We start from the raw sequence: 144179 nt of genomic DNA on the forward strand, positions 1-144179 counted from the left end.
GGTCATTTGGAGGAAATTCAATTGCAGTGTATAGAATATTGTTTAAACAATTTAGACAATGTGTGGAATATTGTTTGTTTACTTATAGGAGTGTATGGAAAATTGTTTATTTATTTAGTTAAAGAATTTGTCAGGAATTGATTGTAGTGTATGAAATAGTGTTTAAACAATTTAGAAAATGCATGGAATATCGTTTGTTTAAACAAATTACGCAATTCAAGGCGGTTTTTGGAATATAGTTCATTTATTTAGTTAAAGAATTTGTTGGGAAATTGACTGAAGAGTATAAAATACTGTTTATTTAAACAATTTACAGGATACACTCATACTCATTAATTAAGGATAATTGCAGAATGTGTTGCCACACAACGTGGCACTACACAAAACGGGCGCTTATAGCATAGGCACATAGGAAACACACGCGACACAGATCTGTAAGTCCACGGCATTGATGATAAGTTGAGAAAACACATGTGCTACAAAACGCCACTGTTTCCTGCACATGTACCTCAACACCAATATGGGATATGATCACCATGCACATGTACACAGACCGCACAGTGGGGTGACATACTCTGGATCAGGTGGTCGAGCAGCTGCTGGTGTATAGCCTCCCATTCTTGCACCGCTGCCTGTCGGAGCTCCTGAAGTGTCATAGGGGTTTGAAGATGTGCAGCGATACGTCGACAGAGAGCATCCTAGACGTGCTCGATGGGGTTTAGGTCTGGAGAACAGGCAGGCCACTCCATTCGCCTGATATCTTCTGTTTCCAGGTACTCCTCCATGATGGCAGCTCGGTGCGGCCGTGCGTTATCATCCATCAGGAGGAAGGTGGGACCCACTGCACCCCTGAAAAGGCAGACATGCTGGTGCAAAATGACATCCTGATACACCTCACCTCTTACAGTTCCTCTGTCAAAGACATGTAGGGGTGTACGTGCACCAATCATAATCCCACCCCACACCATCAAACCACAACCTCCATACAGGTCCCTTTCAAGGACATTGAGGGGTTGGTTTATGGTTCCTGGTTCACGCCAGATGAAAATCCGGCGAGAATCACTGTTCAGACTATACCTGGACTCGTCCATGAACATAACCTGGGACCACTGTTCCAGTGACCATGTACTGTGTCCTTGACACCAGGCTTTACGGGCTCTCCTGTGACCAGGGGTCAGTGGAATACACCTTGCAGGTCTCTGGGCGAATAAACCATGTCACTTCAGTCGTCTGTGTGTCTGGAGACAACTGTTCCAGTGGTTGCAGTAAGGTCCTGAGGAAGGCTACCTGCAGTACTTCATGGCCATCTGCGCGCACTGATGGAGAGATTTCGGTATTCTTGTGGTGTACACTGTGGACTCCCTGCACTGTAGCGCCTGGATCCGTTTCCTATCTGCTGGAATCGTTGCCATAATCTTGAGATCACACTTTGTGGCACATGGAGGGCCCATGCTACGACCTGCTGTGTTTGACCAGCCTCCAGTCGCCCTAGTATTCTACCCCTCATAACGTCATCAATATGTCTTCTTTGAGCCATTTTCAACACACAGTCACCATTAGCACGTCTGATAACGACTGCACACTTACTCGCTGCACTGTACTCTGACATGTAGCAACACACCTCTGCATATGTGGACTGCTGTCAGCGCCACCGTGCGACGACCGCAGATCAAATGCACCACATGGTCATACCTCGAGGTGATTTAAACCCACAAACCACCGACCAGAGCGTTGTTTCACCATGTATCAGCATTATCCTTAATTTATGAGGATGAGCGTAGTTTATTTAAAAAACTTGTCAAGAAATCGATTCTGATCACGCTTGGAAATGCTGAGTAGGATTAGTTTATATCTCCTGCTGTAGTCACGGGTGTTAAGGCCCTTATTATTCATTTCCCTCACTTTTCGAAGCAGACTGGTATCTTAAGTACAGATGGGAAAATCTGAACAATTACATACCTGTAAGTTTATGACATATTTTGAAAACCTCCGTCACTTTCTGCAGATGGACAAATCACTAGAATCTCAGTGGCAAACTATTTTGTACAGATCGAGAAACATACAGCAGTCATATTGCACTGACAGTTAAATCCTGCAAAAGTGTTCTACAGACCATGAATGGAATGAAGTGCAGTATACTATCCGCCAATGGGGGTCTCCAACACGTATGTCTATCGTCAAGCCTCCGCAACGAAGGTCAAAACTGCCCAATGTCCTAATTACAGATCATGTTACTAAATACCACAGACCACATGTTGGCCTCCTCTGATCTTGAGGCTCACAAAAAAAGTATCAAGTGGTCGCATTCTGTTCATTGTAAAATTCCATTCTCACTTCCTGATGCTGTCTTTCTCCAGAGGCCAGTCTGTGGGATATGGTGGTCCTACAATACAGGCAATGAAACTTTACACTACTTTGATCACTGGCCACCTGCTCAAATGAATCAATACCTGTAGATTTAATAGGATCACCACATATGCTCGATGCCGGCATGCAGGCGGTGTTTGTTTTCGATTTATTGGAAGACAGAGATGAGATGTAAATCTTATAGAGTTCTCTGTCGGATGAAGTTAGTGAAGCTTTTACACACACATCAAAAAAAGTTTTGCATCACCTCGGTTCCGGATCCTGTACAGAAAATTGTAATAGATTTCAACATATCATTTCCGCCCTTTTTATTGCTGATGAAAGCCACACATTGCATGTTGTACCACCATACAGCGATACCTTCAGAGGCGGTGGTCCCAATTTGCTATACATACCAATACCTCTAAAACCCAGTAGTACATACTCTTGCATTGATGCATGCCTGTATTCATCATGGCATACTATCCACAAGTCCATCAAGGCACTGTTGGTCCAGATTGTCCCACTCCTCAACGGCAGTTCGGCATAGATCCCTCAGAGTGGTTGGTGGGTTATGTTGTCCATAAACAGCCCTTCTCAATCTATCCCAGGCATGTTTGATATGGTTCATGTCTGGAGAACATGCTGGCCACTCTATTCGACCGATGTCGTTATCGTGAAGGAAGTCATTCACAAGATGTGCACGATGGGGGCACCAATTGTCGTCCCTGAAGATGAATGCCTCACCAATACACTGCTGATACGGTTGCACTATCAGTCGGAGGATGGCATTCACGTACTGTACAGCCTTGATGGCGCTTTCCATGTACAGCACTGCATGGTGATGTGGTCGCAAAGATCCACCTCACCATGGACATCAGGAGTGAAGTTGCGCATCACGCAGCCTATTGCGCACAGTTTGAGCGGTAACACGATGCCCTGTGGCTGCACGAAAAGTGTTATTCAATATGGTGGAGTTGCTGTCAGGCTTCCTCTGAGCAATAATCCGTAGGTGGCGGTCATCCACTGCAATAGCACCCCTTGGGCAGCCTGAGCGAGGCAGCTCTGGGAACTGGGCTGATGCAAAACTTTGATGTGTGTCGTTCCTAATTTTTCGTGTTGGATGGTACAGAATAACGTTGATAGACTGTTTGGGTGATAGACGAGAATGGACCTTGAGGTTTGAACTGTCTTTTATACTACCTAGTGTTGCAGGAGCGAGGTTCATTTGGTGCTGACCTTACATGCGGTACATGGTTGGCAGAGCTATGACGAAATGTTCCTATTTCCATTGAGTAGTCAAACCACAGTCCTGTCGCATTAACTCAGCTCTCACTGTTTCTACACAAGCTGCAGGATGGGGTAGATATAGTGATCTCAAACTTCTACTCAGTTCCGACTTAAATTGGAATGGTCACATGTGCATGGCTGCAGGGATGGCGGGGCAGAGACTGAGGGGCAGTTACAAGATACAGAGTCCTGACAGCTTATTGCTATGGACTCGACCATGCTTTAAGGTCGTCGTGTTTAGTGCTTCTCAATTAATCACATGGGCTCTGCCTTGCAGTGGTATTTACTGTTTTCTCTATTCTATCACACAATTGAACCTTCCTCCCTCCTGAGTGTAGAGGAGAGAACCAATTTAGGAATCCTATAGTGCTTTTCAAAACCCCATCACGTTTCTGATAGTTGTATTGCGCGCACGGATGCGTTCGGGTATGGGTCTCTCTCCTGGCTTGTGCCGACAGGGACTACGCAGTAGAAGGCGAATGGTGCGTGCCTCGAGATTGCTACTTTGTGTGATCGGTAGGATTTTTTTTTTTTTTTTTTTTTTTTTTTTTCACCAGATATGTTTAGCGGAAGGTTGTGGTGGAGGAGTGTGTTTGTGATCTCAAATGCTGGAGCGTACAAGACCTCGAATATATTTAGCTCTACACTATGAGGTAGAAATTTAATTTCTTGATTTGCATAATGTTTGCGTGCGATACTTAAATGCTGAAAATACGTTTTATTATGAAGAAGAATCAGCATAAGATTGAGGTGAGTGTTTTAAGCGATCTGTTTGACTGGTGTAAATTGTTAAATGGACATGCAGTCTATGGCGCCTTGTCACGGTTTCGCACCACTGCCCCTTTCGGAGGTTAGAGTCCTCCCGCGGGAATAGTTTTTTTTTTGTGTGTGTGTGTGTGTGTGTGTGTGTGTGTGTGTGTGTGTGTGTGTGTGTGTGTGTTTTGTCCTTAGCATAAGTTAGTTTAAGTTAGATTAAGTGGTGTGTAGGCTTAGGGACCGATGACCTCAGCAATTTGGTCCCATAAGACCTAACCATAAATTTCCAAATTTTTTTTTTAACCAATTAATTTGAAATGGTAGTGCAAAATTACCTATTTCACTCTATTTTTGATATCGAAATTGTATCACCTCTCCTTTTGCCCCCAGCCTTAGCCAGTAGGAACATGTACACATCTTTCTCCATGTTTCTGGACATTGGTCCACACAGGCAATCAGGGAATGGCCTCTGTAGAAAGACAGAGTCAGGAATAGGTGGAATTAAATAGGTCTAGGTACCTCATCCGTCATGTCAGGCATATCTGAAAAAAAATTTGGTCTCCTTCAAATGTATAACATTGGATTATATGGTACCTCAATTTGAGGCAGCATTTTTTGAGGGTGGGGGGGGGAGCATCTTTTTCTTTGTAATTTTTTAATAACCCTAAGCATGTTCAAAAATATTCAAAATTTGTTTAGAAAGTGTGCTGCATTACCTGATATAAAAAAAAAGATCTGTGAAACACACACATTATAAACAGTGCCTGAAAGAAATAGGTGTTGATTTTTACACAACATTGAGCCGGAAAAGTACCCTGTATCCTTAAACAATATTTCATACACTGCAATCAATTTCCTGACAAATTCTTTAACTAAATTATATTTCATGCACTGCAATTAATAAACAAACAATATTCCACACAATGTCTAAATTGTTTAAACAATCATCCGGGCTGTCCGGTAGACTGACCCTCGTTGTCAGTCCACCAGGTGGATTCGATCTGGGGCCTGTGCACCTACCGAAGTCCAGGAAGCAGCGCATTAGCGCTCTTGGCTACCCTGGCAGGTATGAGACAGGATGACTGACTGCTATTAAATGGTCTATTTTATGCTGTCACCCCTAGAGGTCAGAGTAGAACAGTTAACTGTGTTTTGTTTTACCGCGCAGCGAGTTTCAAGTTGAGACAATGTGTTTTTGCAATAGTGATATGCATATATGCAGATGGCCGTAGTATCACGTACATAAGGAATAAAAGGGCAGTGCATTGGCAGAGCTGCAGTTCACACTCAGGTAATTCATGTGAAATGGTTTCCGACGTGATTATGGCTGAACTATGGGATTTAACAGACTGAATGCAGAATGGTAGTTGGGCCAAGGACACATGGGGCATTCCATTTTGGAAATCATTTGTGAATTCAATATTCTGAGATCCACTGTGTCATGAGTGTGCCGAGAATAGCCAAATTTCGGGCATTATCTCTAACCATAGACAATGCAGTGGTCGCCGGCCTTCACAAAGACAGAGCAACAGCATTTGCGAAGCGATGTTAGTGGTAACAGACAACCAACACTGCATGAAGTAACTGCAGAAATCAATATGGGACCTTCAAAGAATGTATGTTAGGGCAGTGCGGCCAAATGTGGAGCTAACGGGCTATGGTAGCAGTTGACCAACGTGAGTACATTCGCTAACAGCACAACATCGCTTGTGGCTCCTATCCAGGGCTCATGACCACATCAACTGGACCGTTGATACGGTACTGTGCAAGCTAGTTGTGGCTCCAAAATGATGGTGAATGTGTTTATATGGAATGGACTGGCTTCTTTAGTCCAGCTGAACTGGTCATTGACTGGAAATTGTTATGTTCGGCTACTTTGAGACTGTCTGCAGCCATTCATGCATGGACTTCATGTTCCCAAACGATGGAATTTTTATGGATGATAATGTGCTATGTCAGAACATTCTCAGCAATTCAGGTGAATAATTTGGCCATTCAGGTTGCCCGACATGAATCCCATCGAATATTTATGGAACATAATCGAGGGGTCGGTTCATGCACAAACTCCTGCTCTGGCAACACTTTCGCAATTATGGATGCCCACAGAGGCAGCATGGCTCAAAATTTCTGCACAGAACAACGACTTGCCAAGTCCATGACATATCAAATTGCTGCACCACACCAGGCAAAAGGAGGTCCAACACGATGTTAGGAGGTACCTCACTGTATAAGCAAACACATGGATTGGCACAGCTGTCGCCAGGTGATAAGCCAGCAATGGCTAGAACTTTTCTTCCCCTTCTGTGCGCTGTAATGAGGTCTAGTTTTCCTACGATATAGGCTTCCAGTGAGCAAAAACTAACTTCATGGGGAAATTATTCCATCACCTTTTCAATCATCTTTTGTCTACTGTCTGTGTTTTAAGTCTTAGTTTTTCTGTGACAATTTGAGACAATGCACTTACTCACTTGACTATTATATTATAGTGCTTAATCTTTAAGTAATTGTGAGTCAGTGATTAAAGTTTTGTAAGGAGGATGGCCCAGGTTCAAGTCTACTTGTATTTCGTGAAGAGTTTAAGTGTTAATGAAGATTTTGAGGCGTCTAAAGGTTCCCTCTCTCATCTATTGTATACGTCTGTCATTTGATGATATTAGGCTATTTGCATCACTCAGCTTTGTTGTAGAATTTTGATGTTATTTCCCATGTAGATCTCTAGTGTTGACAAGGATTTTGTTTTGCCTTTCAAAAGAATGCATTACTTTTTTTTTACAATGCTACCTTTTGCAAGCTTACTTTGAGTGTTTCATTTTGTTGTTAAATCCAGAATGTGCAAAACCTCTTTGCTGTGTCTATTCTGTTAGTCTTACTGATCAATGGACCGTTACATTTTGAACTTTCATCCAATTTTTTAAACTGATGTTCCACTCCTCTGTAGAGGAGCTAATTCCATTGTCAGTTTGGAAACATTTATTTGCGTTATTTCCACTCTAGGCACCACTCTTAAGGGTTAAAAGCAGTTTTGCATTTTTAATTCTTACGTCCAGTGAACAGACCATTTCCCTTCAGTCTAAAATTTTCCTAGCCATGCCCAGTGAAATTAATATGAACTTTTTCCTTAAGTATGTGTTTTACGCAGCATACAAGTATGTAGTCCAAATTACAGTACTTTTCGTTTTGAAGCGTCTGTTGTGGTTTTTATGAGGACAACAAGTTCCTAAAATAGGTGGCCAGCATTTTTGGAACCTTATATGTGCGGAAAGTCAACACAGAGATGCACTCTGTCATCCTATTTCTGTTTCAAATTTAAAACAAGTACTTTACCAAGAATTTTAACTAAGCTGTCTTAAAACTAGTTTTTTGCCATACAAAAGTTAAGATTGTTTCATATATAAACTTTGGTGTCACTCTGTGCCGATTGTTATTGGTGTTTACCCTGTCACACAGGGTTGTCTTACTCTGTTTTTAAGCGTACTTAGCGTCATACTGCTGGAACCCATCACCTGCTCTGCTTAAAAGACATACTTAGCTCACTTTATTTTCCCTCTCCTACAGCATTCCTGCATCTTCACTCTTCTCCCCCTGCACTCTGCGGCACCTACTCCTCAGCTCAGGTATAATCTGGTTTCTTGACTGAAAATGAATTTATGCAATTTTTCTTTCCACTATTAAGTACACTGGTTTTCCACTTCCAGGTCATTTTCCACTTTTATCTTGTGGAGATTTACCTTCTTTCAAGGAATTGCACACATGCATTATTCACTCAATGCAGACACCAAAAACACTTTGGAAGGCAGTTTAACAAATCTGAAACCTACCTTCAGAGCCTGATAATCACTGAACATACCACTGTCCTTTTGATTTCTTCCTCTCAACTTTCTTATTGTTACTGGTTGGTATAGATGACTTTAATATGTCAGCATTAACACACCATTGTCATGGCAATGAATTCATTAACATTACAATTTTAGAATGTTAATGCATTTATTGCCATGACAAGGGTGTGTTGTGTTATCATTTCATCCTCATCATCAGCCACAAGTCACCCAATGTGATGCCGACTGAAATGAGACTTGCACTTGGCACCTGAACCCAAATGGGGCCTCCCGGCCATCAATGCCATATGATCATATCATTTCATTTCATAATTTTAGATTTACCCCATAAGGTAGAAACAAAAATTGCATACAGAACGATAAACTTTTTAAAACAGCATGCCTGAGACTAAAATAAAATACACAAGTCATTTAATTCTAAATTCGACATTTTACTACCCTAAATTCTACAGAAAAGGCATAAACAAAGAATTTTAATACCACATTCAGTAATAAACGGGAAGGGGGTGGGAGAGCAGGTAGCAATGTGTCAATATCTAAAACATAATTGAACATGTATGTTCTGGCTTTCAAAACTTTCACATTTTGGACGACTGATGTTTTAGATCTTCTTCATAAATCAACACCCTGTATCATTTACAAATCAACAAGTTATGATTCACCCACATCTTTTTCTCCAGCAGTTTATTTCATTTACCGCATGTATCTGTATTAAATTACCTTACAGGTATTATTACAGGTTTTCAAGTTTTGTACAATTTGTGAAACGTTCAATGTTTGCATTCCTTTGCCCATGATCATTTTTGCATCTTAAGGAAATTCCTTCAAGTTAGCGTCATTGGCTAGGACATGGAAGATACTTTGAGACATTAATACAAAACTACTGTAGATATTGTGGCAAAACAATATACACTGTATAGTGTTTGAGGAACATCTTATCACTTACCAACATTTTACTGACTTAAGTACTTGCAAATGGAACGTTATCACCAGCAGCAAGGCAGCAAACATAACATTACACAACAGAAATAATCTATACTTCATTCATCATAAGAATAAATCTGATGTAAACAGACACAAATGCGACAATTTGTCAGCAGCCGTAGCTCTCTTACACCAGCGTTGTTCACTCTTCGAAGTAGGTCCAACTTGTGTATTAGAAATCTTATTACTATGCCACTGTAAAAGAAACTAAGACATTCTGATGTATTAACAGCCATGGATGTTTTTTTCTGAATTGCACTTTAGCTATGCAATTTTTACTTCAAAAATCAGGTACAGTCACAGTATCTGTAAGCACTACTTGTGCTCTGGTTGTATCGTCGTTCGTATGTACCGTGGAAATGGGCTACACTGCTTCTTGCTTCATAGTGAAATGTGTATGAAACACCATTAATGGCTAGAAACTAGTAGCTCTTAATGTTTTTCACAAGATTACAGAGAAAATCCAGCCGACGTTTTTTGTGAAAAACTATGTAATAAATATAAGGGAGAGTAATTTATGTGTGGTGTATTCAGTAGCGTCATAGCTGGCAGCAGATCAAAACCTGTTGTGGTCTACAACTTTTTCTTCAGTTTGAATACCTAAATCATTTAAATATGAAATTCATCAAATATAGGGTAATTAACTCATCCTTAACCATCATTTTTTCAAGAAAAATGCACGTCTTTTATTTTCTAATTACTAAGGACCAGAAAAATTTGCATTTTACGATAAATGCAAAATAGATGTGAACTCTGCCTCAAAATGTGAAAACACAAAATTATGTAATCAACTGTTTCATAGTGAAATGAAACCACATGAGCTATTTATCAGAGATACTTCGAAATAGTTTTATTTTCTGCATATAATACGGGCAATGTAAGCAGTTACTGGCATTTTAAATCATCTGGCTAAGCCCAATTTGGGAAGGTAATGAGCGCAAGAACGTACTTGCAAAATGAAGTGTATGAACTCACTCAATGTTCTGATGGCATGCCAATTGTGGGCGGTTGAATGGTCTGTTTAAGGCACGTCGCGTAATGCAATGTAGTACTCAGTGATGGGACCTAGCATTTTACAAGAAAGAAACGTACACATTTGTTACCTATAGCTCGAAAGACAGTATAATGCGGACAGTTTTAACGTGGCAAATTAGGTGGCGGATGTTTTTAACTGTAGTTGCATCTAATACCACTAGAGATTGGGCCTGAACTACATCGTTAACAATACTCTGCTCACTTCAACAATCCATTGCACGATAGCCGTCCCCAAATGCTTTGTGTTGAGTGTTGCTCATCGTTTTCTTTTCTTCTTTTGAAATAGGTGAAGTGACTAATCCTGGTCCATCAGGTCTTCCAATTACAACCTTTACAACACCAGAAGAGATTGGGCCATCCCTATGACAATGTGCCAGTTCTGTTGGAGGCTGCTGCCCAGTGAAATGGAGGCGGGGCTTGTTTCCCAGCACCAGCACTCCCTATTTGGTGAGCAACATTGTGTTCAGTTCACGCTTGCGGCCATCTGTGACTATAGCCTATAACTCCTGCCCACTGCACTATAGCGACTGGGAAACAAAATCTATAACTTTTTTGATGGCACTGGAATTCTTCCCCTAATGCTAAAATCGAGTTGCTGTTCTTTCAGTTCTATTTCTAAGCTAAGTATTTGCCAGTTCTAGCTGTGGGATTGTCAAGCAGGACTATGAAAGCCCATAAAAGGTCAAAATTAGTAATCTGCAGATTTTTCGATCTTCAAATTGGGCAGGAAAAGACAAATAAGGTCCTGAAACAACTTATCTCAGAGATGCATTCATGTAACTGGTGGGAAAATGGTGCTGCTTTTCAACAGAACAGCCAGTTTTGAAAGCTTAAATACACTCAAACGAAGAAAGCAAAGTTCATTTCAGAAGAAAAAGGTGCAAGTTTTTGCAAAAACAGACATTCCAGTCAAAAAGTCCCCAATCAGCACTTTTTTCAATAATAGTTTTAAAGAACTAATAATTTGTCTTCATTCATGTAGCACAACAGCCTTTTAAATTTGTGCCTCTAATCATTTACAAATAAAGAAAACAGTTGCAAATCTCGACAAAAATATATGCGAATTTTGCAAAACATAGGTGCTACATTTTCTGGTCCCTACTAATTACATAGCACATGCAAAATTCTTGTTTTCATTGCAAATGCACAATCTTAATTATCGATATTTTATGAAAGTTTTTTAAATATTGTTGAAGTAAAAAAAATCAATTTTTTTTTAGAAAAATGAAAAACCAGATATTCTTTGTTTGAATATGCCCATTGTTTTGTAGGACAGATGTGGTCTCTCACAAGCCAGAGTGATAAGCATCATTGAAACATGGAAAACAGCAATTTTCATATCAACTACCACACTGTACAAATGCTGCATTTTAACCGTTGTCAACTTAACACTGCAATCTGGGCTAAATAGAATTGATCTGGAGTTCAGTTAAAGGATTTGTTGTGAAAAATAAGGTATTTAAGCTGCCAAACGTACTAGAATTAATTGACGAAGCTACCTGACACGTTGCTGCCAAATGATGGCAAAATGCAGAACAGAACATCATAGAAGAGTAGGAGGACATGGGGACTTTTTGGTGGCCTGAGATTCTGTTGCTGATCACCTGATCATCAATGTAGCAGTACTGTATTCCTTGGAGTTTGATATGGAGGGAGTTCTAGATTATCAGGCAACTGACAGTAATACCTTCAGTGGCTTCAATATTTAACTACACCGTTAACTCCCAGCAGAACGCTTTTACACCACACATAGCTCAAGGAGAAAAATTACCCTTGTTAAAGTAAGGAAATTTCATCACTCTTGTTTTTAATTACAATTCTATGTTTGCTAAGATCGTGAGCATCAGATCACCTAAGATGCGTATTGCTCGAGTTTTACCATTATTTCCTTCTGTTTTAAAATTAAATGACATTCAAACCTACATCGTTCTCTGCTCATCTCTTTTTACATCTTTACTGCAACTGTTCACATCACTGCAGGTTAGTCAGACCAGGTGGCTGGGCAGTGCTGTCCATGTTAAATGTGCCAGTAAAGCTGTTGTCACGTATTATCACCGAGTCGATGTATGCGTAACACGCAGCACATAATGTATCCTCATTATTGTACTCTACTGTACTTTAGACAGCTTGGCTTCAATTCCACGTGAAACGAAATCCAATGAAGTTCCACCAAATGTGGAAGAATACATAGTGTATTGTCTACATGAGGTTTATTCTTATGATGAATGTCGTATAGTACAATTAAACACACAACAGTACGTTTTGAAAACATTTGTTTTCTTCTCGTAGAAGGCTGCAACCTACAAGCCAACCAGTCCAAATACAAATACTAATAATGTCCTCAAGCAACAATAACTTAACACACTCGCAATAGTTTCATATAAATTGTAGCGCAACACAACAGGGCACCATTTATTATTGCTCACAAGATTTAACACACAACTGATGAGTCTCTAAAGATTAAATAATAAAAAAAAGAATGCATGAATGGTCAGTTCCTCCTGCAAACTTTGTGATTAATATCCACCAGTCACACGAAGAATGCTCCAAATCCAAATGTTTTCCTCATAGCATCCCAGTAGTACCGATTCCAGTTTTCTTTAGTAGTATCCATTTCACTGAAAACAAAATAGTAACATTAATTCAGCCACCAAAGTGACTTAACTTTTACAGCTAAGTTCTTTTATTATAGTAACTAGAACCAAAGTTATTACTAGAAATGAGAAGGTAGATACGAAACTATTTAAAACATACTTTGTACCACACAATAGGCAATTAATTCTTGTGCAACATGTTATTTTCAGGAATCCCTTTAACTAAAGTAGAATATTTGAAGGAAAAAAAATGAATTTTACTCTTCAATACTTGGGGATTTATTAACCATGAATGGTATGAAGCAAGAAGTGAATATACAGTGAAGTGACTGAAGACCAATTATAAAGTACTTTTATTGTTTGTAAGGTTTCATTATTTGAGCAGTCTCACATATACCCAAAATCACACATTTCAAAACCAAAAGTTTTATCTACTTAAACCAGTTCACACTTTCATATCTGCAATACCTTCAGTTACAGAAGATTTTGGTTCAATAGTGGGAGAAGTGTTGCATAGACAGCCCATATTTCATTTCAGTCTTCTTGTCATAAAAATAAACAAAGTACGTGAAATCAAATTAACACTGCTTTCAAAGTTGCCAAATTTTAAAATCTTTTTGTTGGGAATGAAAAACCTTGAAGGCAGAGGAGCCCTTCTGTCAGTGTCACTGCTTCCACTGCAAAAATGCAAATTCTAGTCTCAGAAAATGGGCTGGAATTTACACCACAATCTCACAAACCATGAAGCTAAAGATTATATAGTCAAAACAAAATAAGCCTGAAAGAAGTAGAGGACCATGTGGTATAATCTAATTGGATTGGATTGATGGAGTTGAAGCGATCAAACTATCATGTTATGAGTCCATTCATTCTTTAGTCATCAAGCCAGGAAGAGTCCTCAGAGAGAAAGGACACCCAAGACAAATCCTGATGAAACTGACTGATCAAGATTCAATAATACCAAAAGGTAGAAGAAAGAAGAAGTTAGAGAGAGGTAAAAGGGTGAATTTGGGCAAGTTGCTCCGCCCAGAAAGCAGGTTGAAAACCTCAGGGCATGTTATGCAATGGGAGAGACACCCTCTGCATCCAACCATCTTCTCCCTCCATTAGCACAAGAAAGCTAGCAACGCAGACAAGTTCATAAAATCTCAACAAGGAGAACAATGGGGATGAGGCATTTAACCAATGGCAGATGTAAAAGAATAAGAAGAATAATTAAGATGAGCAGGAGCCGGGCTGCAGCACCAAGCAAGAGCAGCCATGGGCACTACTCCTGCCAGAAAAGAAGGATAAAAAGGCAGAAAGGCACAAAAAGTGGAATGTTCGCCACATTCGGCACCCTTCCCTGCACAAACCGCACTTCTGTAAAATTTCGAAGAGGAATGGTAGGTCAAATTCAGCAAAGGAGAAAATGTAGTGAAGGATTGAAGTGCTGTACGAAATAAGTGAATGTCCAAAATCATAAACCATCCAAAGGAGTGTCCGAGGGGAACAAATTGTAGTAGGAGAATGAACATGCAGCTCAAAAGGGAAGTAGTGCTGCATGGGGCAGAGTCCTGTGACAGCCAAGCAATTGCTCATAAAAAAGATATGTGAATCCCATGGAAGGGGAGGGGAGTTATTATCAGAAATGAATAGTGTTAGTGGGGGGGGGGGGGGAAGAGAGAGAGAGAGAGAGAGAGAGAGAGAGAGAGAGAGAGAGAGGGGGGGGGGGGGGGGGGGGGACCTGAACAACACTTTAAGGATATTCTCAGTAAACAGAAAATAAGAAAGAGCACACTGAAGACAATAGCATGTACCACACATTTATAAAAGCTCTGGTTATGTTCACCGTGTCGTAGTAGTAGTAGCAGCAGCACACTTTGAGAAAACTGTAATTCTTTCATAAGAAATGCCCCATGTGCCAATACATCATTGCACATCACAGTTATATGCATATGTTCAAGAACTATGACGCTTTCAACAAAGCATTCCATTTTAATGGATGTAACCCACAAAGGCAGGAGCACATCACCATCTTGTGATGGTTGAACACCTCTAGCCTTTTTCTTCAAGCTTACAATTATATTGTCTCATTCACCAGTCATTTCTTCTGAATACATTTTTTAGATATTTGAGCTTGCTATTCAGGTAGGATTTGCTGGACATTACTGTAGTTCCACGTATCAACATATTTGAAACTGCTCTCTGCTGGAGTGGATGACAAGAGCTCTGCACAACTACATGTTTAGACTGAGTATACTTTCAAACAAGATGGGAGTGTGTACACACAGTATAACCCCACTTTTATGTTCCCAGAATTAACATTTTACCGCTGTTTACAACATTTTTTATCGGTCCCGTCAAATTTCCTCTGCCCACAATGTTAATTTGCATCTGATTTTGCATCAAAATATTTATAATTTTCCCGCGATTTATGCATTACGAAAAAATGTTTGTGGAGAAAATATGATGCTGGTATAATGTTGGTCGTCCAGTAGTGTTTATAAACATTAAAGGGTTAAGTTTCTTGACATCAGGGTACTCTATTCAGAGGATTTGAACAGGTAAACGAGTAAACTTTGTAACAATTTGTGCCGTATCTCCGGCCACTGCCAAGCTCTAGGTGGCTGATGGGAGTAGCTAGGTTCGTTCGAATCAAGATATCATGACCAATCAACCATTTTCAAACTGTCTCCACTGCGCAAATGCACTTTCGTGATAATTGTGATCATCGTGACACATTTGTCGAACCATATTTAGCGCATTTTGGCATATGGCCACGTGGAGCGGTAGTTGACACTGTCATTCGCTTTGTGTTGCTCAAATGTTTTTAGTGTAAACACATTGCCAGTTACGTATTGTATTCATGCTGAGCAAAATGTGTTTCGAGAATTTATTCTCATTGTCAAGTGCAGTATTTACGTATGTATTTTTTGTGATGTTACACAAACAATCAATTCTGTGTGTGTGTGTGTGTGTGTGTGTGTGTGTGTGTGTGTGTGTGTGTGTGTGTGTGTGTGTGTGTGGTCTTCTCTGTAACTGATGAGGCACAGTACCTGATAACCTCAAAAAGGTGAGTACAGTGCAAGAGATGCAGAACAACACGTATTCAAACACTATACAAAATACTTTTTTACATATTTGCACTTGACAATGAGAAAAATTCTCGAAACGCGTCGTGCTAAGCATGAAAAAATACGTAACTAGTGCAGTATTTCATTATTTAAATAATGAATGACAGCTGCAGGCTTTCCAAAAGCACTGATTATGACGTTTGAAATTAAGTCAAATGTTTCCACTTCCCAGACAGTTATCAATTCCAGTTACATCAGCGGTTTTTATTAGCTAACAAACCTTTATTGGATAGATCAGAATGAGATTTTCACTCTGCAGCGGAGTGTGCGCTGATATGAAACTTCCTGGCAGATTAAAACTGTGTGCCCGACCGAGACTCGAACTCGGGACCTTTGCCTTTCGCGGGCAAGTGCTCTTTATTGGATGATTTAAAAAAAAGTCCCTGACATGTCTTTTGATGACTTATGTACATATATCATACATAAAGTGCAAGGGGGGGTATCATATACACAACTTTTACAGCTTAACACTATTTCCCGCATTTTACACCAATTTTTAAGTCTCTTGAAAAGTGTATAAGTGGTGTTTCACTGTATATTCCTTCACCACAGATCACGATAATCTTGTGTAACATATGTCAGCTCATTAGTCTCTACAAGACATCGTCATTATGTAATTCAGCTGATTACTGAGGATACAACACTGCCCACAGCCAGCATCTGAGTACGACAATGGAAAATGCTTACGGTATCATTTCGATCTAATGTGACAACAATATAAACATTTTAGGCACAAAAAATATTCATATAATGGAAACATTTTGTGAAATCAAACTGACAGAAAGAGGCATCACCTCGACAATTTGTAACAGTGATGGACCATATTACCGTTTCTAATCAGAATAAATGATTGACAGAGTTGTTAAAATGCACCAGAAGGCATTTTAATTATGTCAAAATGAACACAGCAACTATACTGGGATATTAGTGGCAAAATCTAAATTGAGTACCATTCAAGCACTGTTACTAAAGATGTCAAGCGAAGACCGATATAACATGTCAAATGCTGCAGGATAATTCTGTAGACTACCTTTTGGTAGAATAGACACCCTACAAGAAATAAAAACCACCAAGTTACTTTATATGGTGGCAGAATAACCGCCACCGCCACCACCACCACCAATAATAATAATAATAATAATAATAATAATAATAATAATAACCTTTCTGGCACATCCTTCTGTACCAGTTTCACCTCCGTACAGTCCGATAGCTCCTCTATGTCCATTGTGACGTCTGAGAAATGACCATCGGGCCATCCCTTGAACCTCCATTTCTGACAGATCTTAGCATTAGGAACCTGTGAACACACATCAGTTCCATAAAATAATATGGCATAATGGCAATGCAACTGTTTCCTTTGCATTGCACCTGTATTAGCCTGCACAAAAATGTTTCATTAAAATTATTTTCTTAACAAATGCAGTAGAAGTACAACAATCTGAAAATTAACACAAGACGAATAATATTTAGTTACACATTCACTGCACTAATGCCACCCTCCAACTGCCAAATTATGTCTGGAAATTAGCAGCACTGCAAGTGAGTGTATGTTAAATTTCATTTTATTTAACAATGATTTGCCCGGAAGTCTAATGTGTTAGTACAATTATCACAAAAATTTAGTTGTACAACAAAGCAATGCTTGACCAGACAAAGCTTTAAATATGCTATTTTATTACAAACAGTACTAGCACACGAGCATTTGAAAATATCAGTACAGTAACACATGTATGACAACTATATAATGATTGCATGGCTCATTCATGAACACATTGGCAGTTAGGGAAGGAGGATGGGGGAAGTGGGGGGGGGGGGGGGGGCGTACATGAAACTTTATGAAAAAATATTTTGTAAGCTCACAATTGCAGTATCATACATGGACTGTTTAAACAGCAATTTGAAACTGGATTCCCTATTTTTCAAGCATTAAAGCTTTATGGGAAGAGACTTTAAAATATTGTTATCTGCAAACTTGTCATTGGTGTAAAAGAGGTGTTAATTCTTTGTGAATGTCATTCACGTGTCCGTGGTGTGTCGTGGACATTTGCACTGCTTCCATAGAGAGTAGGGTTAATTATAAATTGTGTATTGTGAAGCAGTGTTAACTATTCCAAACTGATTAAATTTGTGAAAGTGAGAAATTCCCCAACAAATAATTACCAACATATAATGGACCGTACATAAACAAAATGATGTCTTGTAGACTTCTGGTTACCAATGCAACCAAGTAGTCAAAGGCCAAAATCAGCAAAGTTCAGTTCTAGCAATGTGTGAAGAATATGATGTTCCAGTTTGCAATCCTAAGAATTAGTGAAGACCCAGATCATGCAATATTTGTTGGAGGTGACTAATCCAAGAAGTGTAGACTGGGCCACCTATGGATTCACTGCAGGTGGTACAGCCATTGTTGTGAAGTACTTAAACAGATTTTCCAAAAATTGTCTTTAACCACTAGTTAGACAACCCTTACCCAATGAAAATATTTTAGACCTTGTAGCTATGAACAGACCTTACCTTAACAGTGTCAGTATAGAAAAAGGGGTTAGTGATTGTGATGATATACTGACAATTTTTACTAGTTAATAAATCCATTAAGAAGGCTAGGAGGGTATTTATGCTAGAAAATGCAGATATGCAGTAGTTAACATTCCACTTAGACAATGAATTGACATCATTTAATTCGAATATGACAGATGTAGAGGAATTATGGGCAAAGTTTAAACTGATTTTAAATTGTGCTTTGGAGATGTATGCGCCAAGTAAATGGCTTAATGATGGAAAAGACTTACTCTGGTGTAATAATGCTGAGGAAGCAGCGAGTGTTGAGCTCTCAGTTAAAAAATGAATGCGCAGCTGTCAACTGGCAAAGCATGCTAATACAGAGATTTATTGACAGATGTTCTCCCCTCTTGTGAATGGAAAAGGAAAGGACATTACTAGTAGGGTACATGGTACCCTCCACCATACACCATACGGTAGCCTGCAGAGTATGTATGTAGATGAACTTAGTACTTGATAAGTCTTTCTATTCCGCAGAAGAATTTCTATTATTGTAATGTATAGAAGGTGGTGGGTAGGAATTACTAATTCACACCACCTGTAGTCATATTTATAAAGTTGTGATGTCTGTGTAATATGAGGCATTCTATGTCATTACAATTTATCATGCAAAATTATCCATAGTACACAAAATAAACTACTTTCTTAATACCTTGCTAAACTCTGAAGAGTCTGAATCGTGATTACAATTTTGGACCAAACATCAATATCTCTAGTCAGACTCGTGCAAACCAAAGTGAACCAAACATACACATCACTAGACACTCTCATAGGAACCAAAATCAGGCCAAACATAAGCATCACGAATCTAACTCGTGAGATAAACACTTGTCAGTTACAATCGCGGATTAATTCTTAGCATTACATTACAAGAACTGGTTTCAGTTTGTTAAATCCACATTACAAATCAAGTGTACTAGTGGTTTTGTACTATGGTTTTTGAAGAAAAATTTAATAAATCCTTACAGAATGTTAAGAGAGGAGCACTTACATGGTCAGTGATGTTTAATCCAGTGACATGATTGTAGAAAATAAGAAGCATGCAAAACCTTTGTTATAGTCAACAGTAGGGAAGAGGAAAATTGGATACCTAAATCCTGTATATTGTGGATCTGGCAGTAAGCAAAACCCACATAAATCATTTGGAAATATTCTGAGACTCTTGGCATAGAAGTATCCATTTCAAATTACTGAACTGAACACACAGGATTATTAGAACCATTTTCTGTTCTGTTTGATGACAAAATTTTGGGAAATACTAATTACAGAAACAAATCATTTTACCTGTCATGTAATAGACAACAAATGGAAAAAACAGAAAGTGGATGACACTTGGTACCCAGTTACCTTCAACAAAATAAAGGCTTACCATGCACTGTGCATTTTGATGAAGTCATAAAAACCAAATATCTGAATGTATTGGTCTAAAGGCCCTGTAGTAGAAATGTTGTATTTTAAAAAGTTCATGACTTACATTTTTGCAAAAAACAAAACAGCTGACATTACTGACTGGCATCGAAAGACAGGACTTGAGACAGGACTTGTCGACCTTTGGAATGAGAAATTTACCCACTACATGAAAATGACAGTATAGACGAATTCTTGATGAAATAGTAAGAATATTTGGCAAACAAACAATTTAGTCCATCAAAATTTGCAATATTTGGGTTAAAAATTTATCAACTACATGAGGCAAGTACCAGCTTTTGTTGTGGTTTCAGATTACATAGTGGCTAAGACAAAACTGATTGGAATAGGTGCGCCTCAGATAATACTGTCATGGACTTGTCAAAATCAAAACTGAATAAGGGATATACTTATTTTGTTGACAATTAGTACTCCTCCTCAAAACGCTTTTTGAAGTTGGACCAGGGAAACAATGTTATTGAGACAGCATGTAGCAATTGGCAAAATATGCCAAACAAATATTAAAGAAAGGTGAATTTTTATGGAGAAGTTATAATAATAATAATTTGCTGCCTTTGAGACAGAGAGAAGTGTGACATTTGTACGATATCAATGAAATAGTAAAGCAGAGAAATGGTGGAAAACATATCAAAGAGTTTAGAACAGCAAGGGAGCCCAAACACGTCCTTTAATACAATGAGGAAATGGGTGAAATTGAATGTTAAAATCAGATGTTTACCTCTTTTCCAATCACGAGAAAAATACTCAAAGCATATTTTTTTTATTTTTATTTTTTTTAATGTCTGATGTGGCTCTGTTCAAGTATGTACATTATCATTAAAACAACAGTCAAATAAGGAAACACCTCTACTGATGTTTAAGAGTTTTAGGTATTTTCCTATTAGAAATTCATACCAGGGGAACATTTCTTCCTGTAATTAAATTTTTTATCTACTTTTTGGCATCTTGTTATTACGTTCCTCCTGAAGAAGTCATACATGAAGAACCCCAAGAATATTATAGTCTATTAAAGTACTGTTTATATATAAAAATTTGTATTTATGTTTATATTTTGAGACCTAAGTGTGAGTGTGTGTGTGTGTGTGTGTGTGTGTGTGTGTGTGTGTACGTCACCGGTATCTGTATGTCTGCTTGTATTGCAACTGTCTCGCCAGTCACTCCGGCCCATTTCACATGTGTAATCTCCAACAGCTTAAGCGTGGATTTCGTCTAATTAAATAGAATAGCAAGGGATTGACGGTGTCACTTAATTCCTCTGGGTATTTACTGTAGCTGCCAAATTTTTCAGACACCGTGTTAATGTCATCAGCAGACATAGTAATTTTATACTCCACTGTGGGCAGGTCATTAGCACAAATCAGAAACATTCAAGAGATCCAAAATACAACACGAGGGGACCTCAATGAGTAACTCTTCAATATAAAACAATAGATACAATTTGCAGTTTATTGCTTCTGACATTACTTCCTGCTTCCTCTTTGTGATTTAAGTGTTCAGTGCGTTACCTAAAGAACAACTGATACCATAAAAATATTGGTGACTAACATCTTGTCAAAAAGTTCATAGCAGACAGAGCACAAGCTGGGATAAAATAAGACCAGAGCAAGAACCTGACTGAGCCCTTTTGAAAGAAAAAATATTCTGGCATTTGCCTTCACTTTAACATACATCCACTGTCTCAGAGAGCGTATCTGCTCAATGATACTGAGTAACTGTTTCATTAAGATTTATGCACTCTTCTGTTTACCATTCATTTCAATATTATTAATATTAAGGGTGATATTGGAGGCCATCAGAAAACTACATCAGTCTCACTCCTGAACACATTTCATGTAACTTCGATTTTGTATTCTTAATTTCGTTCAACAAAGAAAGCTCTTATATAATTTAAATCACTTTGTTTAGAATTTTATACCTGTGTTTGTATATGTTAACTCTGTCTGGGTTATTTCAAGCTTTTGATTCAATATACCATAGAATATTTTGGTGCCTACTGTAATCCACAGTTTCTTTAGCTGATATTTAGAGAACACTCTGTAGATTCTTTTTGCAAGTAAGTCTTCAAAACTGAATGTAATTTTATTACTCAATGTGATGAATTTAGAATTGGAATAATATTCTAAGTGAACAGGCTCCCCGTCTGATAGCTAAGGGGACTGCTTGTCTCACACGCTCAACGTTGTTCGGTGTTCTGACCAATGTTGGATGTCCTTTAGCCTCTTGTTTTAATGTTGAATCAGTTGATCTGAAGTTTTTGACCCCAAACTTAATCATGTTACGGGATGGAATTTGTCCCCTGCTACTCACATGACAATGTCTGCGAAACTGTGTGACAACAATATAACTGCCACTTTTGAAATATGTCTCATTGATGAACACACGATGCTCACTGGACCACTTCTCTAAGGCAACAAACTGCCTTGAGCAACCTTCACAACACCGTGCTTCCCATCACCCTCGTCCATGTGACTGCCTACTGTGCATGAATGAAAACTCTGGTATTTCTGCTGCTCACAGTACACGACACACACAAGCCTTCCCCGAGAATCAGTCTACTTATTAATGACAACAATGTCAATATCCCCCAGAAGTTCCCGAGACTGGCCTAAATGTAGACAGAAGCAAGAAAGGGACTTTAAATTAAATATATAGATATTTATTCTTTTCTAAGGTTTCAATGAGTTTTGTACACACTGTCTAGTAACTTGACACTTGCCCACCACCTCACTCAAATACTATCTTTAATGGCAGTAATACTGTTTATTTCATATTTATCTAAACAGGCACCACCACCACCACCACCACCACCACCACCAAGGGTGAGGAAATCCAGAACTGTCCCATGGGCACAGACACCAACAAGCACCCATCAAGCTCATTCATCGATAGGCACACATAGTACAGGCTTCCTGCTAAGCATCCCTGTCACAAGGTTTCTGCACATGCGTGACATTCTTGGCTGACTGTAAGCAAATCAGCAGTTTGCCTACTACTGCCCGTAGGCATCCAGCTGCCCATGTGTAAGCACCCTAGCTGGAACAGCACGATTTAGGGCATGACCTGTTTACAAATTGCAATGAAAATTATTTTGATATGAGGGAAGCATTCAGTTATCTACACATTCTAGTAAAAATGTCATACTTCAAGTAGTTTCCCAAGTAAGGAAGTGTGACATTTCAGAATGAGCCATAATACAGGTAAACTATTGTAACACAGTTGGTCTATACAAACCTATATAGGCAAAAATTTAAATTTAATTATGAAGGACCAAAACATTACAGTTGATACGCAGGAATTCTGTCTTACATCAACATAGAAACCTCTTGTAATATTGGTAGAATAATATTAACAGACATTTATTTTCAAACAATCTTACCAACTCCAAAAATTCTCCATGTATGTTTCCACCAAAGAGCTCGAATTTTCCACCAGGTTTCACTTCCATCACAACAGGACCATTGGTGAAAGCCTGTACTAGCTGTAACAATTAAAAAATGTCAGAACAGCAGAGTATATATTTTACTTCAAAGCTAACCAATGGTAGATTTTTACCTCAATACTTGTGAGAGCATTGTAAACTTCTTCCTTCCTGCACTGGAGCTTCACAGACATTGTCAAAGTAGTTGTGCTCAGTTTCTTTGATGACCCTTCTTTGCTTGGACTGTCCATTTGAACCTGAAAATTATTAGATAGATTCGACCACATTACAGTACTGAAACTGTATTTTAATTTTTTTATATTTACTGCAAATTATATTTACCACAAATAAATCTAGAGAAAACAAAAAAACCACAGTACCTTGCTTTTGAAACCAGCAGTTAAGCTAGCAAGGCTGTCTTGTTTTGTTGCTTGCTCATCCTCTTTCTTTGGCAGTATCATGCCCTTAGCAAATTCTGTAGAAATTTAAAGGACTATAAGTTTGAACATTTATTTTATAAATATGTGATACAAAACTCGTTATACAATACTGATAACACAGTCTTACCTTCCCTTAATGCTTTTATATATTTTGCCAACTGACTTCGAATAACATCCCTTGCATCTTTGGCGATAATTTCTTTCAGTCTGTCAGCCTCCACACTGTGAGTTTTTACACTGAAGTCCACCTGTAAGTTTAACAGTGAACTACAATGTTAACCAAGTCTGGGATGATAATTCACATTAATTGCTGGCCAACATTTAAAGTGCCACAGACTAATGCCAGGACTTTTAATTAAATGTCTACAACACTAGTGCACTTTCAGTTACAAAATAGTTGTTTAAAATAATAATTGTCATGTGGAAAGAAGCACAAAATTCTGAGAACCAGCTGAAAAATGACAAGTACATTTAAATTTAAAACAAGAACCTATTTCTGCCTGAAATAATATTTAGTCATTAAAGGAGCTCTCTTTAGAGTAGTGAGAAATGGCATGTGGAGCATCACATGCCTGCACAAACGCAGAACTGCTTACATGCAAATCCAGGTGGGTCGTGGGACATTTGAGTCAGTTAAGACTTTGGCAGTACCATATATATAATGAGACGGATAAAACTGTCAAGTTCTAGCGAAGTGACACATTTCTTTAGCTGTACAGCATGTATGTTCAAAGCGATACCACATAAATGGCATACAGCAGGTGAGACAGTTTGAGACTCAGCACTCATTCACTTGCCAATCTCTGTAATCAATAGTGAAGTTGGACTGAATGGGAGGGAAGGGGGGAGGGGGGGGGGGTTGTATATAGATAGGTGCTATAACTGACAAAACCAAGTATAACAGCAGTGTCTGACTGAAAACAGTGGAGTAGGAGGAAAATTATTGTTTACCAGTACTGTTCAATGGAAATGATTCTAGCATCCAACTGACAGGCAAATTGAGAAAATATCTATCTTCCCACAAATTAATGGCTTAAGTGGTTGGAAAGCAAATTACACAGTTTGGTGGATGTGGATGAAACAGATTAAGAAACTATTTAAGCTCATACTGGACACCATGTTCTTGCTGCCTGTGAGGGATAGTTTCAATTTCACAAAGGCATAACAAAAATTGCAGCTCATGACAGCACCTCCAGAGTGCAGACTGATTATGAAAAAGTCTTTTCAAAGGCAAGGGCTTTGGAAGTGTTGTGTAATGATTGGTTTAAACTAAAAAGGGGACTTAATGACCAAGCCGTGATCCAAGTAAGAAATTATATTTTCACACAAGAGGTGGTTTCCTTCAACTATCTTAAGCAGCCTAGAGAGTAAATAAAATGACACACATAATAAGACTACAAAATTATTTATTTATCCATGTGAAAAGCATCCGACTTCAGTACACAAGATAAGACTACAGAATGATAGCAAATGACACTAAGGTTGTGTCCAAATGTAGATGGAGATGGGGATGGGGATGGGGAAAAGCATGATTGTGTGTGTTGTGAATGTGTTGGAAGTTCACATGATCCAAATAACTCACGCTGATTTTCATGACCAAAAATCTCTCAAACAGTATTAAAATATTTTCCTGGCACACTGAAACTATGTGCCAGACCAGAACTCAAACCAGGGTCCTTTTCCTTTCACAGGCAACTGCACTACTAACTGATCTATCCAAGGAGGACTCCAGACCTGCCCCCATAGCCTTACTTTCATCAGTTCGACTTCTGCCACTTTCCGAAAGGCAAAGGCCACATTTGAGTCCCAGGTCTGTACACTGTTACAATATGCCAGGAAAGTGCCAAATTAGGGCATATTCTGTTCCAAAGTGAAAATTCATTATTGAATATTAAAATAAATGGATGTGAAAGTTAAAACTGTGGAGTGAACTGGGATTCAAACTCTTGACACCTGCCTTTCAGAGCAGTGCACCACCAGTTTCATCATTTGAGCACATTTCCCAGACCAACTGAAAACTTCACCATTTCCCAGGCTCCTCCCATTTAATTCAGAACTCTGTAGTGACTTTTCCACAGTGCTGTGACTAGGGCTACGAGCAAGGCTACAGTGCAGGGTTTTGGCTCACCCACAACTCAGGGTTGTTGCTAACAATTATTGTAATGTGAATAATTTCTGTACTTGTATGTGAAAGTCTTAGCTTTCAGATCTTCATTCCATAACAATTCACTTTGTGTACATTTGTGTTAATAAAAGTAGTGTGCTGACTGATTTAATTTTTGACACAATGTTGCATTCGAATATGCACATTAAATCCATTTCATTTCTTTCCAGTTGAGTGTTGTCTGTGTTTTTGCACAGGAAGTGTAAAAAAAAAACCGAAATCATGGCTTAGATTTCACAGAAGCACCATCTTCATTGAGGGCTTTGTCTTGCAATGTGTGGCAAGTTGTTGGCACAACAACAACTAATCAGTCCTTCCGCTCCCTGTATTTTACCCCTGCCACCTTTACAATTTGAAAGAGTATTCCGGTCAACATTGTCAAAAACATTCTCTAAGCCTGCAAATGCTATAAATGTAGGTTTGCCTTTCCTTAACCTGTCTTAATGTGACTCATATTGTCAGCATTGCCTTGTGTGTTCCTACATTTCTCCGAAATCCAAACTGATCTTTCTCAAAGTTGGCTTCTAGCAGTTTTTCCATTCTTCAGAAAACAATTTGTGTTGTTGTACATGATTTATTAAACTGATAGTCTGTGCCAGATGGACGAGTTTCGTCATGGCTAGCTGTCCCGAGGCTAACGATAGTTCTCACAGAAAGCTGTATACTCCTGGGGCCTTGTTTTGGCTTAGTACCTCCAATGCTGTCAAATTATTCTCTCTGTATCTTACCTCCCACCTCGTCTTCATCTACCTCCTCTTCTGTTTCTAAAATCCTGCCCTCAAATTCAACTGTTCATCCAATAAAACACACTGAAACTCCTTCCAGAACAAAAGATAATATTTGACACCATCATATAAGCTGCAGCCAACCAATCTCGTGAACTGCACTTTTTGGACACCCAAAGTACTAGAAAAACTTACTTTTTGGCTAAAACATGTTCCAATGGCCATACTGTATTAGCTTTTGGCTCTTCAGGCACTGCTACCATGCTGATGGAAGGAGAAAAGCACATTCGAATATTAAACTGTCACTAAACATGCAATTCACAGAAAACCCAACATATAACATTTCGAAAACATATAACATTTCGAAAACACCAGGAACAAGAAAAGTTCTTCAGGCATGCCAATCATTGTATGGGATGAATGTACAATGGCTCACAAGAGGTCACTGGAACCATAAGTTGATACACTGAACAACTTGGGAAATAATCAGGTTCCATTTGGTGGAGCATTGGCATTACTATCCAGTGATTTCAGGCAGACGTTTCCAGTCATTGTCATGTCCAATACCAGCTGATAAATTGCATGCCTCCTTGAAATATTCAACTTTCTGGAGTGCAGTAAAAAAATGCATTTAATAACAAATATGAGAGTTTATCTTCAAACATTTTGAATATAATTACTCAAGGTCAGTAACTCCAGAAATAGGAAACATCACCTTCCCATCTACTTTCTGCAACATAATGAATTCCGAAGTGCCAAAACGAATTATCAAAAATCACACATGGCTCAGTGAAGAAATATTCTAGTGGCTAAACAATGTGGACTTCTAAATAGAATTGCAGGTGAAATAGTGACGCACAACTCCATTGGCTCTCTAGTGAGCTAAAGTGAAATAGTGAATTTTTCACAGCAATTTCTTAATTCTCTCTCTGTTTCCAGATCACCATCGCACATCTGAATTTGAAAATTGCAGTGCCAATTATATTATTCTGAAACTTCAATTAGCCAAAGATACGCAATGGCACCCAATTAGCAGTTAAAATTTGATGAACAATCCAACTGAGGCAACAATTCTGAGTGCATCTCATAAGGGTGAAGACATACTACTTCCACGAATACCACTCATTCTAACCAAGATGGCATTCGAGTTCAAACGAGTCCAATTTTCAATGTGTCTTGTGTTCACCACGACTATTAATTAAACACAAGGGCTCTCTTTGAAAATGCACAGTGTGAATTTAAAAAAAATTGCTTCTCTCATTGGTAAGTATATGTCTCATGCTGAGTCTGTAAACCATGTAATCTTTATGTAGAAAATAAATAAACAAAAAATTGTCAAACCACTTTTTTTACAATAAAAAAATGATTTTCTGAGAAAACATTCTTTTTCCTTCCTTTCCTTTCCTTCCACACAGTCACAGTAACTTAAGACAGGGTATTGAACTGAACGATGTGCTTTCACAGTGAATTTGTCTTCACTGCGTTTAGGTAGTTTTTTATAGTTCAGCCTCGGGTCACACAAATCATTCATTACCAATCCTGACTTGTTAGCAAGTTTGCTTTAAAAAAGAATATAGTGAAAAACTACATTTTACAAATGAGTTACTGTGTAACATTCAATCTAGTTTCCTAATGCTGTATTTTTTTTTTTCTTTTAAAAAATGTGTGATGATTACTTGCTACGAAGATGGAACTGGTAATGATACCACATTTGTTTGACCTGAGACTGAAATATTACAATAGAAACTGTTTAGATGCTTGTTATTGTGTTCCCCTCAAGTAGAATGACTAGTCTGTGTTGAGGCTTTGAATCAATAGGGGAAGCATGCTCAGATGGCGTAATTTGTAGTACACAGTTCAAGAAATTTGGGGATCTAAATTTGCATCCCACAGTGGCACACAGTTTTAATTTGTCACATACAACCTCCATAGCAAATACTCTGCTTGGTTTAAATGTATTTATTTTAATCCTAAAACTGAAGATACTTTTAATTGGTTTTAAAATGTACATCAAACAAACTTTTGCACTACCTATCAGCACACCAATTTGTAAATTTAAGCTTCCTGCATGTAAAATTATCAATACCTGAGAAACTACAAATGTGAAATCTAAGCAGTGCTATTACCTGTAGACCCTGCTATGAATCACATCTCTCATCACAGATCTTCAAGCAAAATATTTATGTCGACTACTAATGACCATAAAAACATTTTTAACATACATCAAAATGCTTTTAAATAGTTCTCACACTTCATCATCAATAAAATGTCAAAAAACTCAACATTATTATAAATATAAAACTTACATCAACTTCTGATGCATCATACTCTTCACTCAAATTAGGAATTTCTGCCGTGCCTTCTATTTCTGTGTTCTTTGAATCAAGAAGACAACCTTTCCATTTTAGCTTCAATTCCCATTCATAAAAAAATATTAATTTCCCTTTTCTGTTGTTTGCTACTGCTTCTCCCTCACATTTCTCCACCTCTGTTATACGACATTTAGCTGTGAAATAAATAAAACTTTACTGAAGTCTTGCTGCTTATTTGGCTACGCATACAAATGTTTGACATTAAGATAAAAATAAGTAGCACATAACTATTGATACCTTGTGTTACAGCAGAGGTATCACAAATTTTAATTATTTTAAGATAGCTGAAAGGGGGGGAGGAAGAGGAGGAGGGGGGAGTGAGTGAGAGAGAGAGAGAGAGAGAGAGAGAGAGAGAGAGAGAGAGAGAGAGAGAGAGAGAGACACAGGGATCTTTTGCTTACAAGGGAGAGAGCACAAACAAAGCATAATAAGGGAACAGCCCAGTAGTTGCCTAAACTGGTTTAGGTATAATAGCAAAGATTTAGATGCGTGTTCAAATCGGGAAGTCAGTCACACTCTTAATAAATGGAACTGAAACCTTACTTGGTTTCAACACTAGATCTGAACAAAATCTAATAAATAAAGCTTTAGAGCAATAAAAAGCTTACCACAGTTAGATTTTCAGTTTAAGACCATTTCAGGTACAGTTTTATATTTTCTTTCTTACGCTGATCAACTGAAACATCAAGCCTTCCCTAACTAATACGAGCCTTAAGTTTCCTACCCATGTAATACTGTAAGTACAGTATTTTGGTGGATATCACATAACAGATATTGAATACTACACTTTCATTATTCAATAATATCACCGAATGGCAGCAGAAGCACTTTCTTTCATGACAGAAAAATGATAATTTGCATAATTTCTTACAGTAATGAGAGCAGAGAGATTGTGAAGTACTGCTGTTTATTATTTGTGGCAACTTCTTACCCATCTACATCTACATCCATACTCTGCAATCCACCATACAGTGCGTGGCGGAGGGTACCTCGTACCACAACTAGCATCATCTCTCCCTGTTCCACTCCCAAACAGAATGAGGAAAAAACGACTGCCTGTATGCCTCTGTACGAGCCCTAATCAGCATAAAGAGTCTTTTCCCCCCTTTGGTGTCTGAAGCACAGTTGCAACATTGCATATGTTGTGTCCTATGTTTTCATACTAAGACATGCCAATATTTTATCAGTATATGCCACTATTTATGATACCAGAACAAAATGAAATGAATACTTACACTATTTGGGGCATAAAAGGAGTACAGCTTCTCTGCAACATGTAAACAACTGCTGTGGGGCCGACAGACAACTTTTTCAAAAATCCCTTCATTAGGAGAAAAATGAAAGACAACAGGAAAATGAAACAGTAAAATGAATCTGTTCCTGGATCGAAAGGAGCACTGAGTACAGAAGTAATAAAGGACATCCAGTAAAGTTTAAAATTTCAGCATACTACTACCAAACAGCTGTTGATAACAGTCAGTTTCCAGTACAATAACTGAGGAGGGGAAGGAACAGGGAAGCAAGGAAATTTATGATGAGAATGTAGAAGCCAAGAGAGAAAAATACTAGTGTCAATGAAGACAAAGAGAATAGCAACAGCTGTAAAGCTGATGTTATCATCTCTTAACATTTAGAATGCTGGTATTGGGAGGAGGAAATGCCATGTTCCCGCTGTTATATTTCACAGTGTTCTCTGTAAGCAATAATTAAAAGGTGCAGAAAGTATCATGCTCATCCATAACCCAGCCGTTGTATGTCAAATACAGGAAAACATTTACTGTCCAACTGATGCATCACATGTTGCAGCTCGTCCTACTGTTAATTAAACAGTGTGGATCATCCACCGCCTTTCATCTCTTCTGAATGAAGATTTAACGTCCTTTTGACAATGACATCACTGGAGACAGAACAAGCCCAGATAGAACTGGAGTTAGGTGTAGGAAATCGAAAATGTCCTTTTCAAAGAAACCATCCTGACAATCTTAACAGATTGAAGGAAACTACATCAAATCTAAATGTGGATAAGTGGACAGGGATATGGACTCTTGCTCCTTCTGAATTAGAGTAATTCTACAAAGGGACTTCACAAAACAAGTTACACATTATTGTGTTAAGTGAATTAACTTTTACTGAATGCTGCACTACACTTCAAAGCGACAAATACACGATACTGTTTTTCAACTTAGTCACAAAGTATCTGTAAGCAAAGGACTGCATGTTCTACCAATCACTCAAGTCCTCATTCACACAGGTCTGCTCCATGGTCACAGAAGCATTAAGTGAGCCTTCCCAAAATCTCTTTTCCCTCACATTCTTTCAACTTGTCAAAAAGATTGTGCAAGATCTGGGCTTCCCAACTGGCAACACCCACACCTGTGTGGCCTTGTAATGAAATGGTGCCAACAATTTGACCAAATGGAAGCAATACTACATTTGGCCCATATACAGGCAGAATTTCACAGTGGATCTGCGTGTAATTTTGACAGAAAGAATCTTACTGTCCCATGTACTTCAACTTTGGAGCATGTTTCCAGCTGCCACATCATTTCCATTTGTACTCTATGATGCATCTGCTAACAATTATGTAGCAGAAACGTTTCTGCAGAAAACTCTAAACATATACTCTTCTAACAATACACCACTCTTGTTGCACAATGCTCTTAGTGTGGGACAAGGGTAACTTACTTTCTGAAATCAATATTATATGGGGGGGGGGGGGGGAGGGGGGGGGGGGGGAACCACCAACTCTCACACCTAACCACTGCCTCTGGCTGCCAGAAAAAGCACTCATGTGTGTGTGCACGAGTTGAGTTTGCATGAAAATGGGTGTGTGTTGTCTACTTCATAATGTCTTTTGGCTGAAAGCTCACTTGTTTAGCAGTCTTTGTTGTGTGTGTCTGCAACTCAAAATCTCCACTATATGATGAGTAGCAATCTGTCTTCATAAAAAGACTAATTATTCCATCCTGGATTTCCCACTGTTTTACTTTTTGAAGTCCCTATACATGACCACTGCACCACCTCAACACAGCATTTTTTTTCCACACAATCCAACACTCATTGCTTTTTACAAACCAAATTAATACAGCAAGATAGGTTGGTTTAAATACCTAAAGGCAAACTATAAAGTCAGCTTTGAGAAACGAGTGATCATCAAACAGTGCCAAAATCAATAACTTATAAGTAGATATCCTTGGTGCAACAAAGCAGCTAAATCACTTAATAAAGGCAAAGCTTCTGATCCAGACTGTATACTAATTAGGTTCCTTTCAGAATATGCCCATACAATAGGTCCACACTTAGCCATCATATACAACCATTTGTTCCACAAAAGACCTGTACCTAGAGACTACAAAGTTTAGCAGGTCTCACTAATACTCAGGGAAGAGCACAGGAATAATCCGCTGAATGACAGAAACCTGTCACAGACGTCTATTTGCAGTAGGATTTTGGAACACATTCTAAGAAAAATAGGTATTAAGCAACTTCTCATCTAATTGCATGCCTACAGAGTATCATCTCAGTTGTGTGACTGGATTTGTGATTTCCTGTTGGAGAGAACACAGTTCGTAATAACTGACGAAGTCATCACGCAAAATGGAAGCAATATCTCCTGTTCCCAAGGATGTGTTGTAGGTCCTCTGCCTTTCCTGATATACATAAACAATTTATGAGAACCTGTACAACCCTCTTATATGATGATGTCATTTACCATTATATGATGTTGTCATTTACCATCTAGTAAAGTCTTCAGAAGATCGCCGGCCGGAGCGGCCAAGCGGTTCTAGGCACTACAGTCTGGAACCGCGCGACCGCTATGGTCGCAGGTTCGAATCCTGCCTCGGACATGGATGTGTGTGATGTTCTTAGGTTAGTTAGGTTTAAGTAGTTCTAAGTTCTAGGGGACTGATGACCTCAGAAGTTAAGTCCCATAGTTCTCAGAGCCATTTGAACCATTCAGAAGATCAAAATTGCTTGCAAAATAATTTAGACAACATATCTGTATGGCACGAGAAGTGGAAATTGAACTTAAATAATGAAAAGTGTGAGGGCATCCATATGAGTACTAAAAGGAGTAAAGTAAATTACAATTAAAATGCATGACAAATCACACAAACCTGAAGGCTGTAAATTCAACTAAATACCTAGATATTATCATTACAAACAACAAATTGGAACCATCATATAGATAACGTTGCAGGGAAGGTGGAACAAAGATTGTGTTTTATTCGCAGAACCTTTACAAGATGCAACAGATATACTACATATATTGCCTACACCACTGATATGATTTGCAAGTTGGGGTGGCAATATTTAAAACAAATACTTTTTTGTGGTCAGATTTTTCCACAAAATTTCAAGCTCCAACTTTTTCTTCCAAATGTGAAATAATTTGTTGATGCCCGTCCACATAGGAAGAAGTTACCATTGTTACAAAATGAGAAATCAGAGCTCACATGGAAAGATTTAGAAGTTTATTTTTCCGCACAATGTTAGAGACAGGAACAGCAGAGAAACTATCAAAGTGGTTCAATGAACCCTCTATAGGCTCTTGAGGGTGAAATGCAGAGCAGTCATGTAGATGTAGATTATAACAGAGATTTGCCCACTGGAAGAAAAGTTTCGCAGTACCTCCATTTGGTAGTGGTGTGACTGACAGTACTGTTTTACATGATGACTCATTCCCAAAGGAGCAAATAGTATAATTTTTTTCCTGTAACTCAGTGAGCTAATGGAAGCATTTTGTGAGTATTATGGATAGAATCAAGATCTATGACACAGCCACAGGAAATTACTTACACATAACAGTGAACTGAGAGCATCTATACAAGGTGTAGGTCATGTACAGGTGGAGTTAGAGAAGCGACAGGAAGTGTATGGGTGAAGGTTCTTCCAGAATAAGAGCCGAGGCAGAAGATGTACTCCGGAACTCGCTCTTCCCTTTTTGCACCAACACCATGAGAAGATAATGTAAAGGAAAAAGGCATTAACATATTATAAATGACAAGAACAAACCACACAGATTTCAAGTATTGGGAGGTAAAGAGCTGGGTGAGGAAAGGAAGAACTCCCAACACAGGTCTCTTACTCTAATTGTTGGTGTTTCCTCATTTTCTAATGAATCATAAGAGGATAGTAATTATGGTTCTCTGAAAGTAGCACATAACAATAATGTACTTAAAAGTTCTTGACAACATATCTTAAGATGTAAAACATGCTTCTACAAATCCTACCAACAGGGCATGCAGAAAGCTCCAGTCACAAAGTGGACTCAGCAACAGCCAGAATCCAGTAGGTCTAAAACAGAAGGTGCTTCTGACCCATAAGACACAAATCCATCATGTAATCAGGTCAAAATTAAAGACTGGTAAAATTTTACAAGGACCAGTAGATATCCTCCCCAATAACGATCTCCACGTAAGAGTAGGAAATTTAATTTACACTTACAGGTTGTCTCCTCCATGTTACTTGCAGTAACTATGTCAGTTTATTGTCAAACATCAGTGCTAAGAACTAAGTCTTTTACGACTTTCAGTCACCGATTACTCAGATATAATTCAGTGTATGGGTGCGCAGACTGAATTCTGCAGAAGTTTGCATGGGATTCTTAGTTGCAAAACTATACCCATATCCTTACAAATGGCCCTTTAAAAATTACATTCTGCTGGGCACGGCAACTTAAAATTTCAGTAAAGACAGAAGCTGGCAACAAATGAGACCAATAATACATTCAATCCCACAATAGCAGCAATTCCATTTAATACATATACATATTTATTGTATAGGACAATACAAACTCTTAAACTGGAAACAGTAATGGGATTTTTTTTTAAATTAAAAGTTAGTGGAATACCTCAGAAACACAATTATGTAATGAACCTGAAATGCAAGACTGTCACCAGGAGTCAAGTGCAAAGGTCTCCTTGACACAGGACTACAGTCGAAGGTTGTGGATCTGAACATTCAAGCTCTGCACAGCAATGGGAAAAGCGTATTTGTTGTTTACACACAGCAACAAAATTGGATGGACCATTGGTTCCAGAAGGTTGCCTAAGATAGAAATTAAACTGAATAGTCCGTAGCTTTTCTTTTTTATCAGGTTCCAATATTGGTACAATAATAGCTTTTGTCCACAGGGTAAAGAAAAACTCCCTCTTCCTTCATCTTGTGAAACAACATCATGTGTTTCCAGAATGAGATTTTCACTTTGCAGCGGAGTGTGCGCTGATATGAAACTTCATGGCAGATTAAGGCAAAGGTCCCGAGTTTGAGTCTCAGTCGGGCACACAATTTAAATCTGCCAGGATGTTTTAACATCATATGTTGTTTGCTGTTCATTTAAGTGGTTAGGCATTTGAGCTTGGGAAGATATCTTTGCACTCTGCTAGTCCACAGTTAAATCAATCTATAAAACGGTTGTCATACTACATTCTGTTAGAAATTGGCGGCAAGTAAAATCTTGTTGAAAGTGATATTTCATCATAGTACACTGATAACAACTGGGTTGTATTGAAAGGATTGAAGTACTGCTCAGTTGTCCAAACCCTCAGGTATTCTGGCTGGTGAATATTGTCATTGATGTTTCAGTTTTGCCCACACCTAGGCAGTTGCTGTATGGGTATTCATTGTTCACCAAGTCAAGATATTGTTACCAGCAATTGCACTTCCATTGATTTAATAATATGCTTTTACTCTTAGTCATTTATATTAAATATTATTAGTGGAGAGACCTCTTCATCACTTTACTCCTCTGTCTGTTTCAGACAGTCTCAGTTATTTCTAGAGAACATCAGGCTACAAACTTGGACCGGGAAGGTCCGGAAGACTAGCGTATTACATTATCTGTTGAATGAGTAATAAAATTTGTTGTTTCTTGCACTATCATGTCAATATCCATTTCTTGAAATATCACGATACAGGCTTCTGAGGAGTGGGCATTTAATTTCACAGGCAGCACCTCAACGGATCTGTGGGGGTCTAGTGTGGTTGATAAAATTATCAACTCATCGTCATTGCTCCACAAAATATTGAGGTAGAGAGATGCTCAGTGTTTGGGGAAAGATTCCAGCTATTAAGCACTTCTCATAGTGAATCCCAGTATAATGAAACCACATCCAGTAGTAGTAGTAGTAGTAGTAGTAGTAGTAGTAGTCATCCAATAGTGGCCCCGTGTTATAGCTACAGTGGGAGTGCATCAGGAGTAAACTGCAAGTTGCATGCTTATTACTTTGGATGGGATAATGGCACATTTGTTTCTAAGGATTTCCTGGAGATAGCGTTTGTATGGTGTCATAATGACCTATGGCTACAAAACATTGTACACAATGTACCCTTCACAAAATCGTTCAGTGATGCAGGTGCTAAAAATTATTTCCTCAATGGTGGATAAGGACAGAGAGGTACATTGTAGCATTTCTCATGTAACAGATTGGTAGGTGTCTGTGAGAAGCTGTCAAAAATTTAAGGATTTATTGGCTAATCACCATGCACAGATGCTTAAAATTGCAAGTGAAAAAGCCTGATGGCACAAGATGGGGTTGAAAGGTGAAGGACCAGAGACAGCTCACCCTTTCCTATACATTTAGCACAATACAAAGCATGGATATGATTTTGGAAGACCACCACCAAGTCTGTCATATTGAAAGTACATACATCAGCAAGCCAGCAGTGACATTTTCCAGCAATGGCAAGAGTCAATCATGTGAAAGCTGCAGCTAGCAGGTGACTGTTACGAAGCTTCTTGCGCTACAACAATGATCTCTAAAGGGCAGAATATCACAGCTGAAACCAGTACTTGTAATAGGAAAGCAGTGATTATTGTCCAATAAATAAAATATTGAAAGAGGATAAGTTTTCACTCACAGCTTTCTGACATGCCAATTACAATATATTTAACAATCAGTAAACATGTCCAGTTAGGGCAGAATTTATCATACCAGTACTTGTGGTACACAGGGGTTCACAGGAGGCAGCACGAATATTAGTTAGTTTGGATGAATGGAGGATTGATCGGTTGGGGGTTAGGGGACTACAGCAAGGTCAGCAATCTCTCTGTCAAGGGATAGTTCATCCGGAGTTAGTGACATCTGCCAGAAATATGATCAGATGATGGTGTGTGTAGGAGTAGTAAAAGCACAGAAGGTAATATTGATGCCAGAATTAGGAAATAATTGACAGAAAAAAATTGTATTAATCAGGCCAGTACATAGGTCAGAGCTGACAAGAGGTCATCTGTGGCAAGGTAAATCCCACCCACATCCGACCCCCCCCCCCCACCCACCATGCCAATCCAATTAAGGGCAAAGAGAGTTGCAAAGTAAAAAATGCTTTCTACACAGGAGATTTCTACCAGTAAAAATGGAATTTAAAATAAGAATAAAAGTGCAACTGGTGCTGTTTTTTTATTCCAACTCAATACCACAGCCTGCATCGTCATGCTCCATATGCTGGAATTAAACTAAAAATGAGAAGACTAAAAACTTAAACATCAGCTGACCTGTAAATAATAAAAACAGTGAGAGAAATAATAAAAGCAACAGGTGGGTGGCACCTGGCAACTACCACCAAGGGCTCCACACACAATAGGAGCCATCCCTCCAGCAGCTGTCCCACCACTAAGCCATTATAATCAAAATTAATAGAAAGGAACAGCACCCACTACTCAGCGGAGTGTTACCCCTAAAATGGAATATAAGGAGTGTGGCAGTGAAAGGGGAAAACCGCATTTAATGCAATTCAAACAGTAAAAGGGGGATGACAGAGGCAGATGGGAAAGGAGGTAGAGTCTAGGTTCCCCAGACCCAGCATTCAACGGGAGATGCCCCAACCACCTTGCCCCTGCCCTGAAGTTGGTTTAAAATGTTACATCTGAGAATAAAAACCATTTTCATGGGTAAAACAGAACTGTTCAACTGTGTGCGATTTGTCCACCAATATTAGAGGCAAAGAATCTCTAAGAACATGCTTCACGTGGAGAGCCAAAAGAAGAGGCAATTTCAGAGGAATACGTGAGACTAAGGCTCTGCAATCACAACATAGGGATGGCTCATTACATAAAATAAAACTATGGGTTACTCTGGTAGGACCGGTGTGGAGGCAACTTATGGCCATTGATTCTTCCCAGAAGTAACTTAAGGAGGACTGCCATGCAGCAATTGTCTCCTTGATAGTATGGAGTTTATTAGAGGGGGAAAGTGGCACACCAAATGTGCTTCAGGGATCATGAAAGTGAATGTTTGACAATGAATGCTTCTCTAGCCAAATGGTTGGCCAGTTCATTCCCAGGGATACTCTCATGATTTGGGACACAGATAATGGCAACTGAGCAGGCAGTTTGACTAAGGTACAAGATAAGGTCGTGAATAGCAGATATAACAGTCTGACAAGAGCAACAGTGATCAATAGCCTGGAAATTGTTCATAGAATCACTAAAAATTAAAATGCAATTGATGGAGGGCCTTTCTTTTTTAAACATATGACTGTTAGTGGCTATAAGTTCTGCCATAAAAATACTAAACAGTCCCAACAACAAATGATGTTCCCTACTGCCTTGACACAAAAGCACATCCTGTCCTCTCCATGGTTTTAGGGATGTCAGTGTAAATGATGGTACTACCTTGATACTCCTGAAATGAGAGGGACAGACATAGGGGCAACAAACTTTATAACCTTGAAATAGATAAATCCTAATTCATGCTCTGGGTATTTACCATGGAGCAGTGTGACAGAAAACATGGGGAGCTTATTCCGAGGAGGTTAGGCGGAGGTCCCAGCAGAGGGCCTCGAGGTTCATTCCAACTGGTAATTCCACCACAGGGCAGGTGTCTTGGGTCGATGTCACTCGTATGCAAAAGTAGTCTACTAAGTTGGACGGTTAGAAAATCGTCGGATGGTGATTCCACAAGTGAACAAGAGTTGGTGCAGACAGAACTGAAGAAGGAAGACGCACTTTTGGCAAGGGCACACTCTACAGGACTATTCCAGAAGGTGCCAGATTTACTCCACAATGACCAACTGGGGCAAACAACTTCAAAGCTGAAGATTGTCAAACTATAAACCTGCCCAATCTGAATGAGACCAGGTTCTGGTAAATATCGAAGAGAGTAAACACAATCCACTCAAGAGGTGTGGGCAAGGAATCTGGCAGCTTTAAGCTTTCACACACAGCTAGCCTTTTGTTGAATATACAGCAGCTAAATAAGCTTTTTATCAACGAAGAGTCCCAAAACTCAGGATTGTGTAAAAACGCCCACACACTGGGTCCGTAAATAGAGTTCTGGTTCATGATCACCTGTCTTGTTGTGACAAATGCGTGACCTGCATTTTTCCAGGAGATAATTGGAAACCATAAGGAAAGATCCAAGCAGAGGCTCTTCGGATGGCTCCTAAAAGCTAGTATCCAGTCAAAACTACAAAGGAATACCTACATCAAATGCCAAATTCACTGACGTACAGCACTGAGTGACGAGTAGCCCGATGATCACTAGCCCATCTATAGACCCAACTATGGATTCAGTTGGTTCGAGATCGCAGGAACGTCTGCGATGAATTCACTGAGCTATGGTCCAACCCCAATGGCAGTGCGAAGAATTGCAGTGAGTGTCACTGCTGAAGTTAGAAAGCCAAACTCTCAAATCTCTGGGTAACCAAATCAATGGATAAATGATTCCTTGGGAAACTGAAGCTATTGATATAAACTCCATGACACAAATCATACAAAAAATTGTTATGATGAAAAGTTACACTCTCAGCAGGTTGGTTGGTTGGATTAAAAGAAGGGGGAAAGGGACCAGACTACAAGGTCACCAGTCCCTTGTTCCCAATAAAACAATGCCACACGTGTGAGAATAAAACAAACGAGACTGACAACTCAAAACAGAAGGAAAAAAAAAAATAAAAAAAATCACAAAAACGATGAAGGGCAACAAACATGTAAATGGACTAAAAGGGAAAAGAAAACCACAGACACCCAAGAAAGGGCATGAAGAAATTAAAACAACAAAGCAGATTACCATGGCTGGCTGACCATGAGAATAAAAAAGGAGAAGCCAGCCACTCTGCAACACATTAAAACCTCCACCCTAAAAGCACTAGGGTGGAGGACACAGAGGGACAAAGAACATGCACTAAATCTTAGATCAAATGATAAAACCCACCCTCACAAATAAAAAGACGATCATGTGTCAGACAAAATTAGTGACAACAAATCCGGTAACCCAAGACTTTGTTGCTGGGCAGTCAAAGTGGGACAGTGCACCAGAATATGGTCCACTATGAACCGGGCACCGCTCTGACATTCAGGTGGGTCTTCACAGCACAGGAGGTAACTGTGGGTTGCCCACCAAGTGTGCCCAATGTGGAACCGGCAGATAACAACTGATTACCTGCGAAAGGCCCGCACAGAAGACTTCTACACATTCATAGTCTCCTTAATGACACGCAGTTTGTTGTGTGTACTGTTATGCCATTCCGTCTCCCGAAGCCGAAAAACCCTACAAGCGTACGTCAAAATGCAGCAGTTTCCGCATAGTCGGTCGGCAAGATCACTGCCTGGGATGCCGAAATGTCCTGGGGTCCACAAAAACACCACTGAACGATGGGACCGGTCCAGGGCATAGATGGACTCCTGGATAGATGCTACCAAAGGATGGCGACGGTAGCACTTGTCGATGGCTTGTAGGCTGCTCAAGGAGTCAGTACACAGAAGAAACGATTCCCCGGGGCATGAACGGATATACTGAAGTGCACGAGAGATGACCATGAGCTCTGCAGTGAATACACTGCAGCCTTCGGGCAAGGAATGCTGTTCAAAATGGCCTCTGTGGACGTAGACAAAGCCAACAAAACCATCAGCCATCGAGCCACCTGTGTAAGCCACTTCAGAGCCATGGAACACGTCAAGAATCTAGAGGAAGTGACAATGGAGAGCGATAGGAGTAACTGACTACTTAGGGTCATGCATAAGGTTCAGACGAATCTGTGGCCTAGGTGTACACCATGGAGGTGTAAGCAAATGGACCTGGATGGGAGGTGGTAAAGGGAACGACTCCAGTTCAGACAGAAGGGATCACACACGATCCGCAATCATTAGCCCTGACCTGGGCTGCCGAAAGGGGAGATGAAATGCCGCGGGGTGGAAAAAGGAGATAGTAATTTATATGGTCAGGAGAACTATGAATGTGTGCAACGTAACTGGTGAGCAGTTGTGCATGTCGGATCCGCAATGGAAGGACTCTGAACTTCACATGGATGCTGGCCACCGGACTTTTTCTAAAAGCTCCTGTCGCTAGGTGAATGAGACAATGGTGCACTGGGTCGCGTACATGCAACACTGAGGGCATCGCCGAACCACACATCCAACTCCCATAGTCAAGGGGAAATTGAACAAGGGCTTTGTAGAGCTGCAGTAGAGTAGAGCAATCTGCACTCCAGTTGGTGTTGCTCAAACAGTGGAGGGCATTGAGGTGCTGCCAGCACTTCCGCTTAAGCTGACAAAGGTGAGGTAGCCCAGTCAATCAGGCATCGAAAACAAGTCCTAAGAATTGATATGTCTCCACTACAGTGAGTGGATAGTCATGAAGGTAAAGGTCTGGTTCCGGATGAACGGTACGATGCCGACAGAAGCGCATGACCCACGACTTAGCGGCCGAAAACTGGAAGCTGTGGGCGAGAGCCCATTACTGCGCTTTGTGGATGGCTGCCTGTAGGCACCGCTCAGCAACACCAGTGCTGGTGGAGCGGTATGAACTGCAGAAGTCATCTGCATACAGAGAGGGTGAAATGAACGGCCCTACAGCTGCTGCTAGACTGTTAATGGCCACTAAAAATAGTGATATACTCAATACAGAGCCCTGCGGGACCCCATTCTCCTGGATGGGGAGGGGGTGGGGGGTGGGGGGACTATGGGAGGCACCAACTTGGACATGGAAATTACAGAGCGACAGGAAATTCTGGATAAAAATCTGGAGCAGGCCTCCGAGGCCCCACCCGTATAATATGGCAAGGATATGGTGTTGCCAGGTGGTGTCATACGCTTTGCGTAGATAAAAAAAGACAGCAACAAGGTGTTGACATCTGGAAAAGGCTGTTGGGATGGCAGACTCTAGGGACACAAAATTATTAGTGGTAGAGTGCCCCTGGCGGAAGCTGCCCTGACATGGAGCCAGTAGGTCACGTGACTCCAGGACCCAACCCAACCGCCAACACACTATACATTTCAGCAACTTACAAACAACATTGGTGAGGTTGATGGGCCAATAGCTATCTACATCAAGCGGGTTTTTGCCAGGTTTGAACCCAGAATGATGGTGCTCTCCTGCCATTGCGATGGAAAGATGCTATCGCACCACATCTGGTTGAAGATGGCAAGATGACGCTCTTAGTCAAATGAGAGATGTTTCATCATCTGACTGTGGATCCGATCCAGCCCAGGAGTTGTCTCTGGGCAATGTGCAATGACACTATGGAGCTCCCACTCCGTAAACGGGACGTTATAGGGTTCACTGTGGCATGTAGTGAACGAGAGGACTTTCATCCACTATTTGGGGGTGCGTAAGGCTTGGGGGTAGTTCTCTGACGCAGAGGCTCGAGCATAGAGCTCAGAGAAGTGCACAGTAATCACATTTGCATCAGTAGAGAGCATGCCATTGATGTTAACACCAGGGATGCCTGTTAGGGTCTGGTACCCAAAAAGACGTCTGATCTTTGTCCAGACTTGGGAAGGTGATGTATGGCACCCAATGGTCGAGACTTACATCTCCCAACACTCCTGTTTCCATCATTTTATAAACAGGACCACGGGCATGGAGCTGCTTAAAAGCTATTATGTGCTCTAGGTAAGGGTGCCACTTATGTCACTGTAGACCTTGCCAACACACTTTAATTGCCTCAGAGACTTCCGGCGACCACCAAGGGACTGTCTTTCACTGGGGTGAGGAGGAATGGAGGGGGGGGGGGGGGGGGGCACAATAAAGAGCAAGGGATCCCGTTTTCTGGCACAGAAACGATTGTAGTAGTCACCTGCTCAACTGTCACATCTACATTACCATGTGGGGCAGAATCAACTGTGACAGCAGAGGTGAAAGTTTCCCAGTCTGCCTTGTTTATAGCCCATCTGGGCAGGCGTCCATGGGCCTGATGCCGGGGCAATGACAGGAAGATGGAGAAGTGGTCACTATGACACAGGTCGTCATGTGCTCTCCAGTCCTGGGCTGCAAATTGATAAATCAATGGCTGAGTAATTAGCATGAGCCACACTGAAATGTGTGGCAGCCCCAGTATTTAATAGGCACAGATCGAACTGAGACAGTAAAGTTTCAGCATCTTTCCCTCTGCCAGTAAGCATAGTGTCACAACTCAAGAGGTTGTGGGCATTAAAATCTCCCAAAAGTAGGAAAGGTTTAGGGAGTCGATCAATCAGTGCATCTAATACATTCGGGGGTACCACACCATCTGTAGGAAGACATACATTGCAGACAGTTATTTCCTGCATCGTCCGTATTCTGACACCCACAGCTTCAAGAGGGGTTTGAACGGGCACAGGTTCACTACAGAAAGTGTTTAGGACATAAATGCAAACTCCACCTGACACACTATTGTTGTAGCTACAGTTCCTGTAATTTTTCTTATAGCCACGCAGGGGAGGGGTCCACATTGCTGAGAACCAGGTTTCCTGGAGGGCAATGCAGAAACCAGGTGTAAAGCTTAACAGTTGCCGTGGCTCAGCCTGGCGGTGGAAAAAACCGCTGCAATTCCACTGGATGACGACATCATGAGATTGGGAAGGCTTGGAACATTCAATGAGGCAGTCTATGCCTCAAGGTCACCTGCTGCCACCGACTCTTTTGCCTTAGCAGTCTATATCCACTGTGTCTGAGGGTCTGGCGAGACCTAGGTCCTCAGTGGACGCCAGAATCTCCACCCCATCCTCAGACGCAGAACTTGTAGGTTGGGGTGGTGTGGGTGCCACCGCAAGTTCCTTGTTCTTAAGGGTCTTCTTTTTCGATGTCTCGAGCTGTTCCTTGGGTTTCCCTGGCTGGGAGGACTTCACTGAATCAGTCTCCAGGACTGAGGATGAGTGTGAAGCCACTGCTTTTGGGGTCTTCAGCTACTGGCGAGTGTCATCTTTCCCACTAGCAGATACCTGGGAAGGGAATGGCCCAAGGGACCCCTTCCTAGTGAGAGGAGCTGAAGAAGCCTTACATTTCTCTGGCTCAGAAGTGGGGACTGAAATCCCCGATGGTTGAGGAGGAGCGTGGGGTGGGGATGGGGGGGGGGGGGGGGGGGGGGGGAGTGTTGCTCCCAAAGTAGATGGTGCTAGAGCAACAGGGAGGGAAATGCCCCCACCATCAAGGGGGCAGGTGTAGTCTCCCGGTTCTCAGAGGCGACAGGAATTCGAGGAACTGATGGGCCGAGAACTGTTCTCGTAGCGGTAGTCATAGCCATAGGATGTAGGTGCTCAAATTTCCTCTTAGCCTCAGTGTAGGTCAATCGGTCCAGGGCCTTATATTCCATGATTTTCCTCTCTTTCTCTAAAATCCTGCAGTCTGGTGAGCATGGTGAGTGATGCTCTCCACAGTTGACACAGATTGGAGGCGGGGCACATGGAGTATTGTGATGTGATGGACGTCCACAATCTCGACAGGTGGGACTGGAAGTACAGTGGGAAGACATCTTCCAGCACTTAAATAACTGCATCGGGGGAGGTATATATGGCTTGACATCACAATGGTAGACCATCACCTTGACATACTTGGGCAACGTGTCACCCTCTAAGGCCAAAATGAAGGCACTGGTGGCAACCTGGTTATCCCTTGGACCCCGATGGATGCGCCGGACGAAATGAACACCTCGCCACTCTAAATTGGCGCGCAGCTCCTCGTCAGACTGCAATCCCTGTGGAATATAATACTGTGGACTGTATTTAAGCTCTTATGGGGTGTGTTGGTAACAGAAACATCCCCCAACTTGCCACAAGCCTGTGACTTGACAGAGGACAAGCCCTCCACCTCCCCAAACTTGTCCTCCAAATGTTCCACAAAAAGCTGAGGCTTCATGGACATGAAAGATTCCCCATCAACTCCCATACATATGAGGTACTGGGGCAATTAAGCTTCACTGCCATCCTTAGCCTGGCATTCCTCCCATGGTGTGGCCAGGGAGGGGAACGACTTGGGGTCATATTGTCAGAAGAAGCTGAGTAGCAATATATCTAAAAACAAAGATGATGTGACTTACCAAACGAAAGCGCTGGCACGTCGACAGACACACAAACAAACACAAACATACACACAAAATTCTAGCTTTCGCAACCAACGGTTGCTTCGTCAGGAAAGAGGGAAGGAGAGGGAAAGACGAAAGGATTTGGGTTTTAAGGGAGAGGGTAAGGAGTCATTCCAATCCCGGGAGCGGAAAGACTTACCTTAGGGGGAAAAAGGGACGGGCGTGCGCACACACACACACACACACACACACACACACACACACACACACACACACACACACACACAGTATGTGTTCCGGCCGGAGGCAGTTCGCTCCGCACTCTTGTATGTGCAAGTGCTGAATACCCCTTCGTTAAGTGAAGTTAGTGTTTGTCATTCATCTAATTACACCTTCTTCTATGTGACATTATTCCTTAGCATTAAAGTTAGACTTTGCCTGCTTAGTGACTGCTGGCGGCAGATCACCAGCAAGAGATGATGTACTACAGTTCATGACCTGTCATCCACCCTGATACCACCCACTCCGACCAGGGGACCTCCCTACGGGTGCCATCCAGCTGCAGCAAAGGCCTCCTGGCAGGATGGCCATTGCTGGGAGTCCTGATGCCCCAGGGTGATGGGCATCTACTCCTTGGCATACGAGGGGAGTTAATAGTGCAGGCATCAGCAGAGCGATCCCTGTGTAGTCAGGGGACTACAACCAACAGGGTACATGGCAGCCCCACCACAATGGACTGGCTACCGTGCTGCATATGAGGTACAAATAAGTCCATGGTCATCATCGGCACAGAAAGTGACACCACATAGCACATGGTGGAAAATGCATCCAGTAAGGTGTCCTCACCCAAGAGATGGAGAATGGGCAGGACTGCAATACGATGATGAGAAAGTGAGCTGAAGATCTCAATGCACAATGGACACAATGCACCATGTAAGGTGCCCTTCCCCAATTGGCTCGCTCTTCGGGAAAATTTGGAAAAATAGAGGTCAAATCCTACAGGGGACCATCACATAACAGCCCAAACATGTGAGATTCCTAATAGTCACCCCCTTACAACAGGCAGGAATACCTCGGGCCTATTCTAACCCCCGGACCCGCAGGGGGACACACTCAGAAAGAATGTCACTCTATGAAGCCCAAGATCTATGTAAAATATTTCTCAAGCATGCATTACATCCAGCAGACCCTTCATTTGATCTTCATCATGAACAAAAACTGGATCTATAAATGAAGAATGACGTTACTTGTATTGGATACTCACCAAGTGCATTTTCAATTTTCAGACCTGTCAACAATTCTTTGAGTTTATCAACAGACCACTGGCAGGCATTCTTTTCTGTCCTAGACAAAGAAAAAAGAAATTTAATTAAATTACATGATATTGTTTTCTCCTTCATGTTTTATGAAACTTCAGCTTTGGCGAGAAGACTGTTGAGAGGAAGTACTAGATGCATATTAATAGCATTCCACTAAATGGTTCTAAAATTAGATGTGGTACCAGGAAACAAAGACCCAAAGATGTCGAATGGGGGGGGGGGGGGGGAATTCGTGTGGTACAGATTTTTGTAAAGTGGTTTTATGAACATACTAAAAAATGATGTTAGAAAGGACTCCACTCACAGCTGGTGAAATTATTGTTCATTAAAACACGACCAGTTTCACAGCTTTAAGCCATATCATCAAGTAAACCCACATGGTAAAAAGCAAAGTACAGTATCACCACATTTTGCAGATATTAAAATTAGTAAAGGAATGTCAAATATACTCACTATGTTTTTAAAGATCATAGGCATACCCATTGCTCCAGGTCAAAATTTACTTTTCAGAGAATATCGTCAATACTATGGTGAGTGATAGGTAAAGAAGTAGTGCCCCATTCATAAATATTTGCCTACATCTAAAAAGAAAAAAGGAAAGAGGCCAGATTGGTTATAAAGAACTGTCACTGCTAACGATTAGTCATAGCACAGGCAAATTACAATGTGGAAAGGATCAGGTGGCAGTGTCTTACCGACAACAGGGCAAGGCAAAAGCGGACCACGCGAATGACAGAGAGACTAGCTGGCTGGTGAAACTGAAGCTATCCATGCGGACAGTGTTACAAGTGAGAATATTATGTAATGAAATTCTATCCTCGCTTGTAAAGGTAGCAACCCAGCACTCCTAGTCATAAGTATATGACGTCACACTGTCCACATGGATAGCTTCTGTTCTGCTAACCAGTTAGTCTCTCTGTCACTCGTGCGGGCCACTTTTGCCTTGCCCTGCACTGTGTTGCCCTGCTGTCATATTGCCACCCGATTCTGATTCTTTCCACACTGTATATTACATGCCTGCACCATGACTAATCATGTTAGCAGTGACAATTCTTTATCACCTATCTGGCTTCTTTTTGTAAAAAATTTATCGTCCACTCACTATAAAATATTTTTGTTTTCTTTTTAGATGCAGGCAAATTTTAAAGACTGGGGGACTTCTTTACCTTTCGCTCACCATAGTATTGGCGATATTCCCTGAATAGCAAATTTTGACTTGGAGCAATGGGTACAATGGGTATGCCTACGATCTTTTAACATTGTGAGTATATTTTAGACATTGCTTTACTAATTGTAATATCCACAAAAAGTGGTGACACTGTACTTCGCGTTTTACCACATAGGTTCACCTGATGATGTGGCTTAAAGCTGCGAAACTGGTCGTGTTTTAATAAACAACAGCTTTACCAGCTGTGAGTGGAGTTTCTCCTAACATTGTGCCTTTCAACAGATGTTGTTGCCCTGAGTGTAAAATAGTTTGTCATACTAAAAATTCTGACCAGTGGGGTTTGAAGGTGAGGGGGGGGGGGGGCATTTAAACCTGTTTTTCTTTATTAACTCAAACTGCAGTTCCTAGAAAAAATCTGTCCCAGTACAAAATTAAACTAATTAAATTTCCTACAAAAATGTTCTATTCTGTTTTCTCTACAACTAGTAGTTTCCACATTACAGGGAATGTAAAATATCGCAGATTATTAAAAATAGTTTTTTAATGGTATAAAATTAATGTTTATTTTTAAATTAGTCAATGAAAAACAAATATTAAATATGTGAGCCACATTTAAGTACAGCAGAACTATTAGGGGATAATTATTTTGTGAATGGGCAGGGAGAAGCTAAAGGGTAGACACGTGAGGAAAGGCATGTCATCAGATTGTGCTCGTGCACTTTCACTCCTTTGTAAGACTGCAAACTGAAGAGCAAGCAGGCAAGTCCACTCCCTTTACCCAACTGCAAGACATTTCACAGACTTTCACACACTCTTCCACAGCTTGCCTTGTGACTCACTGGCAACACTATGAGGAGGCAATCCTTGAGTGGGATTAATTATTTTCTGCAAAATCTGTTAAAATGCTGAATACAGGTATTACTTTCTAATAAGAGTAACGCAAGGAAAGGACACGTGCAGATTTTATGTAAATCTCCACATGCTGTTCTACAATGCTAGAGGGGAAGTTGATTCTTAGTTGTCCTGTTCAGCAATTTTAGCACTTTCTGGGGAATATTCACAGAACCACAAAGATAAAGGAAATAGAAATCTACACACATTTGACAAAATATCCAAAAAAAGAAAAAAGAAATACAGAACAGCATACAATCCTAAATTTTATGTTAGATGTAATACGATTTTCATTGGAGATATAAATTTAATAGTGAACTGCATATCTAGTACACAAATCAAAAATGTAACAACCAGCCACAAATATGGCAAAAGTATATCATATTTTAAAAATAACATATAAAATTGTTTAATATATGTAAAAAATAATACAACCAAAAGTTATACATTAGCAGGTACATATAGATAAACTTCCTGAAAATAGCTTTATTTTACCTAGATACCACTAGTGAATGAACTATTGCTTGAAACTAGTAGCAGAAAATAAAATCTAATGAAGCAGCTCTGGTGGATATTATTACAACAGTATGCATTTCATGCAATTTGTTGAGGCTGCAAAACAGCATACACAAGAGATTCTCTCCACATTGGACAGCTAATCGTCCACATGTTCCAACATACTAGTACTACAGCTACAATAATCAACCAGCCAATCAACCCACCCATCCACCCACCCTTGTCCACATGACACCAATTAATAACTATTTTGATCTTCAGTCTCTTTGCAATCAACTTTGAGCTCCTCTAATTTCATGTCAGAATATATTTCTGTAATGACTTACTGTACACCAAATTGAGATGAATAGGAAAGGAGATGACTAATAGTAATACAACGCACCCAGCACAACTCCGTGTCTTGTGGAGTTATGTATGTAGACGTAGCATCAATTGATAGTTTCCCCCCAAGCTTTTCTCGAAATCAGTTAATACATAACTAATCTCTTCCACATAAGGTGACTTTAGGGACATCATGTAAGGATTTTTAAGTTCAGAGCCTGCCCTAAGAATTCCTACTTATATAACCAAAACATAATGTGTTAAAGTAATCTTTGAAATGTTCTACACTAACTCATTGTGTTGTCTTCCAATCTTCGAAGTAATAACTTTAATGGGGTACTGAGATTTTTATGAAAGTTTTCATCTTAAATTTGTTAAAAGCAGGCAATTTTACTTCATGCAGAAGGGTTTCCTCATCAATCTATATACATCACATAATTAAAAAAAAAAAAAACATGGCCACAGAGAGTAAGTGAGCTCTAATTCTATATCAGGAAGAGTGGGGGTCCTGCTTGTACAACGTAATACACAGTTTGTCAGATTAGAAAACATGACGAGTTTGACCCAGTTCAAACATCAATTCTAAATTATGCACCACCGGGTTGTCACACTGGCCAGCAAAAGTATGTAGATATTTTGGCACTATTGTCAACAAAAATGCCAAGCTGGATCCTTAACTAAATTTCAAATACAACACACAGAAACACACAACAAAATCTACACTATCCACAGCCTAAACAACATTCACAACTTTCCCTTTTACAATGTGGTGCCAAATATGGCAGCCACTAAAGGAGAAACCATGGAAGAAAAAAGAAGGTTGGACAAATGTGGCAGAGAGACTACTAAAGAAATGGATAGCCAAGTTAATAAGCACTAAATTTTTTTAACCTGTTAACTACATGGGTGGGGTCCGAGCAAACCCCCAAGAGACTTTGTTTATGGTTTCTATTGTTGGCAGACTACAGATTCACCATTTTAGGTATTCACAGTGTGCTGCATAGGCTTGTGACATGGATGTGTACCCTGCTCTCACAACAGTAAGTATCTGTTTCACATTGTTGCATTTCTGTAGCTCACACACGTGCTTTTATGTAGTCATTATTTACAATACGCTAATACAATAATTTGCTCTTATTACAGTATATTTATAATAATGGCTCACTATCTGTTATGAGGATATTTAACAACTGTTAGGAGGAGGCAATGACTCAGAAGGTGAAGACAGAAAGAAACAACCAAGAAGAAGAAAGATGAGTTGATGACATCAGCAATCATGATTCAATAAACAGTGAACACCTTTCTGGTCAGAGATCGAGCAAAGTGAAGGCTCTTCTTCTAATGAAGAAAAAGACGAAGAAAGCCCAGGAAACTATTTGTACAGTCAGTACAGAAATAAAAATGAGTAAATCTGCCTCACGTACATCTTTTGTGCAATAGCACCTATATTGTATGACAGTTCACTTGATTGAAAAGACCTGCTGCTTGTAAAAATGAAATTTCACCAATAGATAGTTGGGAACTGTTATTTACCAATGAGGTGATTGACACTATCCTGCACTAAACTGACAAAAAAACTTGGACAAATATTTAACTTTATTTTACGGTCATATCATGCTAAAAACGTTGATTGCTTTGAGTTACAGGCTTACCTTGGATAACTTCTGTTTATTTCAATATTCAAGTCAAATCATGAAGACATTACATCCCTATGATATGAGATATTTTACAAGGTGTAATGGGAAAAAAAATAGTTTTTATTCATTCATTTTAATGTAACCTTTGATGATACCAGTACACAAGAGAGAAAATCCACAAATTGGCCTTGACAAGAAATTTTTGGAGAGAGTATTAGCAATTGCAGCACAAACTATTCTTGTTCAGAATATTTGTGTGTTGTTGAAATGTTGGTAAAATTTCAAGGGAGGTCCTCATTCAGACTGTTTAACCTGCAAAATATGGCATGAAAATGCAGTGCATTTGCGATACGAAAACTCCTTACTTATATAATGTGTTTATATATTCTGGAAAACCACTTATCTAAAGAAAAATCCCTTTCATAGTGACAACGCAGGATGTGTTAAAAACTTGCAGAGCCATTTTATGGAACTAACAGAAATATCACTGGAAACAGTTTATTTACTCAGTTGAGTTTGTAGATAAATTATTAAACTGAGGACTAACATACGTGGGTATATGTACAAAAAAACAAACTGGAAATTCCTCTTGAGCTTTTGCCTAATAAAAGAACACACTGATTCATCAACACCTGGATTTGTACGAGACAAGACCTTTGTGCCATTCATTCCAAAGTAGAATAAAAGAGTAGTTTTATTTTGTTCTATGCATCACAAAGTATCCATAAAATAACAATCAAAGAAACTTGAAATTACAGTTCTCACAACAAAACTAAAGAAGGGGGTTGACACCTTAGATTTGAAATGCTCAAAATTACTCTTGTTCACATAGAAAAAGAAGATGGCCGAGCACAATCTTTGCTGCTGCACTGAATACTGAATATTTCTCTTGCTAATAGATATGTTCTCCCAGTTGGTTCTATTATTATTATTATTATTATTATTATTATTATTAACTTTTTTTTCCCAGACTTAAGTCTGGTTAAAAATGGAACGTGACGCGGACCTCGGTCAAGCGTGACTTCCTTGTAACTGTATGGTATATGTTATATTGCATTTAGGAACTTTCAGGTAATTGAACAAGTATCAATAATTACAGATTTTTGTAGTTGTATATATATGTTTGGATGTAGCTGTATTGCATTGATGTACTGGTGAATATTGTGAGGTATGACTCCTGTAGTTGATAGTATAATTGGGATAATGTCGACTTTATCCTGATGCCACATGTCCTTGACTTCCTCAGCCAGTTGGATGTATTTTTCAATTTTTTCCCCTGTTTTCTTCTGTATATTTGTTGTGTTGAGTATGGATATTTCAATTAGTTGTGTTAATTTCTTCTTTTTATTGGTGAGTATGATGTCAGGTTTGTTATGTGGTGTTGTTTTATCTGTTATAATCGTTCTGTTCCAGTATAATTTGTATTCATCATTCTCCAGTACATTTTGTGGTGTGTACTTGTATGTGGGAACGTGTTGTTTTATTAGTTTATGTTTTATGGCAAGTAGTTGATGTATTATTTTTGCTACATTGTCATGTCTTCTGGGGTATTCTGTATTTGCTAGTATTGTACATCCGCTTGTGATGTGATCTACTGTTTCTATTTGTTGTTTGCAAAGTCTGCATTTATCTGTTGTGGTGTTGGGATCTTTAATAATATGCTTGCTGTAATATCTGGTGTTTATTGTTTGATCCTGTATTGCGATCATGAATCCTTCCGTCTCACTGTATACATTGCCTTTCCTTAGCCATGTGTTGGATGCGTCTTGATCGATGTGTGGCTGTGTCAGATGATACGGGTGCTTGCCGTGTAGTGTTTTCTTTTTCCAATTTACTTTCTTTGTATCTGTTGATATTATGTGATCTAAAGGGTTGTAGAAGTGGTTATGAAATTGCAATGGTGTAGCTGATGTATTTATACGAGTGATTGCTTTGTGTATTTTGCTAGTTTCTGCTCGTTCTAGAAAGAATTTTCTTAAATTGTCTACCTGTCCATAATGTAGGTTTTTTATATCTATAAATCCCCTTCCTCCTTCCTTTCTGCTTAATGTGAATTTTTCTGTTGCTGAATGTATGTGATGTATTCTATATTTGTGGCATTGTGATCGTGTAAGTGTATTGAGTGCTTCTAGGTCTGTGTTACTCCATTTCACTACTCCAAATGAGTTGGTCAATATTGGTATAGCATAAGTATTTATAGCTTTTGTCTTGTTTCTTGCTGTCAATTCTGTTTTCAGTATTTTTGTCAGTCTTTGTCTATATTTCTGTTTTAGTTCTTCTTTAATATTTGTATTATCTATTCCTATTTTTTGTCTGTGTTCTAGATATTCATAGGCATCTGTTTTTTCGATCGCTTTTATGCAGTCGCTGTGGTTATCCAATATGTAATCTTCTTGTTTAGTGTGTCTTCCCTTGACTATGCTATTTTTCTTACATTTGTCTGTTCCGAAAGCCATATTTATATCATTGCTGAATACTTCTGTTATCTTTAGTAATTGGTCGAGTTGTTGATTTGTTGCTGCCAGTAGTTTTAGATCATCCATGTATAGCAAATGCGTGATTTTGTGTGGGTATGTTCCAGTAACATTGTATCCATAATCTGTATTATTTAGCGTGTTGGATAGTGGGTTCAGAGCAAGGCAGAACCAGAAAGGACTTAAGGAGTCTCCTTGGTATATTCCACGCTTAATCTGTATTGGCTGTGATGTGATATTATTTTAATTTGTTTGGATATTAAGTGTGGTTTTCCAGTTTTTCATAACTATGTTTAGGAACTGTATCAATTTAGGATCTACTTTGTATATTTCCAATATTTGTAGTAACCATGAGTGGGGTACACTATCAAAAGCTTTTTGGTAATCAATGTATGCATAGTGTAGCGACCTTTGTTTAGTTTTAGCTTCATATGTCACCTCTGCATCTATCATCAGTTGCTCTTTACATCCTCGTGCTCCTTTGCAGCAGCCTTTTTGTTCTTCATTATAATTTTGTTCTGTATTGTATGTGTCATTAATTTCTGTGTAATGACTGAAGTTAATATTTTGTATATTGTTGGTAGGCATGTTATGGGGCGATATTTAGCTGGGTTTGCTGTGTCTGCTTGATCTTTAGGTTTCAGATAAGTTATTCCTTGTGTCAGTGTATCAGGGACTGTGTATGGGTCTGCAATGTAACTGCTAAATAATTTAGTTAGATGTGAATGTGTTGAGGTGAACTTCTTTAGCCAGAAATTTGCTATTTTATCATTTCCAGGGGCTTTCCAACTGTGCATAGAATTAATTGCTTGGGTGACTTCATGTTGCAAAATTATCACTTCAGGCATTTGTGGTATCATCTTGTATGTGTCTGTTTCTGCTTGTATCCACCGTGCATGTCTGTTATGTTGTACCGAGTTTGACCATATGTTGCTCCAGAAGTGTTCCATGTCTGTTATTTTTGGTGGATTGTCTATTTTAATGTGTGTGTTATCTATTGTCTGGTAAAATTTCTTTTGGTTTGTGTTGAATGTTTGGTTTTGTTTCCTTCTATTTTTGTTCTTTGTATCTTCGAAGTCGTTTGGCCAATGCTTGTAATTTCTGCTTCTTTTCATCTAATTGCTCTATCGCTTCTTGTGAGATTTTACCTAACCTTTTTAGTTTTTTGTCTGATACTTCATTTCTTATAAATTGTGTTAGCTGTTTGATGTCTCTTCTCAGTTTTCCTATTCTGATCTGTAGCCTGTGTTGCCATGCTGGTTTTGTCGGTTTCTTCTGTGTGTTGGTTGGTTCTGATCTCTGCCTAGTGTGTATATTTAGTGTAGTGAGTGCTCCTATATAAACCAGTAGTTGTAACTCTTCCATAGTTGTAGTTTCATTTATTTTGTTGTGTATGATTGTGTTGATAGTTGTTATTGTTGTTTAGACTTGTGGGTTATTTGGTGGTCTATGCAAGAATGGTCTAATGTCTGTATTTGTGGCTTTGTATTCTATATATGTCAGCTGAAATTTTTCTTCTATATCTAACATGTGTATCACTTCGTGTTCTATTTGTGCTTGTTCTGGTGGCTGTCGTAAGATTTCGTTTTCCTCTGATTGTTTAATTGATGCGTGTTGTTCTTTGTTTGTTTGCTTTGGGATGTTTGAGTCCATTACTGTATTTTCTTCTTCTTCTTCTTCTTCTGATTGCACATTATTTTGTTGCAGTATTTGTTGTACTTGTTGTTTGATGTTTTCTAATTCTGACAGGGGTATCCTGTTATTTTTGATTATTAGATGGATCCAATCAGCTAGTCGTTGTTCTGTTAAAAATTTTAAATCTGGGTATCTGGAATAAATCTTGTGCATACTTGTGATCTGTATCCAGTTTTGTTGGTTCCTAAGTTTGTTACTTGGTAATAACAGAACATGAGGTGTCAGTTAACTTCATCTGACTATCTCATCCTCTGTCTTTGTTTTCCTTCTAGAGTGGGTGCAGGAAGCATATCCTGCAAAACACCTCTATTTGGATTTAAATCATTTTCCGTGGGGCTAGCAGTGTAGTTACCGTTGTGGATGGGCATAGGGTTCAAGCGTTGTCCCCGACCATGACAGCGCTTGTCCGAGGCTTCATTAGTTCTGTCCTGAACCAACTAATCACACTAAAAGGGGGGTTAGCCCTATTAGTGGTTTGTTCTTTTCGTCGCCTTTTATGACTGGCAGAACGTACCGGAGGCCTATTCTTTTCCTGGGCCTCCATGGGGTTTAGTATTATTATTATTGTTAATAATAATAATAATAATAATAATAATAATAATAATAATAATAATAATAATAATAATAATAATAATAATAATAATCATCCCCGTGGAGGCCCGGGAAAAAGAATAGGCCTCCGGTATGTTCTGCCAGTCGTAAAAGGCGACGAAAAGAACAAACCACTAATAGGGCTAACCCCCCTTTTAGTGTGATTACTTGGTTCAGGACAGAACTAAAGAAGCCTCGGACAAGCGCCGTCATGGTCGGGGACGACGCTTGAACCCTATGCCCGCCCACAATGGTAACGACACTGCTAGCCACATGGAAAATGATTTAAATCCGAATAGAGGTGTTTTGCAGGATATGCTTCCTGCAACCACCCTAGAAGGAAAACAAAGAGAGGATGAGATGGTCAGATGAAGTAAATCGACACCTCATGTTCTGTTATTACCAAGCAACAAACCTAGGAACCAACACAACTGGATACAGATCACAAGTATACACAACATTTATTACCAGATACCCGGAATTAAAATTTTTAACAGAACAACGACTAGCTGATCAGATCCGTGTAATAATAAAAAATAACAGGATACCCCAGTCAGAATTAGAAAACATCAAAGAACAAGTACAACAAATACTGGAACAAAATAATGTGCAATCAGAAGAAGAAGAAAATACAGTAATGGACTCAAACATCCCAGAGCAAACAAACAAAGACCAACACGCATCAATTAAACAATCAGAGGAAAACGAAATCTTAAGACAGCCACCAGAACAACCACAAATAGAACACGAAGAGACACACGTGTTAGATATAGAAGAGAAATTTCAGCTGACATATATAGAATACAAAGACACAAATACAGACATTAGACCATTCTTGCATAGACCGCCAAATAACCCACAAGTCGAAACAACAATAAAAACTATCAACACAATCATACACAACAAAATAAATGAAAACACAACTATGGAAGAGTTACAACTACTGGTTTATATAGGAGCACTCACTACACTAAATACACACACTAGGCAGAGATCAGAACAAACCAACACACAGAAGAAACGCACAAAACCAGCATGGCAACACAGGTTACAGATCAGAATAGAAAAACTGAGAAAAGACATCGGACAGCTAACACAATTTATAAGAAATGAAATATCAGACAAAAAACGAAAAAGGTTAGGTAAAATCTCACAACTAGAAGCAATAGAGCAATTAGATGAAAAAAAGCAGAAATTGCAAGCATTGGCCAAATGACTTAGAAGATACAAAAAAAGTGAAAATAGAAGGAAACAAAACCAAACATTCAACACAAACCAAAAGAGATTTTACCAAACAATGGATAACACACACATTAAGATAGACAATCCACCAAACATAACAGACATGGAACACTTCTGGAGCAGCATATGGTCAAACCCGGTACAACATAACAGGCATGCACGGTGGATACAAGCAGAAACAGACACATACAAGATGATACCACAAATGCCTGAAGCGATAATTTTGCAACATGAAGTCACCTGAGCAATTAATTCTACACACAATTGGAAAGCCCCTGGAAATGATAAAATAGCAAATTACTGGCTAAAGAAGTTCACCTCAACACATTCACATCTAACTAAGTTATTTAACAGTTACATTGCAGACCCATACACATTCCCTGATACACTTGCACATGGAATAACCTATCTGAAACCTAAAGATCAAGCAGACACAGCAAACCCAGCTAAATATCGCCCCATAACATGCCTACCAACAATATACAAAATATTAACTTCAGTCATCACACAGAAATTAATGACACATACAACACAGAACAAAATTATAAATGAAGAACAAAAATGCTGCTGCAAAGGAGCACGAGGATGTAAAGAGCAACTGATAATTGATACAGAGGTGACATATCAAGCTAAAACTAAACAAAGGTCCCTACACTATGCATACATTGATTACCAAAAAGCCTTTGATAGTGTACCCCACTCATGGTTACTACAGATTTTGGAAATATACAAAGTAGATCCTAAATTGATACACTTTCTAAACACAGTAATGAAAAACTGGAAAACCACACTTAATATCCAAACAAATTCAGATAACATCACATCACAGCCAATACAGATTAAGCGTGGAATATACCAAGGAGACTCCTTAAGTCCTTTCTGGTTCTGTCTTGCTCTGAACCCACTATCCAACATGCTAAATAATACAAATTATGGATACAATATTACTGGAACATATCCACACAAAATCACACATTTGCTATACATGGATGATCTAAAACTACTGGCAGCAACAAATCAACAACTCAACCAATTACTAAAGATAACAGAAGTATTCAGCAATGATATAAATATGGCTTTTGGAACAGACAAATGTAAGAAAAATAGCATAGTCAAGGGCAAACACACTAAACAAGAAGATTACATATTGGATAACCACAGCGACTGCATAGAAGCGATGGAAAAAACAGATGCCTATAAATACCTAGGATACAGACAAAAAATAGGAATAGATAATACAAATATTAAAGAAGAACTAAAAGAAAAATATAGACAAAGACTAACAAAAATACTGAAAACAGAATTGACAGCAAGAAACAAGACAAAAGCTACAAATACTTATGCTATACCAGTATTGACCTACTCATTTGGAGTAGTGAAATGGAGTGACACAGACCTAGAAGCACTCAATACACTTACACGATCACAATGCCACAAATATAGAATACATCACATACATTCAGCAACAGAAAGATTCACATTAAGCAGAAAGGAAGGTGGAAGGGGATTTATAGATATAAAAAACCTACATTATGGACAGGTAGACAATTTAAGAAAATTCTTTCTAGAACGAGCAGAAACTAGCAAAATACACAAAGCAATCACTCGTATAAATACATCAGCTACACCATTGCAATTTCATAACCACTTCTACAACCCTTTAGATCACATAATATCAACAGATACAAAGAAAGTAAATTGGAAAAAGAAAACACTACACGGCAAGCACCCGTATCATCTGACACAGCCACACATCGATCAAGACGCATCCAACACATGGCTAAGGAAAGGCAATGTATACAGTGAGACGGAAGGATTCATGATTGCAATACAGGTTCAAACAATAAACACCAGATATTACAGCAAGCATATTATTAAAGATCCCAATACCACAACAGATAAATGCAGACTTTGCAAACAACAAATAGAAACAGTAGATCACATCACAAGCGGATGTACAATACTAGCAAATACAGAATACCCCAGAAGACATGACAATGTAGCAAAAATAATACATCAACAGCTTGCCTTACAACATAAACTTATAAAACAACACGTTCCCACATACAAGTATGCACCACAAAATGTACTGGAGAATGATGAATACAAATTATACTGGAACAGAACGATTATAACAGATAAAACACCACCACATAACAAACTTGACATCATACTCACCAATAAAAAGAAGAAATTAACACAACTAATCGAAATATCCATACCCAATACAACAAATATACACAAGATAACAGGAGAAAAAATTGAAAAATACATCCAACTGGCTGAGGAAGTCAAGGACATGTGGCATCAGGATGAAGTTGACATTATACCAATTATACTATCAACTACAGGAGTCATACCACACAATATCCACCAGTACATCAACACAATACCCAAAAGGAAGTCACGCTTGACCAAGGTCCATGTCACTTTTCATTTTTAACCAGACATAACGTCTGAGAAAGGAAGAAAGTAAAGAAGTAGTAGTAGTAGTAGTAGTAGTAGTAGTAGTAGTAGTAGTAGTAATAATACTATATCAGCCATAGACAATACATAAAATCCACTGCAATGAGTCTTGAGAGAGAACAAACTTTATCAACACCTAATGCAGGTGAGTATGGTCCTAGTGTTTCTAAAAACCGAACGTGATATTTTTGACCAAGGCCAAAAGACAAAAATAAATATGTAATACTTGCAACAACAACAACAACAACAACAACAACATGTACTTGTAAGCTACATTCAAAGACACACTATTATTGTTTGTCCTACGAACCCAAAGAAAATGAATGACTTTGTAGGCACATAATGTGCTGTGATTTTTCTCATTAGTTATTGTTGTTTGACAGTCTTCACTTCATTTTATGTTCCTATTCTGTTAAAAACAAAGAGTTTAATTAGGACTTAATTTTTGATTTGATTTTTATGTCATTTCATCTGAATTATAAAAATAAAAAAACCAAAGAGATGTGTTTTTGTAAATGACAAATTTTCTGTGAAGACTGATTATTGTAAGCACAGTAAATGATTTAAATAATAAATTTGTTGTTTTATTATGTAAATATATAAGTTTTCAAGTTATTTCCAGTAATTATTTAGCAAGATACCTAAACTCTGTTGGGGTACTTATAGACACCCCTCTCCCCTCCCCCATGTGACGACCATGTTACCAAAACCAAACATTAAAGATCTATGTCCATTATTTTGCAGTATATAGAATAACCTTTTTAAGTTTTGGTAGAATGAATGACTGAACAAAAAATAAATAACTGGCATACAAATACTGAACACAAATCTCAGTGCCACACAAACCACTAATGTACATTTGTTTTCGTATGTATCTGTTAAGGAAGGTAATATCTCATTTTGTGAGAAGATATCAAATACAGCGAAAGTACTTTAATTTTGCACAAACTAGAGAAACATTATCTTATTCAAAAACCGTAGAAAACTAAAAACACACTGATAGTCTTAATTTAGAATTCATAGTGCAGGAATAATAAATTTATTGGTTTCTATCTCAAGATTCACAAGCCTTTTATGCTATGCAGCTGTGGCACCTATGTAACAATACTTTTCCATCAGTACACTTTAAATCAGTTTGTGAAAGAGCAAAATATACAGGAACCACCACATTTTATGACCATTTTGCAGGTACTGCAGAGAAGCTGGAAAAAATTATCCTGAAACAGGTGTAGTATCCACAGTTAAACAGTCAGCACAATCATACTGTACCCCACAAAATAGCAAGAAGACAGGATGACAACACAAAAATTAAAAAAGCAGAAGGCCTATATGAGGTGCCAATCATAGTTCTGAACCGATGCATGAACAGAACATTAACTCCATTAACAAACATCCATAAACACTATAAAAGTGTGTGTGTGTGTGTGTGTGTGTGTGTGTGTGTGTGTGTGTGTGTGTGTGTGTGTGTATTTCTCCACATCTCCTCCTAAACCACTGAGAACCACCTATATATCACAGTTCAGCAGATATGAGGTCATAATGATATGTGAGAAACTGCCATATCGTGCACAACATTTAAATTTATTACTTCTTTGCCACTAACTCTACCCACAGCTTATTTCCCCAACAGTACCCACAAATGCTGATGAAAGTATGAAGACAAATATGCTGATGTACAACACAGTTCAAGAGAGATGACACTATAAACAAGATGTGCAAAAATGCTGCATTGTGCATTAAGTTTTAATAATATTTGTTTTGTAAATAAAACTGCCTTTTCTTGCTGCAACTTAATTTATTTTTCCCAGATGTGTTTCACTTTTTTCTTGCTCTAAGGAACCATCCGTGGAATGGTTTGCTGTGATCTGTTTTTCTTTTCATCTAGTCTGGAGGTTGCACTACCACTTCATTTCAAACACATAAGCACAATTTTGTATTCTCAACTTTTCCACACTGTTCACCATGTTTCCCCTTTTTTATGGTGTACCATTACTCTTTTCCCACTCGGTATAGCTATTTCCTCTGACACTGTGCTTTTAACAACATGCATATTGTAACTTCTATTTACATTGTTAAAAGCACAGTGTCCGAAGAAATAGCTATACCGAGTGGCAAAAGAATAATAGTACACCACAAAAAAGGAGAAACATGGTGAACAGTGTGGAGAAGTTGGGAATACAAAATCATGCTTATGTGTGTGAAATAAAGTGGTAGTGCAACCTCCAGACCACATGAGAGGAAAACAGATAACAGCAAACCATCCCACTGATGATGCCTTAGAGCAAGAAAAAGGCGAAACACATCTGGGAATAAATTAAGTTGCAGCAAGAAAAGGCAGTTTTATTTACAAAACAAGTATTTTTGGGCTTGCTGCAGAGGATGGCCACACAAGAAAACTTGTTAAGTTTTAATAAATTTATTCTTTATTACAAACACTATCCTCCTGTTGAGTCAACTTAAGGAAATCCCCGATTCCTCTGAGTGCTTTTGATAGCTTTAAACTGCAAAGCATAAACGTCTGTAGGTGGAAACGACAGCTGTCAATAGAGATATGAAGACGTGTTGCCACAGACGTTTACAGAATCATGTTGTAGACATGCAAAGTAGATGCGTCCAGCATACAGAACCTGTGCACATCACATTTGTTAAATTGGATACTGTAAAATACTCATCTGCACATTATGAATATTTCTGTGTATGACTGTTCCATAATTTTGAAAGCATTTTCACAAATAAATGGAAATTAAATTTTTTCAATACTTCACTACAAACACAGTTTCCTTTTTGCTTTCATTTCTAATAGGAAATTCGCAAAATGAACATCTGGGCAATGCCAGATTTGTCAGCTAGTAACAAATAAGTCTTTCAGTTCATTTCAGGTACTTTTCCAGCTTACCTAAAGCACATCCAAAACGCATAAAAAAATTTTGAAAATGACAGGTCACTTACCTCACTATCAACATTTTCAAACATAAATAATAAGAATGTACTGTGAAAGACTAAAGTGAGTTACCTGAATAAATACAACCTCCTAAATGTTGCACAGTTTGACTTCTAATATGGGCCATATCTACATCTACATCTACATCCATACTCCGCAAGCCACCTGTCGGTGTGTGGCGGAGGGTACCTTCAGTACCTCTATCGGTTCTCCCTTCTATTCCAGTCTCGTATTGTTCGTGGAAAGAAGGATTGTCGGTATGCCTCTGTGTGGGCTCTAATCTCTCTGATTTTATCCTCATGGTCTCTTCGCGAGATATACGTAGGAGGGAGCAATATACTGCTTGACTCTTCGGTGAAGGTATGTTCTCGAAACTTTGACAAAAGCCCGTACCGAGCTACTGAGCGTCTCTCCTGCAGAGTCTTCCACTGGAGTTTATCTATCATCTCCGTAACGCTTTCGCGATTACTAAATGATCCTGTAACGAAGCGCGCTGCTCTCCGTTGAATCTTCTCTATGTCTTGTATCAACCCTATCTGGTACGGATCCCATACTGCTGAGCAGTATTCAAGCAGTCGTCGAACAAGCGTACTGTAACCTACTTCCTTTGTTTTCGGATTGCATTTCCTTAGGATTCTTCCAATGAATCTCAGTCTGGCATCTGCTTTACCGACAATCAACATTATATGATCATTCCATTTTAAATCACTCCTAATGCGTACTCCCAGATAATTTATGGTATTAACTGCTTCCAGTTGCTGACCTGCTATTTTGTAGCTAAATGATAAAGGATCTATCTTTCTGTGTATTCTCAGCACATTACACTTGTCTACATTGAGATTCAGTTGCCATTCCCTGCACCATGCGTCAATTCGCTGCAGATCCCCCTGCATTTCAGTACAATTTTCCATTGTTACAACCTCTCGATACACCACAGCATCATCTGCAAAAAGCCTCAGTGAACTTCCGATGTCATCCACCAGGTCATTTATGTATATTGTGAATAGCAACGGTCCTATGACACTCCCCTGCGGCACACCTGAAATTACTCTTACTTCGGAAGACTTCTCTCCATTGAGAATAACATGCTGCGTCCTGTTATCTAGGAACTCCTCAATCCAATCACACAATTGGTCTGATAGTCCATATGCTCTTACTTTGTTCAATAAACGACTGTGGGGGAACTGTATCGAACGCCTTGCGGAAGTCAAGAAACACGGCATCTACCTGTGAACCCGTGTCTATGGCCCTCTGAGTCTCGTGGACGAATAGCGCGAGCTGGGTTTCACATGACCGTCTTTTTCGAAACCCATGCTGATTCCTACAGAGTAGATTTCTAGTCTCCAGAAAAGTCATTATACTCGAACACAATACGTGTTCCAAAATTCTACAACTGATCGACGTTAGAGATATAGGTCTATAGTTCTGCACATCTGTTCGACGTCCCTTCTTGAAAACGGGTATGACCTGTGCCCTTTTCCAATCCTTTGGAACGCTACGCTCTTCTAGAGACCTACGGTACACTGCTGCAAGAAGGGGGGCAAGTTCCTTCGCGTACTCTGTGTAAAATTGAACTGGTATCCCATCAGGTCCAGAGGCCTTTCCTCTTTTGAGCGATTTTAATTGTTTCTCTATCCCTCTGTCGTCTATTTCGATATCTACCATTTTGTCATCTGTGCGACATTCTAGAGAAGGAACTACAGTGCAATCTTCCTCTGTGAAACAACTTTGGAAAAAGACATTTAGTATTTCGGCCTTTAGCCTGTCATCCTCTGTTTCAGTACCATTTTGGTCACAGAGTGTCTGGACATTGTGTTTTGATCCACCTACCGCTTTGACATATGACCAAAATTTCTTAGGATTTTCTGCCAAGTCAGTACATAGAACTTTACTTTCGAATTCATTGAACGCCTCTCGCATAGCTCTCTTCACACTACATTTCGCTTCGCGTAATTTGTGTTTGTCTGCAAGGCTTTGGCTATGTTTATGTTTGCTGTGAAGTTCCCTTTGCTTCCGCAGCAGTTTTCTAACTCGGTTGTTGAACCACGGTGGCTCTTTTCCATCTCTTACGATCTTGCTTGGCACATACTCATCTAACGCATATTGTACGATGGTTTTGAACTTTGTCCACTGATCCTCAACACTATCAGTACTTGAGACAAAACTTTTGTGTTGAGCCAACAGGTACTCTGAAATCTGCTTTTTGTCACTTTTTCTAAACAGAAAAATCTTCCTACCCTTTTTAATATTCCTATTTACGACTGAAATCATCGATGCCGTAACAGCTTTATGATCACTGATTCCCTGTTCTGCGTTAACTTTTTCAAATAGTTCGGGTCTGTTTGTCACCAGAAGGTCTAATATGTTATCGCCACGAGTCGGTTCTCTGTTTAACTGCTCAAGGTAGTTTTCAGATAAAGCACTTAAAAAAATTTCACTGGATTCTTTGTCCCTGCCACCCGTTATGAACGCCTGAGTCTCCCAGTCTATATCCGGCAAATTAAAATCTCCACCCAGAACTATAACATGGTGGGGAAATCTACTAGAAATATTTTCCAAATTATCCTTCAGGTGCTCAGCCACAACAGCTGCTGAGCCAGGGGGCCTATAGAGACATCCAATTACCATGTCTGAGCCTGCTTTAACCGCGACCTTCACCCAAATCATTTCACATTTCGGATCTCCGTCAATTTCCTTCGATACTATTGCACTTCTTACCGCTATAAACACGCCTCCCCCTTCACTGTTCAGCCTGTCTCTGCGGTATACATTCCAATCTGAGTTTAGGATTTCGTTACTGTTTACGTCTGGTTTCAGCCAACTTTCTGTCCCTAGTACTATATGGGCGTTGTGATCGTTTATTAATGAGAGCAGTTCTGGGACCTTTCTATAGACGCTCCTGCAGTTTACTATTAGCACATTTATATTGTTATTCCCTGTTGCATTTTGCCTACTCCTATCTTGCCGCGTCTCAGGAGGCGTCTTGTCGGGCCTAGGGAGGGGATTCTCTAACCTAAAAAACCCCCATGTGCACTCCACACGTACTCCGCTACCCTTGTAGCCGCTTCCGGCGTGTAGTGCACGCCTGACCTATTCAGGGGGACCCTACATTTCTCCACCCGATAGCGGAGGTCGAGAAATTTGCACCCCAGATCTCCGCAGAATCGTCTGAGCCTCTGGTTTAAGCCTTCCACACGGCTCCAAACCAGAGGACCGCGATCGGTTCTGGGAACGATACTACAAATAGTTAGCTCTGATTCCACCCCGCGAGCGAGGCTTTCCGCCTTCACCAATTCCGCCAACCGCCTGTACGAACTGAGGATGACCTCTGAACCCAGACGGCAGGAGTCATTGGTGCCGACATGAGCAACAATTTGCAGTCGGGTGCACCCAGTGCTCTCTATCGCCGCCGGTAGGGCCTCCTCCACATCTCGGATGAGACCCCCCGGCAAGCAGACAGAGTGAACACTGGCCTTCTTCCCCGACCTTCTCGCTATTTCCCTAAGGGGCTCCATCACCCGCCTAACGTTGGAGCTCCCAATAACTAATAAACCCCTCCCCCCGTGTGCCTGCTCGGACCTTGCTGAAGGAGCAGCCACATGTCCCCTCACAGGCAGAGCGGGCGATGCCACACGGCCAGCCTCCACATTGACCTTCCGCCTCGTGCGCCGCGAACGCCGCTGAACCCGCCACTCCCCTTGGGGAGAGGGTGGCCCAACCGCGCCCGGTACCCGCGAAGATGTCTCGACAGCAGGGACAGTGGGTGAAGCATGTAACACCTGGGGTGTACCTTGCGACGCACCAGACTCCCCACTGCCGCTACACTCCGAGGCAGCAGCCTGAAGACGGCTGACCGCGGCCATCAACACGCTCAGCTGTTCGCGAACATTGGCCAGCTCCTCCTGCGTCCGTACACAGCAGTCACACATCCTATCCATCCTAAGGAAACAATTTACTGAAGAGAGTTAATCAACCTTTAACTAGACTGCTAATTCACTAAAGGCGGCTGCTTATTCACTAAACTGTGGTTGCTAGCCACTTCTTGTAGAAAACAATGAAAATAGCACTACCTGTCTCTGGACTGTAATGAAAACAAACTCTAGCACTACTGGCACTATGGTTGACTACAGGGACTCTCTTACTGTAATCAAAACAAACACGAAATCTATGGAACACTATTAAGAGCACTCGAAAAATAAAGCTTCCTAAAAGCAAATACACACGGAAGAAGTGACAAGTAAGAAAAATACAGTTAATACTTAAATTAAGGTAGCTCGCTGCACAGCAGACGTGAAGCAGGCGGCAGTTACGACGACACTGACACTACTGGCACTATGGCTGACTAAAGGGACTCTCTCTGACTGTATTCAAAACAAACACGAAATCTATGGAACACTATTAAGAGCACTCGAAAATTAAAGCTTCCTAAAAGCAAATACACACGGAAGAAGAAGTGACAAGTAAGAAAAGTACAGTTAATACTTAAATTAAGGTAGCTCGCTGCACAGCAGACGTGAAGCAGGCGGCAGTTACGACGACACTGACACTACTGGCACTATGGCTGACTAAAGGGACTCTCTCTGACTGTATTCAGACAGAGTTTACAAAAGTTGTACCGTAAATTCTCAACAGGGGTGACTGTTGTTATATGCATATTTTTACAGCTGTTGAAAGCTTTAGACACTGTTTATCACAAAATACTACTAAACAAACTAGAAATGCTAAGTACAAGAAGAATAGCTAACGAGTGGTTCCAGTCTCAAATAGAAAAATATGATGCAATTGGAACACTCAATGATGTGAACAATTGCTCAGTATATGATAAATAAACACTGAAACAAAACAAACAGCATGTGCATCAGATTAAAGGGAGACAACAACACATTGAACAAAGGCTAAATCTATCGCCTGTGTAGCAAACAGTGTTTTAAGGAGTGAATGGATATAGAATGAACATATAAAGGTAGTGGCAAAAAGAATGTCACCAGCATGTTATGCACTTAAGGTTGTAGCATCAGCGTGCAAGAGCCAGTGTGTCATATGGCATACTATTCCTATGTACATTCAATTTGTAGCTTATATATTTTCTGCCCTCTGTGTGTTCCCAAACCATTCATCCGATTGCGATGAAATTTTGGTGATTTGTTCTCCGTACGCCCACGAAGGTTCCTTAAAAAAAGAGAGAGAGAGAGAGAGAGAGAGAGAGAGAGAGAGAGAGAGAGAGAGAGAGAGAGAAAAGAAATAAGACACATTCTTGAGGAGATATGACTTCATAAACAATGAGATGCCATCGCGGGATAATATCCAAATTTATGCGTCCACTATTTGAGAATGAGAGCACTTAGCGACTAGCAACAAACGTTACATACAATTTCAAACCTTTACGAAAAATTTTCTCGCTGACACCCCTCACAAAATAATGAAAGGAAAAAAGGTTGTCGCTTACTACATTTTCTCAGTACATACCGTAAATCTGCCGCAGTACTCATGACGTTTTAATGTATTATTTCGTTACTATTAACTCTAATCGCAACATATTTCGCATACAGTACCCACATATATCAGTAAATGCGCCGGCAAATTTGTCTCTTTGTGACATATAATTCAGGAGATATGACGTAGTAAACATCGAGATGCGTGAAAAAGTGCCGCGTCAGGCATGACGTTTTGTTCTATTATTTCTTCACTACTAACACTATTCGCAACACGTTTCGCAAACGTGTTAAAAAAAGTATATAAAACCACGAGCGTATTCCTAAAAAACATTGTGCCAAACTTTTAAATCAATCTGTCAACAACTTTCTGAGATTTCTTCCATTGCGAAGCACGGGCATACTGTTAGTGCTTAATAAATATCTTAACTGCAGCAATGAAGTACACTTAACGCAAGGAAAGGAAACAGTCTGAAATAGAAATAAAATTTACGACACAATGAATGGCAGATTGTTTTTCGTATTTATTCAAGAAGTCATACTGTTGTAAAAACATTTAGAGCCATGTCCATCGCTTTCATTGTCACTCTGTTCCGTTTCTGTGTTTGACTGAAATAGAACAGAAATACATTTTTTTCTGCTCCCTTTCCCTTTAGCAGCATTCAATCACACACAATATAATTTTGCGAGCATCGCTACATAATACTGGTTTCCTTCTAACCGTATGCCTACCGGTAGGGGTTGTTGGCGACTCCCGAGATGGGCCAGCAACTGCCTCTTCACTCATTTTGATAATGTTTAGCACAACTGCACAATAAAAACACGCAGAACAGTACGGCGCAAAACAATAACTAAGCAGATGACAATGGCTACCTTGTACAACACAGTCAGCTATGTAATGGTGGCAGCAGTCGAAACTGCGTGCCTACTGAAGCCTCCCGACGTTTACCGACTTCTACCGATTCAGGACTAGGAAGAGGTCTGCCATGTAAAAGTTTACACACTGTACATATGACTTGTTTCCATGTATTAATCTAACAAATACTGTGTTAGTGTCAATCCTTTGACAATTAGATTAGTAATACTAAACCTACAATTTCATGAGATTCTTAATGTTATGAAAAGCATCTTAAATTCCAGTCTCAGTGCAATGACAACTAAGTGACTGCTTCTTTAAGAAACTTACAGAAGTCAAGGGTTTCATGGTGCTGACATACAGTATTGATTCTGAAAGGCAGTAAATTGTATGCTCTACAGCATAAATTAAAATACCACTGAAAATAAAAGGGGAAAAAGGAATTGTTTGAAATTATTATAAAGTTATTTACATCAGTGTGAATCAATAGTTTAGGTCTTTGAGCCACTTTAAATACTTTTAATTAGGAATTTATTTCACTCTGCCAGAACTGTTTACGATTTCTTTGTCATTAGTCTTATTAATTACTTTATTTTTGCGTATATCACAGGAGCATTAAGTCAGACATTTTGCCATGTACTTATTATGAATTTTACTCAGGTATACATTACATTTAGAACAAAAAAGGAATAAATTAACATAGGGGCAGAAACGTCAAAAGTAATTTAATCATGTCTGCAGAGACCCATATATTCTACCAACGCCCATTCTGCACATCTAAATATAAACTGCAAGGTAAGTATCCAAGTCTTCCTGTGCACTGCCTTGTTCAGAAGACGCTTTTTTAAACGTTATGGCAAATTTTCATATCATACTGAACACTCAATAATGAATACAGAACCAATAATTAAATTTATCATTGTATCACTATTAGTGAAATAAAAACTTCATGATTAAGAGAAATTACAAATTCAAGATGCAAAAACAGACCTGCAAGCTTTTTAGTCAACTGTCTGAACAGATGTGTGCCATTTTTCAGATTTAGTTTATTTATATAAAATGTAATTGGGAACAAAGGGCCATTTACATTATATCCTGTTCCCACTATCATTTTGCGAATGTAATTCCAAAAGCTGTCAAACATTATAAATGCTTACGCAATTTTTCTAATTTAAAACATTGATTTGATATAGGAAAAATCATCAAATATACCTCTGTGCCCCAAAGTAATTACTCATCACAGACATTAATTGCTGTTTGTTGGTGGCTCAGCAACTAAGTTTAAGACTGCACAGTGGGCCACATTCTCATTCTCACTGTTATAGGTTCTTGGCAACAGCCATGCCATGAATACTCTGACATACTGGAGCCCAACAGGTCAGTAATCTAGCTAAATCCGGAAACATGAGCAAATTTGGTACCATTTACATTTTTAAATAATTTTTCTGCTGTACTCACTAGCTTATGAAGAGTATTAGCTTGTAATTCTGCCCTTATTCTTCAAGAATAGGTATGCATGTATCTCAATCCAGTTACACAGGCATTTCATTTCAGATATAGTTCTAAGGATACTATTTTTCAGGTACATTTAGTTTTCTAGAATTTCTCAACAAGTTCATCATTCTTAAGGAAGAATAGGCCACTCAATTGAAATTAGTAGTTAGACATAATGAAAAACTCCATTTATGAATAACGTGTCACACAGCGAAACGGTCTGAAGCACTTGGGGGAGAGGGGGGGGGGGGGAATGTGGAAGCCTGTGTTACTTGGTACTCAATACATTCATACAGCTCTCCCCAACCTCCTTTTGATGCATTATGTTCTTATAAACCCTTCTGTCTTTTATATCTGCACATAACTGTCTAGCTAGTTCTGAAAGTCATTATTCAAAAGCAGTTTAAAACACACACACACACACACACACACACACACACACACACACACACACACACAGGCAGATGGGAGGGAGGGAGGGAGTTGGGCATAAATACAGAAACTAACAAAAAAAATTCCCCAATATCATCACACATGCAATCCATGTAATACTAGTACAGTTCACCGGAAACTTTTCTATGCACTGAAGAAGGAAAAAAAAAAATTTAGAGTTATAAAAGGAAGTGTAAATATAAACACATATTCTTAAGGTCTAAGGTTTAAACATAGTGAACATAATTATGAGCCATGTTCAGACTGGATTCTACTGAATCTTTGTGCACAGCAACTGTGATGATGAGGTTTGGTTTGTGGGGCGCTCAACTGCGTGGTTATCAGCGCCCGTACAATTACCCAATCTTTGCTCAGTCCAATTTCGCCACTTTCCTGGATGATGATGAAATGATGAGGACAACACAAACACCCAGTCATCTCGAGGCAGGTGAAAATCCCTGACCCCGCCGGGAATCAAACCCGGGTCCCCGTGCTCGGGAAGCGAGAACGCTACCGCGAGACCACGAGCGGCGGACAACACACACGCACAGCAACTGTGACACAACAAAAAGTCAGTGTATCTGAAGTGAGTCATACACTCAACACACTTTTAAATGCACACATTTTTCCATGACCTTAGCATATACATAGCTTAACTGAGGAGCTGAGAGTGCAAAGAGTACAAGTGCTCGCTGAAGTAAGATGAATACATGACTGCCCAAGTTAAATGGCTGTCTACAAAATCATGAAAGTTACTATCCGCTATGTCATCCGAACAAGACAGAGCAGGGCAAAAGCACCACAGCGCAAAGTTGCTAACTGGTGCCAGTGCCGTAGACTCAACACTTGCATGAATTCCACCAGCACCACAGAAGGCGCTGAAGGGTAAAGATATCTACTTTGCCTCAGCCAACTGCTGGCCGAGTACAATCCGCCAATGACTGGACAACAACGGACGAACGCCTACTCGGAAGATAGAAGAGCAGCCCTTGCCCAGGGCTGACAGACAGGGAACTCTTAGAAATGAACAGGCAGTTGTAATTGCATTTGCTATGTACTGTGAAACTTACCTATGGTTATTTGCACTTAGCCACTGAGGGCCTTTTTTGGGTTTTATTACATGCAGTACTGCAGACTTCATTGTTCAATAAGCCACAAAGATAAGTTAACCTTTTTAACTCATTTGTGTGACATTGTCCCTAATTTGTTGGAGTGTTTTAGAACCTTCATTCTTCTATCCTGTTACCTGACCCTGGGGCATACCCATGTAATAGTGCAGGGAGAAATTGTCTTAGCGTTTTACTGCACCAGAAGACGTTTCACGAACTCTCATACTCTGCCTACCGTAACCACAGTGGCAAATCAGCCTCCACAGCAGTAGTGACTGTCTTTGCAAAACTGGCAATGAAGGTTTCCAAAACAACCTAAACATCATATATTTTTGCCTAATGGTCAGTTAGTCTTCGTACAGTAATAGGTATGGTTAGAGATTGTAGTGCCCTTGGATTATTTTTTTAATATGTTAAAAACACATACTTTTTACAGTAAAACAAGTACAATCATAGAAACATTTTATTTGTTGTGCTATATTTTGAAGATATTTTGGTACACTACACAATATGTAAAGCACCGTACACGAGTGTGAGAAATTAAGGAAGAATTAATATAACAAGCTGAAACACACAGGTTAATAGCAAATATAATAGAAATACCAGAATGAATATATGTTGGTGCAATTCCAACATATACGGGAGATTTTTCATAGCAACTTTCTATACTCCAGTCACTGTCAATGTCTATAGAACCATAGTCATTTCCTTCTGTGGTATCTCTTCAATGTCCTTCCTGGGGCAATACTTGCAATGCTGTACCATCGTGTTGTGCATTTTTCCGTCTTCCTCATTCCTTGCTTTGACTATGTCGTCCTCTTTTCCCACTCCCTCTTCTTACACCCATGGTAACTGTTTTCTGGGAATGAGATACATTATAATGACTCATGATGAAGTGTGGGCTGTATTTCTTTATTTCCTGAAGATTTTTCCACATCTAAAATTTTATTTCAATTGCATTTTGATGCAAAAGTTGCAGAAGCAGTGTTGATGGGGGACCAATATTGGGCTTGCTAAAATCCACTTCTATAAACTCATGAAACAGTTCAGTTAATACTTTATCTACATTGTCAGAGGATTTTGCTTGCTAATTCAGATCTACCCGATATTCCTCCAGCGTATTTTGTTTCCTTTGCTATCATATCCATGGCTTTAATTGAAGAAAGCTTTTTGTTTTCATTCCCAGTGCTGACCACCTTCACTGCTTCCATCCCTTCTTGGGGAACAAATATATATTTGAAGTGCTTCTTTGCCTTTCCACAGAGACCAAAATCTATCATACTCTATATGTGTGGAACTGGTTATCTACTGTGTCGCTATGTTTATTTTGCTTCAAGAAGTAACCCAATATTTCAAAATAGGGTGTATTTAAAAATGCATTAAGTATTATTGTAAATACTCTTAGTAGCTAAAACATTGGGCAATTGTACTTAAATAATACTAATAATAATAACAATAATAACAATAATAATAAGACATAATGTCTGAGAAATAATAACAATAATAATAATTATTATTATTATTATTATTATTATTATTATTATTATTATTATTATTATTATTATTATTATTATTATTATTATTATATGCCTGAAACTTCATTAAAGATAGCAGCAATTCTAATTCTGTGAACCATTTCACCTGTATGCATATTCTAAATTCAGTGCAGGCATTGGCTTAGAGTTTCTACTTTATCATCACAAAATGCAGCACTATGCAGAAAATTGCTTTTATATCTTTCACTCAGAAGAGATCCACACTTTAGCTTACCAAATATGTATTTAGATCATTTCCTTATGAAATGTCACTTGCACCATTTGTACTCTCAGCCCCTCAATTCGAACTCTAGTTTGTTCGAGTTTAATTCAAACTACATAAATGCTAATGTCGTGCAATAATACGCACTTAAGAGCCTGTCGAGTCTGCATAACTCGCTTCATACACACTCATGGTACCTATACTGCAGCTGAAATCTAGCTCTCCAATAAAGTACAGATTCAATCAGAGCTGAATACTAACTTACTCTCTACTACATATGCTTGCTTGTCAGCCTCAATGTGTTAAACGCTTGGGGGGGGGGTTCCCATACCAGACCATTCAACCACAGAGGAAAGATCTCAGAAGGTACTGGGGATCAAACCCAGATTCTTCCACATCAAAGGCCACAATGCTATCCATTCGGCTACAGCTACCACTATAGTATGCTGTCTTAGAATGATATGAAAATATTTCACATTTCTCTTAAATCTTCACTTTTCAACCACATCAAATTTGACTTAACTCTACAAATCCACAAAAGTTATTTATTTACAGAGACACTTACCAATGCCAGTTGTTGACATTTGTTGCATCTGGTCGTTCTTCAACAATCCATCGGGGATCACCTTCACCCCACTTAGCCATTTCTGAAATAGAATGACAGTATAATGCATTCATAAGTATGAAAACTTATCTTCAATACTATGTAACTAATGAATAATCACAACAAAACTGATAAGTATCTGGACAAATCCAACCATAGTTTCTGACAGCATGTATGAATTTGTTCTTTATCTTATCTCCAGGAACCAAGCAACCTGAAACCACCACCACCACCACCACCACCACCACCACCACCACCACCACCACCACCACCACCAATCATCTTCCTAGTGCTGGGACAAAAATAAAAAAGTGAAAACTGAATATCAACACAAATTTCATTTTTGTTAATATTATTAGCTGGAAAAAATCCTACGAAAAATATTGTGACAACTTCACACGTCATACGTGCTATTTAACCACAAAGAATGTCATAGATAACTTGCAAATGTCAGAAAAATACTTCGCCATAATACCGCCTTCACCAAACAGAAAACATTGAAAATATGAACCCATATAACAGCAATAAGTGCACAGCACCACTGCTCAGGCACAACACCCAGTAGGTTAATGCCCCCAAGTGTTTATCAAAGAAGCTACAAGCCTGAAGTCAAACAACAAGGTCAAATATAAAGATCAAGGAACAAGTTCCAAAATATTAGTACAGTCACAGAGAAACACACATGCACTAAAATTACAAAAAAAGAAATACAATAAAAGCAGATACACATGTATACTTTTTCCCCTTTAATTTTATTTATCTATTTTATCATTTTTCTTTTTCACTTCATTTAAATACAATATTATTTAATACAATAGCTACATGATACCATTATAATATTACACGATATCTTGTCACATGATAAAAGCAAACCAACCATTTGGTGAAAACCACCACATAAGAAAAGTATACATAGTCATGTACAATAATATGCAATACAATAGTCACATGATGCTGTTGCATTTCGTATGATACTACAGTACCATCACAAGATAAAAAAAAAAAAAACTGACCATTTAGTAAGACCTACATCACAAGCATTGTGAAACCTAGTGCTAAGCTTAGCCAGGTCACAGAAAACCTAGGGGCCTTGTGCAAAGATTTTGATGGTGAGGACCATCTTCTTATAGTAGAAGGAGCAGGAAACAGCCTGGCTAGCAATTTGGACTATAGTATTATGTGTGACCTGGATGTAATAGGAGCAGCAACAGCTCACACTTGTGTGGGGGTTTGTGCATGTTTTGCAGTGCCATGACCAGCCCTGGGTTAATAAGGCTGTCAACCTTGTTAACAGAGAGCTGGGAGAGTTACTGTTGGCAGAAACTAAATCTCATATCTGTGCTGTGCCTGTTGACGCAATTGGGAGATGGGGTTTCAACTAGTCATGGCCTGCACCTGAATATGAGGGGGAAGGATAGATTAGTTGATCTTGCAGACAATGTAAAGGGGGGCTACATGCACATAAGACAAAATACCTGTGATTACTGGAGTCAGAGAGACACATTTTTTAGGTTAGAGTCAGGTTACAGACAGAATATTGAAAGAGATTAAAACAGAACAGTGCCATAATGTATGTAGCACTACCTAGAGAAATAAAATTTGTGTGTTTCATCAGAACATTAGAGGATTGTAAAATAAGATAGATGAGCTTCTTGTATGCCTAGAAAATGGGGTAAATTCTGAAGGTATAAATGTTTTGTATCTCTCTGAACACCATGTAACCGCAGGGATGGAGAAGTTAAATTTAAGGGGTTATAGATTAGTGTCTTATTCATGTAGGATCAACATGGAAAAAGGAGGAGTTGCTACTTATATAAAAACTGGTCACAAAGTCAAAAATATTGAAACAAATAGTTTTTGTGTAGATCAGATCCTTGAAGCATGTGCTTGTGAGTTCCTACTGCAATATACTTCATATAGTAATTTTAACAATCTACAGATCCCCTCAAGGTAACTTTCAGCAATTCATGAAAAATCTAGAGGCATTATTGACAGACAGTGCTCAGGTAAAACAATTAATGTGTACCCAGTTGTTAATGGGCTATCTGATCATAATGCACAGTTAATGGAAATAACACATATAGCACCTTACAGGTTTCAGGAAGGTTCATACAAGGCAGGGAGGCTTATTGATGCGAACAGGGTACAGAGTTTTAAGAGCAGCCTAGAAGAGGTAGAATGGGATGAAGTATACACAGAAAATGATGCTGATGCCAAATTCAATTTATTCCACCATAAACTTGTCTCAATATTTGAGAGTTGCTTTCCTGAAATGTTATCCAAAAAACCATTACAAAGTCAAGTAAGCCATGGATTACTAAGGGAATTAAGATGATGTGTAAGAGGAAGAGGGAAATACATGGACAGGCCAGAATAAGTCAGGATCTGATATTACTTGCTTACTACAAAAGATACTGTAATATTTTAAGGAAAGTCATTAAGAAGTCGAGAAGCTTATGAGTTCTGACAGAAATTAATAATGTGGATAATAAGATTAAAACTATATGGAATATTGTCAAATGGGAGATAGGGCAGCCTGACAGTGCACAGCATACCATAGCAATAAAGTTAAATGATGATGTAAGTGTTAAAAATACTTGCAGCTTCTCACTTTCTGAATGTAGAGTAAAAATAGGGTTAAGGGTTCAGTTGAAGAAGCAAAAAAGTATGTTAGATATGTCATTCCCCAGGACTTTAGGCCTTTAGAAATAGCACCAACGTCCCCCACTGAAATTAAGGGAATTATAAATATATTGGAAAACAAGAGCTCATGTGGTGTTGATGGAGTCTAACTGAATTTTGAAGTGTTGTTCTAATTTAATAAGTGGAGTCCTTAGCGATATATCTAGTGCTTTACTGGCACAGGGAATTTTTCCAGACAGACTGAAATATGCAATTGTCAAACCTCTTCATAAGAAAGGGGACAAGAGTGACTTAAATAATTATAGACCAATCTCATTGCTGACTTCATTTTCTAAAATATTCAAAAAAGTTATGTATTCCAGAGTAGTCACATTTCAGTGAAAATAATTTACTCAAGATGTCACAGTTCGGATTCTGGAAGGGTTACTCAACTGAGAATGCTACCTACACATTTACTCATCAAATAGTACAAGCCCTAATTTTTGTGATCTTTCCAAGGCATTTGACTGTGTGGATCATGTCACACTCTTAGAAAAACTCAGGTTTTATGAAACTGAAGGCTATACACACAGTTGGTTCAAATCATACTTAAGGAACAGAAACCAGAAAGTTGTGCTGAATAACACGAATAATGTTGGGAGGGTGGTAAATGTACAAGGTCACAAAACAATCCAAAGATTTGGTAAGAACGACCAGCATAATAAAAAATCTACATAGACATATAATGTCAAAACATTATGAGAAGCATTAACCTCAACAGAACATAAAAACCAAAACAACCGCCAAAACAATTCCAATGTCACGTCCACACCAAAAGTTCAAGATTAAACATATTGTAACCAACTGAGACACCAAGGCTAAAATAACTTCTAACGTTGTCCTACAGAAACTATAATTATTCATATTGCAACATGTGTGACCTTACTGTCCATTACCAAAAAATTTTATTAAACTAATTAACCAGTAATCTGAACATGGCACATGCCCAATACACCTCATATTATCCAACTGCATCAATATTAAAACACTGAATTTAACTATCAGAAAATACACACATGTGTTATCATATCCAAATAAGCCAGCTGTGAAATTATGCCTACTCCATAAAAGTGTAAGAGATTCTAAGGGGTGGCAGAGATCTACGTAAAATACGCTGTATGTCTCCATGGCCTATCTCATAGTGTATTTATATTGTTTAATATTTGACCATGTGTGCAGATCCATTATAATATTATGTATCTAATAAAAAATCTAAGACATGTTGAAAATAGCTAAAAACATTTCAACATGGAAAATGTAAATGTATAAAAAAAGAGGGTGGGGTAGGGGTGTGAGGCATACACAAACCTCATATCTATGGCATCAAGCAACAGCATGTATAAATGCTAATTACAACATGCATGTAAAACCATTCTAGTATTAGATCCTAAATAACAGAAAAGGATGTCTAGGTAGAAGCTTATGTGACAAGGGTGTCACTTATGAAAATTTATGTAACATGTAAATGTAAAAAATGTATAAATTTTGATGGAAGGATAGAGCGTCGGGTGGGGAAGAATTTAAATTAAAGCTAAAATGTGTACCTCGCTGTGACTGTACTATAATATACATATATTTCTGAACTTGATTTTTGACTTTGGCTTGTAGTTTCTTTGCTAAACACTTGTGCGTTAACCCACTGGATGATGTGCCTGAACAATAGTGCTGTGCACTTACTGCCATTACATGGTCTCATATTTTCAACATTTTCTTCTTGCTTAAGCTGACATGGTGTGAAGTATCTCCTACTGATATTTGCAAGTCAGCTATGGCATCTTTTCTGGGTAAATAGCATATATGACACACACTTAACAATTTTCATAAGTACATTTAATTTTTCTGACTAATAATTTTCATGGAAATTTAATTTTTGTTGATATTCACAGTTTTTGCTTTGTTTCAATTTTAATGCCAGCACTGTGAAGAGCAATGATCAAAACCAGTTATTAATAAATACATTTGAAACAATACAGTATGTACCACGCATTTCTCCAACTATATCAATGCTGTTAACAGTCTCCTGAAAAAAAAAAAAAAAAAAAAGTGATCTACTGTCCAAGCACAGCACAAAAGGCAATAACGACATATGAATAACAAAAACAAAAGGCTGCAATTTGCTTCATCAAACAGTGTCTTGCAGCACTTTCACTCAAGTAAAAATAAAGGTAGGAGATGTATCCAAGAAGGTGAAAGTGTTCTCAAAGGAAATTCCCAGTGGAACAATTACCAAAAGGAAAGAAGAAAAACAAAGACGACGTACGGCACTATAACAGGAGAAAGGAAAAACCAGAAGGACAACGAACACTACAATGGACAAAACAGGGCAAAAAAACCACAGAGACACACAAGAAACAGGGAGAAGAGATTAAAAACAAAAAAGACTACCATGGCTGGCTGACCATGAGATTAAAGGAGAAGCCAGCCACTCTGAAACACATGAAAACCTCCACCCTAAAAGCCCTAGAGTGGAGGACAAAGAGGGACAAAGGATACGCATTAAAACTCAGCTCAAATGATAAAACCCACCCTCACAAATAAAATGTACAACTAAAGCTGCTGTTGAGGCATTGTCACACAACATCAAAGGTAGGGTGCTGAGAAAGTTAACAATCCACTGCAGAGCAGCTAAAAGTGGGCAGTCCAGCAAGAGGTGGACGACTTATTTGGGAGCCACAGCAACAATGAGGTGGGTCCTCGTGACGCAGGAGGTAACCCTGTATAAGCCACGTATGGCCAATGCGGAGCCGACAAAGGACAACTGATTCCTTGCGAGAAGCCCGCAGGGAAGACTTCCACACAGTCGCAGTTTCCTTAATGACACGCAGTTTGTTATGCCACTCCATCTCCCAAAGCTGAAAAACCTTCCAGCATAAGACAGATCTCAGGTCAGTTTCAGAGACGCCCATCTCCAGAAGCGGTTTCCGCGTAGCCCGTCAGCAAGTTCGTTGCCTAGGATTCCGACGTGTCCTGGAGTCCACACAAACACCACTGAATGATGGGACCGGTCCAGGGCACAGATGGACTCCTGGATGGATGGTACCACAGGATGACGAGGGTAGCACTGGGCGATAGCTTGTAAGCTGCTCAGGGAGACTGAACAGAGAAGAAACAACTCACCAGAACAGGAACAGATGTACTGAAGTGCACGAGATAGGGCCACAAGCTCTGCAGTGAATACACTGCAGCCAGTGTGCAAGGAATTCTGTTCAATATAGCCTCCGCTGACATAGGTGAAGCCAACATTACCATGAGCCATCAAGCTGATGGTTTAAGCAACTTCAGGGCCCCAGAACACGTCAAAAATCGAGACCAAGTGACAGCCGAGAGCGGTGGGGTTAACGAAGTCCTTCGGGCCATGCAAAACGTCCAGACAGAGCTTCGGCTGAATTTTACACCATGGAGGTGTACATGAATGGAAATCACGTAGAGGTGGCAAAGGGAAGGTCTCCAGTTCGGATAGACGGGATCGCACATGAACCATAATCGTGAGCCCTGACCTCAGCCGCCAATGTGAGAGATGAACTGCTGCAGGTGGGAAAAGGAGACGGTAATTCAGACGTGCAGGAGAACTACGAATGTGTGCAACATAACTGGCGAGCAGTTGTGCACATCGGATCCGCAATGCAGGGACTCTGGCCTCCACCAGGACCCTGGTCACCGGACTCTTTCAACAAGCTCCTGTCACTAGGTGACCACCACAGTGGTGAATGCAATGCTGAGGGTGCCACCGATCCATAAACCAGACTCCCGTAGTCAAGGCGGGATTGAACAAGGGCTCTGTAGAGCTGCAGCAGCGTAGAGCTATCTGCACCCCAATTGGTGTTGCTCAGACAGTGGAGAACATTGAGGCTCTGCCAGCACTCTCGCTTAAGCTGGTGAAGGTGAGGTAGCCAAGTCAATCAGGCATCAAAAACCAGTCCTAATAATTTATACATCTTCACTACAGTGAGTGGATCTTCATTAAGATAAAGTTCTGGTTCCCGATGAACGGTACGATGCTGACTGAAGTGCAGACACATGACTACACAGCTGAAAACTGGAAGCCATAAGCTAAAGCCCATGACTGTCTTGTGAATGGCTCCCTATAGGCGCCGCTCAGCAACACCAGTACTGGAGGAGCAATACAAAATGCAGAAGTCACCTGCATGCAGAGAAGGGGAAACCGACAGCCCTACAGCTGCTTTCAGGCTGTTAATGACCACTAAAAATAGCGACACACTCAATTCGGAGCCCGGAGGAACACCTTTTTCCTGAATATGGGTGGAACTATGGGAGGCACCAACTTGGACACAAAAGTACGGAGCGACAGGAGGTTTCAGATAAAAACTGGGAGCGGACCCCAGAGACCTCACTCATACGATGTGGCAAGGGCATGATGTCGCCAGGTCGTGTCGTATGCTTTACGTAAGTCAAAACAGATGGCAACCAGGTGTTGGCATCTGGAAAATGCTGTTTGGATGGCAGACTCGAGGGACACAAGATTATCAGTGGTAGAGCAACCCTGGCAGAAGCTGCCCTGACATGGAGCCAGTAGGCCACCTGACTCCAGGACCCATCCCAACCGCCAATGCACCATACATTCCAGCACATTACAGAGAACGTCAGTGAGGCTTATGGGCCAATAGCTATCCACATGAAGTGGATTTTTACCAGGTTTTAGCACCAGTAAGATGGTGCTCTCCACCACTGCGATGGAAAGATGCCATCACACCAGATCCAGTTTAAGATGATGAGGAGATATTACTTGTAGTCAGACGAGAGATGTTTAATCGTCTGACTGTGACCCGATCCGGCCCAAGAGAGGTGCTGGAGAAATGAGCAAGGGTGCTGAGGAGCTCCCACTCTGTAAACGGGGCATTATAGGGTTCACTGTGGCGTGTAGTGAACAAGAGGACTTTCCTTTCCATCCGCCGTTTGAGGGTGCGTAAGGCTGGGGGGGGGGGGGGGGAGGGGGGGTAGTAGTTCGATGCAGAGGCTCGAGCATACTGATCAGCAAAGTGCACAGCAATCACGTTTGCATCGGTAAAGAGCATGCCCTTGATGTTAACACCAGGGACACCTGTTAGGGTCTGGTACCCTAAAAGATGTCTGATCTTCATCCAGACTTGGGAAGGTGATGTATGGCACCCAATTGTTGAGACTTCCCTCTCTCTACACTCCTGTTTCCGTCATTTTGGTTGGTTTTGGGGTTTGATGGGGGATAAACATCGAAGTCATCAGTCCCCTTTCTGTCATTTTATAAGCAGGTGAACACAGGTACGGAGCTGCATAAAATCTATTATGTGCTCTAGGTAAGGGTGCCACTTATGTCACTGTAGAGCTTGCCAACACACTTTAATTGCCTCAGCGACTTTCGACGACCACCAAGGGACTGTCTTTCACCGGGGGTGCCCTAGAGAACAAGGGATCACGTTTTCAACCACAGGAATTATCGTTTTAGTGACCAGCTCAACCACAACATCGATGGCACCACGTGCGGAAGATTCAACGGTGACAACAGCAGTGAAGGCCATCCAGTCTGCCTTGTTTAAAGCCCAAGTGCGTAGGCGTCCGTGGGCATGATGCCAGGGGAGTGACAAGAAGATGGGGAAGTGGTCACTACCACACAGGTAGTCATGTGCTCCCCAGTGGATAGACAGGGGAAGTCCTGGGCTGCAAATGGATAAATCAACGGCCGAGTAATTACCATGAGGCACACTGAAATGTGTGGCGGCCCCATTACTTAAGAGGTAGAGGTCAAGTTGGGACAGTAAATTTTCGACATCTCTGCCGCAGCCAGTAAGCATGGTGCTACCCCACAGGGGATTATGGGTGTTAAAATCACCCAAATGTAGGAAAGGTTTAGGGATCTGACAATCAGTGCATCCAATATGTTCAGGGGTACAGCACCATCTGGAGGAAGATATACATCGCAGACAGTTATTTCCTGCATCATCCGTATTCTAACAGCCACAGCTTCAAGAGGGATTTCAACAGGCACAGGTTCACTACAGACAGAGTTTAGGACATAAATGCAAACTCCACCGAACACACTATTGTAGTCGCTACAGTTCCTGTAATATGTTTTATAGCCATTGAGGGCAGGGATCCGCATTGCCGAGAACCGTTATTTCCTGGAGGGCAATGCAGAAACCAGGTGTAAAGCTTAACAGTTGCCGTAGCTCAGCCAGGTAGTGGAAAAAACCACCGCAATTCCACTGGAAGATGACGTGATTGTGAGACTGGGAAGGCATGAAACACTCAATGAGGCAGTCTACACCTTAAGGTCACCTGCTGCCACCGTCTTATTTCCTGAACAGGCTATATCCATTGTGTCGGAGGGTCTGGCGAGATCTAGGTCCTCAGCGAATGCCAGAATTTTCACCTCATCCTCAGAAGCAGAGCTTGCAGGCAGCGGTGGTGTGGGTGCCACCGCAATTCCCTTGGTCTTGGGTGTCTTCTTTCTGGATTTCTCTTGCTGATCCTTGGGTTTCTCTGGCTGGGAGGGATTCACTGATTTAATCTCCAGGATTGATGATGAGCGTGAAGCCCTACGACCAGCTGCTTTTGGGCACTTTTGCCCCTGGTGGGTGTTATCTTTCCCACTAGCAGAAACCTGGGAATGGAGTGACCCAAGGGACCCCTTCCTACTGAAAGGAGCCGAAGAAAACTTATGATTCTCTGGCTGAGAAGTCGGGACTGGTGTCCCCAATGGTTCGGGGGACAGTACTCCCGAGGTAGGTGGTGTGGGAGCAACAAGGAGGGAAGTGCCCCCCCCCCCCCCCACCACCACAAGGGGGCAGGTGTAGTCTTCCGGCTCTGAGAGCCAACTGGAGCTCGTGGAATTAATGGGGCTACAACTGTTCTCGTAGGGGCGGCATAGGAGGTGCTCATAGCCGCAGGATGTAGGCGCTCAAATTTCCTCTTAGCCTCAGTGTAGGTCAGTCGGTCCAGGGCCTTATATTCCATGATTTTCCTCTCTTTCTGTAAAATCCTGCAGTCTGGCGAGCATGGTGAATGATGCTCTCCACAGTTGACACAGATGGGAGGCGGGGCACATGGAGCATGGGAATGGGATGGATGTCCAAAATCTCGACACATGATGCTGGATGTGCAGGAGGAAGACATATGGCTGAACTTCCTGCACTTAAAGCACCACATTGGGGGAGGGATATATGGCTTGACATCACAGTGGTAGACCATCACCCTGACATTCTCGGATAATGTGTGACCCTCGAAGGCCAAGATGAAGGCACCAGTAGCAACCAGATTATCCCTTGGTCCCCGATGGACGCGCCGTACGAAAAACTCCTTGTTTGCTCCAAGTTGGCACACGTTTACTCGGCAGACTGCAAAAGAAGGTCCCTGTGGAATACAATACCCTGGGCCATATTTATGTGCTTGTGAAGCGTGATAGTAATGGAAACATCCCCCAGCTTGTCACAAGCAAGTAATGCCCGTGACTGAGAAGAGGTTGCCATTTTTATCAAGAGTGACACTGACAGCATTTTGGACAAACCCTCCACCTCCCCAAACTTGTCCTCTAAATGCTCTTCAGAAAACTGAGGCTTCATCGAGACAAAAGGCTCCTTGACTTGTCTCAAGCAGATTTTAAGAGAATGTTTGGGCGAGTGAAGGCGTAAGGATCTTGATGATTATTTTTATCAGGTTTAGGCCAATTATGAGACATTATCCCATTATGTAGAAAGAGTAAGAATGGCTATGGTAGCCTTGTGTATCAAAATATCTGAAGTAGAAGCCGTGGGTAGCATCATGGAAGGTACATGCCCACAAGCTCAGTTTCTAACAGTATTTTTAAAAGGCCGCAATCGTTTCCAGAGTTAGAGACATTGGTGGTCGGAGTAGACAATTTGAAGTATTGTGATGGAAAACGTGAGAATGAGCAAATGCTCGAAGAAGAAAACGAATGTGCCGAGTTCCAGGACAATTTTACAGGGCGTCAAGGTGATGGCCCGCGGTGCTTTAGATGTAGTAGTACAATGCATTTTGTGCATGGCTGTCCCAAACCACATGAGCATTCTATAAACAGCTGCCAGCAGAAGAAAATTCAGGGGGACCACCTTGGGGTTGTAGTAAAGTATGTGCGGTTGATACCTCTTGCCTGAGTATTGGTAGGTTCTGAACCTGTGTTTAGTTTGCTTGCTTGCTTAAGGAATTAGTGTATAGTTACTCAATTACAAATGGTATATTAATAATAGAGTTTGTGCAGGTTTATCTGTCTTACAAGTAACAGAAAGTGAGTGTCTGTCCATGGCTAATAAAAAATTAGATGTAGGTTGCATAAAGTGTAAACTCAGGATAGGTGTGTTTACTTGGCCTTGGCAATTTTCGATTATTCAGGGCATGACAATACCCGTATTGCTGGGGTATGATTTTCTTGTATGAACTGGTTGTGTTTCAGACTATGCATGGAAAGAGATTTTTTTTTTTAAATTCCGTCCTGCGGAAAAATTACAGTTGTGTGACCATAAAGATAAGAACAGCGTGTACCACGTACAAGGGGTGGTTTCACTTTTGACATTAAACATTTGTCTTGCGATCAGGCCTGGAAACTTAAGATGTTCTTTACCAGTTCCTGGATGTCTTTTCAGAAAAGTTAGGGGTAACACATGAGGTGTCCTATAAGATAAGGGTGCACGATACTAAGCCAGTTAGACAATTGCCTTATTGGCTCTCTCAACCCAAGATGAAGGAATTAGGTAAGATCGTAAGCAAGTTGTTGGAGGATGGTGTTATTAAACACTCAGTTTCACCTTATGCTTCTCCAATTTTTTTTTGTACCAAAGCCTAATGATGCGGGGTTTAGGCCGGTCATAGACCACCATTTTCTTAACCAGAAAGTGGTGTTAGAACCTGTGCCCCTCCCCGATTTACACACTAGTTTTACGTGGTTTGCAAGTGCACATGTGTTTTCCGTGTTAGATTTAAATCAAGCCTACTATCAGATCCCCCTGGCTGAGGAATCTCAACCATTAACAGCTTTCTGTACCGTGTACCATTTGGGTTGGCTACTGGGGCGGCAGTCTTGTCCCGCCTTTAGACTGTGTATTTGGCGAGTTTAAATTTAAATTTGTGCACACTTACCTTGATGATGTGGTAGTCTATAGTAAGAATTATGAGGAGCGTATTGAACATTGAAACAAGTGGTCACACGGTTAAAGGAAGCAGGTCTTACGGTGAAACCAGGCAACTTCACACTAGCTAAAAGTGAACTTTCCTTGCGCAAGTATTAGGAATTCCCGACTAATTTGCCATTTATTGTGCAGACCGATGCATCAAATGCCGGCATTGCTGCAGTTTTGTTGCAACAGCAGGAATGCGAACGGAGACCAATAGCATTGGCTTCAAGGGCACTTTCAGGTCCTGAATGCAATTACTCTGTTTATGAGTTAGAAGCATTAGCCGTGTTGTTTGCTACTAAGAAATTCAAATTCTATCTTGAGCATCGGTGATTTCAGCTTGAGACTGATAATCAAGCACTGAGTTGGGTTTTGGCACGCCCACGAAAAACAGGTAGAATAGCACACTGGGCTATTAGGATTTCAGCCTTCCAGTTTGATATGATGACATTCGAGGGTCGCAAAATTTGGCTGCTGATGCACTTAGCCGCATGTTTCTGCAAGACTGAAAAGATTTCCACAAATAAGTTTTTCAGGCATCATTACCTGCAGATTTGGCAGAGGTGCCGAAACCTCAAGTGGTGGGGGTGGTAGTAACCGAGATCCCAGCCTTGTTTAGTAACCGTAAGGAAGAGCAAGAAAGTGATCCTTAGTTAGCCGTGGTCTGAGAGGAGTTGCAAAATGGGCATTTGTTAGACGGTTATTCAATAGAGAAAGGAGTACTTTGTTATCAAGAGCAACGAGACCAGAAGGTAAGAATTTGTCTGCCGAAGGGCGTGGTACCAGCCGTATTTAAATACTACTATCAATCTGTATATGGTGGACATTTAGGTGGCAAGAAAACACTCACCAAAATTAAAGAACATCTTACTTGGAAAGGAATGGATATCAAAATTCGAAAGTTAGGCAGTGGTTGTGGAGATTGCCAACACAGGAAGCCGGATGTGGGCATGCGTAAGGGATTCTTGCAATCCACTAGGGAATTTCAACCTTTTCAAAAGCTTTTCACTGATTATGTCAGGCCACTGACACACACTAAGAATGGGAACAGGTTTATTTTTGTGGTAGTGGATGCTCTTACCAGATTTGTCTAGGTCATTCCGAGCAGAAGTACCACCACAGATGCAAGTATCCGGCATTTATCATCTATTTCCACAAATTTTGTGTCCACCTTGTGGTTTGGTGAGTGACAATGCGCCGGCATTTAGTTCTCGGCAATTCTGTAGGTTCTGTTTTGTGCAAGGTATTCGCCATGTGATGACTACTCCATATTACCCACAAGCTTCTTTCACAGTGCAGATTAACTGCAATTTAAAATCTGCGTTTATAATTTACCACTCTAGTGCTCCGATTAAGTGGGACCAGTCGTTGAATTGGCTGAGTCTGGCTTTTAACAACACTCAACAAGAGAGCCATGGGACTACTACTGCGAAGCTACTCTTAAGTTACGAAACCCCTTGAGCAATCTTTGGTCCATAAAGGACATTCTGGCAGAGCATGTGGACCCTCACGAGCTATGGGTTAGATGGGAGGCAGCAAAAAGGAAATACAATTTTGGCACACTGCTGAGAAGAGGCGTATAATAGGGAAAGGCAAGCAATGTTAGTTGGGGTGGGCAACCGGGTTTTTGTAAAAAGATTTATGGGGGCAGAGACACTGCAATAATGAGGCATTAGGTAAATTAACACCCAGGTTCATTGGCCCATGTGAAGTAATTAGAGTACTCACTCCGGTCAACTTGCTGGTGAAGGGTCTGTAGACACAGAGGGAATTTCACACCCAACTGCACTAACTTTAGGTGTGCAAACTTGGGGGAGCTTTACCTTAAGATGGGAGGTTGATGTGTGCACATCGACCTAGCCATTATCGATCTCACCTACCACAAAGTTTGCCTATATAGCACGCGCCCGAGGCGAGGCACACGAATAGAGAGTGAACATGGAGCCACTAGGAGGTGTGAGGCGTGCATGCACTGTGTTTGGAAGCATACTGGATGGCTGTAAAAGCTAGCAACACGTAGAACTGAGACTATTGGTAGTGGCGTTGGTGATTCTGATGATTGGTTGACGGGACTCTGAGTGGACAGCCTTGTTTCTGCTCACGACGGTATAGGAGCCATGGATCGTTTTTGAACAAAATTTCAGCCTATTAACTGTGCTAACAATATGATTTAATGTATTGCTGCCTCTTGTTGCCTCCTTCAAAATTCTCATCAGCTACTTCAATATGTGCCATAGGTATTGCCAACTGCCAGTCCTGAACTATTTCCTTAGTAGTGAAATGCCCGTGTTTTCATGGTTTATCAAGTGTGATTAATTTATTTTTTTTTTAATTTTATTTACTGGACCAATTGGTTTCTTGAAGTTTTCCAGGCCATAGTTTAAATTGTCATTATTGTTTGGCCTGTATTCTCTGAAGCACATATATGAACATGTTTTCTGAGGCTTGTTGAATTAAACCATTTGTTTGTGTGTTTTAGAAGCTTGTCTTGTTACTTTGTGTTCTCTCCCGTGTGTACAACGACCTGCCTGAGGAGACAGGCGAGCTGGGACTGTTGATTGTTGAAGAGTAAAAGGGCTCTTCCTGAGAGCAGCAGTTTATGTGTAATGAAAAGAAAGCTGTGTAATCCTGCTTTAAGTATGCGCCTCCAATTAAAACCATTATCTCTTGATGCATTTGTAGTTGCACGAGTGGTGGCGTAGTTTTAAAACCACGAGTTTGTTTAATGCTCCTGTGTTGAACTATTGCAGGAGTTAACTCTAAAGCCAATTACTTGTCAGCTTAAATTTGTTTTAGATATTTCTATATTTAATTGGAGTAATGTTTTTATGAGAAGCTTTGTCTTAATATTTTATGCTGTGTGGGTTTTTTTTTTTTTTTTTTTTTTTTTTATCAGTACCAAGGAACTAAACTTGCTCAGAGAGTTATATTGTAACAAAGTCAGTCATGTTTGAGAATTGTGGCCTAGTCCTTTCATTAACTGAACCTTTCCTGTGCTACCATAAACTAGCGCTACACCGGCCTCCACCATGACGCTGGTCACTGGACTCGTTCCAAAAGCTCCTGTTACCAGTCTCTCCACAGTGGTGCATTGGGTCGAGTAAATGCAATGCTAACAGTGCCGCCGAACCATAAACCAGACTCCCATAGTCAAGGCGGGATTGAACAAGGGCTCCGTAGAGCTGCAGCAGTGTAGAGCTATCTGCACCCCAGTTGGTTTTGCTCAGGCAGCGGAGAGCATTGAGGTGCTGTCAGCACTTCTGCTTCAGCTGATGAAGATGAGGAAGTCACGTGAATTGGGTGTCTAAAACCAGTCCTAAGAATATGTCTCCACTACAGTGAGTGGATTGTCATTAAGATAAAGTTCAGTTTCCAGATGAGCGGTAAGACGCAAACTGAAGTGCACGACACATGACTTTGCAGTTGAGAACTGGAAGCTGTGGGCTAGAGCCCATGACTGCGCCTTGTGGATAGCTCCCTGTAGGTGCCACTCACCAACACCAGTACTGGAGGAGCAGTACGAAATGCAGAAGTCGTCTGCATACAGAGAAGGTGAGACCAACGACCCGACAGCTGCTGCTAGTCCATTAATGGCCACTAAAAAGAGAGGTAAACTCAATACAGAGCCCTGTGGGACCCCATTCTCCTGGATATGAGGAGGAACTACGGGAGGCACCAACTTCAACATGGAAAGTACAGAGGGACAGGAAATTCTGGATAAAAATCGGGAGCAGGCCTCTGAGACCCCACCCGTATTATGTGGCAAGGATATGGTGTCGCCAGGTGGTGTCATACGCTTTGTGTAGATAAAAAAAAGACAGCAACCAGGTGCTGGCATCTGGAAAAGGTTGTTCGGATGGCAGACTCGAGGGACACAAGATTATTAGAGTGCCCCTGGCGGAAGCCGCCCTGACAGGGAGCCAGTAGGCCACATGACTCCAGGGCCCAACACAACTGCCAGCTTATCATACGTCCTAACAGCTTACAAAGAACATTGGTGAGGCTGGTGAGCCAATAGCTATTCACATCAAGCAGGTTTTTACTGGGTTTTAGCACTGGGATGATTGTGCTCTCCTGCCACTGAGATTGCAAGACACCATTGCACCAGACCCGGTTGAAGATGAGATGTCGCTTGTAGTCGGATGAGAGATGTTTAATCATCTGACTGTGGATCCGACCTGGCCCAGAAGCTGTGTCAAGGCAATGTACAAGGACACTGAGGAGCTCCCACTCTGTAAATGGAGCATTATAGGGTTCACTGTGACGTACACTGAACAAAAGGGCTTTCCTTTCCATCCGCCGTTTGAGGGTGCAAAATGCCGGGGGATAATTCTGACACAGAGGCTCAAGCACTGTGCTCAGCAAAGTGCTCTGAAATTGAGTTTGCGTTGGTAGGTAACACACCATTGATGTTAATGCCAGTAACACCTGTCTGGGTCTGGTACCCACAAACATGTCTGATCTTCGTCCAGACTTGGGAAAGTGACGTATGGCACCCAATGGTCGAGAGGTTCCCCTCCCAACACCCCTGTTTCTGTCTTTTTATAAGCTGGTGAACGCGGGCATGGAGCTGTTTAAAAGCTATTAGGTGCTCTAGGGAAGAGTGCCACTTTTGTCACTGTAGAGCTCACCAACACTCTTTAATGGCCTCAGCAATTTCCACTGACCACCAAGGTACTGATTTTCGCCGGGGGGCACCCTAAAGAACGACAGATCGTGTTTTCTGCCACAGAAATGATCGTTCTAGTAACCTGCTCAACTGCCACATCGATGGTACCATGTGCGGGAGATTCAACGGTGACAGCAGAATTGAAATCTTCCCAGTCTGCCTTGTTTACAGCCCATCTTGGTTGACGTCCAGTGGAATAGCGCTGGGGGAGTGATAAAAAGATGGGAAAGTGGTCACTACCACACAAGTCATCGTGGGATCTCCAGTGGACAGATGGGAGAAGTCCTGGGCTGCAGAGGGATAAATCAATGGCCAAGTTTCATGAGCCACACTGAAATGTGTGGTGTCCCCAGTATTTAAGAGGCAGAGGTCGAGTTGAGACAGGAAAGCTTAGACATCTCCACCTCAGCCAGTAAGCACAGTGCCACCCCACAAGTGGGTATGGGTATTAAAATCTCCTAAAAGTAGGAAAGGTTTAGAGCGTTTTTGAATCGGTGCAGCCAATGTGTTCAGGGATACTGCATCATCTGGAGGACGATATACGTTGCAGACAGTTATTTCCTGTGCCATTCTTATCCTGACAGCCACAGCTTCAAGAGGGGTTTGAAGCAGCACAGGTTCACTGTATACTGAGTTCAGAACAGACACAAACTCCACCTGACACAGTATTATAGTCGCTACGGTTCTTGTAATATCCCCTTCAGCTGCGAAGGACAGGGGTCCACATTGCCAGGAACCAGGTTTCCTGGAGGGCAATGCAGAAAGCACGTGTAAAGCTTATCAGTTGCTGTAGCTCAGCCAGGTGGTGGAAAAAACTGCAGCAATTCCACTGGAGGATGACGTTATTGTGAAGCTGGGAAGGCATGAAGCATGTAAGGAGGCAGATTACACCTCAGGGTCACCTGCTGCTACCGACTGAGTATTTGTATTCATTCCTATTGTGAATGAAACATCAGTGAGATCCATGTCCTTGGGGGATGCCGAGCTCTCCACCTCATCCGCGGTGCAGAATTGGTAGGAAATGGTGTGATGGGGCCACTGGAGGGTCCTTTTCTTAGCAGACCTTTGTTTGCTTGCCCTCTCACTTCTCTTTAGGGGCTTGTTCCCTGAAGTAGCTTCAGGCACGGAGGAAGACTGAAGCTCTTCGTCCAGCAGCTTTCGGCTCCTTTAGCCACTAGGGAGTGTCTGCTGTAACAGTGGAGATCTTGGGAGAGTGGGTCTCAAGGGACCCCTTCCACATGAGATGAGCTGGAGGAGGCTGTTGCTTCTCCGGCTGGGGGGAGGGGACCGATGTCCACCATGTTTGGGGGGCAAAGGGGGGGGGGGGGGGGGGTGCGCTTGCTCCCGAAGTAGGTACTATGGGAGCAACGGAAGGAGATTTTCCCCCTACTACCAAGGGGGGCAGATGTATTCTGGAGGCCCGGACGGTCCACTGTTCATGGCACAGAGAGTGGTAAGACTGGTACTTGTGATGGCGATGGTAATGTAGATGCAGCACATGTGGACGTCAACTGAACGGGGTGTAATCGTTCAAATTTAAGCTTAGCATCTTGGTAAGTCAACTGGTCCAGGGTCTTTTACTTCACGATTTTCCTATCCTTTTGGAGTACTGTGCAGTCTGGCGAGCAGGGGGAGTGCTGCTCCCCGGCAGCTGATACAAGTGGGAGGAGGCACACAGGGAGTATCTGGATGCAGTGGACGTCCGCTGTCTCAACATGTGGCATTGGAAGCGCATCACGAAGACATGTGCCCAAATTTCCAGCACTTAAAGCACCGCATAAGGGGAGGGACATATGGATTAACGACACAGCGGTAAACCATCACCTTGACCTTTTCAGGCAATGGATCAACCTCAAAGGCCAAAATGAAGGCACCAGTAGCAACCCTGCTGTCTTTGGGTCCCCTGTAAACACACTGGATGAAATAAACAACCCACCGTTCTAGATTAGCGCGGAGCTCATCATCAGACTGCAAGAGGATGTCGCGATGGAAAATAATCCCCTGGTCAATGTTGCGGTTTTTATGGGGAGTGATGGAAACAGAAATATCACCTAGCCAGTCACAAGCGAGTAACGCCCGGGATTGGGCTGGGGATGCTGTCTGAATCAAGACTGCACTGCTTCTCATCTTTGACAACTCAGTCACTTCCCCAAACTTATCCTCAATATGTTCAACAAAAAATTGATGCTTCATAGGTAGAAAGGAGTCCCCATCCATTCTGCTACAGACTACATACCGAGGCGAATATGGCTCTCTTCTTTCTGTAGCCCTCTGCTCCCCCCATGGTGTAGCGAGGGAGGGAAACTATTTAGGGCCACATCAGTCAGCATTGTACTCTATCTTGCCCTTCTTAGAGGCTGCTGGTGCTGTACGGTCACCAGCAAGAGATGACTTAGTCCACTTCATTGCGGGTCATCTGCCCTGATGCCACCCACTCTGATCAGGGGCTCTCCCCATGGGTGCCACCCAGCCACAGCAAAGGCCACCTGGCACGATGGGCATTGCTGGGAGACCTCATGCACCAGGGAGACAGGCATCTACTCCTTGGCATACATGGGGAGTTCACAGCTCAGGCACCAGCAGTGTGATCCCTGTGTTGTCAAGGGGGGCTACCGCCAAATGGGTACATGACTGCCCCACCACAATGGACTGGCTACAGTGCTGGATATTGGCCACAGAAAAATCCAATACGGTCATGGGGGCAAAACCAATACTGTCATAGGGACAAAAGAGGACAGGAGACAATGGAAGAAAATGACATACCCCGAAAAAGTGCCCTCGGCCAAGTAGTTGAACTGCAGGTGGAGATGCAAAGCCATGACAAGAGACTCAGGAGATCAAATCTAAGAGCACTATGGGTAACTCATGCACCACGCAAGGCGTCCTTCCCCAAAAAGCCAGTAATTGTGTAGAATTTGTAAAGTGGCAGGTCAAACCATAAAATGGGACCTGAATTTAAAGGGCCGAAAAGTGCGAGACTCCTTTTAGTCGCCTCTTACGACAGGCAGGATACCTCGGGCCTACATCCTTTCAGTGGAGGGTATAGCCACATAGCACAGGTGTGACAGTGGCTTTAAAATGTGTTTCTTGTAAACACAGACACAGGGAGTTCCTGCACTAGCAGTTTCAGTTCCCACATGTGTGTCCTGAACCTGTTGACGTTCCGCTGCAATACAGTAGCCATCTATCACGGGGGTTACACTTTCAGCCCATCTTTCTGTCAGGGAGGTGAGCCAGTAATGACTGGGGCCTAGTCTTTGAGCAAGACGATTGCCCCAGTCCGACATCAAGGTCTATTAGTTCTACCTCAGAGTCCTCATGAAAGACATCAGATAGTATGATATTATCACCACCACCACCACCACCAGCTTCCCAACTGTCTGCGGTGGATGCTTGGCCTTCAGCTTTTTGCTCTGGGTAGACTTTGGAGCTGAAACTACAGCAGTGATAGCAGCACCACTGGACAGTGGACCAGACAAACTTTGGAGGAGCAGAAAGCTCCACTATGTCAGTGACAGCAAACTTGTCTGATGTTTTGGGAGGAAGTCTAGGCTTTGGAACTGCAGCGGCCCAAGTGCACTGGCACAAACAGGTGCTAGTGTCGACACTAGCAACCTTCATTTGGGTAGCAGCATCGGTATTGTAAAGTGGTTGTTTAAGAGCAGACACAAAGGAAGTGGCAAACTTTGGGGGGGGGGGGGGGGCGGGGGGCTGCATGGTCTTATAGATCTTTTTGGCCTCATCATAAGATATGTGCTTAGTTGTTTTGATCTCTTATCTTGCTTTCTTCAAGGAAGGCATTGCAGTCCCTACTCTAGACCATTTACACACTTTGGAGGAGATGAACAACCAACACCTTCATGAGCGATCTTACCACATTTGCCACAACTGGCTGCTGCTTTACAACCTGAGGATGTGTGCCCAAAGCACTGTCATGTAAAACAGCAGATTGGGTTAAGAAAACAAAACCACACATTGGTTGGTTGGTTTTGGGGTTTGATGGGGGCTAAATATCGAGGTCATCAGTCCCCTGTTCCAAACAGACATACTTGTAAAAGGCCTATACAGTAAAAGTGTAACCACTGCACCCAGAGGGAGGGAACACCAAGGGGTACAGAGCTAAAATGAACACCGCAATAACACAAAATAGAGGACACTTAAAAGGAGCAGAGCAAATAATTGACTAGAGTAAAACAGATTACAGTGGTTGATAGATCACTCAACTACAAGCAAATAACCTCCAGCTGGAAAGCGTTGATAGAGGTACCAACACAAATTGTTACCATAAAAAGACACTATTTTGGTATCCACGTCACAATTAAAAGTCACTGGAGTGGGTGTAGCCTGAGAAATCACGTGAGAGCGCCCACACTAGAGTGAGTGATAAAACCCAGCTGCACAGATAAAACGTAAAACTGAGTCAGCCATAGAGGCATCGTCACCTAGAATTAAAGGAAGTGCAGCTGGTAAATTAAAGGACTGAAGCAAAGGGGACTAAAAGGGGGCAGTCCATCAGAAGATGGACCACTGTCAGCCCTGCATCACAGCGACACTTGGGCGGGTTCTCACGGCTAAGGAGATAGCTGTGGGTCAACCGCGTATGTCCAATTCGGAGACGGCAGAGAACAACTGAGTCCCTACGCGTAAGACCACACACTGAGGTAGAGGAAACCAGCCTTTACATGCTCTGATAGTTTTGCACTGCTGTAAGTCCATATAAACAAGTGACTTCATGAGATTGCTATCGACCTGTTTCACTATGTTCCGTACATCAACAATGTCTTCCTGGGACCACTCAGCTTTCAGTTCTTCTCAGGGAATATCAACCAGATCCGTTTAAGTCACAGCACCTTTGTGACAATTCAAGCTGTTGTGCAGTTCACTTTCTGTTGCATACTTCCCGAGGCACTGAGCTTTCTGGATGTTCTTCACTTGCTGGGAATTGGATGTTTCTATCAATAGCGTCTCGTTTCACAAGCACTTGGCAGATTTAAAACTTCCAGTGATTTCCTCTAAGCCTTTTTGTATGTTAAATGGTGAAACTTTCTCAAAGCTCCCCTCTTGTTGTTTAATTACAAGAAACACATTCTGGACACCAGCGTGTGGTCTATTACTCAGCAATGACACAGTCTATGTAATGCCCAAGTCTAGAGCACTGGCTACACACGCCCTCTTGTTTGATTAGGTGTTGGAACCTACCAGCCGCCCACACTTCCCACTGGGAGGAGGAAGACAAGGTTTCTACAGACCCATGCTGGTCCCACGAGCAGCTAGACAGAGCTACTCCACTTAGACATAGTCGCACAAGCCTAGGTAAGCCTTATACAACTAAGCTGTGGCAGGTTCCACAGAGGTCGCCCACTAATAACTGTTCAATCTCAACAGCCATGCATCTTATGAGCACACAGCACACCTTGAGATTAAGGTTTTTTGTAGAGGTTTTTACCATCCTCGCAATCCGGGCAGTCACGCCACGGTGACACACAACATTTCACCGCCACACTGCACAATGGTCACTGAAGCGTGCTAAGAACCTATGGTGATAGGACTGGCAGCGCTTTCCAGTTCCCAGCTCAGCAACCCCAGGGTCACCAAACCTGTACCTAACAAATGAATACTGAGCCCTGAAGGCTTGAAAGAAAATATCCATGGCATGCTGAGCCATCATCCAAAATTTTCTTCTTTTAAGTGAGTGCCATAGCTGTGCTACATTGCATTTAAATTATTTTTTAAGTAGCAAATTTCTAAACTTTATACTTCAATAATAAACTTTTTTCCCACATCAAATATAGCCTAAACTTTCTTTTGAGGCACCCTGTATAAAAGATTGTGGGTCAATAGTCATGACTCATAGAAAAATAAATTCCTACTTGTGCGAACTACCTTTATGATATAGTAGTTACACGAAAACTCTCAAGGGCATTTACAAAACCTAGTTACATATAACCCTGTTTCTGCTGAATTTAGGTTTACACTGCAAATTAAATGCCTTTTTCCATCAAGGTCATAAGCTACATTTAGGACATATATTAATAAGAAATGGTACTCTATTTACAACTATACACAGCTAAGCAACACAAGTTATCCAGGCCAACAAATCTGAAGCCCTCAATACCACCACATACTAACTAACAACCAAATTTACCACTTTTCAACTAAACAAAGGCCTCAGGTTACACTGCAATTCAGCCTGTCACCATACCCAAGATTTTGTATTCACATTCACTGGCTTTACCAACCCAAACTGTCACATTTCAACCTAACCTATATCTCAAGCTACACTACAGATCACACTTTTTTTTTTTGTGTGTGTTTTTAGGGCGCACAACTTCAATGGTCATTAGCGCCCTGACTACTCTAAGAATGCACCACGAGGCACAAGTTGACAACAACAACTAAAAGGGAAAACACGATAAAAGACAGACTGACAGGCATAGGATTAAAAAACAACATCATCAAATGTCCTTAGCGAGGTTTGTCAAATTGATAAAACACGAGCAGCTGTTCGTGGGTCATCCGCTAAAATGGCATCGAAAGTATTAGGCAGGTTAAGATCGAGGCGCAGTGTGTTAAGATCTGGACAGGACATTAAAATGTGTCTAACCGTCAGCAAGTGCCCACATGGGCAGAACGGCGCCGGCGCAGCCGTCAGCAGATGGCGATGGCTGAACCGGCAGTGTCCAATTCTTAACCGGGCTAAAACGACCTCCTCCCGCCGAGAAGGGCGTGAGGAGGACGTCCAAGCCACGGGAAGAGGTTTTAAGGCCCGAAGCTTGTTGTCGGTAAGTGCAGCCCAATCGGCATGCCACAGATCACACTGCCACCACAACCTACATTCTAAAAATTATACAAATGCAAAATAATTTATTTCTTATTTCTGTACTCTTCACATAGCACAACATCACACCATAGGACAAAGCCAACATGCATTATTGGTAGATTTAGTTGACTAACACTCGCCATCGATGAACTTAAAATGTCACTGCCAAAAACGACATATCACAATTCACATTAACATTTCATAGAATTTTGCAACAACAATGAAATTCAGCACCTGCAGTTGCTGTACCACTCCCAGTCAAAGAGCAAACCAAACATACCAGACTTTCAAAAAACATCCAACTGTGGGTGGTTCAAATGGCTCTGAGCACTATGGGACTTAACTGCTGAGGTCATCAGTCCCCTAGAACTTAGAACTACTTAAACCTAACTAACCTAAGGACATCACACACACCCATGCCCGAGGCAGGATTCGAACCTGCGACCGTAGCGGTCACGCGGTTCGAAATTGTAGCGCCTAGAACCGCTCGGCCACTCCGGCCAGCAACTGTGGGTGGAATTGGCTGTGGGTGAGACATTCTAGTGAGTATAGAAGCTATTTTTGAGCCTATAATACAACAGCAATTAGAAAGCACCCCCACATTCTGGATGTGGAGAATTAACACATTCAGTGTCTTCATGGAACACCTTACGATTTCCAGCCGCCAGATACTGCCACCGTGCAGTCTGCCCACACCAGATCCTGCTATGTCCCATCAAATGAACTAGCTTTTCAACCCCACCACTATGGATCATTGCGTAACATCTATTCCAGGTATCTAGACAACCACCCACGTAAGCAAGCCAAATCAGCCCAGTCCCCACACAGATGTAGAACAACCTTACAGGCAATTCACATAGATCCCAAACATTTCAAACAGCACATATCCAACACAAATTGTCTAGGCACAGACCAGGTTGGGTCCAGCCACATGCAGCAATTTTGGGGGTGGGAGGAATCTTTTTCTCTTGTCTGACAACAATCTGGCTGTATGCAAGAACACACTATCCTTGTCAAACTCTTTCAATTTTGGATTTCCCACTATATAATGATGATTTGTGTAACCTGAAGCACTGAGCGTGTGTTCTTCAGTATAGTAACACAGACTGAACCAATGTCTTGTTTCTCAATACATATTATTACATATCTGTTTGAACCATGTCAAATTTTTCACAAATGCCAATTAATACAAGTTATTCTCTACTTTATACTCACTAACTTATTCCACAATTGTGTTTACAATTTTGAAATGAACCACTAAGCTACAGCAAACACATTCATTGGTTTAATTAAAATCCAGTGCTGTTCCTATGTGGCTAGTAATAATTGTAATGAAAATTTTCAACATTATGGAGGAAGGGACATATAAACATAGTTTTTATCCACACCTTGTCTGCTTACTTTCTCATTAAGTACAACAATTAAAGCAATGATCCTGTTTTGAGACATTTTCTTCCTACATAGAAATTCTGTGTGTAATTATGAAAGTTGACTATGTATTACTTTACCTCTACCTTTAGTCTTCCCTACTGAAACACCATCACCACATAACTTTTCTGTCTCTGTTCCTTGAACGGCTTTATACGCCTCAACTGGCATTTCCTTCATAATCAATGATTAACTATCTGTATTCCTGGTTCACATATGAATACTTACTGCAATATCTGCCCTCTTATGTACATATGAAGTGTACCCTACAAAAGCTCTGTATGTATTCTTTCTTGGATTGACTGAAGTTTACAGTACAGTACCACTTGGCTTCTTTGATCCAAGACTTAACGGTTGTGTTATTTGCTATCATGACGGCACAGTGCACTTGAAATGGATTGTGGCATGAGAGTTTAGGGTGGCATTCTAGTGGCGGATGTTTCTAAATTGATTCATAGTGATATTAGTGATTCAATGGACTCCACAAGTGCTATTTGTTAGAATACTGGAAGAGCTTGTGGCAGTTAGGTAATGAGTTATTTTATTTTGATGTTGGCCGCTATGGGGAATTTATAGGTTGGAATTGTTAATGCAGTGTATAGTTTATGGTTGGAGGTTTAATTAATTAATTAATTTTTTTTTTTTTTTGTAACAGATATGAGATATTTCATAAAAAGGTCCCTGCATGCAGCAGTGGGGGACAAAATGTTTACCACATCTAAATTCCTAGGGTTATTTGGTTTAACTGCAGAGTTTGTTACGTGTTAAGATTGTGGAAAAGATACAGGACTTACCAAAGTTGCTGCAACTCTGCCAAGAGACCACTGGCATTGCCAGCAGGATAATATTTGGCATTATACCCAAGGACGGTGGGGGAGCAGGGGGGGGGGGGGGCGGCACATGGGGGCTGAGGGGTTCATGGATTAGAAAGTTTAGACCAGATATTCAAGATACTGTGTTGTTTATTATATATTTTTGTTGTTCCTAGATTTGCATGTCAGCTGACCTTGTTTGATACATTGATTTTATGGTTTGATTTTTTAAATAGTGATACATCTATGTATGATATGTGTGTAGATGCCTTTGTGTTTCTTGTATAACAAAACTGGTGTTAATGCAAAATTTTTATGAATTCCTAGGTTGTGATGTTAACTGTCAGTTACTGGGTTCGATTGCAAATAGTAGGTATCAGATTTTGTTCCCTACATTGGTTCGTTTGAGCTACACAGATCAAGGGAATTTGTGGTTGAGCTATAGGTCAAGGAAAATTTCCAATACCTACTGGTTTATTATGGTTTCAGCAATTGTTCAAATTTTTGTTTGCTTTATTATTGTGCTAGTATTTATGTTGGTACTTCTTAATTGTTAGTATTGTCTTATATTTAGTTTATCCTCATCCAAAACCACCAAATTTCAATAGTTGTCCCACTTGTTTCATTGTTTTTCTGCAGTCTCAGGTAGCACCTGAAGAAGACAGCAAGGCACGCTGTTGAAATATCGTGCGAGAACGACGCGAACATCCGGCTGGATTCCCGAATATCCAAGATGTTTTTCGTACTACTTATGTCCTGTTCACATGTGTAATTAGTGATATCACAGTCCCCATTTTGTACACACTTTAAATAGCAGTGTCCACCATCCTGATGTCATAGGTCAAACTTGATATGTGGTAGGGCTAGTGCAATCTTCGGTTTTGCCCTTTTTCCCATGCTTTTCAAATTGTCATTGCATCAACTTTCATCCTCTCATACGTTTCCTAATAGTTTTGTTTACTTCTGGATAATATTGTATAAAATCCCTAATATCATGACTAAGCGTGAATGCTCTGTGGTTAAGACACTGGACTCTTCATTCTAGAGGATGGTAGTTCAAATCTCTATATGACCAATCAGATTCAGATTTTCTGTGGTTTGCTTAAATCATTCATGGCAAACGCCAGACTGGTACTTTTGCAAAAAAACACAAATTTCCTTCCCAATTCAAGCTCATTGTAACCTTCCTCCTTTCAATTATCAGTTACATTAAACTTTCACTTACACTTTAATCAAATCATTTTCTCTGTCAGATCTTTCCTGTTACTTTCCCCCTAAATGTGTTGCCACTGGTTAAATTACATTTACTAAATTTTTCTTTTATCCACCACACATCTGCTGAATATTAATTTTCTAAAGTCCTTAATTGTAGCTAGTATATTGCCCTTTCATATAGAGGGAGCTGAAATCGTTTATGAACTTTGTAGTGGTGTTTAAATTGTCAACAGAATGTGAGGATGTTACTGCACATACCTCAATCATCTTCGTACAAAATTGATTTTTTTTTAAAGTTACTTCAATATATGTAATAAAAATCTTTGTCCCAATTTTAATTCTATTTTATCACTTCTCACGGTTCTTGCATTAACCCTTCTATATCCCAATTGATCTTACTTAAACTTTTAATTCCACAGTTAGGCCTACAAATTCTGGTTCTAACCCTTGTCCATCACACACCAACTTGACAAACAAAATCAATGCAGCATATATTCTAGTCAAAGCAAGAGATTTTGATCATCCTCATTAATGTCCCTCTAAATCCCAAAGTTTATTAACCATAGTAATTAGTCGAAATTACTCATGTAACTAGCAAATGCCTTGAAGCTCATAATTTCAACAAATTTAACAGGCTTAGCTCAACCAAGTCGTTCATCGTATCACTTCACTTCATAACTTTACCTGCGGATTAAATTTCACAACTTACACATCAAAGGTGTATACGTGAGTCTTCTCGGCAACATGATTACCTCCTTGGTTTTGTGGAAATGATCTTAAGTAATGTAAATCAGAACTTTTCCGCGCAAACTTTCAGTCTCACATTCAAGAACTAAGTGCCGCCAACAAAGACATCGTATGCTACTCTCTCTTGCAAGTCAATCAAAATTTAATTTTACCGCTTTGTGCAAGACCAATGTACGAAATATTATGTTTACGACCTCTTCCGCATTTCCTGAAGTTATCGTTCGTGCATTAGAGAATTGGCTTACCGTGCCGTAGCACAACCATTTTATAAGAACACAGTCGCGATATAGTCTACTGTTGATACCATTTTCTAGAAAATGTTGAGGCACAGAATCAGGACCACACTTCGGACACAAATGATCACATGAATCGCAGTTACGCACTACATCTTTAACGATCGTGAATAACTGACAGCTCATTTCTATTAGTTCCATTTTATCGCTTCTAAAGTTTCATCAGCTACTGAGTTCACGTCACAGACGTATTTTCACTCTTCTCGGCCTTGCTGCCAATTAAAGTACTATCTAAGAAGCATCTCCTGCGTCTGGAAAATAAAGTTAGGTCATAAGAATACTTCTGAACTATCGTCTACATACCGAGTGACCGGTAGACGCTGAGAGGGTCCTCGAAAATTAAGAATTAGATGGTGACACAATCTATATCACAGTCTGTACAGCAAACAACGAAACTCCTTCAAAAATTATTTTCGCTAAACTACTGACTTCAATCAGACTTTAGTACTAATTTAACAATCACACCCGCATCTCGCAACTTCTGGAAACACAAGCTTAAATTCCAAAGATCTTCGTTCTGGAGAGAAATATGTTGCCAACTTCATCATGTGAAGTAGTATTGGCACTTGCTATCCCTATGAGAAGTTGCTGCATCATGTTTTCAATGTTCCCATGAGTGGACAGCTGCAATATTTCTTTTCTGTGCTTGCTGCCTGTTATCAATGTTCTAATTGCAATCTGTAATGGGTGACTATGAATTAAAAGATATAAAATAGTACCAATAAATCACTTTACCTATGAAAACAACTGGTCTATAAATTAAAATTAAAACATTTGTGGTAAGTACTGAGTTGCTGCCTCGTAATATAGCTATTCTCAATAAATCCCTAATCATAAGATCAAGTTGTTAAACCAGTCTTCTCCACTGTCACAGTATCAGTAATTTGGTGTGTGTAGGGGGGAGAGTTTTTTGCTGATGTTACATTCCACTCATGGGGGCTTTCTAGCAGGAGTGAACCGATTAAATAACTCAATTTACTTCCACTTACTTTCATTTAATTTGTAGAGGTATTTGATTCAATTAAAACATGTAAGTAATTATGACACCTTAAACATATTAATTTAAGAAGTTTGTAACCTGTAAAATATGAATAATACTAGCAACATGTTATATGTGAACCTATAATTTAATTCCTTTTCTTATAAAATAAATTTTGTTTTATTTATTTTGGAAAACATGTAATTGTAAATTTTGTAAAATATGAGTAATTGCAATAATTCAAAAAATATTAAATAAATAAATTGTGGTTGTACACCAATCTGCTGGAAAGAGTGTACTGCAAGTTCTCAAGCAGTCTTCTCCACCTCCTTAGGGTGCAAGCTGGTGAGGCTGCAATGCCTTCTCAGATCTCAACATCACCAGTGAACTGAGATAGAAGAAGACGAACTTGGCACTGGTCGAGAGCACAAAGAAGCGATGGAGGCGACTAAGACATGGGAGGACCACTGCTTCATCCTTGGCGAAGAGCAAGGTGAACCAGCAACAGCCTTCTCTCCAGTGCAGCCACAGCAGCCTTCTATCCAGTGCAGCCAGAGGCCCCCACTACCAGTGAGAGTGGTGGGGAGGGAAGCCAGCTGTGGGGTGGAGATAGAAGGCAGTCACCGTCAGTGGGCAGAGAATAATAAGACATTGTGGTGGTGCAGTGATGAGTAGCAGAGACAATGACCAATGCACCAACATTGACACTGGACTAGAGGAAGCAGAGTCATGCTTTAGAATAACACTCCTTGCTGAGATGGAGGCCACCAGTCTCCTATTGTGGGAGGCCTACCATCAGTGGCCACAAATGGGAGCGAGGGCAGTGCAGACAGGCATGCACAGCAGTCTTGATGGCCTCCCAGAACGAGGCCAATGTGATGCACAATCAGGCGATGCAAACATCCCAACCAAAGCCCCACCTGAGCATGATGATAAACCTTGCCATACAGACGACTGGAGTAGTTGAAGAAGCCAAGTTGGACAGTCGCAAGGGAGTCACCAAACCAGCGATGAACAGCCAGGAGATACAGACGATTGAATTTGTTAACAGCAATAAATACATGTTGAACAGCAAGATACTACAGGAATCGCTGCTCAGCACAACCTGACAGATATCACCAAATGAGGCTGTGCAACAGAAACCATGAACATGAAACACTGATGTGAGTACAACACAGCAATAGAAGATACACCAGTGGTTGGAAGTCCAACCTCCAGATAAGTTCACGCCAACACTAGGACTGATACATAGGTGGAAACAATAACAGTTCTAGCCAGGGTTTTTGGAGGATTCCTCTTGGCTGTAAGACGAATGTCAGATCTGCCCCTTCCAACTTCTCCTACAGTCTCAATTGGGAGATATTAGTCTAATTCCCCGTCATTACCCTAGCATCACATGCAAACAAATATAGGTGCAAAACAGAATAACATACCCTCACCTTTAGGCTGACAAAGAGCAATACAGCAAGCTCTGGTAAGGCCCACCCTGCCGCCTCCAAGGTGGGAATGAAAAGTGCTGGGAAAAAAACTGGCCCCCTCCACTGATGGATGGCAGAAATAAGGAACATCCACCACCTAATCAATGACTCCAGAACAAAGAATCCAGACTGTAGACATCCCCACTTCACTGTTGCCCACCAGTGGTACCAATACATAACCTCTGATCCACCACCTATGTCATCATCAGACTACCAAAAGACACCACACAGCCCAAGTTTGCTTGCATCATGAGAAAATACTTCAAAGAAGGGGTCTTAGATAACGTTAAATATTGAACTATGACCAAATACAGCAATGCTTTCTTACAGGTTGAAAGGAAAGACCAGGAACACTACCTACATGTGACACTGAAATGAGCAGGATATCCTGAAGCAGAGGTGTGGCCACAAAAAATTTGTGATGATGACTGACCTCCTCCCTCTCTGCTGTTACCAAAAAAGCACCAGAGGGTACCTCAGACGAATTGGTACTCACATGAGTTACAAGAACAAGGGCTTGCTGTTACAAAAGCATGGAGAATTGCCTCCAAAAAATTGCTTCTACAGAGAAGTTTCAAGTGATTATATATGACCAGCCAACTGTTGACAAAATATTAGATGACAGAGTCATAGTAGATTACAAACAAAGACCTATGGAACCACCACATGATTCCCCACACCCCCCCCCCCCCCCCACCCCCGCCCAAGTGGCGCAGTCTGGAACATGTCTATCCTTTGTATATAGGACCCCGAAAGTGGACAGAATAAGCAAAATGCGCAAGGTGTGGAGGGAGCCACAGCCCATCGCAGTGCACCAGAAAATAGAAGCTGCAGTGAGGAAAGTGCAATGGTGCCTACTCGGCAGTATCCCACTAGTGCCCATGAGGCCCCAAGGAGGCCACCATCGTCGAAACCATGGCACCAATCAAGACCGTGGATGGACCAGAGCCCCTTCCACCCAGAGAGAAACCTCACCAGCTGAGCAGTAGACAAGGATGATGTCATCAGGCTGTTGGCTATCATCCTGCTGGACCTGTACCAAGAAAGACGTGAGGATCCCAAAAGTTCAGTCAACACAGCAACTAAAAAAAAACCTTGAGAGGGATGTGACAACAACAGAAATAAAAAACATGCTACAGTTCTCAATAGCAAACACATGGGACCATGAAGAGCCCATATTCACACCACACACTGAGTGAGAAAGACATGCCCACTCAACACCACACCTCACCACATGCACCAAAAGCCACACACTGATCTACAGCAGATACCCCCCACCCCCACCTCCACAGAACAACCCCCCCCCCCTCCATGGACCACTAAAAATGACGAACGAGGAAGATCCTCGACACATTAATTTCCTCTTTGCCGACGTGCAAGGAGTGAGACACAAATGACCATTACTAATGCATACATTAGAAAAGGAAAACATACACTGCAGACTGTTGGAAATTTAGCTGAAAGACACCAACAAATGCGACCTTCTGAAATACAATACCTTTCATTAAAATAGATAAAATGGTCAAGGCTGCATAGCACATATGTGCATTACGCAATAACAGCGATAAAGATCGCCGTCCCAGCGATATTTACCAACACTGAAGCCATGGCTCTCAAACTAACAGACAGAAACAGAAAATCCCTTACGATATTTTGCATGTACAATCCCCCAGAGGTGGCGCTGCAGACACAATTCATACAATACATCATGACATTCGAACACTACATCTCGTTAGAGACTTTAATGCAAGACACCCCATGTTATATGACAGGCTGGACAATGGAAATTTATGACAACACTTCAACCTGCTAACGACCGACTCAGTCCTTACACTGCCGTTAGATAAGTCTACCTGTATCGGATTTTACTTCATGTTTAGTCCTGACCTGAACGATACAATAGCACAACGCAGGACAGGCGACTCCATCTCCAGAGGTCACCTTCTGAACTTCTTTCCCATATCTGCAAACCTACCCCCTCCTCCTCATCCCACAAGACGTACTGTTCTAAAATATGTTAGCACAGACTGGGACAAATACCAAGACGTACTCACAGAAGAATTAACGTTCTCCATTAGCATCAGTGATAACAACTACCTACACCACTTGGCAAACAAACTCGAACCATCCATTAAAAAAGCGGTTCTCATAGTAACAGTGGAAAACTGGACACCTTCCATCTCTCAAAAAGCACTAGATTTAATTCAAGAAAAGAAACAAATTCAAAAACAACTAAGACAAACTGATAACATCGATTTAATTAGAGAGTGGAATAGACTCAATGCACAAATAAAAAAATAATATCATTGCGCAGACAGTGACAATGGGATGATACCTGTAGCAGACACAACTACAGGGACATTGGAAAATTTTGGAACATATTTAAAACTCTGACTGGACAACTACAGACATTCACCAGTATCATTATAATTAACAATCAGCCCATGACTGACCACCATGAACAGACTGGCCACCATGCACAGGCTGAAGCGTTCAAATATGTCTTACAAGAAGATACTCTTTTCCTAATTACAATAAGTTTGATGACCAGTTCAGCCTCCATATCGAAACACAGCTAACGCATATTCTGGCAAACCCAACAACTGAAATGGAAGAACAAATCCAACGCAAGACATCCCAGAAATCGAAATCTCAGAGGCAATCCACTGAGAATGTAACTCTGTCCCAGGACACAATGACATAAGACGAATACACCGAATACACTTTAAAATAGCTCCTCCACATATCCTAATCGCATCCTATCCCTCATCTTCAGCTTCTGCATGCACAATGAAATAATCCCTACCACCTGGAAGACCAGCAAGTTAGTTATGATCCGTAAACATAACAAACCATGGACTGACCCTCACTCTGATAGACCAGTGTCCTTACTCGACGTAATAGGGGAAACCTACAAAACAATACTGACCAGCCGCCTAAAAACATTTGTGGAAAACCAAGGACTACTTCCTCTTACACAAGCAAGTTTCAGACACAAACACTGGACTAACGATTCACTATCCTAACTGACTGACAGTATAGCCAAATAATTCAACATAGGAAACTGCACACTTGCCGCATTCCTCGACATTCAACGAGCTTTCGAATATCTGTGACATCAGTGCACGCAATTTAAATTAATTAACATGGAAATTCCAGCCAAAGTAGTTAGACTAATCTAAGCCTATGTCAGAAATCGGATCTGCAGGGTATACATAGCCAAAAAAAAAAAAAAAAAAAAAAAAAAAAACATTGGATGAATTTATCCCACAAATGGGAGTGCTACAACGTAGCATACTGTCCCCACATCTATAACATTATACAGGGTGAATCACCTAAAACCTGCACCACAAATATTGCAGAAGTGGAATGTGCTATTGATGTGCGCTTTTCACAAAATAGATTGACAGTCAGGGGCTCGTATTGTTGCCAATAAACAGATTGTAATAATACTTACAAAGTGTATTTTTTGTGCAAGAGAAGCACGTTTTTTAGATGTGACACTGCCTATTGACATTAGCAAATTGAAAGTAGGGTAAATCAGAATGTCAGTTGTGTTTATTGCTGGATTCTAGTGCGAGTCGTTTTGCAGATATCGTATTTTTAAAATTTCCCAGACCAATACTTATAGAATAACTGTGGTAGTACACACTAAAGAACAACATAGGTGCATACACTAGTTATGTGGATTTTGACCAGCAACAAGACAGTTGACGATCACTGTTTGTGTTCAAAATGACCACCAGCAGTGGCAACACTCGTTTCCAGTCTGGTGTGGAACAACTGCTGCACACATGCTAGCATTTCAGCAGAGATGTCTGAGCAGGCTGTAGTAATACATCATTGGGTATCATTGGATGTAGATAATATGTCCTTGTAGACAGCATCTATCAGGTTTCCCCACAGAAAAATGGCTACAGCGTCAGATCTGGGAACAAGTTGGCAAAGGTACAAGTCGTCTGCGCCCAATCCAATTGGAAATAATTCGTGAAAAGGTGCTGTAGAGCGTCATGTACTACGGGCTGGACAGCCATCATGTACCATAGGTTCGTCCTCATCTGCAAGGGAGCGTCTTCTAGCGTCTCTGGAACATGGTCAGTTAGGAGGCTGCGATACTTGTGTGCATCCAGTTTTCCATGTATGAAATATAGGACTATGTGCTAATAGTTCACTACCTCACACCACATGTTTACTCTCCACGGACGCTGAGACTCCACCTGACAAATCCAATGGGGATTGTCAACAGACCACTAGTGCATGTTTTTGTGGTTCATGTGGTCAAAGTAGTACATGTGGTTTCATCACTGAACAAGAAACACCTGGAGTATCCTGTTTTAATGCCCATGAACAGAAGCAAAGACGATTCTCATAATCATTTCCATGTAGCTTTTGATAGAGAGAGATATGATAGCTATGGAACCTGTGTTGATGGAGAATGCATAGGATACTTGCCTGACTCATGTCACTTCCTCATGTGACTGCCTGGGAGCTAATGTGTTGATCAACTGCAACAGCAACAAGAACATTAATTTATCCCTCTTCTGTCATCACTTGTTTTCTGCTGTTATGACTTATGTCATATAGGTGTTACACTACCACTTTCACATAAATGATTAATAATTACCGTGATGGTTGACGTCTATTAGGGTATCTTGCAGTATACACCATACAAGAATGAACTTCATTCTTCCTACACTCTCCATACACCATGAGCAAGTCGCTTTTTTCTGCATTGGTAAATATCACCGTCTACCCATGACGCACTGCTTAGACTGTCACCCACTAACTGACTAGTAAGTCGCATTATACTCAAGGAACACACAAGCACACTGTAAGCAAACATAACAACATTGTCCCTATCAAATGCGCAGATTGAATGGCACAGTCAAGTGTCGCCGAGGAAACTTTTCAAAATACGATATCTCCTAAACGACTCGCACTAAAATCCCGTGGCAAACACCACTGACATGCTAATTTACCCTGTTTCAGTTTGTTAATATCAGTAGTCATTGTGACATTTTAAAAGTGTATTTTCGCAAAAAATACTTTCTAAGTAGTACTAAAGTCTGTTTATTGGCTAACAATATGATCCCCTTTCTATCCATCCAATATGTGAAAAACGTGCAACAGTAGCACTTCCCATTTCCGCAATATTTGTGCTGCAAGTTTTTGGTGAGTCACCCTGTATATGGCTGACGTACCAACTGTGATGACATAGACCAATACCATAGGACATCATGCAGACGCCACTGCTTACTGGTGTACTGAACTTTGGACAATTAGTATACTAAGGAAAGTATGCTCCTACCTCCTCCAATTAGAAACTTGGATGGCAAAGTGGAGAATACGACTGAACCTGACAAAAACACACAGTCCTCTTCAGACATAGACACCCCACAAAGAAAAGACAGCAAAACTCCAACGACATCTGACTTACGCTATGGAAGACCCCACTAAGACTGTCTGCCCCCGGTAGCTGAGTGGTCAGTGCGACAGAAATGTCAATCCTAAGGGTCCGGGTTCGATTCCCGGCTGGGTCGGAAATTTTCTCCGCTCAGGGACTGGGTGTTGTGTTGTCCTAATCATCATCATTTCATCTCCATCGACGCGCAAGTCGCCGAAGTGGCGCCAAATCGAAAGACTTGCACCCGACGAATGGTCCACCCGATGGGAGGCCCTAGTCACACGACCACACTAAGACTCAATGAGACAGCCAGATACCTGAGAGAACATGTTGACAAACATCTTAAGTGGTAGACCCACCTAACATGCCTGCTAAACAAAGCAAGACTTTGACAAAGCCTAATCAGACAGGTCTGAGGAAATACTCATATACATGACTGCAGACACCACTGCATACTTGACTTCAGACACCTCTGCATACTTAGAAGACATACTGGTATATAAGACCTGTATTGGAATACACAGCAGCCCCCTGCGAGACATACAAGCATCAGTAGCATACAGATTATACAGTATAGAAACGCCACTGATTCGCGGCATCACCAAATTACCCACCCTCATGTCGAGTGATGAGATAATACCAGTCTACCAGAATGGAACCATTGCAAACCAGAGTGGTTAAACTCAGAGCAAAGTATGGCAATCACATACTCAGGAAAAGTCCTGACATGGAAGTTCTTACATCTACACATCCCAGAACAAATAGAAAACCAAAATATAAATACATCACTCTATCATGCACAATACCACCACGCAATACCACAAAAACTTATCCAGAACTGGCTCCCATCCTAGAACCTATAACTACTGACAAAACAACCCCCACCCCCACACCTGAATGAAAGAGCAGATGACCAACACATACATGCACACACACACACACACACCCTATAATCATACAAGCAAGATAAAACAACCTTAGACCTAAGAACATATTGTATTCATTTCAAAAACTCAGATCCAAACCCAGCTTCATTAATAACTAATGTAAATGATATAACATTTTATGAAAATCCTCAAGCTAACTTACTCACAGAAAAAAAAGTCGCAACACCAAACAGAATTAATGCAGAGTAATGAAATTTCGGGAATACATTTGACTAGGTAACATATGTAAGTGCCACCAGTGTGGCCGAGCGGTCCTAGGCGCTTCAGTGTGGAACCGCGCGACTGCTATGGTCGTCGCAGGTTTGAATCCTACCTCGGGCATCGATGTACGTAATGTTCTTAGGTCAGTTAGGTTTAAGTAGTTCTAAATCTAGGGGACTGATGACCTCAGATGTTAAGTCCCATAGTGCTCAGAGCCATTTGAACCATTTTTTAACATATGTAAGTGATAAGCACTGCAAGATAACAGGTTAATGTAAGGATGAGGTAGGCCATTGCAAAAGTGAACTGCTGGTGCATTAATAACCGGTGCAACTGCTAGAATGTTGATTGTATGCGTGCAAATGTGCATGAATTGTGTTGTACAGGTACCAGATGTCAGTTTGTGGGATGAAGTTCCATATCTGTTGCACTTGGCCGAACAATACAGGGTTAGTTAAAGCTATATGTGCATGACGCTGGAATTTCTGTCCAGTGATGTCCCATATGTGCTCGATTGGTTTATGGTCAAGCAGGTCAAGTCAAGGCAACATGACCACACTCTGTAAAAGGTGTTGGGTTATATAGCAGCCGTATGTGGGCGAGCGTTACCCTGTTAGAAAACAACCCATGGAATGCTGCTCATTAATGACAGCAATACAGGTCGAATCATCAGACTGACATAGAGAAATGGCTCTGAGCACTATGGGACTCAACTGCTGAGGTCATTAGTCCCCTAGAACTTAGAACTAGTTAAACCTAACTAACCTAAGGACATCACAAACATCCATGCCCGAGGCAGGATTCGAACCTGCGACCGTAGCGGTCTTGCGGTTCCAGACTGCAGCGCTTTTAACCGCACGGCCACTTCGGCCGGCAGACTGACATAGAGCTTTGCAGTCAGGGTCCATGGGATAACCACGAGTATGCTCCTGCTGTTATACTAAATTAGACCCTGGACAATAACTCCAGGTGTAGATCCAGTGTGTCTAGCACACAGACAGGTTGGTCTCAGGCGCTCATCTGGCCTCCTTCTAACCAACACACAGCCACCACTGGCACTGAGGTAGAAACAGTTATCATCAGAAAACACAACAGACTTCCAGCCTGCCTTTCAAAGAGAACTCACTTGACAACATTGAAGTCGCAAAAGGTGGTGGTTTGAGGTCAGTGGAATGCACGCTACAGGGCATTTGCTCAGAGCTATCCTTGGAGTAACTGACTTGCAACAGTTTGTTGGGTCACTGTGGTGCCAACTGCTGCTCAAATTTCTGCTGCAGATGTAGTAGAATGTGCTAGAGCCAAATGCCAAACATGATGGTCTTCTCTCTCAGTAGTGCCACAGGGCCGTCTGGAGCCCAGTCTTCTTGGGACCGTACATCTCGTGACCACCGTTGCCTGAAATCATGTACAGTGCGTACATACCTGCCAAGGCTTTCTGCAATATCAGAAAAGAAACTTCCATCTTCTCGCAGTCCTAAACACGATCTCGTTCAAACTCAGTGAGGTGCTGATAACGGCGTCTTTGTCGCCTTAAAGGCACTCTTGACTAACACGACAGTCTCAAAGGTAACTAACGCTCACGACCGTTACAGTGTGTACTTAAAGCAAACCTGATACGCATCCTCACAATGGCGCTATTAGCGCCACTTTTATATGACTGGAATGAAATTTGAGAAATAGTAACATGCGTACCAATTTTCCTTTGTCACACAAATCCTTCTTGTTGCTGCGATTTTTTTCCATCAGTTTACTATTAATTTAATTACATTATCTACTTATCACGATTTATCCTTATGGCTGCATAGCGTACAGACATATGTAATAGCAATCGTCACTATTAATTCAAAAATATAACATTGCTTAATTTGCAGAATTCACTCCTTCCTTCACTTCTTTTTTTTTTTCCTTAGCTATACATGTACATGTATAAATTCAATTTCTCTGGGTTTCTCCTTAGCTATATATGTTGCATACTAATATCTACTATCTATATATATTGCATATGTAAAAAATTACGACAACAATCTAATGCAATAACTTAAAACTAAAATTGTGCTAAAAGAATTATACACTTCTTTCAAGAAAAATGCAATAAATACAATAAGAATAAAAATTAGTTTGTGAATGACGCAGTCAGCCACAAATACTTTTTATATGTTTCATTTAGTGCCATAACCGGTTTGGGCAACCATGCCCATCATGAGATGGCTAATATTTTTGGTTACACCGATATTTTGGCCAACAGCATGACGTCTGCTCCACAAGTGTGTAACGAAAAATATTAGCCATCTGAAGATTGGCATGGTAGCCCAAAACCAGTTACAGCACTAAAATAAAATATTTAAAAGGTATTTCTGGCTGGTTGCGTCATTAACCAACTATCATTAACGGCTGCAGAGTTCACAAGATCCAACATGGATAAAACAAAGTAAAAATTGTTAAAACCTATGGCTGAAAAAGGTAGTTAGCATACCCTCAAACAGCCCATTCCTCCCTCTCAGGGAAGAGTATGAAAAGTGCAAAAAAAAAAAAAAAAGAAAAAAAAGCCTCTCGACAAACGCAGGCAGCCGTATGGTGCACACTTGCATGTGCTTCACTAGGACTCTCTGAGTGGCTAACTCTGTTTGGCGAGGATTTCTGCTCCAAAGAAACAAAATGTCATGTGTTTTCGTGGCAAATTGTTGTGTCTTCGAAACTTTGCCATGGCAGAGCAGCCAACAAGAGACTTTCGTCTATTACTGCACAAAGGGTATGGTGGGCTGCTATGTGGCGAAGTTTCCCTTCCAGCAGCCCCACCAAGCCTACAGACTGGATTCATACTTTGACAATGAGACAGATACCATGCTCAGATCGCCAATTCACTGCTGCCACATCGACTCCTTAGAGAGGACTAGGAAGTGTATGTCAGCAGAAGATGTCATTGCTGCTCACCTGGAGTCTGAAACCACAAGCAGACAGTGGGTTCAGACAGCGCACGAGGCCTTGCCCACGAATATTCGTCGCCAGCGAGATTGTACTCAATCCAAGAGGAACAGCAAACCTTCAGATGAAGAGATGTTAATTCCTCAATACCTCCTTGCAACCAGCGGGCAGATCTACCGCAATGAAGGCGATGAGGCTGTAATCTCGACTGTAAGGCAGACTGTTTGCATCCCGCCAAACAAGGTCACTGTGAGACAGAGCACTGTCACTATACCCGACATAGTAATGTCGGACATGCCAGCCAGGTTAAGGCAAATCCGCCTACACAAGACAAGGCCATGGACATAACACAAACCTCTCAGAGACACACTGGCATTACTAATGAGGACTCCTCCCCCCACGCCAGCTCAAACAGGACACAGCAGAAGAGGAAGCTGCAGGATGATGATTTCGTTGTTCCCTGCCAAAAACACAGGCCAAAGCCAAAGCTCTCGAGTGGGTACAACCAAAACTGCTGGCAAATGGAAACCAGTATTCTGGTACACAGGAAGCAGTCACAGAGGAAGATGCCATGCCGCCACAGGAGAGGAAGCCGCCTCCCCCCACCTATCATTATCCAGTGGATGTATTACAAGATCCTCTGACAGATGATTAGGAATATCGCCACCCCCCCCCCCCCTCCCCACCATACATCAGAGTTGCCAGAAATTACCTGTGCTAGGTCCAAATAACGACAACTGGCCATCATCGGCAGGTGGTGGAACTCATGCAGAAGGAGATGCTGCATTGTTACACCCACAATGAAGAACCTCTTAAGCAGTGAAGGTGGTTTTCGGCCACCTGCCACTGAAGATAAATTTTCTGAAAACTGGAAGGTTTTCCAGTTACAGAAGGTAACTGACATCAGGGTGGCACTGGAACGTCTCCATGCAAAGGGCAGGAGGGCGCAGTGTTACTCTTGTGAAGGTATGGATCACATAGCACACTACTGCATCACGCCGGTGCAGTGCCTGAAATGTGCTGGGCCACAGCAGAGAAGAGAATGCTCCCACGAAAGAAGATCGCACAGTGTTGCAGCTGCAACGAGCCACATGTGGCTAGTTACAGAGGCTGCAACGTGTTCAAGAGACACAAAGCAGCTTGAAGAGTTCAGTCAGACATCAACGTCACTGACATCACTAAGGGGAAGTCACTAGCTTGGTCCCAGCAACAGAGAATTTCTGCGACTGCACCCCCAGCCCCATCACAGGCCACATCACGTGGGCATGGATGTCATTCTGATCACAGCCCATCACATCTACACTGAAGGTTGCTGCTCTGAGGAAGAACGCAATCGATGTCAAATCACTTTCGCAATCACTGAACCAACTCATGATTTAACTTCGACACAGCCGGCGGGTGTGACCGAGTGGTTCTAGGCGCTACATTCTGGAACCACGAGACCGCTACAATCGCAGGTTCGATTCCTACCTCGGGCTTGGATGTGTGTGATGTCCTTAGGTTAGTTAGGTTTAAGCAGTTCTAAGTTCTAGGGGACTGATGACCTCAGATGTTAAGTCCCATAGTGCTCAGAGCCATTTGAACCATTTTTGAACTTCGACACAGTAACAATAGCCCTCCAGGCTGGCGCCACAAACAAGCTGACGTACAATAGATAACGACCAGATACATGTTATAACCATCTGCACATTTAATGTAAGGAGTTTCTGGCCACAGAAAGGCGAATTTCGCCAATTCCTATGGGGTGAGGCAATTGACATCTGTCTCATACAGAAAACATTCCTCAAACCAGGGACTAATGTGGTACCGCACTGACAGGCCAATAGCAGGGGGGTGGCATGGTCATCTGTGTCAAAACATTATTGCTGCACCATCAAGCCTAGCCTATCAGCAGCCACAGGGATTGCTCCAGGGAGTGGACTTCGACGTCCTGCTGTCAATTAAAGCGGGGGGGGGGGGGGGGGGGGGGGGAAGGAACTTTCCATTGTCAGCGATTTCAAAGCAAAGATCACAGAAAGGAATTCTTGCCTTACCAATGCCAGTGGGAGTCGCCTTTCTTGCACTACACACCAGAACAGCACTATCACCCTGTGTGCTTTTGAGTCAGGCCTGCCAGAAGGGCTCCACATCGTCTCCTGAAGGGCATCGGGCAAATCAAGGCCTCTATGACAAGAAACATCCTGTCATCTGATCATGACCCTGTGATCTTCCACATGGATGTGATCGGTGCCACACTACCAGCCAGTCATCCAAGCCACTGAAGCATAGACAGCGAGCGCTACTGATCAGACGTGACAGACCTACTGGACAATGCACCTGACCCTGAGAAAGTTGGGAGCCGATGTCAAGCTGGCCCACTTCAACCACTGAATAATTCGAGCAGCAGACGCAGCCACTCTGAAGCGACGACAACGATCTTTAGAGTTCCACACTAACTGCCGGCCCACATACTGGCGTCAATCACAGAGAAGAATCGGCTGTTTCGTGAATGGCAGCTCACCTGGCAATCAGACACGAAACACTGCATCTGCTGCATGAGGCTGGAGGGTAAGGCATCCGTAGAGGAGTTCAGGAACTGAAACTGGTAAGATCTCGTGCCCAGACTAAACCCTGATGATGGCACCATCTGGAGAATCGTCAGAAGCTTCCTGCGCCGCCTTCAGCACATTGCGCCGCTGCAAGTAGGCAACGGCCTCGTCTGCAAACCAGATTAGAAGGCCAGTATGCTGGCCAACACATATGGGGACAACTTCACGACAGTGGCCGACACTGTTGACAAGAACCACAACCAGCAGGTTGAAGAACAATGGCCCACCTTCCTGGCTGTCATACAACCGACCACAGAGGAAAAAGTCACAGCTCTACTCTGGCCTCTGAACGCCAGGAGAGCAGGAGGCAACGATGGCACCACCAACCACCTGCTAAAGAACCTTCCACCAGGGGTCCACCAGTCATTGGCCAGTATCTTCAATGAAAAACTATGGTTGGGTGTCTACCCCTCTACATGGAACCATGCAGAAGTGATGGTTATTCCGAAAACTGATAAGGATCCACGCCAGGCAGCCAGCTACCAGCACATCATCTACTCCCATCCCTCTCAAAGGTTTTCAGAGACTTTATGCTAGGAGGCTGATGCTACACATCACATATCAGATGAACAGTTTAGGTTTTGGAGTGACAAATCCACCTCTAATCAGCTGCTGAGACTGGTGGAACTGGCAGTGAGGGCGTTGGAAGCAAGGGAGTACCTTGGGACAGAGCACCTCAATGTCTCCCAGGCCTTTGACTCCTTGTAGCACAACAGCCTCATATACAAATTCTTTGTGCATGCAATATCAACATCACACATGGTCGTTCTTTGGTCCTACCTTGCTAGGAGGACCTTCCATGTGAGGGCAGACGACAGGTCATGCACTGACAGGCAGATATATTTAGGGGTACCACAGGGGTTGCACTTGGCCACTTGCTATACTCCCTGTACACTGCCAGTGCACCAGAGGTGCCACACATAGTGTTGGCTATATATGCTGATGGTATGGTGCTGTTCAACAGCAGCATAAACGTCCAAACACGAGTCACTGCCTGCAACTTGGGTGTAATGCAATGGCAGTATAGGAAATTAAGTGGTGACTTAAATTCAATGCCGACAAGAGCAAGACAGTTGTCACTGCCCAAAGGAAGCTGCCACCAGATCTGCTGCCTGTAAACGTCATTGGAGGCACCATCCCATGGACGAAGACCAAAGGCTCATCTGGACCCTACATGTACGTTATGTCAGAAGTGGAACAATGGGGTGTCTCCTCGCCCAGCATCCACTGCTTAATCCATAGTCACTGCAGTCGCCACCCCTAACAGTGGTCAGAAAAATGTTAGAGCACGTGGCTATGGTGAGGGGAAGGGCAACTGCTTCTATGTCGAAGTCTGCAGAGGGTACAGAACTGAAGTCAGAAACTCGCTTAGCACCTCCTGAGGATGTATTCAAGTCGTCTGCTGTACAAAGACACTGGAATTCCACTTTTGCGAGACAGAACCCACCAGAGTGCACATGACTTCTATGAAAAGTCAGGTCAGTCCTGATATCCGCTCATCATGGCACTGGGCCACCAAGCACACTACAAGCCAACAATATGTTGGCCTGACTTGCTGTGAGAATAATTTTCTACACAACAGCCTGAAATGAACTCAACTCCACTTCACCAGTCCAATAATTTTATCTTCAGAAGCATGGGACAATCATCTCCACATTACCTGAGGCCAGTCCAGCAAGTCAGATAAAACATAACACCACACCCAGATGGTCAGCAGGAATAACATTTTAACGTTTAACCTGCACACATGCCAAGCAAGGAATGCTTGACAGATACAAAGACTAGCAACTAGCGACTCGACAAGCAGTCTCAGGTAACACTTGATGAAGATAATGAATCACATCATTGAAATATTGTGCAAGAACAACGGTGACATCCAACAGAATACCCGATATTTACAGGTGGGAACAGATGCCCGAGAAAGTCTGAAAGATTTCATGTTAAATACACACTAAACAAAGAACAGTAAGCATATTTGAAAGAACCTCCTCAATGATGTCTTTGATATTTTAAACTCGAGAATTCCTAAGAATGATAAGACTTATTCAAAGTGGCTATGGCCCTAATATTAAAAAAACTGGAGGACACACTAAAATGCTTCATCGAGATTTGTTCTAAAATGTGTTGCGGAAAAAAGTAATGCCCGATGGGTTTGATAATTTTAGTAAACTACCTCTCCTTGGACTTCACACTTATACAAAGAATATGGAAACGTTATACATCTTAGCTTCCAAGTTAAGCCTGTTGGGAGAATATTTTTCTAAAATTCGTGGCGTGGGCTTATTTTACAACAACCTAACACCAATCAAAGTGAAAAATAGAATGCAGATTCTAATACCCACTGGAAACATAGAGGACATTTCCTTGTCAGAAAATACATCAATTATGGAGAGTACTAGTGAGGTCACATGTTTCTCCAACAGAAGAAACTGAACAGGACTTCATGAAGTTCATGACAAGCGAGCTGTGTATTAACATAACTGGAAACATAGTAGCTGAATTGGACTGCACTATTTTCAGCGAACAAGAACTAGTTCTGTAGCAGTTTCCTAGTGATGAACCAGCAACCAGTGATGACTGTGGATTCCAAGATGCAATGAAATATGTTGTGGGTTGTATGACATTTAAATGCAAACACATTGACAGTTCCTTAGCTTCAGTCTCACAGAAACTTCTTCCACATTCAAGATATATCACTGGTAATAACTAGATCTCCATAATCTACAGAGGTGGTCTCAGTTCTCATTCAACTAACTGAATAAAATAAAGGAGTTTGGCGTCATATTTTGTAGTTTTCATGGGCGACATGTAGTAAAGTATGATGGAGAGATGTAAAAGTTAATTTCTAAAATAACCTCGAAGTTTCCTGAAATGCATCACAAATTGGTTTCTCTTCATTAGAGTATGAAATCTAAACACAAAAACTAAAGCAGAAAACTTAAAAAAACTTGCCGCAAAGAAAAATGTTCGTCATCTTCCTGAGCTACACTGAGTATTTATTAAAGCAGTAAGATCGTAACATGTTCTAGCTGTTAATGTTAAGTCTTTGAAGAAGGCTATTATTAAAAGGGTTGACTCGTCATCTTCCTGTGCTACAATGGGAATTTATGAATGCAGTAAGACGTTCTAGCACCTAATATTAAGTCTTTGAAGATGCCTATTATTATATAAGTGTCTATTTCTTATAATTTTAGATCTAATCGGTGTTTATAACACGTATCACCACTTAACAACACACAGTTCATGAGACTGGTGTTACACTTTCGCGGTAGATCAGTATTCCTCATGACATCATATGCGTTATCCAACAGAGTGCGACCCTCCAGAATGGCCTACTTAATTGTTTCTAGTTGCCTTCATCCTCGATTTGCCAGTCAAGTGAGAAGCAGATCGATGTGGAAGAACATGAAAGTGCCGACTTCAGTATCGAATAGTAAATACTATCACCATGCAAACGTTGCTCTCAATATTCGTCGTTCAAGCTTATTATTTAAGTCCGTAAGCAATGTGGACGCTTTAAAATTGTACATGCTACTTTACATGGCGTCGCTACGATAGCGAGCAAATAAAATAACAAAACCGACAGGTCTACATCTAAACTCCGCAAGCCACCTTGGGATGTGTGACGGAGAGTACTTCTGGTACGACTACCCCTTACCGTCTTTTCTGTTCCCTTCACAAACAGTGCATGGGAAAAATGATTGTTGGTTACACTCCGTATGACATCCGACCTCACTGACTTTTCGTGATCCTTTTGCGAGGTTTCTGTGATGCTGCCAAACTCTTCTTGGAACATAAGCTCTCGAAATTTCGACAGTAAACCGCTCTGACACCTAGTTGTAGCGTCAGCCACTTTGTTGAGTATCTCCTAATGTTCTCATTATAAATAAATGATCTCTTGACGAAATGTGCCATTTTCTGTTCGATCTCTCCATCTTGTCTGCTGCTCCAACTTGAGGAAATCAGTGTTTTGTAAACCACTTCTTTTGTGGATGAATTACACTTCCATACGTTTCTCCCAATGAATCTCAATCTGGCATCTGTAGTTCCTTCCATTTGTTGAATGTGGTCATTTCACTTTAGGTCTCTTAAGATGGTAGTGTGCAAGGTATTTTACACTGGTCGCTGTTTTTCGTGATTTGTCATCAGTAGTGTAATGGAACAGTGGTGGATTTCTTCGCTTATTTAATCGGAATATATTACATTTATTTACGTTAAAGGTTAACTACCTGTCCCTGAACCAGTCATCGACCATCTGCAGTTCTTCCTACATATTGCTACAGTTTTCTGGCATTACAATACTACCATAAACGACAGCATTATTCACTACTGTAAAATGGAGGAGGAGGGGATGGCTTTGAGGCACTTTTTTGAGTCTTTTTGTGTAAACCAAACAAAAATGATTACACCTCATATATATTTACTACTATGTGCATTTACACTCTTCAATTATATAATAACATATGAGCAAAAACTAAATATTAAAGTATTACCTAATTATAAATAATGATTGTCGCAATGTCACTTCGTAATGTGGGGTGACTTTGTGATAGTTCATTTTCTGTACTAAAACTATTAGGAAAACACACAGTACCAATGCAACCCCATGAAACTTTATTTTAACATCAGGAATGTAGTATCGTCCAGAGACTGCAATGCCACACAAAACGCAGCAACACGAATTAATATCACTGACAATAGTGATAACAGTGTTCCCACACTGAGGTCAATACTGCGTCGAGGAATAAGAGCCCTGCACAGTTCGTGGACTCATCTGAAGAAGTCAACATTATAGTATAGGACCAACATCATCGTTAAAAGTTTATAATAGACTTGTTCATTTACATGATGAACATTGAACTGCAAGAGAGCAGTTTGTTAATCTGTACATCAGGAATGTAGTATAGTCCAGAGACTGCAGTGCCATACCAAAGGCAGCAACACGAATTAATACCACTGACATTAGTCATAACAGTGCTCCCACGCTAAGGACAATACTGTGTCGAGGAATAAGAGCCCTGCACAGTTCGTGGACTCATCTGAAGGAGTCAACATTATAGTATAGGACCAACATCATCGTTCAAAGTTTATAATAGACTTGTGCATTTACATGTTGAACATTGAACTGCAAGAGAGCAGTTTGTTAATCTGTACATCAGGAATGTAGTATAGTCCAGAGACTCCAGTGCCATACCAAAGGCAGCAACACGAATTAATACCACTGACATTAGTCATAACAGTGCTCCCACGCTAAGGTCAATACTGTGTCGAGAAATAAGAGCCCTGCACAGTTCGTGGACTCATCTAAAGGAGTCAACATTATAGTATAGGACCAACATCATCGTTCAAAGTTTATAATAGACTTGTGCATTTACATGTTGAACATTGAACTGCAAGAAAGCAGTTTGTTAATCTGTACATCAGGAATGTAGTATCGTCGAGAGACTGCAGTGCGACACCAAAGGCAGCAACACGAATTAATACCACTGACATGGATCATAACAGTGCTCTCACACTGAGGTCAATACTGTGTCGAGGAACAAGAGTTCTGCAGAGTTAGTGGACTCATCGGAAGGAGTCAACATTATAGTATAGGACCAACACCATCGTAAAAAGTTTATAATAGACTTGATCATTTACATGTTGAATATTGAACTGCAAGAGAGAGGTTTGTTAATCTGTACATCAGGAATGTAGTATAGTCCAGAGACTGCAGTGCCACACCAAAGGCAGCAACACAAATTAATACCACTGACATTAATCATAACAGTGCTCCAAAGCTGAGGTCAATACTGTGTCGAGGAATAAGAGCACTGCACGGTTCATGGACTCTTTGAAGGAGTCAGCATTATAGTATAGGACCAACATCATCGTTAAAAGTGTATAATAGAGTTGTTCATTTTCATGTTGAACATTGAACTGCAAGAGTGCAGTTTGTTAATCTGTATATCAGGAATGTAGTATCATCCAGAGACTGCAGTGCCACACCAAAGACAGTAACACGAATTAATACCACTGACATTAGTCATAACAGTGCTCCCACGCTGAGGTCAATACTGTGTCGAGGAATAAGAGCCCTGCACAGTTCGTGGACTCATCCGAAGGAGTCAACATTATAGTATAGGACCAACATCATCGTCAAAAGTTTATAAAAGACTTGTTCATTTTCATGTTGAACATTGAAAAGCAAGAGAGCAGTTTGTTAATCTGTACATCAGGAATGTAGTACAGTCCAGAGACTGCAGTGCCACACCAAAGGCAGCAAAGAACCACTGACATTAGTCATAACATTGATCCCACGCTGAGGTCAATACTGTGTCGAGAAATAAGAGCCCTGCCTAGCTCGGGGACTCATCTGAACGAGTAAACCATATAATATAGGACCAACATCATCGTTAAAAGTATATAATAGATTTGTTCATTTACATGTTGAACATTGAACTGCAAGAGAGCAGTTTGTTAATCTGTACATCAGGAATGTAGTATCGTCCAGAGACTGCAGTGCCACACCAAAGGCAGCAACACGAATTAATACCACTGACATTAGTCTTAACAGTGCTTTCACCTTGAGGTCAATACTGTGTCGAGGAATAAGATCCCTGCACAGTTCGTGGATTCATCTGAAGGAGTCAATATTATAGTATAGGACCAACATCATCGTTAAAAGTTTATAATAGACTCGTTCATTTACATGTTAAACATTGAACTGCAAGAGAGCAGTTTGTTAATTTGTTCATCAGGAATGTAGTATCGTCCAGAGACTGCAGTGCCACACCACAGGCAGCAACACGAATTAATACCACAGACATTAGTGATAACAGTGCTCTCACACTGAGGTCAATACTGTGTCGAGGAACATGAGTTCTGCACAGTGCGTGGACTCATCTGAAGAAGTCAACATTATAGTATAGGACCAACTTCATAGTTAAATGTTTATAAAAGACTTGTTCATTCACATGTTGAATATTGAAATGCAGGAGAGCAGTTTGTTAATCTGTACATCAGGAATGTAGTATAGTACAGAGACTGCAGTGCCACACCAAAGGCAGCAACACGAATTAATACCACTGACACCAGTCATAACAGTGCTCCCACACTGAGGTCAATAATGTGTCGAGGAATAAGAGGCCTGCACAGTTCGTGGACTCATCTGAAGGAGTCAACATTATAGTATAGGACCAACATCATCGTTAAAAGTTTATAATAAACTTGTTCATTTACATGATGAATATTGAACTGAAAGAGAGCAGTTTGTTAACCTGTACATCAGAAATGTAGTATCATCGAGAGACTGCAGTGCCACACCACAGGAAGCAACACGAATTAATACCACTGACATTAGTCATAACACTGTTCTCACACTGAGGCCAATACTGTGTCGAGGAATAAGAGTTCTGCACAGTGCGCGGACTCATCTGAAGGAGTCAACATTATAGTATAGGACCAACATCATCGTTAAAAGTTATAATAAACTTGTTCATTTACATGTTGAATATTCAACTGCAAGAGCGCAGTTTGTTAATCTGTACATCAGGAATGTAGTATCGTCCAGAGATTGCAGTGCCACACCAAAGGAAGCAACACGAATTACTACCACTGACATTAGTGATAACAGTGCTCTCACACTGAGGTCAATACTGTGTCGAGGATTAAGAGTTCTGCACAGTGCGTGAACTCATCTGAAGGAGTCAACATTACAGTATAAAACCAACATCATCGTTAAAAGTTTATAATAGACTTGTTTATTTACATGTTGAATAATGAACTGCAAGAGAGCAGTTTGTTAATCTGTACATCAGGAATGTAGTATCGTCGAGAGACTGCAGTGCCACACCAAAGGCAGCTACACGAATTCATACCACTGACATTAGTCATAATAGTGCTTTCACTCTGAGGTCAGTACTGTGTCGAGGAACAAGAGTTCTGCACAGTGCGTGGACTCATCTGATGGAGTCAACATTATAATATAGGACCAACATCATCGTTAAAAGTTATAAATGACTTGTTCATTTACATGTCGAATATTGAACTGCAAAAGCGAAGTTGCTAATCTGTACATCAGGAATGTAGTATCGTCCAGAGACTGCAGTGCCACACCAAAGGCAGCAACACGAATTAATACCACTGACATTAGTCATAACAGTCCTCTCACACTGAGGTCAATACTGTGTCGAGGAACATGAGTTCTGCACAGTGCGTGGACTCATCTGAAGGAATCAACCTTATAGTATATGACCAAAATTATTGATCAAAGTTTAAAATAGACTTGTTCATTTAGATGTTGAATATTGAAATGCAAGAGAGCAGTTTTTTAATCTGTACATCAGGTATGTAGTATAGTCCAGAGACTGCAGTGCCACACCAAAGGCAGCAACACTAATTAATACCACTGAAATTAGTCATAACAGTGCTCCCACGCTGAGGTCAATACTGTGTCGAGGAATAAGAGACCTGCACAGTTCGTGGACTCATCTGAAGGAGTCAACATTATAGAATAGGACCAACATCTTCGTTAAAAGTTTATAATAGACTTGTCCATTTACATGTTGAATATTGAACTGCAAGAGAGCAGTTTGTTAATCTGTACATCAGGAATGTACTATCGTCCAGACACTGCAGTGCCACACCAAAGGCAGCAACACAAATTAATACCACTGACATTAGTCGTAACAGTGCTCTCACACTAAGGTCAATACTGTGTCGAGGAATAAGAGCCCTGCACAGTTCGTGGACTCATCTGAAGGAGTCAACATTATAGTATAGGACGAACACCATCGTTAAAAGTTTATTTACATGTTGAACATTGAACTGCAAGAGAGCTGTTTGTTAATCTGTACATCAGGAATTTAGTACAGTCCAGAGACTGCAATGCCACATCAAAGGCAGCAACACGAGTTAATACCACAGACATTAGTGATAACAGTGTTCCCACGCTGAGGTCAATACTGCGTCGAGGATTAAGAGCCCTGCACAGTTCGTGCACTAATCTGAAGGAGTCAACATTATAGTATTGGACCACATTCATCATTAAAAGTTTATAATAAACTTGTCCATTTACATGTTGAATATTGAACTGCAAGAGAGCAGTTTGTTAATCTGTACATCAATAATGTAGTACAGTCCAAAGACTGCAGTGCCACTCCAAAGGCAGCAACAGGAATTAATACCACTGACATTAGTCATAACATTGCTCCCACGCTGAGATCAATACTGTGTCGAGGAATAAGAGCCCTGCCCAGCTCGAGGACTCATCTGAACGGGTCAACCATATAATATAGAACCCACATCATCGTTAAAAGTTTATAATAGATTTGTTCATTTACATGTTGAACATTGAACTGCAAGAGAGCAGTTTGTTAATCTGTACATCAGGAATGTAGTATAGTACAGAGACTGCAGTGCCACTCCATAGGCAGCAACAGGAATTAATACCACTGACACCAGTCATAACAGTGCTCTCACACTGAGGCCAATACTGTGTCGAGGAACAAGAGTTCTGCACAGTGCGTGGACTCATCTGAAGGAGTCAACATTATAGTATAGGACCAACATCATCGTTAAAAGTTATAATAATCTTGTTCATTTACATGTCGAATATTGAACTGCAAGAGCGCAGTTTGCTAATCTGTACATCAGGAATGTAGTATCGTCGAGAGACTGCAGTGCCACACCAAAGGCAGCTACACCAATTCATACCACTGACATTAGTCATAACAGTGCTTTCACACTGAGGTCAATACTGTGTCGAGTAACAAGAGTTCTGCACAGAGCGTGGACTCATCTGAAGGAGTCAACATTATAGTATAGGACCAACGTCATCGTTAAAAGTTATAATAGACTTGTTCATTTACATGTCGAATATTGAACTGCAAGAGCGCAGTTTGCTAATCTCTACATCAGGAATGTAGTATCATCCAGAGACTGCAGTGCCACACCAAAGGCAGCAACACGAATTAATACCACTGACATTAGTCATAACAGTCCTCTCACACTGAGGTCAATACTGTGTCGAGGAACACGAGTTCTGCATAGTGCGTGGACCCATCTGAAGGAATCAACATTATAGTATATGACCAAAATAATTGATCAAAGTTTAAAATAGACTTGTTCATTTAGATGTTGAATATTGAAATGCAAAAAGCAGTTTGTTAATCTGTACATCAGGTATGTAGTATATTCCAGAGACTGCAGTGCCACACCAAAGGCAGCAACACGAATTAATACAACTTACATTAGTCATAACAGTGTTCTCACTTTGAGGTCAATACTGTGACGAGGAACAAGAGTTCTGCACAGTGCGTGGACTCATCTGAAGGAGTCAACATTACACTATCAAACCAACATCATCGTTAAAAGATTATAACAGACTTGCTCATTTTCAAGTTGAACATTGAACAGCAAGAGAGCAGTTTGTTAATCTGTACATCAGGAATGTAGTATCGTCCAAAGACTGCAGTGCCACACCAAAGGCAGCAACACGAATTAAAACCACTGACATTAGTCGTAACAGTGCTCTCACACTAAGGTCAATACTGTGTCGAGGAATAAGAGCCCCGCACAGTTCGTGGACTCATCTGAACTAGTCAACCATATAATATAGGACCCACATCATCGTTAAAAGTTTATAATAGATTTGTTCATTTACATGTTGAACATTGAACTGCAAGAGAGCCGTTTGTTAATCTGTACATCAGGAATTTAGTATCGTCCAGAGACTGCAATGCCACATCAAAGGCAGCATCACGAGTTAATACCACAGACATTAGTGATAACAGTGTTCCCACGCTGAGGTCAATACTGTGTCGAGGAATAAGAGCCCTGCACAGTTCGTGCACTCATCTGAAGGAGTCAACATTATAGTATTGGACCACATTCATCGTTAAAAGTTTATAATAAACTTGTCCATTTACATGTTGAATATTGAACTGCAAGAGAGCAGTTTATTAATCTGTACATCAATAATGTAGTACAGTCCAGAGACTGCAGTGCCACTCCAAAGGTAGCAACAGGAATTAATACCACTGACATTAGTCATAACATTGCTCCCACGCTGAGAACAATACTGTGTCGAGGAATAAGAGCCCTGCCCAGCTCGGGGACTCATCTGAACGAGTCAACCATATAATATAGGACCCACATCATCGTTAAAAGTTTATAACAAATTTGTTCATTTACATGTTGAACATTGAACTGTAAGAGAGCAGTTTGTTAATCTGTACATCAGGAATGTAGTATCGTCCAGAGACTGCAGTGCCACACCACAGGCAGCAACACGAATTAATACCACTGACATTAGTCATAACTCTGTTCTCACACTGAGGTCAATACTGTGTCGAGGAACAAAAGTTCCGCACAGAGCGCGGACCTATCTGAAGGAGTCAACATTATAGTATAGGACCAACATCATAGTTATAACTGTATAATAGACTTGTTCATTTACATGTTGAATATTGAACTGCAAGAGAGCAGTTTGTTAATATGTACATCAGGAATGTAGTATCGTCCAGAGACTGCAGTGCCACACCGAAGGCAGCAACAGGAATTAATACCACTGACATTAGTCATAACAGTGCTCTCACACTGAGGTCAATACCGTGTCGAGGAACATGAGTTCTGCACAGTGCGTGGACTCATCTGAAGGAGTCAACATTATAGTGTAGGACCAAAATCATTGATAAAAGTTTAAAATAGACTTGTTCATTTACATGTTGAATACTGAAATGCAAGAGAGCAGTATGTCAATCTTTCCATCAGGAATGTAGTATCGTCGAGAGACTGCAGCGCCACACGAAAGGCAGCAACACGAATTGATACCACTGACATTAGTGATAACAGTGCTCTCACTCTGATCTCAATACTGTGTCGAGGAACAAGAGTTCTGCACAGTGCGCGGACTCACCTGGAGTCAACATTATAGTGTAGGATCAACATCATCGTTAAAAGTTATAATAGACTTTTTCATTTTCATGTTGAATATTGATCCGCCAGAGCGCAGTTTGATAATCTGTACACCAGGAATGTAGTATCCTCCAGAGATTGCAGTGCCACACCAAAGGCAGCAACACGAATTAATACCACTGACATTAGTGATAACAGTGCTCTCACACTGAGGTCAGTACTGTGTCGAGGAATAAGAGTTCTGCACAGTGCATGGACCCATCTGAAGGAGTCAACATTATAGTATAGGACCAACATCATAGTTAAAAGTTTATAATAGACTTGTTCATTTACATATTGAACATTGAACTGCAAGACAGCAGTTTGTTAATCTGTACATCAGGAATGTAGTATCGTCCAGAGATTGTAGTGCCACACCAATGGCAGCAACACGAATTAATACCACTGACATTAGTCATAACAGTGCTCTCACACTGAGGTCAATACTGTGTCCAGGAACATGAGTTCTGCACAGTGCGTGGACTCATCTGAAGGAATCAACATTATAGTATATGACCAAAATCATTGATGAAAGTTTAAAATAGACTTGTTCATTTAGATTATGATTATTGAAATGCAAGAGAGCAGTTTGTTAAACAGTACATCAGGTATGTAGTATAGTCCAGAGACTGCAGTGCCACACAAAAGGCAGCAACACCAATTAATACCACTGACATTAGTCAGAACAGTGCTCCCACGCTGAGGTCAATACTGTTTCGACGAATAAGAGGCCTGCACAATTCTTGGACTCATCTGAAGGAGTCAACATTATAGAATAGGACCAACATCTACGTTAAAAGTTATAATAAACTTGTTCATTTACATGTTGAATATTGAACTGCAAGAGCGCAGGTTGTTAATCTGTACATCAGGAATGTAGTATCGTCCAGAGACTGATGTGCCACACCAAAGGCAGCAACACGAATTAATACCACTGACATTAGTGATAACAGTGCTCTCACACTGTTGTCAATACTGTGTCGTGGAATAAGAGTTCTGCCCAGTGCGTGGACTAATCTGAAGGAGTCAACATTATAGTATAGGACCAACATAATCGTCAAAAGTTTATAATAGACTATTTCATCTACATGTTGAACATTGAACTGCAAGAGAGCAGTTTGTTAATCAGTACACCAGGAATGTAGCATCGTCCAGAGACTGCAGTGCCACACCAAAGGCAGCAACAGGAATTACTACCTCTCAAATTAGTCATAACAGTGCTCCCACACTGAAGTCAATAGTCTGTTAAGGAATAAGAGCCCTGCATAGTTTGTGGACTCATCGGAAGGAGTCAAAATTATAGTATAAAACAAACATCATCGTTAAAAGTTTATAATAGTCTTGTTCATTTACATGTTGATCATTGAACTGCAAGACAGCAGTTTGTTAGTCAGTACATCAGGAATGTAGTACAGTCCAGAGACTGCAGTGCCACACCAAAGGCAGCAACACTAATTAATACCACTGAAATTAGTCATAACAGTGCTTCCACGCTGAGGTCAATACTGTGGCGAAGAATAAGAGACCTGCACAGTTCGTGGACTCATCTGAAGGAGTCAACATTATAGAATAGGACCAACATCTTCGTTAAAAGTTTATAATAGACTTGTCCATTTACATGTTGAATATTGAACTGCAAGAGAGCAGTTTGTTAATCTGTACATCAGGAATGAAGAATAGTCCAGAGACTGCAGTGCCACACGAAAGGCAGCAACACGAATTGATACCACTGACGTTAGACATAACAGGGCTCTCACACTGAGGTCACTATTGTGTCGAGGAACAAGAGTTCTGCACAGTGCATGGACACATCTGAAGGAGTCAACATTATAGTATAGGACCAACATCATCGTTAAAAGTATATAATAGACTTGTTCATTTACATGTTGAATATTGAACTGCAAGAGAGCAGTTTGTAAATCTGTATATCAGGACTGTAGTATCGTCCAGAGACTGCATTGCCATACCAAAGGCAACAACCCAAATTAATACCACTGACATTAGTGATAACAGTGCTCCCACGCTGAGGTCAATACTGTGTCGGGGAACCAGAGTTCTGCACAGTGCGTGGACTCATGTGAAGGAGTCAACATTATAGCATAGTTCCAACATCATCGTTAATAGTTTACAATAGACTTGTTCATTTACATGTTGAATATTGAACTGCAAGAGAGCAGTTTGTTAATCTGTACATCAGGAATGTAGTATTGTCCAGAGACTGCAGTGCCACACAAAAGGCAGCAACACGAATTAATACCACTGACATGAGTCATAACAGTGCTCTGACACTGAGGTCAATACTGTGTCGAGGAACAAGACTTCTTCACAGTGCATGGACTCATCTGAAGGAGTCAACATTATAGTATAGCACGAACATCATCGTTAAAAGTTTATAATAGACTTGTTCATTTACATGTTGAACATTGAACTGCAAGAGAGCAGATAGTTTATCTGTACATCAGGAATGTCCAGAGACTGCAAAGCCACACCAAAGGCTGCAACACGAATTAATACCACTGACATTAGTCATAACAGTGTTACCACGCTGAGGTCAATACTGTGTCGAGGAATAAGAGGCCTGCACAGTTCATGGACGCAATGAAGGAGTCAACATCATAGTATAGGAATAACATCATCGTTAAAAGTTTATAATAGACTTGTTCATTTACATGTTGAATATTCAACTGCATGAGAGCAGTTTGGTAATCTGTACATCAGGAATGTAGTATCGTCCAGAGACTGCAGTGCCACACCAAAGGCAGCAACACAATTTAATGTAAATGAACAAGTTTGTTATAAACTTTTAACGATGTTGTTGGTCCTACACTATAATGTTGATTCCTTCAGATGAGTCCACGCACTGTGCAGAACTCTTGTTCCTCGATACAGTATTCACCTCACTGTGAGAGCACTGTTATGGCTAATGTCAGTGATATCAATTCGTGTTGCTGCCTTTGGTGTGGCACTGCAGTCTCTGGACTGTACTACATTCCTGATGTTCAGATTAACAAACTGCTCTCTTGCAGTTCAGTGTTTAACATGTAAATGAACAAGTCTATTATAAACTTTTAACGAAGATGTTGGGCCTATACTATAATGTTGACTCCTTCAGAATAGTCCACGAAATGTGCAGGGCTCTTTTGCTCGACACAGTAATGACCTCAGCGTGGGAGACCTTTTATGACTAATGTCAGTGGTATTAATTCGTGTCGCTGCCTTTGCTGTGGCACTGTAGTCTCTTTACAATACTACATTCCTGATGTACAGATTAACAAACTGCTCTCTTGCAGTTCAATATTCAACATGTAAATGAAGGAGTCTATTATAGCCGGCCAGAGTGGCCGTGCGATTCTAGGTGCTACAGTCTGGAACCGCGTGACCGCTACGGTCGCAGGTTCGAATCCTGCCTCGGGCATGGATTTGTGTGATGTCCTACGTTTAGTTTGGTTTAAGTAGTTCTAAGTTCTAGGGGACTGATGACCACAGCAGTTAAGTCCCATAGCAGAGCTCCCACGCTGAGGTCAATACTGTGTCGCGGAATAAGAGCCCTGCACAGTTCGTGGACCCAACTGAAGGAGTCAACATTATAGTACAGGAAAAACATCATCGTTAAATGTTTAGAATAGACTTGTTCATGTACTCTTTGAACATTGAACTGCAAGAGAGCAGTTTGTTAATCTGTTCATCAGGAGTGTTGTATCGTCCAGAGAATGCAGTGCAACACCAAAGGCAGCAACACGAATTAATACCACTGAAATTAGTCATAACAGTGCTCCCACGCTGAGGTCCATACTGTGTAAAGGAATAAGAGCCCTGCACAGCTCGTGGACTCATCTGAGAGAGTCAACATTATAGTATAAGACCTACATCAGCGTTAAAACGTTATAATAGACTTGTTCATTTACATGTTGAATATTGAAATGCAAGACAGCAATTTGTTCATCTGTACATCTGAAATGTAGTATCGTCCAGAGAGTGCAGTGCCACACCAAAGGCAGAAACACGAATTAATACCACTGACATTAGTCATAACAGTGCTATCACACTGACGTCAATATTGTGTCGAGGAATAAGATTTCAGCACAGTGCGTGGACTCATCTGAAGGAGTCAACATTATAGTATAGGTCCAACATCATAGTTAAAAATATATAATAGACTTGTTCATTTACATGTTGAATATTGATTTGCAAGAGAGCAGTTTGTTAATCTGTACATCAGGAATGTAGTATCGTTGTGAGACTGCAGTACCACACCAAGGCAGCAACACGAATTAAAGGCACTGGCATTAGTGTTAATAGTGCTCCCACGCTGAGGTCAATACATTCTCGAGGAATAAGAGGCTTGCACAGATCGTGGACTCATCCGAAGGAGTCATTATTACAGTATTGGACCATCATCATCGTTAAAAGTTTATAATAGACTTGTTCATTTACATGTTGAATATTGAACTGCAAGAGAGCAGTTTGTTAATCTGTACATCTGAAATGTAGTATCGTCCAGAGAGTGCAGTGCCACACCAAAGCCAGCAACGCGAATTAATACCACTGACATTAGTCATAACAGTGCTCTCACACTGATATCAATACTGTGTCGAGGAACAAGAGTTCTGCACAGTTTGTGGACTCATCTGAAGGAGTCAACTTTATAGTATACGACCAACATCATCGTTAAAAGTTTATAGCAGACTTGTTCATTTACATGTTTAATATGTAACTGCAAGGGAGCAGTTTGTTAATCTGTACATCAGGAATGTAGTATCGTCGAGAGATTGCAGTACAACACCAAAAGCGGCAACACGAATTAATACCACTGACATTAGTCATGACAGTGCTTTCACACTGAGGTCAATACTGTCTCGAGGAATAGGAGCCCTGCACAGTTCATAGAATCATCTGAAGGAGTCAACATAATAGTATTGGACCAACATCATCGTTAAAAGTTTATAATAGACTTGTTCATGTACTCTTTGAACATTGTACTGCAAGAGAGCAGTTTGTTAATCTGTACATCAGGAATGTACTACACGCCAGAGACTGCAGTGTAACACCAAAGGCAGAACACAAATTAATACCACTTACATTAGTCATAACAGTGCTCTCACACTGAGGTCAATACTGTGTCGACGAATATGAGTCGTGCACAGCTCATGGACTCATCTGAAGGAGTCAACATTATAGTATAAGGTAACATCATCGATAAAAGTTTATAAGTGGCTTGTTCATTTACATATTGAAAATTGAACTGCAGGAGAGCAGTTTGATAATCTGTACAAAAGGAATGTACTATAGTCGAGAGACTGCAGTGCCACACCAAAGGCAGCAACACGAATAATACCACCGACATTTGTCACAACAGTGCTGTTACACTGAGGTCAATACTGTGTCGAGGAATAAGGGCCCTGCACAGTTCGTGGACTCATCTGAAGGAGTCAACATTATAGTATAGGGTAACATCATCGATAAAAGTTTATAAGTGGCTTGTTCATTTACATATTGAAAATTGAACTGCAGGAGAGCAGTTTGTTAATCTGTACATAAGGAATGTAGTATCGTCGAGAGACAGCAGTGTCACACCAAAGGCAGCAACACGAATTAATACCACTGACATTAGTCATAACAGTGCTGTCACACTGAGGTCAATACTGTGTCGAGGAATAAGGGCCCTGCACAATTCGTGGACTCATCTGAAGGATTCAACATTATAGTATAGGACAAACATCATCGTTAAAAGTTTATAATAGACTTGTTCATTTACATGTTCGACACTGAACTGCAAGAGAGCAGTTTGTCGATCTGTTCATCAGGAATGTAGTATCGTCCAGAGACTGCAGTCCCATACCAAAGGCAGCAACATGAATTAATACCACTGACATTAGTCATAACAGTGCTCTCACACTGAGATCAATACTGTGTCGAGGAACAAGAGTTCTGCACAGTTCGTGGACTCATGTGTAGGAGTCAACATTATAGTATACGACCAACATCATCGTTAAAAGTTTATAACAGACTTGTTCATTTACATGTTTAGTATGTAACTGCAAGAGAGCAGTTTGTTAATCTGTACATCAGCAATGTAGTGAGACTGCAGTGCCACACAAAAGGCAGCAACACGAATTAATACCAGTGACATTAATCATAACAGTGCTCTCACACCTAGGTTAATACTGTGTCGAGGAATAAGAGTTCTGCACAGTGCGTGGATTCATCAGAAGGAGTCAACATTATAGTATAGGACCAACATCATAGATAAAAATTTATAATAGACTTGTTCATTTACATGTTGAATATTGAACTGCAAGAGAGCGGTTTGTTAATTTGTACATAAGGAATGTAGTATCGTCCAGAGACTGCATTGCCACACCAAAGGCAGCAACACGAATTAATACCACTGAGATTAGTCATAACAGTGCTCCCACGCTGAGGTCAATACAGTGTCGAGGAATAAGAGTTTTGCACAGTTCGTGGACTCATCTGAAGGAGTCAACATTATAGTATGGGACCATCATCATCGTTAAAATTGTATAATAGAATTGTTGATTTACATGTTGGATAATGAACTGCATGAGAACAGTTTGGTAATCTGTACATCAGGAATGTAGTAAGACTGCAGTGCCACACCAAAGGCAGCAACTCGAATTAATACCACTGACATTAGTCATAACAGTGCTCTCACACTGAGGTCAATACTGTGTCGAGGAACAAGAGTTCTGCACAGTGCGTGGATTTATCTGAAGGTGTCAACATTATAGCATAGGATCACCATCATAGATAAAAATTTATAATAGGCTTGTTCATTTACATGTTGAATATTGAACTGCAAGAGAGCAGTTTGTTAATTTGTACATCAGGAATGTAGTATCGTCCAGAGACTGCAGTGCCCCACCAAAGGCAGCAACACGAATTAATACCACTGACATTAGTCATAACAGTGCTCCCACGCTGAGGACCATACTGTGTAGAGGAATAAGAGCCCTGCACAGCTCGTGGACTCATCTGAGGGAGTCAACACCATAGTATCTTCATCTACATGTACATCTATACTCCGCAAGCCACCCAACGGTGTGTGGCGGAGGGCACTTTACGTGCCACTGTCATTACCTCCCTTTCCTGTTCCAGTCGCGTATGGTTCGCGGGAAGAACGACTGTCTGAAAGCCTCTGTGCGCGTTCTAATCTCTCTAATTTTACATTCGTGATCTCCCCGGGAGGTATAAGTAGGGGGAAGCAATATATTCGATACCTCATCCAGAAACGCACCCTCTCGAAACCTGGCGAGCAAGCTACATCGCGATGCAGAGTGCCTCTCTTGCAGAGTCTGCCACTTGAATTTGTTAAACATCTCCGTAACGCTATCACGGTTACCAAATAACCCTGTGACGAAACGCGCCGCTCTTCTTTGAATCTTCTCTATCTCCTCTGTCAACCCGATCTGGTACGGATCCCACACTGATGAGCAATACTCAAGTATAGGTCGAACGAGTGTTTTGTAAGCCACCTCCTTTGTTGATGGACTACATTTTCTAAGGACTCTCCCAATGAATCTCAACCTGGTACCCGCCTTACCAACAATTAATTTTATATGATCATTCCACTTCAAATCGTTCCGCACGCATACTCCCAGATATTTTACAATAGTAACTGCTACCAGTGTTTGTTCCGCTATCATATAATCATACAATAAAGGATCCTTCTTTCTATGTATTCGCAATACATTACATTTGTCTATGTTAAGGGTCAGTTCCCACTCCATGCACCAAGTGCCTATCCGCTGCAGATCTTCCTGCATTTCGCTACAATTTTCTAATGCTGCAACTTCTCTGTATACTACAGCATCATCCGCGAAAAGTGGCATGGAACTTCCGACACTATCTACTAGGTCATTTATATATATTGTGAAAAGCAATGGTCCCATAACACTCCCCTGTGGCACGCCAGAGGTTACTTTAACGTCTGTAGACGTCTCTCCATTGATAACAACATGCTGTGTTCTGTTTGCTAAAAACTCTTCAATCCAGCCACACAGCTGGTCTGATATTCCGTAGGCTCTTACTTTGTTTATCAGGCGACAGTGCGGAACTGTATCGAACGCCTTCCGGAAGTCAAGGAAAATAGCATCTACCTGGGAGCCTGTATCTAATATTTTCTGGCTCTCATGATCAAATAAAGCGAGTTGGGTCTCACACGATCGCTGTTTCCGGAATCCATGTTGATTCCTACATAGTAGATTCTGAGTTTCCAAAAACGACATGATATTCGAGCAAAAAACATGTTCTAAAATTCTACAACAGATCGATGTCAGAGATATAGGTCTATAGTTTTGCGCATCTGCTCGACGACCCCTGTTGAAGACTGGGACTACCTGTGCTCTTTTCCAATCATTTGGAACCTTCCGTTCCTCTACAGACTTGCGGTACATGGCTGTTAGAAGGGGGGCAAGTTCTTTCGCGTACTCTGTGTAGAATCGAATTGGTATCCCGTCAGGTCCAGTGGACTTTCCTCTGTTGAGTGATTCCAGTTGCTTTTCTATTCCTTGGACACTTATTTCGATGTCAGCCATTTTTTCCGTTTGTGCGAGGATTTAGAGAAGGAACCGCAGTGCGGTCTTCCTCTGTGAAACAGCTTTGGAAAAAGGTGTTTAGTATTTCAGCTTTACGCTTGTTATCCTCTGTTTCAATGCCATCATCATCCCGGAGTGTCTGGACATGCTGTTTCGAGGCACTTACACATTTAACGTAAGACCAGAACTTCCTAGGATTTTCTGTCAAGTCGGTACCTAGTATTTTACTTTCGAATTCACTGAACGCTTCACGCATAGCCCTCCTTACGCTAACTTTGACATCGTTTAGCTTCTGTTTGTCTGAGAGGTTTTGGCTGTGTTTAAACTTGGAGTGAAGCTCTCTTTGCTTTCGCAGTAGTTTCCTAACTTTGTTGTTGTACCACGGTGGGTTTTTCCCGTCACTCACAGTTTTACTCGGCACGTACCTGTCTAAAACGCATTTTACGATTGCCTTGAACTTTTTCCATAAACACTCAACATTGTCAGTGTCGGAACAGAAATTTTCGTTTTGATCTGTTAGGTAGTCTGAAATCTGCCTTCTATTACTCTTGCTAAACAGATAAACCTTCCTCCCTTTTTTTATATTCCTATTAACTTCCATATTCAAGGATGTTGCAACGGCCTTATGATCACTGATTCCCTGTTCTGCACTTACAGAGTCGAAAAGTTCGGGTCTGTTTGTTATCAGTAGGTCCAAGATGTTATCTCCACGAGTCGGTTCTCTGTTTAATTACTCGAGGTAATTTTCGGATAGTGCACTCAGTATAATGTCACTCGATGCTCTGTCCCTACCACCCGTCCTAAACATCTGAGTGTCCCAGTCTATATCTGGTAAATTGAAATCTCCACCTAAGACTATAACATGCTGAGAAAATTTATGTGAAATGTATTCCAAATTTTCTCTCAGTTTTTCTGCCACTAATGCTGCTGAGTCGGGGGGTGGGTACAAGGAGCCAATTATTAACCTAGCTCGGTTGTTGAGTGTAACCTCCACCCATAATAGTTCACAGGAACTATCCACTTCTACTTCACTACAGGATAAACTACTACTAACAGCGACGAACACTCCACCACCGGTTGCATGCAATCTATCCTTTCTAAACACCGTCTGTACCTTTGTAAAAATTTCGGCAGAATTTATCTCTGGCTTCAGCCAGCTTTCTGTACCTATAACGATTTCAGCTTCGGTGCTTTCTATCAGCGCTTGAAGTTCCGGTACTTTACCAATGCAGCTTCGACAGTTTACAATTACAATACCGATTGCTGCTTGGTCCCTGCATGTCCTGACTTTGCCTCGCACCCGTTGAGGCTGTTGCCCTTTCTGTACTTGCCCAAGGCCATCTAATCTAAAAAACCGCCCAGCCCACGCCACACAACCTCTGCTACCCGTGTAGCCGCTTGTTGCGTGTAGTGGACTCCTGACCTATCCAGCGGAACCCGAAACCCCACCACCCTATGGCGCAAGTCGAGGAATCTGCAGCCCACACGGTCGCAGAACCGTCTCAGCCTCTGATTCAGACCCTCCTCTCGGCTCTGTACCAAAGGTCCGCAGTCAGTCCTGTGGACGATGCTGCAGATGGTGAGCTCTGCTTTCATCCCGCTAGCGAGACTGGCAGTCTTCACCAAATCAGATAGCCGCCGGAAGCCAGAGAGGATTTCCTCCGATCCATAGCGACACACATCATTGGTGCCGACATGAGCGACCACCTGCAGATGGGTGCACCCTGTACCCTTCATGGCATCCGGAAGGACCCTTTCCACATCTGGAATGACTTCCCCCGGTATGTACACGGAGTGCACTTTGGTTTTCTTCCCCTCCCTTGCTGCCATATCCCTAAGGGGCCCCATTACGCGCCTGATGTTGGAGCTCCCAACTACCAGTAAGCCCACCCTCTGCGACTGCCCGGATCTTGCAGACTGAGGGGCAACCTCTGGAACAGGACAAGCAGCCATGTCAGGCCGAAGATCAGTATCAGCCAGAGACAGAGCCTGAAACCGGTTCGTCAGACAAACTGGAGAGGCCTTCCGTTCAGCCCTCCGGAATGTCTTTCGCCCCCTGCCACACCTTGAGATGACCTCCCACTCTACCACAGGTGAGGGATCAGCCTCAATGCGGGCAGTATCCCGGGCAACCACAGCTGTAGCCCGATCGGGGGATGCGTGGGACGAGCTGGCCGTCCCCGACAAACCCCCATCCGGACCCCCACAGTGATGCCCATTGGCAACAGCCTCAAGCTGTGTGACCGAAGCCAACACTGCCTGAAGCTGGGAGCAAAGGGATGCCAACTCAGCCTGCATCCGAACACAGCAGTTGCAGTCCCTATCCATGTTAAAAGGTTATAATAGACTTGTTCATTTACATGTTGAATATTGAAATGCAAGACAGCAGTTTGTTCATCTGTACATCAGGAATGTAGTACCGTCGTGAGACTGCAGTACCACACCAAGGCAGCAACACGAATTAAAGGCACTGACATTAGTGTTAATAGTGCTCCCACGCTGAGGTCAATACTGTGTCGAGGAATAAGAGGCCTGCACAGTTCGTGGACTCATCCGAAGAAGTCATTATTACAGTATTGGACCATCATCATCGTTAAAAGTTTATAATAGACTTGTTCATTTACATGTTGAATATTGAACTGCAAGAGAGCAGTTTGTTAATCTGTACATCTGAAATGTAGTATCGTCCAGAGAGTGCAGTGCCACACCAAAGGCAGCAACACGAATTAATACCACTGACATTAGTCATAACAGTGCTCCCACGCTGAGGTCAATACTGCGTCAAGGAATAAGAGCCCTGCACAGTTCGTGGACTCATCTGAAGGAGTCAACATAATAGTATAGGACCAACATCATCATTAAAAGTTTATAATAGACTAGTTCATGTACTCTTTGAACATTGAACTGCAAGAGAGCAGTTTGTTTATCTGTACATCAAGAATGTAGTACAGGCCAGAGACTGCAGTGCCACACCAAATCCAGCAACACGAATTAAAACCACTGACGTTAGTTATAATAGCGCTCCCACGCTGAGGTCAATACTGTGTCGAGGAATAAGAGGACTGCATAGTTCGTTGACTCATCTGAAGGAGTCAACATTATAGTATAGGACCAACAACATCGTTAAAAGTTTATAATAGACTTGACCATTTACATGTTGAATATTGACCTGCATGAGAGCATTTTGTTAACCAGTACATCAGGAATGTAGTACCATTCAGAGACTGCAGTGCCACACCAAAGGCAGCAACACGAATTAATACCACTGACATTAGCCATAACAGTGCTCCCACGCTGAGGTCAATACTGTGTCGAGGATTAAGAGACATTCACATTCGTGGACTCATCTGAAGGACTCAACACTATAGTATTGGACCAACATCATCGTTAAGATTTTGTAATAGATTTGTTCATTTACATGTTGAACATTGAACTGCAAGAGAGCAGTTTGTTAATCTGTACATGAATAATGTAGTATAGTCCACTGACTGCAGTGCCACACCTAAGGCAGCAACACGAATTAATACCACTGACATTAGTCATAACAGTGCTTTCACACTGAGGTCAATACTGTGTCGAGGAATAAGAGCCCTGCACAGTTCGTGGACTCATCTGAAGGAGCCAACATTATATTATAGGACCAACATCACCGTTAAAAGTTTATAATATACTTGTTAATTTACATGTTGTACTTTGAACTGCAAGAGAGCGGTTTATTAATCTGTAGATCAGGAATGTTGTATCGTCCAGAGACTGCACTGCCACACCAAGGGCAGCAACACGAATTAAAACCACTGACATTATTCATAACAGTGCTCTCACGCTGAGGTCAATTCTGTGTCGAGGAACAAGAGTTCTGTACAGCGCGTGGACTCATCTGAAGGAGTCAACATTATAGTATAGGACCAACATCATCGTTAAAAGTTTATAAGAGACTTGTTCATTTACATGTTCAACATTGTACTGCAAGAGAGCGGTTTGCTAATCTGTTCATCAGGAATGTAGTATCGTCCAGAGTCTGCAGTGCCACACCAAAGGCAGCAACATGAATTAATACCACTGGCATTAGTCATAACAGTGCTCCCACGTAGAGGTCAATACTGTGTCGAGGAACAAGAGTTCTGCACAGTGCGTGGTCTCATCTGAAGGAGTCAACTTTATAGTATAGGAACAATGTCATCGTTAAAAGTTTATAATAGACTTGTTCATTGACATGTTCAACATTGAACTGCAAGAGAGCAGTTTGTTAATCTGTTCATCAGTAATTTAGTATCGTCCACAATCTGCAGTGCCACACGAAAGGCAGCAACAGGAATTAATACCAATAACATAAGTAATAACAGTGCTCCCACGCTGAGGTCAATACTGTGTCGAGGAATAAGAGCCTGCACAGTTCGTGGCCTCATCTGAAGGAGCAAAATTATAGTATAGGTCCAAAATCATCGTCAAAAGTTTATAATGGCCTTGTTCATTTACATGTTTAACATTGAACTGAAAGAGAGCAGTTTGTTAATCTGTACACCAGGAATGTAGTACACTCCAAAGACTGCCATGCCACAATAAAGACAGCAACATGAATTAATACCACTGACATTAGTGATGACAGTGCTCCCACGCTGAGGTCAATACTGTGTCGAGGAAAAAGAGGCCTTCACAGTTCGTGGACTCATCTGAAGGAGTCAACATTAAAGGATAGGACCAACATCATCGTTAAAAGTTTATAATGGACTTGTTAATTTACATGTTCAACATTGAACTGCAAGAGAGCAGTTTGCTAATCTGTTCATCAGGAATGTAGTATCGTCCAGAGACTGTAGTGCCACACCAAAGGCAGCCACACATATTCATACCACTGACATTAGTCATAACAGTGATTTCACACTGAGGTCAATACTGTGTCGAGGAATAAGAGAACTGTACTGTTCGTGAACTCATCTAAAGGAGTCAACATTATAGTATAGGACCAACATCATCGTTAAAAGTTTATAAATGGCTTGTTTATTGACATGTTCAACATTGAATTGCAAGTGAGCAGTTTGTTAATCTATTCATCAGGAATATAGTATCGTCCAGAGACTGCAGTGCCACACCAAAGACAGCAACATGAATTAATACCACTGACATTAGTCATGACAGTGCTCCCACACAGAGGTCAAGACAGTGTCGAGGAATAACAGCCCTGCACATTTCGTGGACTCATCTGAAGGAGCAAAATTATAGTATAGGTCCAAAATAATCGTTAAAAGTTTATAATAGCCTTGTTCATTTACATGTTTAACATTGACTGCAAGAGAGCAGTTTGTTAATCTGTACATCAGGAATGTAGTTCACTCCAAAGACTGGCATGCCATAATAAAGACAGCAACATGAATTAATACCACTGACATTATTGATGACAGTGCTCCCACGCTCAGGTCAATACTGTGTCGAAGAAAAAGAGGCTTTCACAGTTCGTGGACTCATCTGAAGGAGTCAACATTATAGGATAGGAGCAACATCATCGTTAAAAGTTTATAATAGACTTGTTCATTGACATGTTCAACATTGAACTGCAAGAGAGCAGTTTGTTAATCTGTTCATCAGGAATGTAGTATCCTCCACAATCTGCAGTCCCACACCAAAGGCAGCAACCGGAATTAATACCAATAACATTGGTAATAACAGTGCTCCCACGCTGAGGTCAATACTGTGTCGAGGAATAAGAGCCTGCACAGTTCGTGGCCTCATCTGAAGGAGCAAAATTATAGTATAGGTCCAAAATTATCGTTAAAAGTTTATAATGGCCTTGTTCATTTACATGTTTAACATTGAACTGCAAGAGAGCAGTTTGTTAATCTGTACATCAGGATTGTAGTACACTCCAAAGACTGCCATGCCACAATAAAGACAGCAACACGAATTAATACCACTGACATGAGTGATGACAGTGCTCCCACGCTGAGGTCAATACTGTGTCGACGAAAAGGAGGCCTTCACAGTTCGTGGACTCATCTGAAGGAGTCAACATTATAGGATAGTACCAAAATCATCGTTAAAAGTTTATAATAGACTTGTTCATTTACATGTTGAATATTGAATTGCAAGAGAGCGGGTTGTTAATATGTTCATCAGGAATGTAGTATCGTCCAGAGACTGCAGTGCCACACCAGAGGCAGCAACACGAATTAATACCACTGACATTAGTCATAACAGTGCTCCCACGTAGAGGTCTATACTGTGTCGAGGAACAAGAGTTCTGCACAGTGCATGGACTCATCTGAAGGAGTCAACATTATAGTATAGGACCAACACCATCGTTAAAAGTTTATAATTGACTTGTTCATTTACATGTTGAAAATTGAACTGCAAGAGAGCAGTTTCTTAATCTGTACATCAGGAATGCTTCACGTCAGCTGTGCAGCGAGCTACCTCAATTTAAGTATTAACTGTATTTATCTTACTTGTCACTTCTTCTTCCGTGTGTATTTGCTTTTAGGAAGCTATAATTTTCGAGTGCTCTTAAGTGTTCCATAGATTTCGTGTTCGTTTTGAATACAGTCAGAGAGAGTCCCTTTAGTCAGCCATAGTCAGTGTCAGTGTCGTCGTAACTGCTGTCTGCTTCACGTCTGCTGTGCAGCGAGCTACCTTAATTTAAGTATTAACTGTATTTTTCTTACTTGTCACTTCTTCTTCCATGTGTATTTGCTTTTAGGAAGCTTTAATTGTCGGGTGCTATCAATAGTGTTCCATAGATTTCGTGTTTGTTTTGAATACAGTCAGAGAGAGTCCCTGTAGTCAACCATAGTGCCAGTAGTGCTAGTGTTTGTTTTCAATACAGTCCAGAGACAGGTAGTGCTATTTTCATTGTTTTCTACAAGAAGCGGCTAGCAACCACGGTTTAGTGGATAAGCAGCCGCCTTTAGTGAATTAGCAGTCTAGTTAAAGGTTGATTAACTCTCTTCAGTAAATTGTTTCCTTAGGATGGATAGGATGAGTGACTGCTGTGTACGGACGCAGGAGGAGCTGGCCACTGTTCGCGAACAGCTGAGCGTGTTGATGGCCGCGGTCAGCCGTCTTCAGGCTGCTGCCTCGGAGTGTAGCGGCAGTGGGGAGTCTGGTGCGTCGCAAGGTACACCCCAGGTGTTACATGCTTCACCCACTGTCCCTGCTG

General features: G+C 41.0%; 1 protein-coding gene across 1 annotated transcript; it reads right to left on the reverse strand.

Annotated features, from left to right (window-relative positions):
* Window positions 1–8638: 8638 nt before the first annotated feature.
* Window positions 8639–102527, reverse strand: LOC126183294 (activator of 90 kDa heat shock protein ATPase homolog 1). The gene is made up of 10 exons (XM_049925133.1): window positions 102322–102527; window positions 74195–74276; window positions 46552–46631; window positions 29001–29200; window positions 23933–24053; window positions 23746–23840; window positions 23500–23622; window positions 23324–23425; window positions 17121–17257; window positions 8639–12865 (listed from the first exon to the last, which is right to left on the reverse strand). Exons 2-10 carry the CDS (start codon window positions 74272–74274, stop codon window positions 12778–12780), a joined length of 1026 nt encoding a protein of 341 aa, XP_049781090.1. The 5' UTR covers window positions 74275–74276; window positions 102322–102527; the 3' UTR covers window positions 8639–12777.
* Window positions 102528–144179: the final 41652 nt, after the last annotated feature.

Source organism: Schistocerca cancellata, chromosome 4, assembly GCF_023864275.1.
Source record: "Schistocerca cancellata isolate TAMUIC-IGC-003103 chromosome 4, iqSchCanc2.1, whole genome shotgun sequence".
In the NCBI taxonomy this organism is placed as follows: Eukaryota; Metazoa; Arthropoda; class Insecta; order Orthoptera; family Acrididae; genus Schistocerca; species Schistocerca cancellata.

What these genes read in the sequence shown, in the direction of transcription:
- LOC126183294 (XM_049925133.1), bottom strand. Translation starts at nt 74,274, where the DNA reads ATGGCTAAGTGGGGTGAAGGTGATCCCCGATGGATTGTTGAAGAACGA. An exon ending in CTGCTGGTTTCAAAAGCAAG is followed by an intron (nt 23,623 to 23,745) that starts GTACTGTGGTTT and finishes AATAATTTTCAG; the next exon opens with GTTCAAATGGACAGTCCAAG. An exon ending in ATGGAGAATTTTTGGAGTTG is followed by an intron (nt 17,258 to 23,323) that starts GTAAGATTGTTT and finishes GTGTGTTCACAG; the next exon opens with GTTCCTAATGCTAAGATCTG.